Raw genomic sequence first — 144,179 nt, 5'->3', positions numbered from 1 at the left:
CAGATTTGTAAATTACTTCTATAAAAAAAAATCTTAATCCTTCCAGTACTTATTAGCTGCAGAGGAAATTATTTTCTTTTTGGAACACAGAGCTCTCTGCTGACATCTCTGTCCATTTTAGGAAGTGTACAGAGTAGGAGAAAAATCCCCATAGCAAACATATGCTGCTCTGGACAGTTCCTAAAATGAACAGAGATGTCAGCAGAGAGCACTGTGGTCATGATGTCTGCAGAAAGCACTGTGTTCCAAAAAGAAAATAATTTCCTCTGTAGTATTAAGCAGCTAATAAGTACTGGAAGGAGTAAGATTTTTTTATAGAAGTAATTTACAAATCTGTTTAACTTTATGGCACCAGATGATTTAAAAATAAATTTCCACCGGAGTACCCCTTTAACCTCTTAAGGACCAAGGACGTACCGGTATGTCCTGAGTCCTTTCCCTTTCTATAACGCAGGGCCACCGCGTGGCCCCGTGTCATAGCGTGTTGGGCCCGGCCTCTAACAACTTCCGGGACCTGTGGCTAATAGCGCGCAGCACTGATCGCGGTGCCGCACACTATTAACCCTTTAGACGCAGCGTTTAAAGTTGAACACCTTGTCTAAAGTGAAAGTAAAACAATGCCGGTTAACTCAGGGAGCTGTTCGGGATTGCCGCGGTGAAATCGCGGAATCCCAAACAGCTTACAAGACAGCCAGAGGATCCCTACCTGCCTCCATGCTGTCTGATCGCTGAATGACTGCTCAGAATAAAGAGTGTGTAATTTTTACCGAAAAATGTTACGCCGAGTGCTCCGGCTCCTCCTCTTCCTCCGGAGCACTCGCGGCGTCTCCTGCCTTGCAGCGCTCCGGTCGGCAGTGCTGACCGGAGAGGCTGCTCAGTTGTGCCCGGCAGGGATGCGATTCGCCTAGCAGGACGTGCCCGCTCGCGGATCGCACCCCGTTCCACTCACCTGTCCTGATCTCCTGCTAGGTCCCAGTGCGCGTGGCACCGCTCTCTAGGGCGTGCGCGCCGGGGCTGTCAGATTTAAAGGGCCAGCGCACCGCTAATTGGTGCCTGGCCCAATCTTCCTAATTAGCTCCCACCTGCTCTATGTAAATAAAAACCCACTTCCCCTTCCTGTCCTTGCCGGATCTTGTTGCCTTAGTGCCCTGTGAAAGCGTTTAGTGTGTTCCCATGCCTGAGTACCCAGACCTTCTGCTGTTGCCCCTGACTACGACTCTTGCTGCCTGCCCTGACCTTCTGCTACATCCGACCTTGCTCTTGCCTTGTCCCTGTGTACCGCGCCTGTCTCAGCTGTCAGTTGGGGTTGAGTCGCTATCGGGTAGAACGACCTGGGGGTTACCTGCCGCTGCAAGTCCATCCCGCTTTGCGGCGGGCTCTGGTGAAAACCAGTAACCCCTTAGACTCCGTTCCCCTGGTACGGCCCACGCCATCACCCCACTGACACAGAGGATCCACCTCCAGTGTCCTCGCTGCATACCAGTCCGGATCCTGACAGCGTAGAAACAGAAGCCCCCAAAATTACAAAATAACAGGGTTTTTTCAATTTTGTCTCACAATGATTTTTTGCCCGTTTTGCCGTTGATTTTTGGGTAAAATGACTGATGTCATTACAAAGTAGAATTGGTGGCACAAACAATAAGCCATCATATGAATTTTTAGTTATGATTTTTTAAAGGTAAGGAAGAAAAAATGAAAGTGCAAAAACGGAAAAAACCCTGGTCCTTAAGGGGTTAAGGGACTATACTCTTGCACATCCCCAAATGTGGTCTACATGAGATGGGATGACATGGGATGCTACATTGGTGAAACCAGACGGAAGCTCAACAAAAGGATGAATCTACACCAACATTCCATCAACCGCCATAAAGAAAATGACTACTGCACCCCAGTTGGACACCATTTTACCCAAACAGGCCACTCTATACATGACCTTACAATCAAGATACCGAGAGGGAATTTCAAAAACACACAAGAGAGAAAGACATTTGAAGCTGAAGTGATACTGTTTTTTTATTCCACAAACAGGGGACTCAATGGGGATTTGAGCTTCTTATCACATTATCAAAACTTCTTATATCCTGTGCTGGACTGTAGTCTCTGTTACATCTCACTATCCCCTGCTTAATTACCAGTCTCTTCCCTGCCCCCCCCCCCCCTTTTCTTATCCTTATCTATGAAGTTTTTGGGTCTATGGCTGGACAATTTAAAAATCACACCGGAAAGCAGATAAAAAGGAAAGAAGTTCACTTAGTCTTTGTATTGCGTGTCTGTGTGTGCCACACTAAGCATGGATAACAGAAACAGGAGAAGAGAACCAAAATTGTGGAAAAATATCAACAATCTCAAGGTTACAAGTCCATCTCCAGAGATCTACATTTGCCTTTGTCCACAGTGTGCAACATTATCAAGAAGTTTGCAACCCATGTCACTGTAGCTAATCTTCCTGGGCGTGGAGGGAAGAGAAAAATTGATGAAAGGTGTCAACGCAGGACAGTCCGGATGGTGTATAAGCAGCCCCAAACAAGTTCCAAAGATATTCAAGCTGTCCTGCAGGCTCAGGGAGCATCAGTGTCAGCGCGAACTGTCGACATTTAAATGAAATGAAACACTATGGCAGGAGAACCAGGAGGACCCCACTGCTGACACAGAGACATTAAAAAGCAAGACTACATTTTGCCAGAACTTGAGTAAGCCAAAATCCTTGTGAACAGAGGAGACCAAGATAGAGCTTTTTGGTAAAGCACATCATTCTACTGTTTACCAAAAACGAAATGAGGCCTTCAAAGAAAAGAACACTTTACCTACAGTGGAGGTTTTATGATGTTTTGAGGTTGTTTTGCTGCCTCTGGCACTTGGTGCCTTGAATGTGTACAAGACATCATGAAATCTGAGGATTACCAATGGATTTTTGGTCGCACTGTACAGCCCAGTGTCAGAAAGCTGGGTTTATGTCCGAGATCTTGGGTTTTCCAGCAGGACAATGACCCCAGACATTCATCAAAAAGCACCCAGAAATGGATGGCAACAAAGCGCTGGAGAGTTCTGAAGTGGCAGCAATGAGTCCAGATCTAAATCCCTTTGAACACCTGTGGAGAGATCTTAAAATTGCTGTTGGAAAAAGGCGCCTTCCAATAAGAGAGACCTGGAGCAGTTTGCAAAGGAAGAGAGGTCCAACATTCCGGCTGAGAGGTCTAAGAAGCTTATTGATGGTTATAGGAAGCGACTGATTTCAGTTATTTTTTCCAAAGGGTGTGCAACCAAATATTAAGTTAAGGGTTCCAATAATTTTGTTGTCCAGCCCATTTTTGGAGTTTGGTGTGACATTATGTCCAATTAGCTTTTTTTCCTCCCTTTTTGGTTTAGTTCCAATACACAAAGGGAATAAACATGTGTTACTGCAATCCTTTTCTGTGAGAAATACTTAATTTTCTTGAAACATTCAGGGCTTCCAACATTTACGGCCATGACTATATATAGTCGTTTCTACACTATACAGTACATCAGTGTTTCACGCCATCAGGTTATAACTATCATACAGCAAGGAATCCCTAGTTACTGGTATCTCCCTAGATTGGATATTTGGACAGTGGTAAGTATATCAAGGTAGGTATATCAATACTTGTTTTATAGATGCCTGGGAAAGCTGGGTGTTTATAGAAATTTACATACTGAGATAAACAATATTCCCAACAATTGGTAATAGGAGTTACATGTTCTTGATGTTCTATTAAGCTATTAAGAAAAAACAGTGTAGTGATGCTTCACTATAGGATTTCCAAAACAATTAAGTAACAAAATTAGATTTTACCATATATTACACTTGGCAATGCATTAAAATCTTCATCCTGCCCTTGTAAGTAGTTCCCTAAGCAAGATGCTACAAAGTCTCGTGGCTCCGGCCATCGCTCTGCTTCCTAAGCAGATGGAGGAGAGCGGTGACGCGGCCAATCACGCCAAGGGAGCGTTACTACAGCCCGAACAGTAGGACTAGGTAAGCATAGCTCCCCACCCAGTTGACTACTTACAGGGCGGCAGGGGAGACTTCCAAACTTCATATTCTCACCATCTCACGTGTTGCCAAGTGTTATATATGCTAAAATATAATGCTTGGTTCTTTTTAAGTACAACCTCATAAGGTGGGCTGTTTCCATATCTGTTCCTTTTAAGTCACCTGTAATATATAAATAAATAATATATAAATGGGGAACTGTCATTTAAAAAAAAACTTTGACATGTCTCTGGGCTCAGACCTCTATCATTTGCTAGAATAAAGAGTTCAGGAACTGAACTGCATTTGTATTTGCTGTCATGGATAAGCAGTGCGAATCTTCTATACTTCTTTCTACTTCCTATAGTCTTTGAATGCATATAGGAGCCATAAGACACATCACTTAACAGATGATTTGTATCCCTGTGTTCTAATGTTTCATTCTAGAGACATACAGTGGGGCAAAAAAGTATTTAGTCAGCCACCAATTGTGCAAGTTCTCCTACTTAAAAAGATGAGAGGCCTGTAATTTCCATTATAGGTATACCTCAACTATGAGAGACATAATGAGAAAAAAAATCCATAAAATCACATTGTCTGATTTTTAAAGTGGAAAATAAGTATTTGGTCAATAACAAAAGTTCATCTCAATACTTTGTTAGATACCTTTCGTTGGCAATGACAGAGGTCAAACGTTTTCTGTAAGTCTTCACAAGGTTTCCACACACTGTTGCTGGTATTTTGGCCCAGTCCTCCATACAGATCTCCTCTAGAGCAGAGTTTTGGGGCTGTCGCTGGGCAACACAGACTTTCAACTCCCTCCAAAGGTTTTCCATGGGGTTGAGATCTGGAGACTGGCTAGGGCACTCCAGGACCTTGAAATGCTTCTTACGAAGCCATTACTTTGTTGCCCATGCGGTGTGTTTGGGATCACTGTAATGCTGAAAGACCCAGCCATGTTTCATCTTCAATGCCCTTGCTGATGGAAGGAGGTTTTCACTCAAAATCTCACGACCCATTCATTCTTTCCTTTACACAGATCAGTCTTCCTGGTCCCTTAGCAGAAAAACAGCCCCAAAGCATGATGTTTCAACCCCCATTCTTCACTGTAGGTATGGTGTTCTTTGGATGCAACTCAGCATTCTTTCTCCTCCAAACACCACAAGTTGAGTTTTTACAAAAAAGTTATACTTTGTTTTCACCTGACCACATGACATTCTTCCAATTCATCCAAATGTTCTCTAGCAAACTTCAGATGGGCCCATACATGTACTGGCTTAAGCAAAGGGACACGTCTGGCACTGCATGATTTGAGTCCCCGGCAGCGTAGTGTGTTGCTGATGGTAGCCTTTGTTACTTTGGTCGCAGCTCTCTGAAGGTTATCCACTTGATTCCCTCCCCCCCCCGTGTGGTTCTTGGATTTATGCTCACTGTTCTTGTGATCAGTTTGACACCACAGGGAGAGACCTTACGTGGAGCCCCAGAGCGAGGGAAATTCAGTGGCCTTGTATGTCTACATTTTTCTAATACTTGCTCCCACAGTTGATTTCTTCACACCAAGCTGCTTGCCTATTGCAGATTTAGTCTTCCCAGCCTGGTGCAGGTCTATAATTTTTTGTTTCTGGTGTCCTTCGACAGCTCTTTGGTCTTGGCCATAGTGGAATTTGGGGTGTGATTGTTTGAGGTTGTGGACAGGTGTCTTTTATACTGATAACAAGTTCAAACAGGTGCCATTAATACAGGTAACGAGTGAAGGACACAGAAGACTCTTAAAGAAGACATTACAGAGGAGGTGGTCATGGTGAACCCTGTAAAAGAGTTAAAAAGGAGTCTGGATTCATTTTTGGAGAATAATAACATCGCTGGTTTATGTATACTAGATTTATAGGGACAGAACGTTAATCCAGGGATTTATTCTGACGCCATATTTGGAGTCGGGAAGGATTTTTTACCTCTAGTATAATGTTTTTTTTTTTTTTTTTTGCCTTCCTCTGGATCAACTCAGTAGGGACTCATTAGGGTTATAGGTTGAACTTGATGGACTCTGGTCTTTTTTCAACCATATGAACTATGTTTCAGGTCTGTGACAGCCAGAAATCTTGCTTGTTTGTAGGTGACCAAATATTTATTTTCCACCATAATTTGCAAATAAATTCTTAAAATCAGACTGAAAATGTGATTTTATGGATTTTTTTTCTCATTATGTCTCTCATAGTAAACCAAATACTTTTTTGCCCCACTGTACCCAGGTGCTTGATTGATCAAACCCCATGATACCACTCTAAGATGTGTCAAGACAGGTATGGCTATAAATGGTATTTTCACCTTGTTCCTGGTGCTTGAAAAAGTTTAAAGGTCCCTTAGCCACATAAGGCCCCAGTATTATAAATAGATTCATCATATTTGGGATAAGTCTGCCACAGACTTTGCACTAGGACTGTAGCTAGGAACTTTGAGTTTAGCCTCAATAAACCTCATGTTTAAACAATCCTTTTTAATTTATAGTCCTTATTACTCATATTTGATGACTGTTTATGCGTTACATCATTTTTTCCCCGGTTATTTCTTTTACAGTTATTAGTCCACCCAAGTCTGTCTATATCGGCTAATGTTAAATGTGAATACATTGTTTATGTTGCCCATATGTCATAATACACACCATATCTAAATGGGAAGTTATCTATATCTGAGACAGAACTTCTGAAATTGTTAATGGTTACCCTGGACATATAAATAAATAAATAATCATATCTTTATATCTGCTGAAGCACTGTCCCACATGTAATCTGCAGTGCCAAATGTCATTAGTCATGGGCTACAAGCCAAAAATTCTCTACAGCTGCAGATTACCCAAACCCTTTGTGTACTGTATTCAGTATTGCTAAGTCAACCAAGGAATTTGCAGCATGAGGTATCAGTTACTCTTTTAAGCAACTCGAAAAGCTAGACATTGCATTACTCCAGAGACATGACACCATGACATAACAGAAAGAAATGGACGATACAGTCTCTGAAATGTCACCTCAGCATTTGCCTATGTCTACACTACTGGAGAGAAGCAGTTGAGTCAAGTAAGATGTGGTCCAAAATTAGAATAAATTCTATCGCCATATAGAGCGTGCCTCAAGAGCAAGATTACATTTTCAATGCCATTTAACTCCTTTGCATTCACAATATAAATTAGCCTTTTGCATTTTCATTTTTTTCTCATCCCCTTCTAAAAATCATAACCCTTTCAACTTTGCACATAAAATTCCATACGATGGCTTATTTTTTGCACCACTAATTCTACTTTGCAGTGACATTAGTCATTGTACCAAAAAAATCCACGTCGAAATGGAGAAAAAAATTCAATTTTGTAACTTTTGGGGGCTTCCGTTTCTACGCAGTGCATTTTTCGGTAAGAATGAAACCTTATCTTTATTCTGTAGGTCCATACGGTTAAAATGATACCTTACAAATTAGAATTTTTAACGTATACATTTTCCTGCATGTAGTTATGATTTTTTTCAGAGGTATGACAAAATCAAACCTAGGTTTGATTTTGTTGTACTTCTGAAAAAAATCATAACTGCATACAGGAAAATGTATACGTAAAAAAATCTCATTTGTAGGGTATCATTTTAACCGCATGGACCTACAGAATAAAGATAAGGTTTCATTCTTACCGAAAAATGTACTGCGTAGAAACGGAAGAAGTTCTGGCTCGCACACTGAAGAGGCATCACCGCTGGGGACTGACTGGGCGGAGCTGCCATCGCTACCCGCATGTGAGAAACACCGGACTTGTCTTAACCCCTTCAGGTACGAACTTTATACACTTAGCAATGGTAATTAACCTCTTCAGGACACAGGACGTATTGATACGTCCTGCATTCCGAGTCCTTAAGGACCGAGGATGTATCCATACGCCCGTGGGAAATCCCGTCCCCACCGCTAGCCGGTTGGGGACCGGAGCCGGATGCCTGCTGAAATCATTCAGCAGGCACCCTGGCACATCGCCCAGGGGGGGGTCCTGAGACCCCCCATGTCGGCGATCGTAGAAAATCGCATGTCAATTCAGACATGCGATTTTCTCCAATTCCGGGCTAATCGGGTCTCTGGTGACCCGATCACCCGGAAAATAGGGCTGATCGGAGCTGTCAGCAACAGCCCCGATCAGCCTAAAGGATAGGAGTGAGGTCGCAAAGCTGCGATCTCCTCCTATCCCTTGCCATTACTCAGAAAGGAGTTCTGACCAATGGCATCGCAGGACAGGGGGTTGTCATGGCAACCCCCCGTTCTGCCTGCCCCTGGATGTCGAGGGGCTCTGGGAAGAAGATGGAGGCCGTACCTGGAGGAGAAGATGCCTGGGGACCTGGGATCTTCGCTGGAGCCTGCTGGATCTTTGCTCAGATAGGGAATCGACAGTGGGGGGGAATTGAAAGTGAAAGTAAATCGATCTTTACTGTGGTAACCACTAGGGGGGCCAAACTGCAACTCCCAGCATGCCCAGCCAGCGAAAGGCTGTCTGGGCATGCTGGGAGTTGTAGTTTTGCAACATCTGGAGGATCACAGTTTGGAGACCACTGTTACAGTGGTGCCCAAACAGTAGCCCTCCAGATGTTGCCAAACTACAACTCTCAGCATGCCTCGACTGCCCAGGCATGCTGGGAGTTGTAGTTCTGTAACATCTGTCCCTTCAGCTTTAGCAATTTTCATGACATTTTTGAAAATTGCTGCTCTACTTTGAAGACCTCTAATTTTTTCAAAAAGCAAAAGTATGTCCATTTTATGATGCCAACATAAAGTGGACATATTGTATTTGTGAGGAAAAATCTAATTTATTTGGAATATCCATTTCCCTTACAATTAGAGAGCTTCAAATTTAGAAAAATGCAAAATTTTCTAAATTTTCATGAAATTTTGGGATTTTTCACCAAAAAAGGATGCAATTAACGTTGAAAATTTACCACCAAAATAAAGTAGAATATGTCACGAAAAAACAATCTCAGAATCAGAATATTCGGTAAAAGCCTTTTTTGCGTTATTAATTCGTAAAGTGACGGTGGTCATAATTGCGAAAAAGGGCTCAGTCCTTCACCTTCCCCACTACTTTTATCTGCGCCAAAATACAAACAAACTTCTGTAACACAGTCCCGTACACTTTGCTTATGTACACTTTTCCGCGACTGTATGCGGTTTTGTATTAGTTCAGACTTGGGGGTAGTGAATAAAGTAGTGAATAAAGAGTCCACAGCCAGTTCTGGTCAAACGGAGGCTTTACTGAATAGAAGACAGGTGTAATTATCTTCACAGCTAAGGCCAGATTTCCCAGAGAGGTGGCCAAGACCCAGAGGACCTCGCAGCTTTCTGGACCAATACTTGTAATAAACTTGACTTTGACTTGTAATTATACTTGACTTGACACTGTGCAGGATTTGACTAGTTTCAGTGACAGCAGACATAGACTTGTAGACCTACTGGATAGACTTGAGCTGTGTGGCCTTCCAGACGCTGAACACTTGTCCTGAGATCTCTGGTAGCTGAGCTCAGTAAGTAGCTGGTGATAAGTGCTAAGAGAGCTAATTACAATGTGGGGGGCTGGACTAAAGCCCAATGGTCAAGCTGTGGGTCATATGTTAAACTGGTGCTCTCTGTGAGTACATGTGACAACAAACCAGGAGACTGCACAACATAATATGTGACAGGCTTACTCACAGGTCCTTGAGACCTCCCCCTGACCTCTATACTATCTAGACCAGGGGTAGGCAACCTTTTGGTAGTGCTGTGCCCAAAATTTTTTTCAAAGTGGCTTGGTGTGTCGGCAACATGGGTGTGGCTTGTTGTGGGTGTGGCTTGTTGTGGGTGTGGCTTGATGTGGGTGGGGTTTGTGGGGGTGTGGCTTATCACAAGGTGGGTTTTTTACAGAATTGTCATTATATATTGCTCTCACTGAAAGGACCTTACAGTGAGAACAACCATTTTAACTCAGACCTGTGTAATACAGACCCCAGAATCAATCTGGACCACAATTCAGACCCCAGAATCACCACCCACCATAATACAGACCCCAGAATCACCACCCACCATAATACAGACCCCAGAATCACCACCCACCATAATACAGACCCCAGAATCACCAACCACCATAATACAGACCCCAGAATCACCACCCACCATAATACAGACCCCAGAATCACCACCCACCATAATACAGACCCCAGAATCACCACCCACCATAATACAGACCCCAAAATCACCACCCACCATAATACAGACCCCAGAATCACCACCCACCATAATACAGACCCCAGAATCACCACCCACCACAATACAGACCCTCCCCCCTTTACATAATACAGACCCCAGTTGTGTTGCACAATACTATACATAGTTACATTAACTGACTCACAATTCGCGTCTTTTACGGTCGGCGTCGTCCTCTTTCCTTCTGTTCTCCATCTGGCTCAGACAACCATGACGACTTCTTCCAGCCAAAACCCATCACTGCAGCATCTGCAAGACAAATATCTTAGTTTCTGCATTTCTCCAGTGTAGTCCCCAGAAGTGCCGAATTCAATGGAGTTTATTCCATTCCAAACAGTGTTACAGAGCAGGCTACGATTCAGCGACCTGTCTTCTCCTTTGTCAAGCATGAGAGGCGACGAAACGTAGCCTGCTCTGTAACACTGTTTGAAATGGAAAAAACTGCACTGAATTCTGCACTTTATACTTTGGTGAGCTACGATTTTCCTTGGATATAAGTAGGTAGGTAGCTATTCAGGTAGGTAAGTAGATATGAAGGTAAGTTCATAGGTAGCTACCCATTTACCGACCTTGCTACCTATGTATGTAGGTAGGTACCTGGGTAGATAGGTAGGTAGTTAGGTAGCAAGTAGGTAGTTAGGTAATTAGGTTGCTCTGTAGGTAAGTAGCTATGTAGGTAGGTAGCCAGGTGGCCAAGTAGGTGGGTATGTAGCCAGGAAATTAATAAGATAGGTAGCCAGGCAGGTTATTGTGTAGGTAGCCAGGTAGGGAAGTAGCCAGTGCTCCTTCATATCCAAATCATCAGCCCCCTCCCCATCACCTGCACCCTCCTTCCCCCCCGTCACTTGCACCCCCATCACTTGCAACCCCCATCATCACTTGCACCCCCTTTCCCTTAATCATCACTTGCTTCCCCCTTCCCCCTCATCATCACTTGCACCCCCTTCCCCCTCATCATCACTGGCACCCCCTTCCCCTGCCATTATCACTTGCACCCCTATTATTGTGTAGGTAGCCAGGTAGGGAAGTAGCCAGTTCTCCTTCACATTTAAATCACCATCCCCCTCCCTATCACCTGTGCCTCCCTCCCCTGCACCCCCTCCTTGTCACCTGCACCCCCTTTCCCTCTTCACTTGCACCCCCCATCACTTGCACCCCCCCATCCCATCCTCCCTTGCACTCCCCCATCCCATCATCCCTTGCACTCCCCCCATCCCATCATCACTTGCACCCCCCCATCCCATCATCACTTGCACCCCCCATCCCATCATCACTTACACCCCTCCCCCAGAATCACCACCCACCATAATACAAACCCCAGAATCACCACCCACCATAATACAGACCCCAGAAGCACCACCCACCATAATACAGACCCCAGGATCACCACCCACCATAATACAGACCCCAAAATCACTACCCACCATAATACAGACCCCAGAATCACCACCCACCATAATACAGACCCCAGAATCACTACCCACCATAATACAGACCCCAGAATCCCACCCCACCATAATACAGACCCCAGAAACAGTCACCACCATAATACAGACCCCATAATCACCACCCATCATAATACAGTCCCCATAATCACCACCCACCATAATACAGACCCCAGAATCACTACCCACCCTAATACAGACCCCAGAATCCCACCCCACCATAATACAGACCCCAGAATCACCACCCACCATAATACAGACCCCATAATCACCACCCACCATAATACAGACCCCTGAATCACCACCCACCATAATACAGAACCCAGAATCACCACCCACCATAATACAGACCCCATAATCACCACCCACCATAATACAGACCCCAGAAACAGTCCCCATCATAATACAGACCCCAGAAACCGTCCCCACCATAATACAGACCCCAGAATCACCACCCACCATAATACAGACCCCAGAATCCCCACCCACCATAATACAGACCCCAGAATCCCCACCCACCATAATACAGACCCCAGAATCACCACCCACCATAATACAGACCCCAGAATCACCACCCACCATAATACAGACCCCAGAATCACCACCCACCATAATACAGACCCCCAAATCACCACCCACCATAATACAGACCCCAGAATCACCACCCACCATAATACAGACCCCAAAATCACCACCCACCATAATACAGACCCCAGAATCACCACCCACCACAATACAGAACCTCCCCCCTTTACATAATACAGACCCCAGTCATGTTGCACAATACTATGCATACAGTTACATTAACTGACTCACAATTCACTTTGGTGAATCATCACTTGCACCCCCCCATCATCACTTGCACCCCCCCAATCATCACTTGCACCCCCCTTCCCCTGCCATCATCACTTGCACCCCTATCATTGTGTAGGTAGCCAGGTAGGGAAGTAACCAGTTCTCCTTCACATTTAAATCACCCATCCCCCTCCCTGTCACCTGTGCCTCCCTCCCCTGCACCCCCCTCCTTGTCACCTGCACCCCCTTTCCCTCATCACTTGCACCCCCCCATCCCATCATCCCTTGCACTCCCCCCCATGCCATCATCACTTGCACCCCCCATCCCATCATCACTTGCACCCCCCATCCCATCATCACTTGCACCCCCCCATCCCATCATCACTTGCACCCCTCCCCCATCCCATCATCACTTGCACCCCTCCCCCATCCCATCATCACTTGCACCCCTCCCCCATCCCATAAAAAAAAAAGAAACTTTTACTCACCTATGTTGCAGTCCGGGATCTCTGCGGCAGCATAGGCCGGCTGCGTTCTTCTCCCACTACAGTGCAGGAGCCGATGAGTGATGTCATCGGCGCCTGCGCTGCGTGGGGGCAGAAGTCACAAGCCTCCTCTCAGTGAAGCCGCAGGTCCTGCAGCTTACACTGAGAGGAGACTTGCTGTGTGTGCGTACACAGCTTAAAGCGGCGCTCGCTCGCGTGGGGATCCGGGACAAGTGTCCTGGATCCACCATCTCGAGCCGGAGCCCCGTGTGCCACCCAAAAGCACCCCAGCCGTGTTGGGGGTTGCCGACCCCTGATCTAGACATAGGGATCCTCTCTAAGCATTAAAGTGATACACACACCATATAAAACAATAGGCAGACGACAAAAGGAGACCCTGCAGGGAAGCCCCCAGGTCACTGAGGGACTCAACCTGACAGGGCCTACAGGTAGTGTAGGACCATGTACCTGTACTGGGACATTACACCAGTATCGACTGTTCTTACATGCTTAGACAGGGTAATACTGTGGTGATTAGAATCCACTTTACCTTTTTTCAATCTGTTGCACCGTTCTGGAGTTATGGAGAGAAATCTTAACATGCAAATCATCTTTTGGTTACATAGTTACATAGTTAGTACGGTCGAAAAAAGACATATGTCCATCAAGTTCAACCAGGGAATTAAGGGGTAGGGGTGTGGCGCGATATTGGGGAAGGGATGGGATTTTATATGTCTTCATAAGCATTAATGTTATTTTGTTCCAGGAATGTATCTAATCCTGTTTTAAAGCTGTTAATTGTTCCTTCTGTGACCAGTTCCTGAGGTAGACCGTTCCATAAATTCACAGTTCTCATGGTAAAGAAAGAGTGTCGCCCCTTGAGACTAAACCTTTTCTTCTCCAGACGGAGGGAGTGCCCCCTCGTCCTTTTGGGGGGATTTAACCTGGAACAGTTTTTCTCCATATTTTTTGTATGGGCCATTAATATACTTATATACGTTTATCATATCCCCCCTCAAACGTCTCTTCTCAAGACTAAACAATTGTAACTCCTTTAATCGCTCCTCATAGCTAAGATGTTCCATGCCCCATATTAGTTTAGTTGCGCGTCTCTGCACCCTTTCCAACTCCGCAGTGTCCCTTTTATGGACAGGTGCCCAAAACTGAACAGCATATTCCAGGTGAGGCCGTACCAATGCTTTATAAAGGGGGAGTATTATGTCCCTGTCCCTTGAGTCCATGCCTCTTTTGATACATGACAATATCCTGCCGGCTTTGGAAGCAGCAGCCTGACATTGCATGCTATTCTGTAGTCTGTGATCTACAAGTACACCCAGATCCTTCTCTACCAGTGACTCTGACAGTTTAATCCCCCCTAAGACATACGATGCATGCAGGTTATTAGTACCCAGATGCATAACTTTACATTTATCCACATTGAACCTCATTTGCCAAGTGGATGCCCAGACACTTAGTCTATCCAAGTCATCTTGTAACTTATGCACATCCTCTATAGACTGTACTGTGCTACAAAGCTTGGTGTTATCTGCAAAGATAGAAACAGAGCTGTTAATACCATCCTCTATATCATTGATAAATAAATTAAACAGCGGGCCCAGTACCTTGGGGTACACCACTAATAACCGGGGACCAATCAGAGTACGAATCATTGACCCCCACTCTCTGGGTACGATCCATGAGCCAGTGTTCAATCCAGTTACAAACTAAAGTTTCCAAGCCCAAGGACCTTAACTTACCTGTCAGACGTCTGTGAGGGACAGTATCAAACGCTTTGGCAAAATCCAGAAACACTATATCCACAGCCATTCCTCTGTCAAGGCTTCTACTCACCTCTTCATAAAAGCAAATTAGATTGGTTTGACAACTTCTATCCTTAGTAAACCCATGCTGGTTACCACTTATAATACAATTATCCCCTATGTATTCCTGTATGTAATCCCTTATAAGTCCTTCAAACAATTTACCCACAATGTACGTTAAACTTACCGGTCTATAGTTTCCAGGGGAAGACCTAGAGCCCTTTTTGAAGATTGGCACCACATTCGCCTTGCGCCAGTCCCTTGGCACAATACCAGACACCAGAGAATCTCTAAATATCATGAACAGGGGTACAGATATTACTGAACTTACCTCTCTAAGAACTCTTGGGTGCAATCCATCTGGCCCTGGAGATTTGCTTACATTTATATCACTTAACTTACCTTGTACCATCTCTACATAAAGCCAGTTCAGTACATTACATGATGTGTTACCAGCACTGACCTGGCCAATGTCAGCTCCTTCTTCCATAGTGTATACAGAACTAAAGAACCCATTCAGTAGCTCCGCCTTCTCTTGATCGCCTGTGACAACCTCCCCATTATCAAGGGGTCCTACATGCTCTGTCCTTGTTTTTTTTTGCATTTATATATCTAAAAAAATATTTAGGATTAGTTTTGCTTTCTTTGGCCACCTGTCTCTCATTTTGAATTTTTGCTGTTTTTATTACATTTTTACAGATTTTATTAAGCTCTTTGTACTGTTTAAATGTTATCGCTGACCCATCAGATTTGTATTTTTTGAAGGCTATTTTTTTGTTGTTTATTGCTCTTTTAACATCATTTGTCAGCCATGTAGGATTTAGTTTTAATCGTTTAGATTTGTTCCCCTTTGGTATATATTTAGCTGTATAGTTATTTAGAGTTGATTTAAAGATGTCCCATTTACCTTCTGTATCAGTATTTGAGAACACCTCCCCCCAGTCTATGCCCTGTAGTGCAGCTCTAAGCCCAGGGAAATTTGCCTTTTTAAAGTTATATGTTTTTGCCTTCCCCGTCTGTCTTTGTTTTCTACATTTTAAGTCAAAAGTAACTATATTGTGGTCGCTATTACCAAGGTTTTCCCGCACAGTTACATTACCAACCAGCTCTGCGTTGTTGGAAATGATCAGATCCAACAAGGCATCACTTCTTGTTGGGTCCTCCACAAACTGGCCCATAAAATTATCCTGCAATAAATTTAGGAATTGACGCCCCTTTGTAGTTTTAGCCAACCCCGGACCCCAATCTATATCTGGATAGTTAAAATCTCCCATTATTACCACTGTACCTGCCCGGGCGGCCCTCTCTATTTGTTTATGAAGCCGAACTTCTATCTCTTCAGTGATATTAGGGGGTCTGTAGATTACCCCAAATATAATTTTTTCAGTATTTCCCTCCTTTTGTAATTCTACCCAGAGTGATTCCACCTCCTCAGAATCATCACACACTATGGCATCGTTCACACTGTCTTTCATACCACTTCTTACATACAGACAGACTCCACCACCTTTTCTGTTCATTCTATCCTTGCGAAACAATGTAAACCCCTGCAGATTGACAGCCCAGTCATGCGAGGAGTCCAGCCATGTCTCAGTGACCCCAACTATATCAATATGTTCCTCCAGTATCAAGGCCTCAAGCTCCCCCATTTTATTTGCTAGGCTTCTGGCATTTGTGAACATACACTTTACATTTCCATCCTTTATGTTATTGGGGTTAATGGGAATCAAGGGTGTAAGTTTTATTTTCCTATGAAGCCTATTCCTATTAACTATTCTAACCCCTCCCTCCGCTCCACCCCCAGGTACATTTATAATTCCCACCTCTCTATCTACACTATCTTCCCCCTCTTTGCTGTAGGTTCCCTCCCCCCAAGTCCCTAGTTTAAACATTCCTCCACCCTTCTAGCCATCTTCTCCCCAAGCACAGCTGCACCCTCCCCATTGAGGTGTAGCCCGTCCCTACGGTAGAGCCGGTAACCGACAGCGAAGTCAGCCCAGTTCTCCATGAACCCAGACCCTTCCTTCCTACACCAGCTTCTGAGCCACTTGTTTACCTCCCTGATCTCCCGCTGCCTCTCTGGTGTGGCTCGTGGTACTGGTAGTATTTCAGAAAATACTACCTTGGAGGTCCTTGCCTTAAGCTTGCCCCCTAAGTCCCTGAAATCATTTTTAAGGACACTCCACCTACCTCTTACTTTGTCATTGGTGCCAATATGCACCATGACTGCTGGGTCCTCTCCAGCCCCGCCCAGCAACCTGTCAACCCGATCCGTGATGTGCCGAACTCGTGCACCAGGCAGACAACACACTGTTCGGCGATCCCGGTCTTTGTGACAGATTGCCCTGTCTGTCCCCCTAATAATTGAGTCCCCCACCACTAGTACCTGTCTGGCCTGCCCTGTACTCCTCCCTCCCTCCTTACTGGAGCAGACACCCCCCTGGCGGTCAGAGGCGGTATCCTGCTGCAGTTCTGCTAGCTCTGTAATGGCATCCCCCTCATCTGCCAAGTGGGCAAACTTGTTGGGATGACTGAGTATACCCCAGCCGCTTGGTGCAACGTTCGGCCCGCCCACACTGGCCCTGTGATACACCCCCTTCATAAATATGCATTGTCTTCAGCATGTCACTGATATATGCTGTGACCACATCATCACTTACATCATCTCCATTATATCTGGAAGCAGGAAATATACCCTGTATATTTAGGTAAGAGCGAGTGATGCTGCTGTCGGTTTTCCTTTAACTGCAATACTTAGGGCAGCGTCTTCTATTATACTGTGCCTAAAAGGAAGTATGGGAAAAATATCAGAAAAAGGGAAATCGCTGGAAGACGTATACCCAGTGGAATGCACATTTTATCCTTGAACTTGCTTTGTGTACCTCTGATATTTTTCCATAAGCTGTGCCATACATGTGCATTTTATTTAACCACAGAACTGCTTAAAAAATATATATTTTGAGGCTGTTGAATTTACATTAACTGGGTTGCTTGGAATCACACAGTCAACTATGGGAAGCTTTTAATGCAGTTTTAGAATGAAATCACAATAATAATTCACAAGAATAATAATAAGACTTCTTACAGATGGATCCACTTAGCTCTGGCTCTAGATAATATGTGAGCTATTACTGGAATGTATTACAGTACATTAAAGGAGAACTGTAGTGCAATATAACTTATCCCCCCGCAATCTCCTGTAGGGGGCCGCGGCAGTCTGCAGGAAGCGCCGTGTCGTCCCCATCAGAAAGCTGCGGTAGACACACCCCATCCATGTATCTCTATGGGATACAAGGAGGGGGCGTGTCGGCCACTGCCTCATGTGGGGACAGAACGCCCCCTCCCAGCATCCTGCCGCGGCCCCCTACAAGAAATTGCCGGTGGTCCCAGCGGTTGGACCCCCCCACGCAATCTATAACTTATCCCCTATCCAAAGTTATTGCACTACTATTTTAACCAGTTCTTTCTTTCTTGTTTCTGTTGTTGTTATTAGTCAGCTCCCTAATGAGTTCTGACCAGGTCTGCACAATCAAAGGCCCACCATGCTTAGACTCTTGAGCCTATTAGAACACACACGTGCATGCCTGTGACCTGATGGGACAGAAAGATGTGGTTCTAAAGAGAAAAAAAAGGCACATCATTCTAATAAAGGTACCATATGGCAAAAGTTTTTTTTTTTTTTCTAACAGTATACTGCAGGACCTGGAACATACTCGTGAACCAAAATAAGGTCCGCATTTTTAGTCAGAAGTGCTTTGACGGCTGTATGATTGTCAATTACATAGCGGGGAAAGCAATGACTTAGGGGGAGAGAGACGCAGTGGCCCTTTGGGCATGGCGGACCCTCGCCATGCCACTCCAACTGTTTCTGACGAAAAAGTCATTTTTATAGGTATGGCTGCATTAAGCATTTTAATAACTTTTACACAGTGTGCACAGTTTTATAAGGTCATGTCATGTGACACTTGCGCTTTAAGCCAACATTATAGTTGATCTAAACTCAGATTGATCCCGAGGATGAGGACAAATTGTCCCCAGAACGAAGAGTTTATCTCTGCATATTATCAAGTTCTGAAGACTGAAATTTTGGGGGCACTATAGAGAATGAATGGAGTGATGGCCACGCATGTGGTCCCTTCAGTTCATTCCTGGGGCAATTTTATCTCCAATCTCAGGCTTTGTGGGGGGCCAATCGGTCAGCCCTCCACCAATCAGTTTATCACCTATTCTGTGGATAGGCGATAACTTATTCAGATGAGTATAACCCTTTAAATAGCTAAACATTGAGTTTGTGAAACATCTTTCAAACACATTACAGTAAATTATTTTAGTTAAAGCTTACCTGTCAGATCCCACAAACAAAATATTAAAATGTTACTTGGTACATAATTCTGACCATGTACAACTAATTTATATGCCTCTGTCACCTATATTAATTATAAAAATACCTCTTGGGGGAAGGACGCGTGCCCCTCCCTTGTGATGGAGGGAGGTGATTGGTGTGTCCGCTCATGTAGCCTTGTCCATGAATCATCTCATGTCCATGACTCATGGACAAGCCTGATGCTGCTGCAGGACTGATTAGTGTCCATGTACATTGTTTTATTTGAAAAATAAGAAGGGTGGGATGATTTAAACTTTTATTTGGGGGGGGGGGCTTATTCACATTTCTTCACAATTTTTATTACATGCAATCTTTTGACTACATACTCTGTTCAATGCTATGCCATAGCATTGACCAGTGTTATCAGCGCTCAACTTATACAGGCTACTGAGGCTGTTTGTATACTTTGAGCGACTATTAGACAGCATGGAGGAGGATAAGTGACCTCCAGCTGTTTGGGACCCTGTGGTGGTCCCGATCAGCCTTTGATCGCCAGACACAGGTACTATCACTACTGCCTGGCATTAGAGCGGAGTCCTGGCTGAATATAGGAGCCATTTCTCTGAAGCGAGTGCAGCTCTTGTGCTTACTTCAGAAACTGGTAATGTGAAATAATGTAATTGTACATCAATTCGCTTTGATGTATTCTCACCTATGATGTAGTTATATGCCATAGGGTGGAAATGAGTTAAACAGGTGAGTACCCTATTTTGTTTTTTCTACCCTGATGCAATTGGACTTTGTAATCTCCTATTAACAAGTTAAGATTACTGGTGTGTAAACCATACCAAAACAAAAAACATGAAGCATGCAAAAGGTGTGTGTGAAATATTTAGGTTTCCCTGGGTCATAACTTGATTAATTAATTATTCTCAATAACCCCAGGTAAAATGTGTGTGTTATAGAGGAAAAATATCGCCAATTGCTAAACATCAACCAGATAAGGTATATAATTTACCATATGAAGACACAGGAGAATTCCAAAGTCTCCATGAGCTCATGTCATGTACAGATATAATATGCAGTTTTATAGTAAATGACTGACACAACACTCCTAGTAAAAGTATTGATAAATGAACACAGAGGTCATAAGGTATATCATAAATCAACAGAAAGCATTGCATCACTTCTGATGATAGAAGCCAAATGGAGTTCTGCTGTCTAACATCAATGAACAAAACAACTATGGGGGAGATTTATCAAAACTTTTCCAGAGGAAAAGTTGCCCATAGCAACCAATCAGATTGCTTCTTTCATTTTTAACAAGGCCTTAAAAAGTACCCACATCCCTTAAAGGAGTATTCCTCCCCTAGACATCTTATCCCCTATCCAAAGGATAGGGGATAAGATGTCAGATCGCCGCGCTCCCGCTGCTGGGGACCCCTGGGATCCCCGCTGTGGCACCGCGCTATCATTACAGCACAGAGCAAGTTCGCGCTGCACGTAATGATGGGCGATACAGGGGCCGGAGCATCGTTACGTCACGGCTCCGCCCCTCGTGATGTCACGGCCCGCCCCTTTCAATACAAGTCTATGGGAGGGGGCGTGGCGGTCGTCACGCCCCCTTCCATAGACTTGCATTAAGGGGACGGACCGTGATGTCACGAGGGGCGGCGCCATGATGTCACGTTGCTCCGTCCCCCGTATCGCCCTTCATTAAGCACAGAGTGAACTCGCTCTGTGCTGTAATGATAGCACGGTGCCGCAGCGGCGATCTGACATCTTATCCCCTATCCTAGCAACATACACAGTTTTTTTGTCTCCAGGTAACTAATTTTAGTCTGAAATTAATAATGTTCCTGATCCAGTCTGAGTTGACTACTCCCTGTATTTATTCCCTTTTGTGTTAACAGTGACCATTTTAGTAAATTTACGACTGTGTCTTTTTTTTTTCTTTTTGTTAAATATCACATTTTTATCAGTTATACATGAAATGACTATTTTATGTAAACTAATGATTTCCCAACATGGTTCATAAACTTATTCTGCCCACGGACTAAACAGAGCACTTATCTCTAAAGAATATGAAAACCTGCACAGACCATTGGTATTTAAAAAAAACAAACAAAAAAAATGAATAAAAAAAAACAAACACCTGAGCATTCACATTTCTTTCCAAGATCTCTGTGCCATATGCACTTGTAGTAAAAGGTGGTGAGACAGAGATCTGGGAATCCATGCTCATCTATGCTTTCTAGTCAGTAGAGACTAGTTTAGCGATCTCCAACATCTAACTAGTTCTGTATGAAAATATGTAGGGTGTGGTGTAATTGTAGATGCAGATAATGGTAACGTTAAAGGGGTACTTGACCCCTAGACATCTTATCGCCTATCCAAAGATGTCTGATAGCAGGGTCCCACCACTGGGGACCCCCACGATCTCGGCTGCGGCACCCTGCTGTCATCACTGCACTGAGCAAACTCGCTCTGTGCGTGATGACGGGCTATACAGGGGCCGGAGCATCGTGACGCCACGGCTCCGCCCCCTAAATGCAAGTCTATGGGAGGGGGCGTGGTGGCCGTGATGACAGTGGGGTGCCCAGCCGAGATCGCGGGAGTCCCCAGTGGCAGGACCTCCGTGATAAGATGTCTAGTGGTGAAGTACCCCTTTAAATAAAAATAAATTTGTAGGTAGAAATAAATCCAACAGAGAAGGAATAATGGGCCGCACTCACCTGTTAAAAGTGCTTGATTCTTTATTTTCAGAGGTGCATCACATCTCTTGGCAGGACATCTCACAAGAGCTTCTGCATTGAACTGGGTGACAGCTGTTGCACGTGCGCATGCACGCTTGATCAGACCCTGCCCTCCTAGGTGCATATCACCTTAAATACTCTCACCTGGTGACTTGCACGAAGGAGGTATCAACAGTTTTACAAAAATAGCACCATGTGACATACATTAAAAACATATATTTTCTATTTTCTCGTTATGCATGCCACTTCTTTAATTTTCTCAATTATTTACAAAAAGACACGGAAATCCAGCCTTTCATTCAACCCGAGGTTTCCTTGTGCGTTGGTTTTAATTATCCAACGTGGCTCCGTTTGTAGGAGGATTTTCCTTAGTTCGTCGCCTTCTTTGTTCATAATTCGTTCTATCCCCTGAAACACTAGGCTTCTACAGTCTACGTGCGCTCCGTTCATGTGTTCTATGAACCCTGGATATCTCTTACCTGAGTGCACGGAGTAGACGTGTTCATGAAACCTAGTGTGAACAGGTCTTTTAGATTCCCTATATAAATCGACCACAACTACAGGTAAGGACATACACCACCTAAGGGGTCTTACAAGTGATCAGATCTTTAACTGTAATGTCTACTCCTCCTACCTTAATGTGTTTCCCTGACTTGAAATAGGGGCACCAAGCACAGGAACCACAACGGTGGTTCCCAGTGGGACCCACTCTTCCAAGCCAGTCTGCATTGCGTTTTTGTTCAGACTGAAATTTACTCCTAGTAACTTGGTCTTTTAGATGGGGTAGGATTTTACCTAAGTCTGCATCCCTCTTCACTAGAAACCAGTTTTTCAGGGTTGTAAAGGTGTTACTGCCAACAGTTTGGAGACGTCTGCTATGAGCGCCTCTTCTAACACTTAAGGGTTCCCTTTAGGAGAAAGACCCATAGAGGGTCAAGAAAGAAAAAATCTAGATTTTTATAGGAAGAAAGAGCAGTTCAAAAGGAAAAAAAGTGACTTGGCAGGAATAAATGGTACTTCTGATGATATTGCCATTATTAATTTGTCTAATACTTCTCTTGATGATGCCTCTATCTCTGTTTTGAAAAGAGGATTAAACTTCATCAATTTTGAGGTCGACTTGTTTAAAGCCATATGCAAGCTTAATCTTAAAAAAATCTCACTTCTCCACAGAATAAATAAGAAGGAGAGATCCCTGTGTGTATTGGCCCTTTAGGCTTTAGCGGAAGAAGGTGATCCCGACTCGGACAGCTCCACCGGCAATGCAACTTCTTTGCAGGTACGAGAATTCACGAGTGGGACTAAATCATCTTTTTGTCCCCCTGGAGGGAATATGGACTTGTTTCAAAACAAAGTGCTACAAGAAGTTAAAGCCTTGATTTTCCCCAGGGATCCCCGCAATCTTTCTAGAGAAGTGTTTGCGGCCTTAGAAAAATAATTCACACATACACAGCAACTAAGTAAAGAAACCACGGCTGGTCCGCTATAACATAACACTACCAACAAAATAGAACCAGATCATGTAAAATGACTTTTATTAACACATATGCAAAAAAATACATACAATAAAAATAATAAAAAGAGGATAAAATAAGGCACTACAATAGCAGTCACAGAAGATGGGAGCAGGCAAGTGGTGTAGCCCTACATGGAGTACAGGGAATAACTGGTGTACCATAGAAAGTACAAATGTAAACATGGAAGAGGTCACTGGATATTATTGAAAAATGTCTATAAACATATGGGTAACAAATAATGTAACAGTGACACATCAAAGAATGTCCTAAATGGGAAAGGGTACAATAAACAGAGAGTCACCAAGGGAGAAATGAATGAGACACCATAAAGTCCTCCTGCCATGCAGCCACACACCTACCTCCTCCTACCCCAACGTACGTTTCACCTGTGCTTCATCAGGGGGCATGTCTAAACCTCCTGCCAGGTGGGTATATATATCATCACTCCACCAATGGTGTCCCTCCTCTAGATGATTGATAGCTGCCTAATCCAATAAGAGGCCTTCATTGCCCCTCATACCACTGGACTTACCTCTCTATCTGATCGCCAGTAATAAGTCACACCTGTTTATCTCACCTCCTAGTATGGCGCTGTATAATGAGATGCGACTAGCGCATCATCACTGTGCGCCACAATTGAGAAAGTACTGGGCTGGATGAGCTCAAAGACTTCCTGGTCACATGACCAGAGACCGGTCATGTGATCCCGCATCATCACTGGGCGGTCACATGATCGGAGGAGTCCGCACATCACAGCTAGAATAACAAGGGTCGGTACCCGCGCCGTATCGCAGTGGGGAAGTACTAGTAGCAGTGCGATCTAGGCACATAACAGGATGCGAACATCCCGAGTATGCGCAAACTGCACCAAGGGGATCGGCCGACATAGACATACATAACAAGACACAACATAGAACATACAGGTGAATACAGATATAACACCACAAGCCAAAAAGTGCAACAAACTGTGAAAGGGTGACAAAGTGAATGGGAGACCCACCAGAAATGTGATGAATGTGAAAAATGATGAACAGTGAATATACGAAAATCTCCTAGAAAAGGAGTAAGGAAAAATTAATTAAACAAACTTATATTATGGAATAAATTTGTTAATTATTGAAAATTATTCAAAAATAGCAAACTTAAACATAAATGTGAAATAATGGTGAAAAAGGAGTGGTAAGTGACACAAAAGGTCATTAAACTGATTGGATAGAAAAAAAGAAAAAAAAAAGGTGATGTGAAAATTTATTAAAAATAAATTAAAATAAAATATGGTCCAAACCTATTATTGGGAGGACCCGTGATAGAGAAATACTATTTGATCCGTGAAAATAAACACACTAGGTGAAAGTATCAATACTAAAGTGCCCGTGGACGGAAAAAGTCCATATGGGTGCATGAATAAAAACAACAAATGATAGGGGATATAGATATATATATATATATATATATATATATATATATATATATATATATATTTAAAAATCCAAGGATAAAATCAGTGATAGAATATGGTCTCTTCAAAAATAAAAAGGTGGCCAATGTAAGATAATATTGAAAAAATGAGTGAAAATAAAAATGAAAGTGCAAGTGAATCACTAGGATAGAAGCGCGCGGTGCTATGTATGGTAAAGTGCATTAATATAATAAACTGCTATGCAGATAGTAGTTACATAGATACATTTGTATAGAATATGCTAGAAAAAAAACCACTAGGCAGCACAGAGTATAAATTATTAATGTAAAAAATTAATGTACTTGTGTTCTTTTTTTACATTAATAATTTATACTCTGTGCTGCCTAGTGGTTTTTTCTAGCATATTCTATACAAATTTATCTATGTAACTACTATCTGTATAGCAGTTTATTATATTAATGCACTTTACCATACATAGCACCGCACGCTTCTATCCTAATGATTCACTTGCACTTTCATTTTTATTTTCACTCATTTTTTCAATATTATCTTACATTGGCCACCTTTTTATTTTTGAAGAGACCATATTCTATCACTGATTTTATCCTTGGATTTTCAAATCTATCTATCTATCTATCTATCTATATATATATATATATATATATATATATATATCCCCTATCATTTGTTGTTTTTATTCATGCACCCATATGGACTTTTTCCGTCCACGGGCACTTTAGTATTGATACTTTCACCTAGTGTGTTTATTTTCACGGATCAAATTGTATTTCTCTATCACGGGTCCTCCCAATAATAGGTTTGGACCATATTTTATTTTAATTATTTTTAATACATTTTCACATCACCTTTTTTTTTTTTCTATCCAATCAGTTTAATGACCTTTTGTGTCACTTACCACTCCTTTTTCACCATTATTTCACATTTATGTTTTAGTTTGCTATTTTTGAATATTTTTTCAATAATTAACAAATTTATTCCATAATATAAGTTGGTTTAATTAATTTTTCCTTACTCCTTTTCTAGGGGATTTTCGTATATTCACTGTTCATCATTTTTCACATTCATCACATTTCTGGTGGGTCTCCCTTTCACTTTGTCACCCTTTCACAGTTTGTTGCACTTTTTGGCTTGTGGTGTTATATCTGTATTCACCTGTATGTTCTATGTTGTGTCTTGTTCTGTATGTCTATGTCGGCCGATCCCCTTGGTGCAGTTTGCGCATACTCGGGATGTTCGCATCCTGTTATGTGCCTAGATCGCACTGCTACTAGTACTTCCCCACTGCGATACGGCGCGGGTACCGACCCTTGTTATTCTAGCTGTGATGTGCGGACTCCTCCGATCATGTGACCGCCCAGTGATGATGCGGGATCACATGACCGGTCTCTGGTCATGTGACCAGTAAGTCTTTGAGCTCATCCAGCCCAGTACTTCCTCAATTGTGGCGCACAGTGATGATGCGCTAGTCGCATCTCATTATACAGCACCATACTAGGAGGTGAGATAAACAGGTGTGACTTATTACTGGCGATCAGATAGAGAGGTAGGTCCAGTGGTATGAGGGGCAATGAAGCCCTCTTATTGGATTAGACAGCTATCAATCATCTAGAGGAGGGACACCATTGGTGGAGTGATGATATATATACCCACCTGGCAGGAGGTTTAGACACGCCCCCTGATGAAGCACAGGCGAAATGTATGTTGGGGGTAGGAGGAGGTAGGTGTGTGGCTGCATGGCAGGAGGACTTTATGGTGTCTCATTCATTTCTCCCTTGGTGACTCTCTGTTTATTGTACCCTTTCCCATTTAGGACATTCTTTGATGTGTCACTGTTACATTATTTGTTACCCATATGTTTATAGACATTTTTCAATAATATCCAGTGACCTCTTCCATGTTTACATTTGTACTTTCTATGGTACACCAGTTATTCCCTGTACTCCATGTAGGGCTACACCACTTGCCTGCTCCCATCTTCTGTGACTGCTATTGTAGTGCCTTATGTTATCCTCTTTATTATTTTTATTGTATGTATTTTTTGCATATGTGTTAATAAAAGTCATTTTACATGATCTGGTTCTATTTTGTTGGTAGTGGCCTTAGAAAAATGTAAATGAAGGCAAGATATAGTAATCAAAAAGTCAGATAAGGGTGGAAATATTGTCATTATGTCAAGTGATTATTATGTAACAGAAGCGAACAGACAACTTAGTGACGACCATACCTATTTAAGATTGCGGAGTAACCCTGTGGAGAAAACCAAAGCAAAATTACAAACGTTGTTGAGATGTTTTGTGGAGAAGGGCTCTTTATCCAAAACTAGTGCCGAAAAATTGATACCTCAATACTCGAATTTTCCGTGCTGGTACTTCCTGCCAAAGGTTCATAAGACCCTCACCTCACCCCCAGGAAGACCCATCGTCTCGGGGGTGGGGTCAGTCACAGAGCCATTATCCAAATATTTGGATTGGCTACTGCAACCCCTTTTGCAGGAAGTGCCAGTGCTAGTAAGGGACACAAATCAATTCCTTTACTGCTTGCAGAATATGGTATGGCCAGAAACTTGTCTACTTGCATCGATCGACATCGAGTCGCTCTATACAAGTATACCACAAAAACTAGGAGTGGAGTGCATTAGAGAATTGTTGGAACATACTGGTAAACACCCAGATGCCATTCAATTTATCTGTGAGTCTTTTACATTTGTCCTTAGTAACAATTATTTCCAGTTTGATGGGCAGTGGTAGACGCAAACGGGGGGTGTCGCCATGGGCACCCCCGTGGCATGCACCTTTGCCAATCTGTATGTGGTAATTTTTTCAAGTAAATTCATTTTTACAGAAAAAAATCCTTTCCTCCGGTGCTATCTCAGGTTTGTGGACAACGTGCTCGTGGCCCGTGATGGCACTGTGACGGACTTTGAGGAGTTTGTAAGGCATTAATGAATGAAATTAACAATATGAATATTGAGTTCACGTAGAAGATTGACAGTGCCCAACTGGAATTTTTAAATGTTCTTGTAAAAATTAACAACGGACAGGTGACTACAGTAAGCTATCTTAAACCCTCTGCATGCAACTCTTTCCTTTATTTCTCCAGTTATCATTCTTCACATGTTAAAAAAGCAGTTCCATATGGGCAGTTTTTAAGATTGCGCCGCATTAACAGTACCATGGAGGATTTTCAGTTACAAGCTGGAGAACTGAGGGAGAGGTTGCTTGCAAGGGGCTATCCCCGCAACACCCTTGACAGTGCTCTGGAGAGAGCTATGTTTAAGGACAGAATTTCACTTTTAAAAGGGAACAAAAGAAGAAAAAAACGGAACTCATAATTCCTCTACTGCCAAGAATGAACATTTTTCCTTTTCATTCAAATTTAGCCCCATGGCCAATAGAATCAGTAGAATTGTTCAGAAAAACTGGTTTCTAGAACAAGGATGCAGACTTAGGTAAAATCCTACCCGATCGTCTAATGGTCACTTTTCGGAGATGTAAAAATCTAAAAGACCAAGTTACTAGGAGTAAATTTCAGTCTGAACAAAAATGCAATGCAGACTGGCTTGGAAGAGTGGGTCCCACCGAGAACCACCGTTGTGGGTCCTGTGCTTGGTGCCCCTATTTCAAGTCAGGGAAACACTTTAAGGTAGGAGGAGTAGACATTACAGTTAAAGATCTGATCACTTGTAAGACCCCTTGGGTGGTGTATGTCCTTACCTGTAGTTGCGGACGATTTTATATCAGGAGTACTAAAAGACCTGTTCACACTAGGTTTTGTGAACATGTCTACTCCATACACTCAGGTAAGGGATCTCCAAGGTTCATAGAACACATGAATGTAGCACACGGAGGAGACTGTAGAAGCCTAGTGTTTCAGGGGATAGAACAAATTATGAACAAAGAAGACGGGGATTTAAGGAAAATCCTCCTACAAACGGAGGCACGTTGGATAATTAAAATTAACGCACAAGGAAATCTCGGGTTGAATGAGAGGATGGATTTCAGTGTCTTTTTGTAAAAAAATTGTAAATAAATGACAAAATTAATGAAGTTGCATGCATAATGAGAAAATAGAAAATTAATGTTTTTTATTGTATGTCACATGGTACTATTTTGGTAAACCTGTTGGTCCCTCCTTCGTGCACGTCACCAGGTGAGAGTATTTAAGGTGATATGCGCCTAGGAGGGCAGGGTCTTCTGAAGCGTACATGCGCACGCGCAACAGCTGTCACCCAGTTCAATGCAGAAGCTCTTGTGAGATGTCCTGCCAAGTGATGTGATGCACCTCTGAAAATAAAGAATTAAGCACTGTTTGCACTTTTAACTGGTGAATGCAGCACATTATTCCTTCACTGTTGGATTTATTTGGACACTCTCCTATTCGTGGCAGGTGGTTCCCCGGGTGGAAATCTGCACTGGGCTTTTCAAGTGTCCTCGCGAAACTATGCTCTAATACAGGGGTTGAAGTGCCGACTGCTGTGTCTTGTCTACTAAATTTGTAGGTAGCATGATATATAGCTGTGGCATGGAATATCAGAGCTTCTCAGTGCATGTCTGTACATCATACCAGTGTTGAAACTAAAAACTTAAATGGACACTGTCAGAAAGAAAAACTTTTTATATATTGGCAAAACATTAATCTTAAATACTTCATAAAAAATGTAGCCCCATTTTATAGAAATCATGGCTTATAAAAAGCTGAACCACAGGCTGTGACAAAGTCCAGAAAGTGAGGGCGGTTGAAATACTCCTCTGTGCTCACTCCTGTCCTATCAGATTCCTGTCAGAAAAAAAGAGGAGGGGGTTACAGAGCAGGATGAAGGGATCGAATGAAGAGACCCAGCACAGCAGACTGAGGAAGGAAGTGAATGCATTGTGTGAGGGCAGACTCAGTGCTTGCCTCAGACACGCACCTTCTTGATTAATGGATGTCAGAATGAGTGAACAGCAGAACAGAGATTTGTGAGCAAATACAGAAGCTAGACATGTAAAGAATCTTGACCTAGTCAAGTTATCTGCAGGGTTTTCCACTTCAAGGGTAGGATGACTCATAGCAGAAAAGCTGTACATTTTTCACCAAGAATTATTTCTTTTTTTTTTTTTTTTTTACTATTGAGTTCTATTAAACTCAATACTAAAACGGCCCTTTGTTATGGCCGTAAAAAGTGTTATGCTTTCAGCCATATTTTGGGCTACAGCTTTTTGTAAATATCGCCCTGTGTAATAGGTCCAGAGATCAGCCACCAAAACATATGCTAATTCTTCGGCTCATTGAAATAAAAAGTTTCTGAACATAAGCCTTACTATGTTACATGTAGCCCAGGACATGGTATTCCACTGTCAACACAGCCCTTCGTTGGAGTTTATCATTGATACACGGCCTCAAGTCTTGTAGCTCAACCCCTCTGTACGGTTATGAGCAATTCATTTTGGTGCCTAAGGAAAAAAATGCACACACAAGTATCTACGAACAAGAATACAATGGTATTTATCCAAAAAATAGAAAATAATTCATACAAATAATGAATTTGAACTTTATTGCTCCTGGGGGGAAGATTCCAAACTCATATGCCAACTTTTTTCTAAAAATATATATAGATCAAAATGTACATTTGTTACAAGACCATTGCAAATCTATACACATAGAAATCTTGTCAGTTTTCACATTAAAGAACTATCATCTGATGCTTTAAGAAACTTGGTAGGTTAAAATGTGGACAGTTACAATTATACTGATTTTAAAAATGGAAAGAAAAGGTTTCTTTCATTTTAAAAACAAAAGCTACTTATCACTATTTAAAGGTTTAAACCCTGAGGAGAACTTTAAGTCATTTAACATTCCAGAACTGCCATCTTGTGAGTCCTACTGAGGGAATATGTACAGTTTGGTCATGAACTTCAGAGGCTACAAGATTTCCTCATGGTCTTCAGGGCTCCACAGTATTTCAAGAACAATTCCAATAAATTCTTCTGAGCAAAGTTAATTGTTTTCCTGGGATTGTACAGTTGCCTGTAAATGAGAAAGCAATATTATTTATATTCTGTAAGAATATTTCCCTTTCCTCATTATATGTTATTAGAAGTTCTTTATATTTAACTTTGGGGTAAAATATGTAGCAACTGTATATACACAAATGATCCATGCAACATTTATAGTCTGTGTTATATGAATAGACAGTTGCGAGTCATGTGCTAGTCACATGACCCGTCACATGACCCGTCACACTAGCGGTGCCCTAAGGGTACACTGAATTGGGTGTGTATCTCATCAATTATGTATATTCCAATTTACAATAGTTGATTAGTTCACAATAATTCAAGTATTTTTATGAATCGTGTATAGTCCTTTATAAGGACTTGATTGTTTGCACTTTTCCACATTAGCTTGATGCATCATACATACATATATATATATATATATATATATATATATATATATATATATATATATAAATTATGCACAATGTTTTTTTTATGAATTTATATGAAATTATGTAATAGGCTGGTACATGTGCACCTGATTGTTGTAATCACTTGGCTGGGCTATTAAAGGGGTACCTCACTGGCCAGCGTTCGGAACATTTAGTTCTGAATGCTGTGTTCGCGCTGCGGGGTGGTCAGCCACACCCCTCCCATAGACTTGCAATGAGGGTGTGTGGTCTGACATGAAGAGGGGGCATGGCCAACAGCGAGGGGGCAGAGCACACACAGCTTTGGGACTAAATGTTCCGAATGCAGGCCAGTGGAGTACCCCTTTAAAGCATCATAATGCTGTGCATCACTCTGCTTGAAAAATTGTTCTATAGATGAATTGAAACATTGCTGCTGGACATGGGCTGAAAAAACTCACTGGTTTCTTCACACTTTTTGGAGTTGTATACTTACTTAAAGTGAACTGTGATGGCAAGCTGGCACCTGCAAGCTGGCACCTGCTTTTTTTAGTGGATTCTATAAATGCTATACATTCTGAGATAGATAGATATATATATCTATTTTATTTTACCTGACATCGGAAAATATATAGTATGAACATCTGTAGTCCCCTTCCCTGCCTCCTCAGAATGAATTGCTTGGGATAGTTGTTTTCTAAGTATAAACCACTTTGAACTCAGGCAATATACATATATATATACACACACTTGTTGATCATTCTTTATTCTCTATAATCATATTTCAAACTCGGACATATGCTATGTTTAGCTTTTTCAACATTTTGGAGATCCAGGAGGCACCTCGAACCCGAAGATCAGAATAAATGACTCAGAACGGACATTGTAACTTCGACTAAATGGCTTTATGGAGGCGAGATTTGCCTATGATTCAACTCATACTATAATATATCGTTAATTACATTGACACCACACCACCAAGGCAATCTATAATAAATCTGTTGTTATGTAGTTATGATTTTCTTTACTGTTTTGAAATTTACGTTATTTAATGAAAATCATTCTCTAAAGTCATGTATTATTACGACTTTTATGATGCAACACTTTGTCAAGGTACTGAACATGGACATTTCTTGCCGTAGACTTCATGACTTTACATTATTCAAATTGATATTTCTAACAAATCAGTTCCATGTTGTTGTAAACTGGTGTTTTCATTGCTATTATCCTAATGTAATATTGGGAAACTTCCAATAAAAACAAATGTTAAACAGAATGAATTGCTTTGCCTCAGCTCTTCAGTCTTCCTAACCAGCCTACTCCCCTTACATTGCACTTCAACTAGTTCATAGCCCAGAGCTGCTGCAGAACATTCCTCTACAGAACAACCTGACAACCCTGCTGTATTCATTCCTTCTCTGCCTGTTACATTGCTCAGCACAAGGCAGCATGGTATAAACCCAACTCATTCTTCCCTGAATGTCCCAATTATATATGTATATGTGTATATTACAGCATGATAGTTATGTGAGCTGGTCAGAGGTGATGAGGCTGGAGCTCAGAGATAATATCCAACCAAGCCTGCTAAAAAGGTTATGCTACACTATCAATGTGAATAAGAATTTTACCACTTTAGGACTACTTATTAAGTAGGATTGCATTTAGGACATGGGCCACATCAGGCTATGGCTAACAGTCTCAAAAAGCATGTTGCAATATATATTCTAAGAGCAATGATAGTCCTGTACACTTGCTTATGTATCCCTAGCATACAGTAGTAGTATTCATTGTTACAAAAACAACCAGTCAAATAAGTGTACTACAATCTTTAGGGTTACAGTACACTTACCGGAGGAGCCCTTTCACCATATTTGCTCCAGAAAGTCATTTTTACTGTATTTTTGTGTCCAGTTCGTTGGTCAAATATTTGGCAGTGGTCGAATGGAGGACTGTACAAGTGAAGGCTCACCGCAGTCTCTGTGTGGCTAGGGTTCTCCACTCTGTGAAGACCAATGGAGTCTGAAAGTACAAAGGGAAAAGTTAAACAATTTATAATGTGCAACAGCTTTAAAGTGGGGGACTAAATTCCAGCACCCCCATGATCAGTAATTTACAGAGGCCATGGCACTCATCGAGAGTCTGTAATGGTTACTAGTGCTCTTTCCTGCATATTACTGTACTTTTTAGTAGTGGTAGTGCATGTCTAGGGCATTCTTTTGCTGAATCATTTTAAATGGGTCTGGCGAAATGTTGACTAAAGAAAGATGCTGCAGCTCCATCTCCTGATTTATAGCTGAGAACACAGGCAATGACTGCTCCATACAGTTTTTTTTTATATGTTGAGTTGAAAATTAATGTTATTTTGAAAAATGATTATTGTACTACACTAAAATATTTTTCTTCATCTAGCTTTACAGGTATGCTTTTAATGTGAGCATAGCCTAAAATGATCCAGTAGAGCTTTAAGGAAGTCTGAAATGGGGCCTCCAGACATTGTACATTCAGTTTTTTGACCCCACAGGAGCTTGGTATACACAGAGTCCACTTGTTTACAGCTTTAAAATATCACATTCTAAATCTCTCTGTAATCTGAATAACTGTTTGGGGTGTGACGATGTTCCAGCATGGATTGTGAAGGTGCATATATTACTACTACTACTCCCCAGTGATTGGCTTTATGAGGGGAGTGATTCAAGCAGGGCGGGTTCGTGGGCACGAGGCAGATAACACAGCAAAGACAAGATAATCTGTAGTTTTACCTTGAACATAAACCTTCTGATATGAGTATTGACTATGAAGCAACATCTAAGAGATTACTGTATGATTATTTAAAAGTTATGGGAAAAATAGTTTATCTGCTATTGCTATATCTACCTTAGATGAACCGCCTGTAAGCTAGACAAACAAACAGGCTTTGCGTAAGTACATTACGATGCCTTTACAACAAAATACATTTGGCAGATATATGCAATTGTAGTAGGTAATTCACATAGAAAAGATGCCTAAACTACAGGATGATGACATTATTTGACAATATGGTAAAAAGATCATCTCAGATTCTTGTATTACCACATCCAACAGTTTCCAATTGTCCCAATTGTGAATTATGAAACAAGAGCGCATATTAACTTAACATAAGGCCCAATTCACACCATGGTCAGTTCATTATTGGGGAACTATTTAACAAATAGGGACTGATCAAAGCTAACAACCACTTTATAAAGACAAATGTAAAGATTAAAAATGGAGTCAGGTTATAATAATTGGCAATTCATTTTATGAGCTTCACAATAGAGAGCTTGTGCACTAGGTGCGGCAGAAATTACCATTGATGTAGGCGCATTGATTCAACTTGAGAACTTCTTCTGATTTCTTTACCATCGCTCCATTTGACTTTTTCTGTGGCCATTCATACAGTGTCTCCTTGAGGTTGCCCTGTAGTATCTTCAGGAAGCAATGTGAGTTGGTGTGATCATGGATACTGCTGCATGAGGGAAGCAATTTATCTGATGAGAACTGGAATCAAATGCTTTATGGGTTTTATTTTATGGTCATTATTGAAGTATAGCAATGGATAAATATATAAGGAATTGGTGTACAAAGATGAAACACTTACATATTACAAAAAAAATGGGGATACCTAATCCACGTACATTTGCTAGTATTACACACAACACAAAAATTATGATAAATTGTTAAAGGGGTATTCCGGACAAAAACATCTTATCACCTATCCAAAGGATAGGGGATAAGATGTCTCTTCGCGGGGGACCCGCCGCTGGAACCCCCGTGATCTCCCTGCAGAACCAGCCTTCTATGCGGGGCGGAGTCTTCAGTTTCGGCAGCCTCCGGGACTGGAGATGTAACACCACGCCCCCTTGTGATGTCACACCACGCCCCCTACATTCATGTCTATGGGAGGGGGTGTAATGGCCATCTCCCATAGACATGAATGGGGGGGGGGGGTGCATGGCATCACGAGGGGTCGTGGTGTTAAGTCATGTCTCCTTTCCCAGAGGTTTCCGAAACTGGAGACGCAGCCCCGCATAGAATGCAGGTGCTGCAGGGAGATCGCGGGGGGTCCCAGTGGCGGGTCCCCCCGCGATCAATCATCCAATCCCCTATCCTTTAAATAGGGGATAAGATGTTTGTGCTCAGAATATTTATTTTTTAAGACATTTTTATTTTGTTGAGACCGCCATGGCATTAAAAGAGATCCCTTTGATCAAAGGGTTTAAAGGTCAGGATCAGTTGTTGTACCAGTTCTGGTTATTCAGCAGCCATGCATCCACTCCTGGGTGGTATTAGACATCTATACAGGACTTTTATTACATTGCTTCCTTTTTACAGTGCAGTAAAATAAGGCCCCTTTATGATGTAGTGGCCATAAAGGAGTTAAATAGTCGCCAGTTTACATTTACCTAAGAATGCCCTAACTTGTAAAGTAATTATGGCCCGCTGACATTTTTATCCAATCCTATTGCTGGTCCCTGTTCTATAGGAATCTATTTTATGATTGGCGTAAACATGGGGCCATATAGTCTCTTGGAGATGTTCACAGGTTTTATATAATATATACACGTATTACAGGAACTTGTATCCCTAAATACTAATATAATCCACTGCTCTTTGGGGAAAAAAAAAAGAGTTCAAGTGAATTCTGAATTTACCTTCATATCGAAACAGCTAACAAAACATGAAGTTACTAAAACGTGGTACAAGATAAGTAAAGCAAATGATTTACAGAGATACTTAACTTTCTGTGGAATCATAGAATATTCTTGTATGTCATTAAAAGGGGTTATCCAGAAAAATATTTTAATAATTTATAATAGCTCAGGTTGGCAGAAGTAAATAAATAACTATGTACTCACATGCTGCCAATCCCCTGTCAGTGCCAGCCTTGATGCTCAGAGCTTCCTGTTCTCAGTCCTGACACATATGAAGTGCCAACTCAGCTAATCTCTGGCCACAGCAGTGACCCTCCTTAGCCAGCAATTGGCTGAGCAGGCACTTTCTATGTGTCAGAAGAAAGAAGAACAGGACACTCTGAGTAGTGGGATCGGCGCTGACAGGGGACTGTTGGTAGGTACATTTTTGTTTTTTTTGTTTTTAAACTTCTGCAACCCCGAGCAGTTTTATAAGTAAAGAAAAAGTTATTTCTGTATATACCCTTTAAAGTCATATGCTGTGGGTACAATCTTCTTTTACAGTTTGCTAAAAGTGACCACAACAGATGGTCTAGTTATAGAACATGGGTAATATTTGGGTTGATTTCATTGTTTAGCCAAATACCAGAGTTTAGCATTGCAAATTACAAGGCAGGATTCAGACAGCTGCAGTGTTTCCAAATTTTGGTAATCACAATACGGTTCCATGACTAGAACACCATGGCCCTGATTTACTAAGAGTGTTGTGTAGGTTTCTTTGTGGGTTTTAATTCCCTACAATTTATTTTCCACGGTATTTACTAAGGTTTCCCTATATTTTCCACTTTCCCTACACTTTGCTTTTTTTTACACATGCTCTGATCTGTCTGGTTTTCCTCAGCTCAAATCCACCACATTTTCTGTGGAAACCTTAGTAAATATGTTGTTTTTTTGTGAAAATGTCGGGAACACACCCCTTTTCGGAGACCACGCCCCCTTTTAGGCTTTTCTTAGCATAATGGAGAGTCAGTCAGGGTTTTTTCAATTGTGGCGCAAATTCTGGAATTTCAGACAGAATTTCTGGCGCAATGCGAAAGAATTTGGCGCACAACCCGACAAAACATGTCGGGTTTGCAATAGTAAATGAGGGCCCATGTGTTTTAAGTGAGCTGAATGCAAATTGCTATACAACCAAGGGAAGTCTGGAATAATATGGTCTCAATTACAGCAGTATAAAAAAGGCTTGGGGCAAAAATACTTTTATGCATAATGGGGGGGGGGGGATGCACTAATGCTACCTAATTCTTAGACCATGCAAACTTATATGATCTGCAAATGCACTAGATTTATCAGCGAGGCTCATACTGTTTGATCAACCTGGCACATCTGTAAACTGTCTAGTCTCAATTAAGGCCTACTATTAGTTGGCTAAGTTTACATTACAATCCCGTGCCATTGTTGGAAGATGCGCAGACATTTCTAGAACACATGGGCCCTGATTTTGTATTGTAAACCAGACATGTTTTGTCGGGTTGTGCGCCAGATTCTTGCGCACTGTGCCAGAAATCCTGTCTGCGCCAGAATTTGTGCCAGAATTTAAAAAACCAGATTAAATCCCCGTTTTACTGAAAAAAAATGAAAAAGGGGTGTGCCCGTCGGGGAAAGTGGGCATGGTCACTAAAAAGGGGGAGTGTCCCCAACATTTTTACAAAAAACCCAACATATTTACTAAGGTTTCCACAGAAAATGTGGTGGATTTGAGCTGAGGAAAACCCGACAGATCAGAGCATGTGTAAAAAAAAGCTAAATGTACCGGTCCGTATATCCCGGCGTATAAGACGACTTTTTAACCCCGAATTTTCTTCTGAAAAGTCGGGGGTCGTCTTATAGGTCCGGCATAGGAATACTTACGATTATCGTGCTGGCTCCTGTGTGCGGCTGCAGGCGGGGGCCGGCCAGAGCATGTACAAACTAATAACTGTATACTTAAAAACCAGGGTGCCTCCAGCTGTTGTGAAACTACAACTCCCAGCATGCCCGGACCGGCAAAGGCTGTCCGGGCATGCTGGTAGTTGTAGTTTCACAACAGCTGGAGGCACCCTGGTTTTTAGTATTCATGAATTAGTTTTTACATGCTCTGGCCGGCCCCCGCCTGCAGCCGCACACAGGAGCCAGCACGATAATCGTAAGTATTCCTATGCCGGACATCCCCGTGTCCCCAAAAATCTTTTCGGGACATAAGGATGTCAGCAGGTCACTTACCATTCCCCGCCGCGCGTCCTCCTCCGGTCCTCCTGCGGTCTTCCTCCGGTCCTTCTGCGCTTCTCCACCGCTCTATGGTTGTACGCACGGGACGTCAGTGACTTCCCGTGCGTATAACCATAGAGGCGCAGGAGGACCGGAGGAGGACGAGCGCGGCCGGGGCCTGGTGAGTGACCGGCGGCGCGTCATCTACAGTGTTCCGATCACCGCTCCTCCGGCCCCGGGATTGCTGCTATGGTCCATAGGCCATAGCAGTAGATTGTGACCCCGGGCCGGAGGAGCGGTGACCGGAACACTGTGGGGGGCAGTACACAGACATACAGCCTCCAGCCATACACTCTATATGGCTGGAAGTTGTATGTCTATGGGGGGAGCTGCCTACCATTGTGGGGGGGGGAGAGCTGCCTACCATTGTGGGGGGGGGGGGGAAGAGCTGCCTACTATTGTCGGGGGGGGGAGCTGCCGACCTAATGTGGGGGGGGGGGGCTGCCGACCTAATGTGGGGGGGAGCTGCCGACCTAATGTGGGGGGGGGGGGAGCTGCCGACCTAATGTGGGGGGGGGGGGGGGAGCTGCCGATCTAATGTGGGGGGGGGGGGGAGCTGCCGACCTAATGTGGGGGAGCTTCCGACCTACTGTGGGGGAGCTGCCGACCTAATGTGGGGGAACTGCCAACCTAATGTGGGGGAACTGCCGACCTAATGTGGGGGAACATGCTGCCGACCTAATGTGGGGGAACATGCTGCCGACCTAATGTGGGGGAACTATAAGGTACTGTACATAGCGGTAGGAGGGGTAGTCTTATACGGCAAGTATATCCCAAACTCTATATTTTAACTGTAAAAGTTGGGGGTCGTCTTATACGCCCAGTCGTCTTATACGCCGGCATATACGGTAGGGAAAAGTGCAAAATGTAGGGAAACCTTAGTAAATACAGTGGGAATGAAAACCCACAAAGAAAACTCCACTCCACTATTAGTAAGTCAGGGCCATTAATGTAGTGCAGGAGTCAAGCAAGGCAGTTTTTCTTGGCGCAAATTGCACAAGAATGTTGATGCATGTGCAATAGTAAGTCTGTCCAATTGAATTGTTAATAAATGAAATACATTAAATTTCATATGTATGGAGCAGAGTCTTACAGTAGCAGAGGTTAATCTTCAAAGGTTCAATCACAGAGTGTCACTAGAGCAATCTCCTCATCTCCTTATCCATCTTACAAATGATAGGTTATTTTTTTCAGTATACCTTGAACTTTTACCTAGACGTAATTTCGCTTACTCTACAGACGGCTACAGTGTGTTCAACTGGCTTTAGAGCATCACAAAATGTCACGTAAGCATTTTTAAAATTACAAAACTGCTTGATATGTTGCACAGGGCTTCCATCCTACTGATAGGCATTTATATTACTAAAATGACTAGGTAATAAAAAAAAAAAAGAATGAATAAAAAACACAAAGAATGAAATTATGCTATTTTTATGTATTAAATATTTAAAGACACATAATCAGCTGGGAATTCTCTTTGCCATCATACCAAGGGGCACCAGACATCATACTGAAGGGCACACATTTTTTTTATTATTTGTTATTAATTCTGTGTTAATAAACCAATTAGAAACACCAGTATTATTATATACTAAGCACCTATACTAATGGAAATTTTAGTGCAAGCATTTTGTATACGTGAAGGAATGCACATAACTGCCTTGAGCTGTCAGTCATGTGTCTTATCAAAGTATTCACTTTCAAGCCTGAGAAAAAAATATTAAATGCACAGTACAGTGTTTTGGCAGTGAAAAACAGGTATAGACTAGAAGACAAACAAGGAGGCTAATATAAGCGATATACTAACTATCATACTGCTGAAACCTTGTTTTAAAGTGTGCCTGTCATTTCAAATTTCAAGATAAGCTGCCATGTGTATACATGAGGAATATCACTATTTATGGCACTTTATAACTTGTAAATGGCATTTTTCACCAGATTTCTCTTCTTTGGGCCTCAAATTTCAGTTGTCCCTAAATGTCTCACACAGGAGAGGGGAACCTGCTTCCTTCCACCTATGTAGGACACCTTAAGAGGCAGCAGCATATAGGACAATACAGAGCAGTATTGAGTAGTGTAATCAAGCCCTGGGGGTAAGACCTAATGCTTACTATAAACTCCTGTAGTCTTTATGATTCTGGGACTCTTCAGCAACTCCCTCCTCTCCCTCTCTTTATTGACTTCTATGGGCACAATGTAAACTGATCCCTCAGTGATTTAATGGTTTGTCTCCTCTCAAGATGGACTTCAGAGTGAATGAGGAGTTCAGAATGTAGTGTAAGCAGGGAATTTTCTCTAATAGGTTATATAACATAGTTTCCTCACACTAGCTAGTGCTACTGATTTATGCAAGTGTGTTTTAGTAACATTTTGCTTCAGAGAGGGTCTGGAAAGGCTGGGAGAAACGGTTCGGTGCAGGTTCCTATGTGGTTAAGGCCCCTTTTAATCCAGCCTTGGTTTTCCTTAAGAACATGAAAAAGTCAACAAATGTTTTTTTGAAATTGGTGGAATGGTCTGAGATATCTGCACAGCATTATTTAATTTCTAGGCCATTTAAATCAGTAGTTCTGTTTTCTATTCGGAGCTTCGGCTTCTTTTCCATAATCACTAAACTGCATTATCTTGAGGAAGTGTGTTTGGCAGGCTCAAATATACAATTTGCTGACAACATTATTTTCTGCTAAATCAATCGATTATAGCTTTAATATAATTGCATACATGCCAACAATTCCAATTTTGGTAGGTCAATGCAGGAACTGGGCTGGAAATGGGGCAGGGTTTGCATAAATTATATAAGAGGCTTTTTAGGAATGTTCTTATTTTTAAATGTATGTAATGGTTAACCATAATTCTGAATATTTTACCTGCCGTTTCCTTCACCCCAGCAGAGAATCATGAGATTAAACTTTCCATTTCCTTCATCCACCAAGTTTCTTGTATACCTGCAAACCAAACAAAGATACATTAAAATGAAATCACCTTCTATTTGGTGTGTGGCCAGAGATAAGACAGATGGATCCCATGATAAAAAAAAAACATTAAGAGGTAGTTAAGCTATTCATATGGTCAAGTGAAAGCAGTGTTGGACCACAGGCCTTAAAAGGTCACAGGTCAACCACCATAACCATAAAATGGATAAAGTTAACATGGCTTTCTTTTAGGGGCAAGGACAATAGTTTGCTTCAGGTTTACTGTGCACTCTACTGTAAGAACTAGATAGCTACTGGCATAAATGTAAAAACCCAATGTTTGCCACAAAGGGATGCAGATGTATATTGCCACAGGCACACTTGTCCTGAACCTAGTCAGCTAGTGACCATGTTCAGACCACTTCACGATTGTTTAGTTATACTTTAAAGCCAGCACTTTATGCAACTATAAACGCTTAAATTTATGAAGGGGCTCAATTATAGTCACTGTCTGATCACTTTGAGGTCATTCACATAAATAGGCCTGCTGCAGTATATGTTGGCATCCTTTTCTTACACAATGCCAATATTAAAAGTGTTTATTCCAGCCATTTAATGGCCCAAGAACTCTTCGAGAACATAGACTTACAAGCAGAGATGAGAAATGTCCATGGCAAGGAAGCAAAGCATGGGCCACTACTATGAGGCGATAAATCTGTATAATATGGGTTATTGATTTACAAAATAAGAATTTTCTGTTAACGTCTTAAGTATTTCACAGTATTACATGAGTGCCAGGACTATAGTGCCAGTAATAACCTTCAAAGATTAATTTCGTTAATTTGCCATTTCAAGAAGTGTTTTCAGTGCCCACTTAAACTTACCCTGTAACTCAAAATTTCCAAATAGAGCAAAGAACAATGCGATAAGAGCCACTAGAACGTACTGTACGTTATACTGGATGCCACAACACAGTTCTCATACAATTATGTTACCATTAATACCAGCTAGAGCTTATTAAATCATCTCATAAATAGCAAATAACTTTGCTATTTAGTAACTTAATTTTTTTTAACTAAATCCAAGCGATTACAGAAAATAAAATCCCCTATGTGCTGCACAAACTGTGACTAGCATAAAGTTTTACTTCTATCAAATCCAAAGTAAACAGGTGCTCACTGATCTCTTGACCCCAGGTTAGCTCATTACATCGATAACCACTGGAAAATAGGTTGTGTGCTAAATAGGTCAGCAGGTTTCATTGGCTTTGACCAAATGTAAGCTAAAATTTAACTGTTCCTTATTTCAAAAGCCGAGGCCATTTAGGACATATCCTACGTAATAACGTTCTGTCCAAGGCTGGAGTTATGAATAGCGCCATAACCAATTTTAAGTCATTGGGATCTATTAGGATCCATTTGAAAATAAAATTCCATTAGGGCTGAAAAGGTTTAAATCACATAATCATTCTTGTTTTGTTTTTGATTTTTTTTAAATTATGTGTCAGAAAGAGAAATCCCTGGTTCATTAGATTACATCAGAGGTAAAAAGGAAGCACTTTCTAAAAAGGAGGCCACATATATATCAAAACAATTCACTCAATTCTACTATCTCCCTTGTTAGGCAACAGTATTTTCGTAAAGATTTAAGTACATTCTGAGTTGTAGAACTGCAGTATTATGTCTTAGGGTAGGGTCACACGTGCTATATTTTGCACTGCTGCATATTTTCCTACCCATTAATGTCAACAGGTAGCAAATGCAGCTGATTTTGCTAACCATTTACTTTAATTGGTAGGAAAATACGGTTACCGTACCCTGAAAATACATCTATTTTACATCCAGAATTCTCTCACCACAAAACTTCCCCACGATGTAATATGACTTTTTTAATGCTGCTTTTCTGGCGCATTTGTTTTTAAAAATGTGACATTTTTTTAAATATGTGAATTAAAATGCTCCAGAGTTTAAAAAAAAACAAAAACAAAAAAAAACTAAAATGTTTTAGGATTTGAGGCTCATTTTGCTGGCAAATACATCTTTGATTCTATTACAATTTATACATTTACATCCACTTTTTTTTTTTAACAAACAGGTCTGGAGCAAGAGATTAGAACCAATTCCAGAAAGCTACTTAGTGGTTCTTGCCAAAAGAGTTCTTGACCATACATGCTGTCAGTTTATATCAGCAATTTTTAATCTTACAGTAATCTTACTGCAGACAATGACAGAACTAAAGTAAATGTGAATGCTATGCTAATATAAAAAGACAGCTTCAGACCCACAGGTGACAGAACTCCACTGGTCATCTTTTCTGAAACAGTACTCTCTTACTGTACTCTTACTCTTCGGTGCGCCCATCGACAATGAATGGAGCAATTGTCAAGTCTGAACAGTTTCTCCATTTACCATCCTCTTCGGAAAGGTCTGTTCTCAAGATCATGGGAGTCTGGGCTCTTGTACCCCTTGTGATCACTTATCCCCTATCCTGTAGATAGGGGATAAGGGTCTAAGGTGATAAAAACTATTCATGTATGCACATGGCAGAGTTGTGTGCACCAAACCTTGTGGAGGCAGTAGAAGTCCATTTGGGTCCATATTGCAGAGCTGTGTACCATGTGTACATGTATGGTACACATATATGCATCTGTATTTTCACCTAGATTTAAACCTTCCAGAATACAGCCTCCTATGGAGCATGCCGAGATATTGTTCTTCTTGTATTTGCAGGAAACTCAACAGAAAATACCTAGGGCCTAAGTAACAAAGGTAACAAATGAACCCATAGACTGCTATAGGTTCAGTGTTACATTAAAATTCAGAATACTTACTTTTTATTGTTTGCATTGACAATACTGGACTCAGGAAGCAAATGGAAACATTTATCAGCTTATTTAAACAAATATATGTATGAGCTGCCAGGATATTCTGGCTCTGTTACTGAATTCTTTGATGTGGTTTAAACAGGCTTTAGCTGGTGACAACAGATTCAAGGGCATAATCCTTTCCTGTAGCTCACCTAGCATAACATCTTATGTCCAGGTTCACTTACAAGGATCCAGTTGGATCTCGAAAGTTCTGTTATTTTAATACTTGGATTTTCCATTAAAAACAAAACAATTTAAATGTAATAATCTATACTGGGCCAATATATTGTTCACATGGAGATGTTAAAAATACAACTATATTCTCAATAGTCAAATATATTCTCGATAGTAAAATGTGGGCATCTGCTAACATCTAGTGATGGATGTGCAGAAAAGCTATCTGTAAGAACAGTACAGTCCTCAGAACTATTGCTTCTGGCATGTATTGGAAGTGTCAGCTTACAGAGTTAGTCACTTATTTTAGATTTGACATCTACCTGTTAGGTCCTAAAATGACAAAAGATAGTGGAAATTCCAAAAGGGCACGCCTTATGACCCTAAACAAGATATGACTTTCGGTTTAATTCTAACCTTAAAGTTTCTTTAATAGGAATCTGTCAGCTGTATATGGTGCTAAGAGCTGCAGACACCCTAGAAATACCGTAAGGCTGTATTAACACAGTTGATTCAGTGTCGAATGTCTGGGCGGATATTCCGCACATTTCAATGTTCTGGCAGGCGCAAGAACTGGTCGGAAATGCAACGTCTCGTAGATGGCAATGCATTTCTGAGTGAGATCTGCAGAAAGAATATAGAGTAGATGTTTTATTCTTTCTGCAGACGCTGGAATTCTGCCGTGTGCACATAGCCATGGGGCATAAAAGGAAAACTTTACTTTTCCTAAAACTGAAATTAAAATCACCTTTTCATTTCTAAGCCAAGTTGCTCAAGTGCCACAGCCTGTCACGTCTCATAACTGAGAGCCCTTTACAACAGCAAGGGGGTGAAATATTAAAAAGCAATTTTATTTTACGATTGCCAACCATCCTTAGTTCCAGGAGAGTTACAGCTTGCTTTTATATCCTAAGGCTAGGTTTCCACTTGTTTTTTTGGGGGGCAAAAATGCCAATAAAAATGCCCATTCTGCTGCTGGGCGTTTTTCTTGTGAAAAAACGCTGTGGCCAGATGTTAGCTGCAAGTCAAAATGCCTAATCCACTTGGCGTTTTTTTTTTTATCCTTTTGGCGTTTTTCAGCTATTTTTGGCTCCTTGGCAGTTTTTCAAAAACGACCTCTTGTTGAGACTTTGGTGTTTTTTAAGGAAAATCTTGGCGGTTCCTCCCATAGAAGTTTATGGGAGTGAAAAAAATTACAAGAAAAACGCCATGTGGGTTCTAACTTTGGCGTTTTTGCCAGAGATTTTTATTCTTTTTTTGGACTTTGACGATCCAAAAAAGTGATGGAGATAAATAGTTTAATAAAATTTCGTAGGGTACCGTTAAAAAAAAAAACCCTAAAAAAAAAAAAAATTATATTTAACGAAATGTATCTTTTTTAGAATGAAATTTTCAGAATTTTTAAACAGGGATCAATTTATGTGTGCGGGCAGGGCACTAAAATGTAGCCGACAATAATAAAAATGTAGTGTGTGTGTGTTTTTAACTTTTTTTCTTTTTTACATTTTAAGGTAGTACAGTGAACTTTCAACATACAATGGTAATTCGTTAGAAATGAACCATTGTTACTTTAATCCATCGTATTATGCAATAGTAATATAGAAAGTTATACTCACTTGTCCCCGCCGCTCCGGACCATCACCACTGCCCTGGATCGTCGCTCTCCATCGCCACCATCACGTCCCTGGGGGGTCCCCGCTGCTCCGGACCCGAAGAGGATGGTCCGGAACGTCAGGGACAGGTGAGTGACACTCACCGGACCACACAGGGCACATTAAACGGCTATCAGGCAGCAGCTGGAGCAGTCTGCGCTGCCGGATAGCCGTTTATGTGATGGTCCCGACATACAAAAGCATTGTATGTTGATGCAGCCTCTGAGAGTATGTTGAAATTATCGTATGTCGGGGCCATCGTAGGTCGGGGGATCACTGTACTCACACTGTTCCATGATGGGAGGAGTAGTACCTGTACCAATTGACAGAGCGCCCGGGTCCATTGCGATCCTTCTGTATAATTTATAGATTAAGCCGGCCGCTCTTCTATGGTCCCCTGCACTGCCATATAAATACACCTATTCATATTTCCTGCAGAGAGCTGTGATTGGCCAGATGGTTCCAGACAATCATAACTCTCTGTGGGAAATATGAATAAGTGTATATATATGTCAGTGCAGGGGACCAAAGAAGAGCGGCCGTCCGCATCTATACATTATACAGGACGCTCGCATCAGGCGTCAGAAGTGACACTCGCTGTGATCTGTCTATTAATGCAGGTACTACAGCTCCCAGCATGGAGCAGTGTGCTCATGTTGGGAGTAGTAGTACCTGCTGTTAAGGATAGATCAATGTGGGTGTCACTCCTGACACCTGATGCGATCGTCCTATCTATTGCAGAGATGCAGAGCGGCCGGCCAGTGATGTGAATAGAATTCACATCACTGATTCATATTTCTTTTTTGAGAGCAGGGATTGGCTGCAACTATCCGGCCAATCCCCATTCTCCCAAACCACCCTCCTTCCCTCTGTAAAAACCTGTTCAGCTACCCAAGCTGTCTATATGTATAATATATGTCTATAAAGAAGTGCAACAGCGGGAGACAAATTCCACTCATTTACTATATGTGCCTCTATGTGAAAGGTACAAAGTTGGGAAATCGTGGGGATAAGTGGGCCAGTTCTTTTGGACAGTGCAGGTGTCTCAAAAACTACTCAAAAAGGATTGTGTGGATGTGTGTGGAAACCAGGCATAGGTGGAGTAAAGGAGCAGGCAGAGTCAACCAGGAAAACAGCAAGAAACCAAAGTCCAAGAACAAGGATACAGAATTCAAGGAAACAGAGTCCAGAAACTTGGGGGAGATTTATCAAAACTTGTCTAGGGGGAAAAGTTGCTGCGTTGCCCATAGCAATCACTCAGATAGTTTTTCTTTTTTGAAAAGGCCTCTGAAAAATTAAAGAAGTGATCTGATTGGTTGCTATAGGCATCTGAGCAACTTTTCCTCTGGACAGGTTTTGATAAATCTCCCCCAAAGTGTTTAGAGGCAGAACCACATAAACTGGAACATAACCAGAACTCTACTGTGGCAACACCTTGCTTAAGGGTCTTGCCTGGTGGAAGGGTTTTTCTTTATTATGAAAACTGGTATCAGTTATAAAAAGTGCTGGGGCCCAATATGTCAATTGCTACTTCCTGCACAGCCAATCTCTGACTGCAGCAGTGCCCCGCCTAATCCAGTGATTGGCTGAAAGGCACCCTGGCATATTGTTTCCCAGCAACAGGAAGAGGAGTGTGGCTGAATAAATCAATTGCTGCTAAGCCAATCACTGGCTAAGCAGGACAATGCTGCATAAGTGATTGGCTGTGCACCAGCTGAGGTATTGGGCCACAGCTTCCAGAAGATGAGGGCACCAGAGGCTGGGAGCAGCTTTACCAAAGGCAGCGGGGGAGCGTGGACGGTATGTACTGAGTTTTTGTTTTGCCTAGGCATATTCATTTAAAAGAAAAACCATTCCGCCAAACAACCCCTTTAAATATGATTCCAAAAAGCATTTAGTTGTTATGGGCCTCGCCAGTGATGTCATGCGCATATAAAACAGTACTAACCACTGCATATCAGGAACCTGCCATTTTAGCAGTGATCTGACCCAGTTGTCTGGTTGTAATGATTGTAGCAGTTTTTTTTAACACAAAAGTGTGAAGGTTAAAGTGGATCAAAAGATAAATAAATAAATATGGGAAATGACAGGAAGGACTAACACTTCTTGCTCTATCCACTTCTGGCTTTAGCTCGAAAACTGAATTAAAAAACTGTAGTGGCCTTTTTGGAGTTTACCAGAGACTGTAGGTCTCGTCTTTGCACTGTCTGGTGTCATACAGTAGTTTAGCTGCACTCAAGTGAATGGGGTATATTGGGGTGTAGCTTGAACACTAAGTTGATGGGGATATTTATCACCTATCCACAGACTATTGGTGGATACCCTGTGATCCCTACAGATTGTTATAATATAGTGTTGCTCTTTTCTGTGCGTTGTATCTGCTATTGCAGCTAAGCTCCATAGGCTTGAATGAGGCTAAAGTACAACACTGCATAGTGCAAAGAAGAGATCAGCAGTGTATCTGGTAAACTCCAGAAGACGCGAAGTGCTCCACTATGTGTTCTTGTTGCTAATCTTGACTAAGACTAGTGCAAAAGTAGATGGCTAGTCTACAAACGTGCCAGATTTATCAGGCCGGGTTCACACGGCAGAATTTCTGCACTGAATTCTGCAAGAAAACTCATGCAAGTATTTATAGCCAATTCAAAGGGATTCTGCTGTTCCATTCACAGAGCAGAATTTCTGCTGCAGGAATTCCATTGAAGTGAATTGGCTATAAATTCATGCAGAATTTTCATGCAGAATTTAGTGCCCAATTCAGCGCAGAAATTCTGCCGTGTGAATCAAGCCTTACAGTGTCTCATACTATTTGATAAATCTGGAGCTTGTCTAGTCTAGGTTTCCAATGTCTAGTCTAAGTTTAGACCGACTATTAGTTGGCTTACTTTATACCAGAATCATGTGCCAAAACTGTGCCACACAATGTCAATTTTAGTTCACACCCCTTTCATGGAAGTTACTCCCATTTTCATAGACAGAACACCCTTTCTCCAATAAACTATGCCCCTTTGTCAGACGAAGTGCAAAAGTGTCTAAGCCCATTGTCACAAATGGCACTTTTGTGGAAAACTGGCACTGATGTTTTTGAGTTAAAATCAGAAGTAGATACAGCTGTAAGGAGAAGTATAAATCTGTCCTTTATATCTCCCATTTATTTAGAATCCACTTCTAGCTTTGGCTCAAAAATTGCAGTGTGTTTCACCATCTAGGACCACTTGGAAACGCGCCCTCTCCATAGACGGCATTGCAGTTCTGAGCAGAATCTGCAGAAACAATGATCATGTTCATTGTTTCTGCGGATGCCGAAATCGAGATTTCTGTGCAGATGTTTACGCTACAGAAATTCCGATGCAGCAGAATCCAATCAAAATAAATGGGACTCTGCTGCAGCAGAATTTCCGGAGTCGAATATTTCGGCGGAATTCCACCGTCTGAACATAGCCAAAGGCTAGGGCTACAATGCAACTTTTTGAAAATCTACTTGATTAATGTTATCTTTTGAGTGACAGCTGCCGTCCACAAGATAGTACATGGCTCAATGTTTTGATTTTCTGTGGAGCTGCAGCTTACTAATTAAAGTCAATTAAGCAGTCCAACAAAAAAAGAATTTTCACAGGGCAGAATTTCCACAAATCAGCACCAATTCCTCTTCCGCATTCATTTGGGTGGTTTCTGGCTAGTGCAGAACTGGTGCGGAATCCGCATGAGGAAATTCAGAAGTGTGAATGGGAGTGTGGTATCCTATAGAAGTCTATTGAGTTTTAATTTGAGGAAGAATCCACATAGAATCTGTGCGGGATTCCACATGCGGAAATTCTGCCTTGTGAATAGACCCTTAGACTATGTTCACATGACGGAATTTCGCCTGAAATTCTGCCAAAATTTACTGCCCATTGGCTTTAATGGGATTTCACTGTCCCACTCATACATCGGAATTTCTGGTCTTTAAATTTTGCGCAATTCCACGGCGGAATCCCATTAAAGTCAATGGAGTTTTGAATTTCTGCAGAATTCTGAATTGTGTTGAATTATAAAACATTTCGTCATGTGAACATAGCCTTAGACTAAGAATTTATTGTTTTTTTTAAATAATTCTCAGGTCCACTAGAGCCAGATGGAGCAAACATTAATGGCCAAGATGTTACAAAACAAAATATGGGTGAAAAAAAACAACTAAAAAAAACTGTTTATATTTTCCTGTAGGTCTTGTTCACACCGACGGATCCGCAGCGTATTTTACGCTGCAGATCCACTGACGATGGACCCTACAGTGTTGCCTTCATCTGTGCCTGCTCATACGCTGCCACTACGAGCAGACACGCTGCCACACACATTCACAGTATACTCACACACATCGCGGCTGCTCTCGGGTTAGCTCAGGGAGCAGTGGTAGTGCCCGCAAAGTGTGTGAGTATACTGCATATGTGCGTGGCGACGCACATCGCAGGGTGTCTGATCATAGCGGTGAATTGACACTATGAGCAGGAATAGATGGAGGTAGCACTGTAGGGTCCATAGTCGGTGGATCTGCAGCGTAAAATACCCTAGAGCAATACCCTAGAGCCCTAAAGCATTAGGCTGTGTTTCTACTTGGACGATTTTTGGAAATCTACCTCTGCAATTTTTGAACCAAAGCAGAAATGTATTTAAAAGGAATAGGAAATATAAAGGAAGGACTTCTTGTTGGATTCACTTTTGGCTTTGGCTCACGAACTGCAGTGGCAGTTTTAAAAAAAAATAACTGCCAAGTGGAGACCCAGCCTTACTGGCATTGAAGGGGTTATCCAGGAAAAAAACTTTTTTTTATATATACCAACTGGCTCCAGAAAGTTAAACAGATTTGTATATTACTTCTATTAAAAAGTTGAGTTTTCTGTCCAAGTGCTCTCTGATGACACGTGTCTCGGGAACCGCCCAGTTTAGAAGCAAATCCCCATAGCAAACCTATTTTACTCTGTGCAGTTCCCGAGACAAGCAGAGATGTCAGCAGAGAGCACTGTTGCCAGACAGAAAACAACTCAATTTCAGCAGCTGATAATAATTGAAAGGATTAAGATTTTTTAATAGAAGTAATTTTCAAATCTGTTTAACTTTCTGGAGCCAGTTGATATAAAAAAATGTTTTATATGTTTTTTCCTGGAATACCCCTTTAAAGGGGTACTCAGGCGCTAAGACATCTTATCCCCTATCCAAAGGATAGGGGATAAGATGCGTGATCGCGGGGGTCCCGCCGCTGGGGACCCCCGTGATCTTGTACGCCGCACCCCATTAAAATCAGTCCCCGGAGCGTGTTCGCTCCGGGTCTGATTACTGTCGATCACGGGGCCGGAGCGTTGTGACGTCAAGGCTCCGCCCCGTGTGACATCACACTCCGCCCCCCTCAATGCAAGCTGTCACACCCCCTCCGATAGGCTTGCATTGAGGGGGCGGAGCGTAATTTTACATGGGGCGGAGCCTTGACGTCACAACGCTCTGGCCCCGTGATCGACAGTAATCAGACCCGGAGCGAACACGCTCCGGGGACTGATTTTAACGGGGTGCGGCGTGCAAGATCACGGGGGTCCCCAGCGGCGGGACCCCCACGATCAGGCATCTTATCCCCTATCCTTTGGATAGGGGATAAGATGTCTTAGCGCCGGAGTATCCCTTTAAGAGTATGTTCACACCTGTGTATTTTGCAGATTTTCCTACCCATTAAAGTCAATGGACGGGAAAAACTTCAGCAAAATGTGCCAGTATAAATGTACCCTTAGAACTTTTGACGTGTCATACATGTTATTTTAAGTGCCGAGACCCCCACGATCTCTAGATATAGCCTGACCCATCGCTCACTTGTACCCACCCATTGCAGGAGATGGACTCCATTATAGTTCATGGAGCCTATCACCTGCAGTCAATCAGAGCAAGCGCTGGAGCTGGGAGTGAAGTGTGCACTGATCGAAAAAACATTGGGGGTCTCAGTACAGAGACCTTAAGCGATCAAAACCTTTGACATAGGCTTCTTTCACACTGCCATTGTGACACGGCAGTGCAACACAGGTGAAAGAAACAGGGGAGAATAGCGGAAGAAAAAAAATACATTATGCAACGTCTTTTTCTCCCGCTACTCCCGTAAAAAGACAATGGCGCCTGACGGACCCCATGATGGTAAATGGGATCTGTCCGGACCCGTTGTTGCCCATTGTGCCCAGTTTGCATAATGAACATTAAAGAAGGCATAAAAAAATAAAGAGCCTAATGGATGTTTTCCGACGGGGCACAACGGCAGCGTGAAAGGGGCCATATCTGTATGACGTGTCAAAACTTTTTCTAAGTGACAGTAATGCTTTAGACATGACAAAAAAAGGACCAGCTGCCGACAGTAGTTGTTTAGTTGTTCTAGTAGCTGTTAAAGGGAAGTGGAAAAAAAAGCTGTTAAAGAAAACTAACATGCAATAAAAAGTGACTAGACAATCAGTAGAGAAAAAAGGAAAAAAAAACACAGGTTAGATGTGGATAAGCCGAGCGCTCAGCTATGCACTGCTGTAAAGCTGAACTGGCAAGAGCCAGTGGTTGTGTCAATATCCATGACATGTGATTGGCTCCCATACACACACCCTGTCCACTCCCAGCGAGAACTCTAGAATTCTGTATGTTCTGCGTGGCATGTGCAAAAGAACTTCATTTCTACTGTCTAGCAGGAAGAAGAAAGTGTGAAAAAGACACAGAATGCCGCAGCTTTGTTGGCAATACGAGCACATTGCTCATGCATGCATAACCACCTCCAGTGCATGCATAACAAGTAGTGCAAAATAGTGAACTATTAGCTGTAGGTGTGTTTAAAACTTATAAATCCTAACTAAACTGATTTGTTTTCTTTGGTTACACCCTCTGATATCTAAAGGTAAAGCCAAGACAATGGGATTTTTCTAGAATGCCAAAGCACTCCCTGGTTATGGTCCGTCACTTGACTACGCCAGACAAAACCCATCGTGCCAACTACGTGGCTGGAATCAGAAATTCACAACCCTCTAGAGCAGTATTTCCCAACCAGGGCGCCTCCAGCTGTTGCAAAACTACAACTCCCAGCATGCCCGGACAGCCGAAGGCTGTCCGGGCATGCTGGGAGTTGTAGTTTTGCAACAGCTGGAGGCGCTCTGGTTGGGAAACATTGCTCTAGAAGAAAAGGCAGAACATCTGTGAAAAGAGAAAAATGCTCATATATCCTCATGTTAATGTAAGCTACATAATAATATATACAGTAGATGATAAGATTACTCATTATGTGATGTTATGGCAGCGTGGAGTCCTCAATGATCCCTACACGCTGTCAATGATCCCTACACGCTGTCCTTTAGGAGAAGGTGCCATATGTCAGGTTTTATATGAAGTCTGACAGTGCTGCACAGTAAAGCAATTCAATTACTAGTGGTGTATTTATGTCATCTGGCATTATAACAGGAGCATTCTAGAATTCATTTACAATGTATTTTTATGTATTGACATTGCCCATAAAAGGATGCATATTCATAAATATTATGTCCATACAACTTATGGATCCTCAAAAATATTTTTTATAGCGTTATTGTATAAAAATGCATTCATTGTAACCAAATATACTCTAAAAGTGAAAAAAAAGCAGAAGAACTCATTTAGGGTTATTGTAAGTAAATACCTGTATGGGTCAAACTTGGCATATTTCGCCCATTCCAATGGGTTACTCTCATAGGACTCCATGATATTTTGGACTTCCTCAATATTTACTCGATCACTGGAAAAGATCTCATGCAGAATCCGAATCAGCTCATCCAGGGTCTGTGGCTTTAGTACTTCTGTGTGATCCATACTACAATGTGAGCTGAGAAGACCCTTACACTGAGATGTGCAGACCACCGGTAGTAGCAGCAACTCCTTCCACAAGTAACTGAGCAGAGCTGCAGCCCTTGTGTATTTATGCTCCAACTTGCAGAGGGATGTACCAAGTTTCTTAGGGGAGGCAGGGAGGCTGAGGCAGTGTTTGTGTCAGGTTCGGACTCTATTACTAGGTGCTGATAACAAGGACAAAGTGATCAGCAAATAAACAACAATCTTATCATAAGACACATTATTATTTTGCGTCCCATCTAAGTCATGAACAGTTGTACATGAGTTCTCCAAATTTCCCAAACACCACCAACTCTTGTGTATTCACACACAGTTCTATAGTTCTTGTTCTCCTGCTGAGCTTTATAATAGAGGGGGGTGCAGGGGGTGTTGCTTACATTCATTCAATCCAACAGAGAAGCAAACATCCTCTGCCCCGAGCAAAGTAAAGACACCTCAGGCTCCTTTCACACTATAGTTCATTCATCCGCTATTAAACATCCGTTTTCTGTATTGTAAAATAAAAAAACAGACGTATAAATAACGGGTGCTAACAGCTGAATAACGTCCGTCAACATAACGGGCATATCCTTTCGTTAAAGGGGTATTCCAGGCCAAAACTTTTTTTTATATATCAACTGGCTCCGGAAAGTTAAACAGATTTGTGAATTACTTCTATTAAAAAATCTTAATCCTTCCAATAGTTATTAGCTTCCTGGGTTGTTGTTTTCTGTCTAACTGCTCTCTGATGACTCACGTCCCTGGAGCTGTGCAGTTCCTATGGGGATATTCTCCCATCATGCACAGCTCCCGAGACGTGACATCATCATTGAGCAGTTAGACAGAAAACTTCAGAAGCTAATAACTATTGGAAGGATTAAGATTTTTTAATAGAAGTCATTTACAAATCTGTTTAACATATGGATATGTCTGACCCCCGCAGTACAGCTATATTGAGATGCCGCCACAGCGCTATGAATGACAATTATTATTTCAGCAGTGCATTGGGCCGGCCGGCTTCCCGGCCCAATGCGCTGCTATTGGAATACTTTTCATTCATAGCGCTGCGGAGGCATATGATTATAGAAGCGCTGTGGGGGCCAGACATATAGCATTATCTGGCCCCCACAGTGCTTCTATGTACATATGCTACCGCAGTGCTATGAAAGACAAGTATTCTTTCAGCAGCGCATCAGCCCGGCCCAATCCGCTGGTAATAGAATACTTTTTTTTATTCATAGCGCTGCCAGGGGCTTATAATAGCACTGCGGGGGGAAAATATATATATATACACATGCGCTGCGGGGGACAATACCTATATAAATGCACTGCGGGGGGCATATGATTGCGCTGCGGGAGACAATACCTATATAATTGCACTGCGGGGTCAAGACTTATATAGCGCAGCAGGGGGCTAGATATATAGAAGCGCTCCCAGGAGTGTGCCCTCTGCCTTGCAGTCTGTGGGTACTTCTGGCCCTGTACCCTTGAAGGTGCCTGTGATGGCAGCCTCTGGCTCCGGGTCCCCAGCCCTGGTGGGTAGGGGGTCGCCCACCTGGGGCTCCTCTCCCGACGGTGCCATTGAGTGCTCTGGGCTCCCAGCCCCTACACCACCACCACCCTTCGACTTCAGCCAGCTTTTATCCCAAATTCCTTCCAAAGAGGACTTTCGCTCCCTAATTGCTGAAGTTAAGGACGCATGACGTGCTGAAATTGCCTCTATCCGCCAAGATTTACAGCATGTTTCTGACAGGGTTGAGAACTTGGAAGAGGCCCAGCTCCAATCTACAGTAGCCTCCCACTCAGAGTTCCTCACCGATATGCACAACCATGTTGAGGATTTAGATAATAGGGGGTGCCGGAATAATATCCGGGTGCGGGACCTCCCTGAAGTTACCCGAGAAGAAGACCTCCAAACTACCCTGGAAGCTATCTTCAACCTCCTCTTGGATAAACTTCCGTCTCATCGGATTAAATTGGATAGGGCTTATCGGGCCTTTCGTTCCAGGCCTTTCAAACAGCCCTCCTAGAGACATTATCTGTTGTGTGCATGACTTCCAGCTCAAGGAGGCTATGATGGCCTAGGCCCGCTCCCGGCGCAACTTTGACTCTGATGGAGCTCCTCTTCAGCTTTACCAAGACCTCTCTTGGATCACCCTCAGGAAGAGACGCCTGCTTCAACCTCTTCTGGCAGTCCTTCGGGATCATCACATTCCCTACCGCTGGAACTTCCCCTTTGCCCTGCAAGCCCGTAAAGATGGACGCTCTGCTGTATTGTGTTCCCAATCTGACATCCCAGCCTTCTGCTCCGCTCTGGACATTCCCCCTCCGCAAGTCCTAGACTGGGGACTTTCTCCCCCATCCCCGCCTCTTCCTCCAGTGTGGCAACCGGTCCGTAATCGGCGGTCCGGAGGGTCCAAGAAGCTGATCCCCGTGGGGCGCCATGGTCCCCCTCCCGCATCACCTTGAGATGGGGTCTGCGAACTGTACGATACTCCTTCTAATACCTGTGGACTCTAATCTCTATTCCCGGGAGGACTTCTCCTTGTTGTTGTTGTTCTGAATTTATTGACTTGCTATGCTTATTGTATCCTATGTTGTTAATGGCGGTCATTTTTTCCTGCTACTTGTGGCATGGCCTCGTCAGGTGAGCCTTTCTGAGCTGGTTTAGTCTTCCCCGGCAATGTTCTCTCATATCCCCACTGAGGCCTTCTCAAACGTATTGGTACTGTTAAGGTGTTCTAGCACCTCGCTTTTGTTACTGTTGAGTGCCTCCTCATTGACCCTGGGGTCGATGGGTTTTTTCAGTGATTTGTTGTTCTTTCATCTTTGTTTTTGTGTCTTTGTCTCTCTTGTCTTGTCTCTTCTGGTGTTTCTTGGCTCTCCCTTTCCTTATGTGCCCTCTCTTCCCTTCCCCTTTCCCCTCCCCCTTTCTTTCCTCTTTTCTTCTAGGACTTTGGAGGAGACTACATTTCCCCTTGATTTTCCCATCCCTCGTTGGGGCCTATGGCTGCGGGGACCTCTCTGGTACCTGGGTGAGTGCATTTTTTCTTTCAGCTTCCTTCTCCCTCTTTCTCCCTGACCATGGATAAGTGTGTTTCCTTGAACGTTAAGAGCCTCAACTCCCCCCCTAAGCAGCGCCTCTTGCAGCGGGAGTTGGTATCGCAGAGGGCTGATATTGTCTTCCTTCAGGAAACACACTTTGACCACTCTGGCTCCTTCCAATTTCTACACCATCTATATCCGCTTGCCATTTCGGCCTCTTCTGGTAGGAAGTCGGCTGGGGTAGCAATCCTGATTTCCCGGTCCTGCCTAGTCCAGGTTTTCTCCTCCTATACTGACCCTCAGGGCCGATACGTGATAGTGGAGGGTTCCCTCGCTGGTAAATCTTTGCTTCTATGCAATGTTTACGCGCCCAATACATCTCAGATCCCCTTTTTGCAACGGGTCCTCGCTCGGTTAAGTAAATACTTATTTTTTCTCCCTCAATGGACCGCCACTCGGTCCTTGATAGGCCCACCCCTCCTGCCCAACTGCGGCTCACTTCTTTGTTCCGTTGCCTGATTCGCTCCTCTTCCCTGTATGACCTCTGGTGGATTAACAACCCCACTGACAAATCGTTCACTTTTTACTCCCACCCACATAAATTGCATACCCGTATAGACTACTTTTATGGCAATCTTCCTATGGTCCGCATGCTCTCTTCTGCCTCTCTCGACTCTATTTCCTGGTCTGACCACTGCCCGATCCTTCTGTCTTTCTCTCCTTTCCTCCTCCTCCCCCCCAATGCTGTCATTGGCATCTTAACGATTAACTTCTTAACCCCTTAATCACATCGCATCACATCGCGTCGGTCCCGGTGCTCATCAACGGCTGGGACCTGCGGCTAATACCACACATCGCCGATCGCGGCAATGTGCGGTATTAACCCTTTAGAAGCTTTGACCTCCGCTTCTAAAGCGAAAGTGAAAGTATCCCGGCTATTCAGTCGGGCTGTTCAGGACCGCTGCGGTGAAATCGCAGCGTCCCAAACAGCTTACAGGACACCGGGAGGGCCCTTATCTGCCTCCTCGGCGTCCGATCGACGAATGACTGATCCGTGCATGAGATCCAGGCAGGAGCAGTCAAGCGCCGATAACACTGATCACAGGAGTGTTAATACACGCCAGTGATCATTATAGGAGATCAGCATAGGAGATCAGTGTGTGCAGTGTTATAGGTCCCTATGGGACCGCACGATCAATGGCGTATGTGCAAAAAAATTCCCAAGTCCAAAAAAACGTATTTTGGTCACTTTTTATACCATTAAAAAATTTATAAAAAGTGATCAAAAAGTCAGATCAAAATAAAAATCAGATCAGATCACGGCACAAAAAATGAGCCCTCATACCGCCCTGTACGTGGAAAAATAAAAAAGTTATAGGGGTCAGAAGATGACATTTTTAAACGTATAAATTTTCCTGTATGTAGTTATGATTTTTTCCAGAACTACTACAAAATCAAACCTATATAAGTAGGGTATCATTTTAACCATATGGACCTACAGAATAATCATAAGGTGTCATTTTTACCGAAATATGCACTGCGTAGAAACGGAAGCCCCCAAAAGTTACAAAATGGCGTTTTTTCTTAAATTTTGTCGCACAATGATTTTTTTCCCGTTTCGCCGTGAATTTTTTGGTAAAATGAATAATGTCACTGGAAAGTAGAATTGATGACGCAAAAAATAAGCCATAATATAGATTTTTAGGTGGAAAATTGAGAGGGTTATGATTTTTAAAAGGTAAGGAGGAAAAAACGAAAGTGTAAAAACCCTGAGTCCTTAAGGGTTAAATCTTTGCCCTCCTGGGACTCTATCCAGGCCTCTATAGTAGAGTATTTTGCCCTCAACCAGGGATCAGTTTCCTCTCAGGCTGTTCTCTGGGAAGCGCATAAGTCAGTTATTAGAGGGCACTGTATTGCCCTAGCATCTCGTATGAAGTGCGATGCCTTGGCCCGAACCCGGGAGTTGCAATCTCAAATCCATACACTTGAGGCGACTCTGCTTTCTGCTCCTTCCCTCTCGGTGTTGAGGCGTCTGGTCGTGGCTCGTACCCAATTGGGCGAGCTTGCCCTGCATAAGGTGGAACGGCAGCTTCTTTATGCTAAGCAGAGATTTTATGAGAAGGGTAATAAGGCCCACTCGATCTTGGCTAGACGTTTGCGAGACCGTGCCACGTCCCAGATGCCCTAAGTCCTGAAAAACCCCTCTGGCACTCTTCATTACCATCCTGATGCTATCTCTCGCCTCTTCCATGACTACTACTCTAAGCTTTACTCCCTTCCTTCCCAAACGCCTTCTGACCCTGGGGAACGTGATACTCTCTTAAACTCCTATCTCTCGGAGTGTTGCCTGCCCACGCTCACGGAGCCTGACAGGGCTGCCTTGAATTCCCCCAATCCCGCTTGAGGAACTTACTGCAGTTCTTAAGTCCGTGCCATCCGGTCGCTCCCCTGGCCCAGATGGCTTCTCTTACTTATACTATAAGACCTTCTCCGCTCCTCTTCTTCCCCACCTAGTCTCTCTGTTCAATTCCTTTCTGGGGGGCGAGGGGATCCCGCAGTCCTTTTTGCACTCATTGCTTACCCTTATTCCCAAGCCGGGTAAGGCTCCCCATGATTGCGCCAGTTATAGGCCCACTGCCCTGCTCAATACGGACCTGAAGCTGTTTTCTAAAATTCTGGCGGCCCGTCTCGGTTGCCTCCTCCCCTCCCTCATCCAGAAAGATCAGGTGGGCTTTATCCCTTGCTGCCGTGGGGGGGGGGGCTGATTAAAACACGAGGAGGGTCGTTGATCTGATGGACCTGATTAATCAAAGGTCTGAGCAGGCTGTGGTCCTTAGTCTGGATGCCAAGAAGGCCTTTGACAGGCTGGGTTGGCCTTTCCTTTTTGCCACCATACATAAGTTTGGGATCACCGGCAATTTCCTCACTGCAGTGCGGGGTCTCTACTCCTCCCCTACAGTTTCTCTCAAACTCCCTCACACCTCTTCTTCTCCTTTTCCTCTCTTCAATGGAACCAGGCAGGGGTGCCCGCTGTCCCCCTTGATTTTTACCTTATGTATCGAATCCTTAGCCGCCATAATTCGGGGGAGTGCGGACATCACTGGTATTGCTCTCCATGATAGAGACTATAAAATTTGCCTCTTTGCGGACGATGTCCTTCTCACCCTCTTGAGACCTCTGACCTCTCTCCCTAATCTCTATAAGGTCCTCCATTCTTTTGCTACTGTTTCTGGCTACAAAATGAATCTCTCTAAAACTGAAGTGTTGCCTCTCAATCTCCCGTCCTCTTTCTCAGCCCAACTGCGGGCTGCCTATACTTTCCGTTGGTCTCCTGCTGCTATTACTTACCTTAGGGTTCACCTCACCTCTCTACTCCACTCTCTACTCTGCTAATTACACTCCTCTGTTTCAACACCTCCGTTCTCTCCTGGAAAAGTGGCGGTCCCAATATATCTCCTTTTTCGGGTTCATAACAGAGGTAAAAATGACCATACTCCCTAAATTGCTCTACTTTTTTGAAACACTGCTGGTGTGTGTTCCGTTTTCTGTGTTGCGACCGTTCCAATCAGCCATCTTTAGTTTCATTATGGATGTCAAGAGGCATTGCCTCCCGATGTATTACTGGGCTGCCCATTTGCACCATCTGGCCTCATGGTCCACCTATCATGCCTATATTCGTTGGATGGAGTTTGAGAAACTACGGCTAGCTCCGGTCCACCCCAACACCTTCCTCTGGGGTACCTTCCCTTCTGCAATCCCCTCTGGCCCCCACCTTGTCCCTATCTCGTTCTCCAAATACGTCTGGAGTTATTGCTCCAGGAAATTTTGCTTGTTCTCTCGTATCTCCCCCTTTGCGCTCTTTTCTCTACCACCCGGCTTTCCCCCCAGGCCTCTCCTCCTGTATGGTTAGGGAATGGGGAAGCAGGGGGCTCTTCTGCTGGGCTGATTTAGTGCAACCTCTGCTCCGAACATTGCTGCCCTTTGAGGATTTAGTCTCCCGTTATGGTCTTTCCTCCTCCGAGCGGCTCCATTATCTCCAACTCAGGCACTTCATGTTGTCCGATCTAGGCTCCTATGAGGTTTCCTTGCCTTCAGCCTTTGAACGGTTATGCCGTTCGGGACCGCAGGTGAAAGGGCTTCTATCTGATATCTACTCTATTCTTAATGCCCCCCGATGGGAGGAGGACTTGAATGCCACGATTACCCTACCCCAATGGCAGATAATTTGGCAAAGGGCCTCTAAGGCCTCTATTTGCACGACATACAAGGAAACGCAATATAAGTTGCTGATGGGCTGGTATCACACTGCTGTGCTGTTTAAAAAACTGAACCCTGCCATCCCCCCTTAGTGCTGGCATTGTGGGGTGGGTCTGGGTACGGTCTTCCATATATTCTGGTCTTGCCCTGTCATTGTTCCGTTTTGGGATATGGTGAAACGACTGATACTGGAGGTCCTGGGAGCCCAGGTCCCTTTGGACCCCCGGGTCTACTTATTATTCCTCTCCACCAAACTCTTATCCAAGAGACCATTTAAACTGTTTATGCATATGGTCCTGGCGGCCAAAACCCTGATTGCAAAATGCTGGAAACTTTCCCTTCCCCCATCAGAGACAGATCTGGTAGCGAGGATGAGGGAAATCCGCTCTCTTGAATACCTTACTGCCTCTCTCTTAATAACTCTTTTCCTCTATTTCTTCCTCTTTGGAAACCTTGGGACAGGTTTCTTGATAGGCAGCCTCCTTAGTCTCCCCTCCGGCTATTTCCCCCTTTTCTTCTGGACTCCCCCCCCCCCTGTTTTTTTTTTTTTTTTTTTTGTCCCCTCTCTCTTGTCCTTTTTGTATTGTCCTGTTGTTGTTTTTGTTTGTATTGTCTAGTTGTAATTTGCTTTCATTGCTCTATTGGTGCCCAGTGATGGGCTTCTTGGATTTTCTCTTCAGAATTCCTAGTTTACCTATTGGCTTTTTTTTTTTTTTTTTTTTTGATTCACACTTTCTGCTACAATGTATTGCATGTTGTTCTGACTTAATATTGTGAAACCTTAATAAAAATTACAGTTGGGGAAAAAAATATATATAACGGCCGTTAATTTACCTGTTTCTTGTGACAAAAGAAAAATGAGTGCATGTGCCGTTTTTTTCTTATGTCACAAATAACATCCGTTATTCATGATGGGCTATAATGGGTCATAACAGATAATCAAAAAAATCCCATCGACTTTAATGGGATTTTGTAACGGCCCTTTAACATCCGTTTGTAATGCTTTTCTAATGGAAGTTTATAATGGGTCTTTTAACACAGCAACTTTATAGTGTGAAAGGGGCCTCACATGAAAAGTGAAAAAATAATCTGCATGCTTGTATTCAAAATATATGGACAATAATATTGTTATTAGATATATTTAGTTTTTGCTACAAAGTTGTAGGATTTTATGCAAACTGAGCAAATTATTCTGTTTATTCACACAGGTAAATTTTAGCTACATGTGAGAGCCATATGTTTAGGTTGAATTATTTTTATTATTTGAATTAACAAGTACAGTTTTTGGCCAAGTTCATATGGTAGTGTTTTGGTCAGTATTTTGCAGCAGTATTTGTAAGATAAAACTGGAATTGGGTGTAAGGCTATGTCCACACAGCGGAATGTCACAGACTGCGGGCGCAGGCACAAAATGCCGGGGCTAGGACCGCACAGGAATGTGCCATCTCATGGAAACAAAATTTGGAATCTCCATGCTAGAAACATCTGGCACAGAAATTCCTCTGTGTGCACAGAGCAGCAGAATACCATTGAATTCAATCTGACTCTGTTGCTGCGGAATCTCTGTGCAGAATTCCAATGCGAAATTCTTCGTGGAAATTCCATGGTGTGATCATAGGCAAAGGGTGCGTTTACACTACGGAATTCCTGCGGAATTCTGCGGTGTGAACTTAACATTAGTGTGAACGGGTCTCCACAAGACCCGTTCACACTGCGGTATTTCCACGGCGGACAATTCCACCGCTGAAATTGTTCAGCGCAAAGAAAGAACATGTTCATTCTTTGCGCGGATTCCGCGAGCACTGCATAGCCATCAATGGTGACGGCTCAGTGCCCCGCGGCCCTAGCGTTGAAGTATCTTCGGCAGCGGCTGCCAGGCGGAATCTCCACTCGTGGAATTCAGCAAGCGAAGATTCCACAGTGTGAAAGCACCCTAAGGGTACGAACACTATATTTCTGCCCATGTTAATCGTATCCTTCTAGCTAAGCACTATTTTCAACTGTAAACTCATTTTTAGGACATGCATGCAGTAGAAGTAGTGATGACGCAACAAGCATTTTTCCCTTTGCTTCGTCACTCTGTCTTGCAGAGCACAGATAGCTTTACACCATGTTCCAAATTATTATGCATATTCTATTTAACATAGATGAAATATTTTGTTTTTCAGTTTAACTCATGGATGGCATGGTGTCTCAGGGCTCTTTTGATCACTGAAAACAATCTCGGACACCTGTGATAATTAGATTGCCAGGTGAGCCCAATTTAGGGAAAAACTACTAAAGGTGGGGGTGTTCCACATTATTATGCAGAGCACCATTTTTAAGCAATATGGGAAAGAAAAGATCTCTCTGCTGCCGAAAAGAGTGAATGCCTTGGACGAGGTATGAAAACATTAGATATTTCATGAAAACGTAAGTGTGATCATCGCACTATTAGGAGATTTGTGGCTGATTCAGAGCACAGACTGGTTTGTGCAGATAAAGGCCCATTGAGGAATATTTCAGCCAGATCCATGCATCGGATCAAGAGAGCAGCTGCTAAAATACCATTACATAGCAGCAAACAGATATTTGAAGCTGCTGGTACCTCTGGAGTCCCACGGACATCAAGGCGTAGAGTTCTCCAGAGTCTTGCATCCAGACTTGTGAAGCTGCTATCAAATAAGGGGTCCTATGTTAAAATGTAACGTGACCTGTTAAAATGTTTAAAAAGTTAAAATGTTGTTAAAAGTTTGATTGAAATAGCTTTTGATTTCAGGAAATATGCTGCAAACATGACAAATGAAAATTTTGAGTTCTTTACAACCTACAAAGTGTTTTGAAACTTACTGGGGGAGATTTATCAAAACCTGTACAGAGGGAAAACTTGCCCAGTTGCCCATAGCAACCAATCAGCTCACTACTTTCATTTTTAACAATGCCCCTGCAAAATGAAAGAAGCAACCTGATTGGTTGCTATGGGCTTTGCCCAGGTTTTAATAAATCTCCTTCACTGTGCATAATAATTTGGAACAGTGCATTGTAAGTTTATGTTTAAAAAAAAAAATACTGTTTTCATTAGGAAGTTTGTTCAATAAAATTTGTATTGTACTCTTAATAGCTGATAACATGAGAATTATGCTGACTGTTATTTACATTAATTATTTAGGTAAATGAGAAAAATATCATTTTCATAATAAATTGGAACAGAATGTATGCTTGAGACATACAAGAAGCACATGCTTAAATGGGAACACAGGTACTTAAAGGGGTGATCTACCATAAGGTGATTTTAGCACTTACCTGGCAGACAGTAATGGACATGCTTATGAAGGATCTGCGCTTGTCTTTGGGCTAAATGGCTATGTTGTGAGATTACCATAACACTGTGGATTTCTTTTTGTGAACTGGGTTTTTCCTGTTGGAGTTTTCTCTTTTACTACAAATCCAATAATTCCACTTTTCTCCCACACATCAGCCACCCCACCCATTGAACCACAAACAAGCTGAATCCCATGCAAAAGACAAGAGCTTTCTATCCAGGGTGCATCCAGCTGTTGCAAATTCTCTGTGGTCGCTCAACCCATTGAAGCAGAACAGGCTCCCTGCCATCACATGACTAGTAAGGTAGTGTCTCGGCTCCACTGCGTCCTGGGAATACCTGAGACAGGAGTCATTTTGTATGCTGTTAAAAATAAACATCTAGAGCAAAGATCACATATGAATGTAAGGCCAACCATCACACACAGGTACAGACACTATATTATGAACTACACTAACTTTACAGCCCCTGTAGAATAGTCAAATAAAAAAATCCTGGAATACCCCTTTAACAACTTATCTGCTATCCACAGGATAGTGAATAAGTGTCTGATTGCAGGGCGTCCGACCGCTGAGACCCCCACGATCTCCTATTCGGCACCCCGGCTCTCCTAATGCAAGCAGCAGTCACCTCTCAATGCACGGAGCAGTGGCTGACACGACCCCTTAATGCATTTCTATGTGCTAACTCCATAGACAGCAATGAATTCCTAATCGGATTCCACATACAGAATTCACGTCCATTATTTTTGCAGAAGCTGGAATCAAAATTTTGCCATGTGCACCATGCAGCAGAATCCCATTGAAAACAATGCAAGGGAATTTCCAAGCACAATTTTTCCATCGGATATCGCTTGGAAATTCCGCTGCGTGAACATGGCCTAAAGGAGAATGAGCAGGAAGAAGCACATGCTTAGGCCGGGTTCACACTACAGAATTTTTGAACAGAATTCCATTTAAAATTCTGCTTGGAAATTCTGATGCAGCAGAGTCCCATTTCTGGCAATGGGATTCTGCTGAAGAGTGCACACTGCAGAGTTTTCAAGAAGACTTTCCAACCGACAAATCCCCTCGTGACAGAACATTGAACTCGTTTGTTCTGGCTGATCTCCGCTCAGCAGACATTGCCGTGTAAGGGGACGGCAAAACGCGGTCCCAGTCAGCGATGCCCGCACTCGGAATCTCCAGCCTGAAGTCGTCCACCTGGAGATTACGCAGTGTGAACTCGGCCTTATGTGATTTACTCCCCCGCTTCCTGCGATCGCCATCGGGTTGCACCAGACTGGCTCCATTATAAAAGTCTGTGGCAACTGGATGGTGATTGATGTGACCCTGGAGTGAATCACCAAAACTCATGTTCTTGAGATTGTGAGGTGCCAAAGATAGTGTACTCTGATGTATTTGTACAGTGCAATTTGCAAAGATATTCTCCTCTAGAAACATGGGAGAATACATTGGTGTTGGTTTAAATAACAGCAAAAGCTTTTATACAAAATCTGAGGCATACAGGGGTACTATGCAGGCGAAACTAAGTGTATGGGTGCTATATTGCATAATAGTGACACTAGGGATCCCTGCAGCTCCAAACTAGATACTGCAACATGATGTATCCATATAGGATTGTAGTACAGAGATATTGGGGAGAATTTATTAAGGGTGATGTAAGTGAATCATTTTCTACACCTTTAATTTGTGTGTTGGTAATGTGTACATGTGCCAAATGTATTAAATGGTGCAGGGCATTTGATAAATATGGGGCTAGTACACATTTTTTTTTAAATAACACTTCAGTACACCACTTTGTAGGATTCTTCTGCTTTGACTTTTAATACAAAATTGTAACCCGTTTGTGTTAAAATTTGCGACTTTTAGCAAATTCTGTCTATTGCCAGGTCTGGGTTTTGTAGATTTTAGGGCTTGTACGACCAATTGTGAGACAAATCACTAATGATAAATCCATTACCAATGCATTAAAGTTACTACAAATCTGTGCATCTCAATACTCCTTGATTTCTTGTGTAATGTGTTGCTAATTTTACATTGTGACAAATCCTGCAAAAAATTAGGATAACAGAAAGGCAAAGAATGAATCGCATTGACCACGTTTGATGTCCCAGGTAAGATAATCTTTTATTCCACGAAATATGATGCAGTTGTTACAGGAACAAAAAAATTCATGGAGCGGGGAGCTCACAGAGACGCAGGGGCACACCACAGGTGGCAGCTAGTTTCGCGTCAGCCGACGCTTCTTCCGGCCAGGTGTGTGCGTCTACTCCCTGTGGGAGTACCTCTTTTATATGCAAACCAAACAAGGTGTGAATAGAGACAATAAAGTGAAACAAAATATTAAAGCATGTAAAAGGTTAAAACCACAATATGGGAAGGATACAACACTTTAGAAACGGATTCACAGAAAAGCTGAGTAGTCGTACCTTTTTATTTAGTCCCAAGGGACCAGCAGCATCAAATTTTATTATCCAAATAGCCTCTCGGCGCAATAGAAAGGTATGACTATCTACTCCTGGTGCATTGTCTATGCGTTCAAGTCCTGCAAATTTTAACCCCTCCGTTTTGCCTTCATGACATTCATTCATATGTGAGACAAATCGGGGTGAACCTTTTTTAGTTTTTAAAGAGTATAAGTGCTCACGTATACGAGTGGACAACTTTCTCTTAGTTTTGCCAATATAATAAAAATTGCAACGTCAAATTATGCAATAAACAATGTACATAGATTGACGTGTTATGAAATGATTAAGAAAAATATTAATGCCTCCCAAAATAAAATTTCTTTTAGCCAAATTTAAATCGCAAAAATAACAGTGTTTACAGGGAAAGTTTCCCTTGGATAGGCTGCTTTTTAACCAATTTTCATTTTTTTCCTGAGTTTTTTTTAACCCTTTTTTTATAATATCACCGATGGTTTGGGATTTCCTAAAGGTGATTATAGGTTTTTCCTTTGCTTGTGCTCCCAGGTCATTGTCCTGTTCAATCATGAACCAGTTCTCATAAATAATTTTTTTTATTGTATTATTCAAGGGGGAATTTGCAAAGGAAAATGTGAACCGTGTTTCGGCTTTTTTATTTTTGGGTTTTAATAATTCTTCTCTTCTTTTCTCTGGGTCCACTTCAGCAGTATGTTACTACAAGAGGCAGCTGACACAATTGAATCATACAGAATGATTCAATTTGTTGCACTGGCAGTGCCTGACGGCTATTTTCTTTCTTTACTATTGTGTTATTTTCCTGCAAAAAATTAACCCATAAAAAAACAGGTAAATCCATACATTCCGCTATTGTCCCCTAGAAACAATGGCTCCATATGAAATTTTAGACATCCTACAGCTGTAATGACAAGTTTGACCCGTAGGGTTAATCTGTCCTGAGAGTTTGGTTAACTTGGTTGCTGTGACTACTCCTCTGTGCTTCTGGGTGTGGTTCAGTTTGCAGCCTATTAGATTCCTCCTGCTAGCTGCATAGGGATATATAAGGAAGCCTTTCCCATTCATGATTCGCCTGTGAAAGAACTTTCTTCTAGTAACTAGTGTTTATAGTGTCTGTATTCTGGTTTCTGATTTGACTCGGCTCTTGACCTCTCTTGTGTTTTGGTACTTCGCTCAATCCAGTGTTTGACCTGGATTCCAGACTTCGAGTTCAGTGTGTGTGTGTGTGTTTAGGTTAGTTTTGTGTGCCTCCAGCTGTTCCCGACCTTTGTCAGTTTTTGTAGTTTATTGTTTTGACCTGTGACTGCCCATCACTTATAATATCTGTAGAAAGGAAAAGGTGGAGACTGGCAAAGAGGCGCCTAGTGTGATACCGCAAGAAAAAGGAGGCAAAGCGAAACAACACACAGGTGGGCACAAATTGCCCGTAGGAAGTGAGTGTTCACCTTGAGCAAGTGGAAAACTCACATATCAATCCACAACCAGGGTTACAAACACAAACCCCTGAGGCAGCTTCTGAGCCCAAGTTGCAGGAGAGGACTGGCCCGTCCGGATATGGGAGATTTAGAAGAATAGATGAAAAATATCCTTTGGAGAAGGTCCTGCTGGTGTCCGGTGTAGATGAGAATGATCAGGCCAGATAAGGATGTTTAAACCAAAGCTACACCGATTTCTTGAAAAAAAAAGCAGTAACAAACAAGGTAACGTGTTTCAGGGGACAGCGCCCCATTCTTCAGATCAGCGATACAGCAATGTAGGACATAGAGGGTTTATATGTTCTTGAATTTGGCACCCAAATCAATAGGAAGGGGCCAAAGAGAAATACAGTACATGGCAAAATACAATAAAGGAAACAAAAAATAAGCATACATATGGATAAAACAATATATAATCTTGATCTGATAGCTCAGTGTGGGGAGAAAATAGAAATTTGCAGGAAAAAGGAAAAGTAGTAAATATCTATCTAACGGGGAACTCCGTTAAGTATCCGGAGCGCAGGGCAGAAGTAGCAGTCATCAAGGACGTGGCGCTGGGGCAGTAGCGGGCGCGTCACGTAGTGACGATGTGTCATCATGGAGACGCGTCTAGCACTGCATACAGCGCCGCTGGTAATAGGAGCAACACATGGGGAGATTTATCAAAACCTGTTCAGAGGAAAAGTGTCCCAGTTGCCCATAGCAACCAATCAGATCACTTCTTTCATTTTTAACAGGGCCTCTGCAAAATGAAAAAAAGCAATCTGATTGGCTGCTATGGGCAACTGGGCAACTTTTTCTTTCCACAGGTTTTGATAAATCTCCCCCACAGAGCGGAGCGGTGCGCTCAGTCAGAGCTGTCAGGTGTCGTGCGCACTTGTAGGCTGCTGGATAATAAAATTAATAGAGCGGGAATAAAGGGAGCAATGTAGGGCAGTATGGATCCACATCTCATTTTTTTCCATTCACCCCCATCCATACTGCGCTATATTGCCACCTTTATTGCCGCTCTATTAATTTTATATCAAGCAGCCTACAAGTGTGCACGACACCTTACAGCTCTAACTGAGCGCACCGCTCCGCGTTTCTCTCCTATTACCAGTGGCACTTTAGATGCATTTATGCAGCGCTAGACGCATCTCCATGATGATGCGTCCTCACTGTGTGGCGCGCCCGCTACTGCCCTAGCAATGTGTCCTTGGTGGGTGCCACTTCCGCCCTGCACTCCGGACACTCAACGGAGCACCCCGGTGCCCGCACAGATACAGATGTTTACTGCTTTTACTTATTCCTGCAAATTTCTTTTTTCTCCCCACACTGAGCTATCAATTCAAGATTATATATTGTTTTATCCATATGTATGCTTATTTTTAGTTTCCTTTATTGTATTTTGCCACGTACTGTATTTCTCTTTGGCGCCTCCCTATTAATTTGGGAGCCAAATTCAAGAACATATAAACCCTGTATGTCCTACATTGCTGTATCACTGATTTGAAGAAGAGGGTGCTGTCCCCTGAAACACGTTATCTTGTTTGTTACTGCTTTATTTTCAATTCAATTCCAGCTTTGGTTCAAACATCCTTCTCTGGCCTGATCATTCTCATCTACACCAGACACCAGCAGCGCCTTCTCCAAAGGGTATTTTGCATCTATTATTCTAAATCATTTATCATAGGAAGAGACCGGCACCGTGGTTGTGGACCCGCTGCTTAGGGCAGGTACGCAAGTAGGCAGGGACAGAGGGAGTGGGCAAGTTCAGGGCTGCACTTTATCCTTGCCCAATTACCTGCATTTGAATTTCTCCTATATCATGGAAACTACACTGCTCAAAAAAATAAAGGGAACACTAAGATAACACATCCTAAATCTGAATGAATGAACTAATCATATGAAATACTTTCGTCTTTTCAAAATTGAATGTGCTGACAACAAAATCCCACAAAAGTTATCCATGTAAAATCAAATGTATCAACCCATGGAGGTCTAAATATGGAGTCACACTCAAAATCAAAGTGGAAAACCACACTACAGGCTGATACAACTTTGATGTAATGTCCTTAAAACAAGTCAAAATAAGTCTCAGTAGTGTGTGTGGCCTCCATGTGCCTGTATGGCCTTCCTACAACGCCTGGGCATGCTCCTAATGAGGTGGCGGATGGTCTCCTGAGGGATGACCTCCCAGACCTGGACTAAAGCATCCACCAACTACTGGGCAGTCTGTGGTGCAACATGGCGTTGGTGGATGGAGCGAGACATGATGTTCCAGATGTGCTCAATCGGATTCAGGTCTGGGGAATGGGCGGGCCAGTCCATAGCATCAATGCTTTCCTCTTGCAGAAACTGCTGACACACTCCAGCCCCATGAGGTCTAGCATTGTCTTGCATTAGGAGAAACCCAGGGCCAACCACACCAGGGGTCTGAGGATCTCATCTCGGTACCTAATGGCAGTCAGGCTACCTCTGGCAAGCACATGGAGGGCTGTGCGACCAAAGAAATGCCACCCGACACCATTACTGACCCACCGCCAAACTGTCATGCTGGAGGATGTTGCACGCAGCAGAATGTTCTCCACAGCATCTCCAGACTGTCACATCTGTGAACCTGCTTTCATCTGTGAAGAGCACAGGGTGCCAGTGGCGAATTTGCTAATCTTGGTGTTCTCTGGCAAATTCCAAACGTCCTGCACGGTGTTGGGCTGTAAGCACAACCCCAACCTGTGGACATCGGGCCCTGATACCACCCTCATGGAGTCTGTTTGTGACTGTTTGAGTGGACAAATGCACATTTGTGGCCTGCTGGAGGTCATTTTGCAGGGCTCTGGCAGTGCTCCTCCTTACACAAAGGCGGAGGTAGCGGTCCTGCTGCTGGCTTGTTGCCCTCCTACGACCTTCTCCATGTCTCCTGATGTACTGGCCTGTCTACTGGTAGCACCTCCATGCTCTGGACACTACGCTGACAGACACAGCAAACCTTCTTGCCACAGCTCGCATTGATGTGCCATCTTGGATGAGCTGCACTACCTGAGCCACTTGTGTGGGTTGTAGATTCCATCTCATGCTACCACTAGAGTGAATGCACCGACAGCATTAAAAAGTTACCAAAACATCAGCCAGAAAGCAAAGGAACTGAGAAGTAGTCTATGGTCACCACCTGCACAATCATTCTTTTATTGGGGGTGTCTTGCTAATTGCCTATAATTTCCACCTTTTTCTCTGTTCCATTTGCACAACAGCATGTGAAATTGATTGTCAATCAGTGTTGCTTCCTGAGTGGACAGTGCGATTTCACAGAAGTGTGATTGACTTGGAGTTACATTGTGTTGTTTAAGTGTTCCATTTATTTTTTGAGCAGTGTATGTCTTTTCTGGTGGAGCAAATGCAGGGTTTTCATTCCGCTGGTTCAGGATTTAGCTAAGACTTCAGCAGTATGAGTCTTCTCAGTCTCAATCAAGTTTAGTCCAGACCTTAACTCAGAGGCTGCAAGACTAGGAGCAGCTAATCCAGGGCTTGCTAGACAGAATCCAGGAGCTGGAGTCTGCCCGTATTCAGGTGCCATTTGTTCCTGTTTCAGCTCCTGAGGAGCCACAAGTTAGTCTCCCGGATAGTTTTTTTGGTAACCGGAAAACATTCAAAACCTTCTATGAAAGTTGTAAGTTGTACTTTCGTTTGAGACATTACTCTTCTGGCACTGAGAGTAGGAATTATGTCCGTTCTGCAAGGGGGTTCCCAAGTGTGGGTGTTCTCCCTTGATCCGGATGCCCCTGAGTTATCCTCAGTGGATTCTTTGCTTGCAGGTTTGGGACTTTTTATGCCGAATCTGACCGAGCTGCCTATGCTGAGTCTCAACTGCGTACATTAAAGAAGGGACGGAGAACTGTCGAAGATTATTGTGCAGAATTTCGAACGTGGTGTGTGGTCTCCAAATGGAACACCCCAGCTTTGATTTGTCAGTTTAGACTGGGGTTATCTGACACCTTAAAGGACATGTCGGTAACTTATGCCTCTCCTGACACCCTTAACCAAGCAATGATGTTAGCTGTGCGTTTTGGATAGATGTATTGCGTGAACGCAAACGGTAGTGTTCATCTTCCTCTACTTCTCTTCTGCTTGACTCCTTTCCTGTCTCCAATCACCAACCTATGCCTGAGGAGGAACCCATGCAGATAGGGTCCATTCGTACCCCGGAGGAGCGCAGAAGATTTTGCCAACTCTGCAGCCTTTGTTTCTACTGTGGAGAGGACACACATTTCATCAGGTCCTGTGTCAAGTGTCCGCATCCAAGTAGTAATTGTGGAGGCCATTTCGGCGCACAGGTATGTCATGCCTCTCAGAGAACTACGCCTGCAAAGTTCTTCTGGGGGGCATATACTGTACAAACTGATTTCATACCTAAGAGTGTCTTAAAGACAGTTTTGCAGCAGCCTCTGGCTGGGTCAGTGTGTTGGGCGTCATGGGCAATAAGAGTTTGGAGTCAGAAAAAAGCTATAATGATTTGGAGGATGATTGTGAGGACACCAATGAGTGTCTGCCCTGAGAGTTTTGTTTATCTTGGTTGCTGGGACTATGCCTTTGTTCTTCTGGGTGTGGTTCAGTTTGCAGCCTATTAGATTCCTCCTGCTAGCTGCACAAGTATATATAAGGAAGCCTTTCCCATTCATGCTTCACCTGTGAAAAAACTTGCTTCTAGTAACTAGCATTTTTTAGTGTCTGTATTCTGAATTCTGGTTTCTTATTTGGCACGGTTCTTAACCCCTTAACGACGCAGGACTTATATTTACGTCCCGCGCCGGCTCCCGTGATATGAAGCGGGATCGCGCCGCGATCCCACATCATATCGCGTCGGTCCCGGCGCTAATCAACGGCTGGGACCCGCGGCTAATACCACACATCGCCGATCGCGGCGATGTGCGGTATTAACCCTTTAGAAGCGGCGGTCACAGCTGACCGCCGCTTCTAAAGTGAAACTGAAAGTGACCCGGCTGCTCAGTCGGGCTGTTTGACACAGCCGCGGTGAAATCGCGGCGTCCCGAACAGCTGACCGGACACCGGGAGGGCCCTTACCTGCCTCCCCGGTGTCCGATCGACGAATGACTGCTCCGTGCCTGAGATCCAGGCAGGAGCAGTCAAGCGCCGATAATGCTGATCACAGGCGTGTTAATACACGCCAGTGATCAGCATAGGAGATCAGTGTGTGCAGTGTTATAGGTCCCTATGGGACCTATAACACTGCAAAAAAAAGTTTAAAAAAAGTGTTAATAAAGGTCATTTAACCCCTTCCCTAATAAAAGTTTGAATCACCCCCCTTTTCCCATAAAAAAAAATAAAACAGTGTAAAAAAAATAAAAAATAAATATATGGGGTATCGCCGCGTGCGTAAATGTCCGAACTATAAAAATATATAATTAATTAAGCCGTACGGTTAATGGCGTACGCGCAAAAAAATTCCAAAGTCCAAAAAAGCGTATTTTGGTCACTTTTTATAACATAAAAAAATGAATAAAAAGTGATCAAAAAGTCCGATCAAAACAAAAATCATACCGATAAAAACTTCAGATCACGGCGCAAAAAATGAGTCCTCATACCGCCCCGTACATGGAAAAATAAAAAAGTTATAGGGGTCAGAAGATTACATTTTTAAACGTATAAATTTTCCTGCATGTAGTTATGATTTTTTCCAGAAGTGCGACAAAATCAAACCTATATAAGTAGGGTATCATTTTAACCGTATGGACCTACAGAATAATTATAAGATGTAATTTTTACCGAAATATGCACTGCGTAGAAACGGAAGCCCCCAAAAGTTACAAAATGGCGGTATTTTTTCGATTTTGTCGCACAATGATTTTTTTTTCCGTTTCGCCGTGCATTTTTGGGTAAAATGACTGTCACTGCAAAGTAGAATTGGCGACGCAAAAAATAAGCCATAATATGGATTTTTTGGTGGAAAATTTAAAGGGTTATGATTTTTAAAAGGTAAGGAGGAAAAAACGAAAGTGCAAAAACGGAAAAACCCTGAGTCCTTAAGGGGTTAAAGGGGTACTCCGGCGCTTAAACATCATATCCCCTATCCAAAGGATAGGGGATAAGATGCCTGATCGCGGGGGTCCCGCCGCTGGGGACCCCCATGATCTTGCACGACGCCCCCCATTAAAATCAGTACCCGGAGAGTGCTCGCTCCGAATCTGATTACTGTCGATCACGGGGCCGGAGCATTGTGATGTCACGGTTACGCCCCCGTGTGATCTCATGCTCCGCCCCCTCAATACAAGCCTATGGGAGGGGGCGTGACGGCTGTCACGCCCCCTCCCATAGACTTGCATTGAGGGGCGGGGGGGGTGACGTCACACGGGGGTGGAGTCATGACGTCAAGGTCTCACGTCACCGTGGTCGGGAGCTGAAGCCTCCAGCGTTTCGGGAAGCCACAACAAGTGGGTCCTGCAGCCGAGATCCCGGGGGTCCCCAGCGGCGGGACCCAAGCGATCTGACAAGCATAGGGGATAAGATGTCTAGGGGTGGAGTACCCCTTTAACCTCTCTTCCTTTCTTAAGTTTTGGTACTTCGCTCAAGCCAGTGTTTGACCAGGCTTCCTGACTTTGAGTTCAGTGTGTGTGTGTTTAGGTTTTTTCCTGATAGTTTTGTGTGCCTCCAGCTACTCCCAACCTTAGTCAGTTTCTGTAGTTAATTTTTTGACCTGTGACTGCCCATCACTTATCATAGGAAGGGACTGGCAAAGTGGTCGTGGGCCCGCTACTTAGGACAGGTACGCAAGTAGGCAGGGAGTGGGCAAGTTCAGGGCTGCACTATATCCCTGCCCAATGTGACAACAGTGCTAAATTCTTAGCAGCATTTTTCTAAGCACATATGTAGTTAGTCTTTAGGAACAATTTAATATCTCTACCCACATTGACCCAGAATTATCAATTTTTGTCTCCATAAGCAACCAATCATTTCTTAAATTGTTCTGGTAAAGATGAGCTGTGATTGGTTGTCATTTGTCTGACCCATAAAACGCAAAAAAAAGGCCCTTTTTATACTATTAGTTCTTACAAACTTAAAGGGGTACTCCACTGGCCAGTGTTCTGAACGCTGTGCGCGTGCTGCAGGGGTCGGCCACAGCCCCACGTGATGTCAGGCCATGTCCTCTCAATGCAAGTCTATGGGAGGGGGCGTGGCAGCCGGCATGCCCCTCCCTTAGACTTGCATTGAGTGGGTGTGGCCTGATGTCATGGCCAAATACTGATGCAAAATTTTGACCAAAATATGGCCATAATAAAGTGGCCTGAAACTGATTAGTCCTGTGTAAATCTTTCATGTATAAACACACCCTTCCTGCACTGCAAACACTGCTGCTGTTTTATTTCCATTTGGAAATTCTGCTGCATGAATTCAACATTAGTGTGAATGGATTTTCCGTTGACCCACTAACAAAATGGAATTTCTTGACTCCAGACCTGCCAAAAGAATAAACTGTGTGCTCCTAGCACCAATGGATTTTGTTGACGGCCGCTGTACTTGGAATATCGGCTTGGAATATCTCTGGGCGAATATTCTGTAGTGTAAACGTACTCTTATAGAAAGATTTTCCATGAACTGTGTCATTGGGGAACCAAATTCAGTACAGCATGTTAATATGGCAATAACAGTTTAACATGCGGTTTTCACTGCTGTTGGTTGTTCTTTGTAATGTAAATATACATTACATGTTGCCTTTTTTCTAGCAATTGAAAATGGGCACCTGGTTCCCAAAACGCGTCTATCACCAGCAGTACATTCTGATGTACCCAAACTCCAGCCGAACTAATTAACTACAGCACGTTTGGAAATACTGATTATATCAAGATCAGAGTGCGTGCTCCTCGTGCATACCTGCTCTGCACATCCCGCACAATGAGAACTAGTTTATATCACAAACGTGTAAGAGGTACATAGTACCAGACCCACACAGTATTCCACTTGTAACTTGTGCCATCAGGGCCAGCCAAATAAAGTGGGATAGGATTAAGGGACCTATAGTGCTGCCGAGCGCTTTGTCTATACACTGTACCTGTGATAAAGGGATCTACAGCGCTGATGAGTGCTTTTACTACATACTGTACCTGTGATTTTTATATATTATATCGGCCCCATGCCATCTAGGCCATATGTGAAATAGAATAAGATATACCTACTGTACCTACAGCGTTATCCATCTCACAAGTTACAGCCAAACGGATATACAAATTGTACTCGTTGATATGGGGATCATCTCATGTTTTATGTTTATAATATAAATTTTATAACTTTGTATTCAACCATCAATTCTCTATTTTATGTTCACTGTATTATATGTGTCGCATCCGATGCAAGGGCCCTGCAGAGGATTTTATTTATAATTAAGAAATACATTTTTATGTCATATATTTGATCCTCACTCTCAATTTTCTACTATTACTTCTATCTCTATTGCCCCCATTACCTAGTAGGACTGTTTCCATATATGTTTTCTTCTAAGTTCAAATAAGGCACATAGGGTAGTGTGTAATACAGTATCCTCAGTTTTGGATCTTTTCGGTCCATGTGGAGCTCCCAGATTTTTATTTTAATCTGTAATGTAAATATAGTCTAAAGCAACACACACCCAAACAGGCGAAATTTTGGCAAGTAACTTATCTGACCTCCAACCAGGTCATGTGTCTGTAGGGTCATTCACGTTTGCACTTTAGAGCAGAGAAAAAAATGAAAACTGTTCCTTTGGGAAGGCTTCTTTCTTTACACAGCTGGAATTATGTTTTTTTTTAAGGGGTTGTCCAGTTTAAACAACCTCCATTCCGCAGCTGATGTGTAAGGATTCTACTTGTGGAAGAACTGTTGTCATATGTCTGATAAAGGACATAAATGTGTGTAAAATAGGCTAAAAAGTGAAAAAGGGAATTATATCAATAGAAATATAGATATTAAAAGTGTCCCTGTCATTTGGTAAAAATTTTGATATGTTGCCAAGACACGTCAAAAGTTTTGATTGGTCTGGCTGGGTGTTTCTCTTCCCAGCTTGCTATGCTTTCAGTTTCGCTGCAGGAAATGGGCTCTGTTTTCATTATGTGACTAGCCATATCAAGAAAATCTTTACATAGGTTATCTGCTAGGTTGTTATAACCATAAAATGCAGCAACTCTGCTTTGATCCTCCCCACTGGTTTTTATTTTATTTTCCTGCAGTGACATCCCCTGGGCATCCTCAGGGACATCCCTATTAGGGTAAGGAGACACATTGTGGTGGGAAGTATACTAAGGGAGAAGGCCACGGGGTGCGGGATTCAGCAAGAATAAAACAGATAAGTATAGTTTATGTTGTTATTTTAAAACCCTAGCAGAGTGTATTTTTTACATAATTTATATATTATATTACAGGTTGTTTTTTTGTGATAGATGACAACTCCGTTGTACTAGTGTAGGCATGGATAATGTAGGAGAACAATAAACAAATAGGATTCTGTATGAAGCTCCCGTCATTGTTCGCTAAGGAAATGGGCTGTACTTCTATATTAGTCTACGGACACTCCTCTGCTTAATAACTCCAATTCAATGCAACTACTGTGAGGCATATACACTGTGGTGGTACACAGTTTCTGACTGAAATCTACACCATTCCAGTGTGGCCCCAAAAAAATGATATATTGCTGGATCTGTAGAGAAGCAAATAATAAAAAAAAAAAAACTCTATACATACCCACCCGATTCCATCATTGCCTACTGCTGCTCCTTTCAGTCCCCACTGTTTGTCTCCTGCTTCAGAGACAAGAGCTCGGAGCATGACATGTAGGCTCGTCCAATCACTGGCCTAGATGGCAGGTCCTGGTCTGAGCTCTTGTTTAGGAACAAGAAAAGACTAACAGCAAGGGACAGGAAGAAGCCGAACAGAGGCTGCAGGGGGACTGGGGGTAGGTTAGTATAGCTTTGTTTATTCGCTTCTCTTAAGCCCCAGCAATAAATATTTTGGCCACATTAAAATACCCCTTAAGGTGTATTCACACACACAGGATCCCTATTTGTGCCTCCATGGCTCAGACATGATTTCCAAAGCTGCAATCGTATCTGTGCATGGACAGGCACGGCCTTTATTCACTCCTATGGCCCGCACAAACCTGATCTTAGTCAGCTAGTGACTAAATTCAGGTCATATTCCGAGTGTCTCCGACTTTTAGACTCTGACTGAAATTCATGGACTGTATCGTTTTCCAGTCTGAGTCAAAAGCCAGAAAGCCTTGAAAAATGTCCCAAAAGTATTTACTAGCTGACTAAGTTCATGCCCATTTTTTTCTTTAGATATATATTTTTGATTCAGTTATGACATGCTACATACACTTGGGGCGTTAACCAATACAGGTACAACCAATAAACAAGGTGTGTACTGCCTTGACTCTTTTGAAGATCTTGGTTAGACATATCCCTGTAGCACAGCATTATAACATTACTTTTAATCAATATGAAGATTAAAATGTCCATTAATAGTCATTAGACCAAAGTAAAATAAGACAAAGGACATGAAAGGATACGTAAACCTGTATGAATCTTTTATCAAATATGTAAATCAGGCAATAATAAGACTAATATAGGATAAAAATATTGGTTATCCAAATACAGGTGTAGAAAATGGAGCTCCACTACAAATTATATAAATATAAAAAATAATATATTTCTAAGTTAAGTTCATTGGCAAAACATATTAGCAAACTACCGTATTTATCGGCGTATAACACGCACTTTTTAGGCTAACATTTTTAGCCTAAAGTCTACCTGCGTGTTATACGCCGATAAGCCGCTGCAGTTCAATGATTTAAAACGGGCGCTTTAAATCAATGAACTGCAGCGGCTTTGCAGGTGCAGAGACCTGCCGTCGCTGCCGGCTTCTCTGCCCCTGCCTGTCCTGTGGTCTAGAGCCCTGCTGCCGGCCCTTCTCTCCTCCTGACTATCGGTGCCGGGGCATGGTGCAGTGGCGCCGATAGCCAGGGGGAGAGAAGGGGCAGCGGCCTCCCCCATCCCTGGTTGTATAATTACCTGTTGCCGGGGTCGGGTCCGTGCTGCTTCAGGCCTCCGGTGTGCGTCCCCTCCGTTGTTGCTATGCGCAGCAAGACGCAATGACGTCACTCATCATTGCGCAGTGCATAGCAACGAAGCAGGGGACGCACACCGGAGGCCTGAAGCAGCGCGGACCTGACCCCGGCAACAGGTAATTATACAATCGGGGATGGGGGAGGCAACGGGGCAGCGGCGCCGGCAATGGATGCCGCTGCCCCTTCTCTCCCCCTGGCTATCGGCGCCGCTGCCCCATTGCTGGCCCCGCTTCTCTCCCCCTGGCTATCGGCGCCGGCAACGGGGCGCCGGCACCGATAGTCAGGGGGAAAGAACGGGCAGCGGCGCAGATAGCCAGCGGGAGAGAAGCAGTGGCAGCAGGGCTCTAGACCCCAGGAAAGGCAGGGGGAGAGAAGCGGGCAGCGACGGCCTCTCTACCCCTGCCTTTCCTGGGGGCTTCTGCGGGGTCAGAAACAGTGTATCGGGGTATACGCATGCACACACACGCACCCTCATTTACCAAGGATATTTGGGTAAAAAACTTTTTCTACCCAAATATTCTTGGTAAAATGAGGGTGCGTGTTATATGCCGGTGCGTGGTATACCCCGATAAATACGGTAGATTACATTTACTTGTAACTCAGACAAGGTGGTAGGAGTGAAAAAGTGAATCACCCAGTATCAAGAAAGGGCTAATAGTCTAAAGGCCACCTGACCATATACAAAATTATGCCAAGAGGCATGGCAGGTACCTCCTCTCCAGACATCATGGGCACAGGGTGTACTAAGTGGCTTTTTATGAGCCTGGACACTGTTCTACTATGGCCTCGTTAATGGTTTTGTTTATCTGTTTAGGCCATCATCTTATTTGTTTATGATTGATTTTCAATTTGTCCTCAGTCTGTCCCATGAAGATCTCGGCACAGCCTGGGTGAAACATGTAGGGACCTTTTGTGTTTTGTCATGCCTATTGACACAATTTTTTGATATGTTCATGTGAGCTTGATAATATTAGCCCTTTCTTGATACTGATTCAACCCCTTCAGGACCAAGCCCATTTTGGCCTTAAGGACCAGAGCGTTTTTTGCACATCTGACCACTGTCACTTTAAACATTAATAACTCTGGAATGCTTTTAGTTATCATTCTGATTCCGAGATTGTTTTTTCGTAACATATTCTACTTTAACATAGTAGTAAATTTTTGTGGTAACTTGCATCCTTTCTTGGTGAAAAATCCGTAAATTTGATGAAAAATTTGAAAATGTTGCATTTTTCTAACTTTGAAGCTTTCTGCTTGTAAGGAAAATGTATATTACGAATAAAAAATGTTTTGATTCACATATACAATATGTCTACTTTATGTTTGCATCATAAAATTGACAAGTTTTTACTTTTGGAAGACACCAGAGGGCTTCAAAGTTCAGCAGCAATTTTCCAATTTTTCACAAAATTTTCAAACTCGATATTTTTCAGGGACCAGTTCAGTTTTGAAGTGGATTTGAAGGGTCTTCATATTAGAAATACCCCATAAATGACCCCATTATAAAAACTACACCCCCCAAAGTATTCAAAATGACATTCAGTAAGTGTTTTAACCCTTTAGGTGTTTCACAAGAATAGCAGCAAAGTGAAGGAGAAAATTCAAAATCTTCATTTTTTACACTCACATGTTCATGTAGACCCAATTTTTGAATTTTTGCAAGTGGTAAAAGGAGAAAATTTTTACAGCCCAATTTCTCTCGAGTAAGCACATATGTCATATGTCTATGTAAAGTGTTCGGAGGGCGCAGTAGAGGGCTCAGAAATGAAGGAGCGACAAGGGGATTTTGGAGAGTATGTTTTTCTGAAATGGTTTTTGGGGGGCATGTTGCATTTAGGAAGCCCCTATGGTGCCAGAACAGCAAAACAAAACACATGGCATACCATCTTGGAAACTAAACCCCTCGGGGAATGTAACATGGGATAAAGTGAGGTGTTTCATGACTTTTGCAAATGTAAAAAAAAAAAATAATTTTTACCTAAAATGATGCTTGTTTTCCCAAAAATTTTACATTTTTACAAAGGGTAAAAATACCCCTCAAAATTTGAAGCCCAATTTCTCCCGATTTAGAAAACACCCCATATGGGGGTGAAAAGTGCTCTGCTGGCGCACTACAGGTCTGAGTAGTCACATTTGGAAGCAAATTTTGCTATGGGGGCATGCCGCATTTAGGAAGCCCCTATGGTGCAAGGACAGCAAAAAAAACCTAACATGGCATACCATTTTGGAAACTAGACCCTCGGGGAACGTAACAAGGGGTTAAGTGAACCTTTATACCCCACAGGTGTTTCATGACTTTTGCATATGTAAAAAATATATATATATTTTTACCTAAAATGCTTGTTTTCCCAAAAATTTAACATTTTTAAAAAGGGTAAAAGCAGAAAATAGCCCCCAAAATTTGTAACACAATTTCTCCCGAGTACGGCGATACCCCATATGTGACCCTAAACTGTTGCCTTGAAATACAACAGGGCTCCAAAGTGAGAGCGCCATGCGCATTTGAGGCCTAAATTAGGGACTTGCATAGGGGTGGACATAGGGGAATTCTACGCCAGTGATTCCCAAACAGGGTGCCTCCAGCTGTTGCAAAACTCCCAGCATGCCTGGACAGTCAACGGCTGTCCAACAATACTGGGAGTTGTTGTTTTGCAACAGCTGGAGGCTCCGTTTTGGAAACAGTGGCGTACCAGACGTTTTTCATTTTTATTGGGGAGGGGAGGGGGGCTGTGTAGGGGTATGTGTATATGTAGTGTTTTTTACTTTTTATTTATTTTGTATTAGTGTAGTGTTTTTAGGGTACAGTCACACGGGCGGGGGTTCACAGTAGTTTCTCGCTGGCAGTTTGAGCTGCGGCAGAAAATTTCAAGCTCAAACTTGCAGCCGGATACTTACTGTAAACCTCCGCCCATGTGAGTGTACCCTGTACGTTCACATTGGGGGGGGGGGGGGGGGGGGGGGACATCCAGCTGTTGCAAAACTACAACTCCCAGCATGCGCTGACAGACTGTACATGCTGAGAGTTTTAGTTTTGCAACAGCTGTAGGCACACTGGTTATGTATCACTGAGTTTGTGACCTAACTCAGTGTTTCACAACCAGTGTGCCTCCAGCTGTTGCAAAACTACAACTCCCAGCATGTACGGTGCATGGTGTAAGGTGACTGCTGAGAGTTGTAGTTTGCAACAGCTGGAGGCACACCGGTCGTGAAACACTGAGTTAGGTAAAAAAAAACTCTGAGTTTCACAACCATTGTGCCTTCAGCTGTTGCAAAACTACAACTCTCAGCAGTCACCGACAGCCAACGGGCATGCTGGGAGTTGTAGTTATGCAACATGCAGATGCACCACTACAACTCCCAGCATGCACTTTAGCTGTTTGTGCAAGCTGGGAGTTGTAGTTATACAACAGCTGAAGGTAAACTTAGAAAACCATAGAAAAAATGTGCCTCCAGCTGTTGCAAAACTATAAGTCCCAGCATGCCCATAAGGGAATGCTGGGAGTTGTGGTTGTCTGCCTCCTGCTGTTTCATAACTACAGCTCCCAGCATGCCCTTTTTGCATGCTGGGAGCTGTTGCTAAGCAACAGCAGGAGGCTGTCACTCACCTCCTACTGCTGCTCCGGGACACAGGTCAGTCCCTCGCCGCCGCTCCTGGGGCCCCGATCTCAACATTGACTTCGGGGATCGGGGTACCCAGCTCCCGGGGTCTTCTTCCCGCACCCGCTCACGTCCTCCGGAAGAGGGGCGGAGCGGGTTGCGGGAGTGACACCCGCAGCAGGTGCCCTGATTGGTCGGCCGGTAAATCGGCCGACGAATCAGGGCGATCGTGAGATGGCACCAGTGCCACCTCACCCCTGCTGGCTATGGCTGTTTGGGGCAGTCAGAGACGGCCCCGATCAGCCAGTAATTCCGGGTCACCGGGTCACTGGAGACCCGATTGACCCAGAATTGCCGCAGATAGCTGGACTGAATTGTCCAGCGATCTGCGGCCATCGCCGACATGGGGGGGCATAATGATCCCCCTGGGCAATATGCCGCGATGCCTGCTGAACGATTTCAGCAGGCATCCGGCTCCGGTCCCCAACCGGCTAGCGGTGGGGACCGGAATTCCCACGGGCGTATGGATACGCCCTCGATCCTTAAGGACTCGGAATGCAGGGCGTATCCATACGCCCTATGTCCTGAAGAGGTTAAAAGTATATTCTTATATGTGGTACTTTTGTAGTGGAGCTTCATTTTCTACATCTGTATTTGGATATCTAACTTTATTGTTCTATTATAGTCTTATCCTTTCGTGTTTTTTGTCTTAACTTACTAGAGTCTTATGACTTTCACTATTGAGGTCTATTTTTATCTTGATATTGATTAAATGTTATGTTTTGATGTGGTGCTACAATAATACATCATTTTTCTTGTACAGTGCATGTTTCTGACATTTCAGTGTATATTTGACTTCTGTGACTATGAAGACTTTTGTAACCCAAAGTCAGTTCATAAAATGTTTGCAGTTTTATATTTTGAAATCATAAGTCGGAAGAAAAAAAAGACATATCCGCATTCACCACCGGGTTCGGCATAAGACGTTCCTACGTGGAGACCACCACGGGATCAGAGAGACGGCGTCGCTTTGTGCGCTCAGAGGCAATAACTGGCTATTTCGCGTGCTTGCGCTTCATCCGGCCTCAGTGTACGTCATTGCACTAGGGTTTTTTTTTATCTGCAGGTGAGGAGGTGCATAGAGTCACATGATAATTCAAGTGAGTACGTGTGACGTAACATAAAAAGGAAGTGCATGTTAAAAGTAGTTAGATATTTTCACCATAATTGTAAATAGAGACAAGAAATAACATATAGATAAAGATCACTTATAGAAAAAGATCTATTATAGAAAAACGGCTAGGTCAATTTTCTCATTAAAGCCGAGTGGACCTTGCGCATCAAGACACATGATCCAGACATCTTCCGCTCTCAAGAGTCTGGTATTTCTGTCCAATGCTGAATTGGAACGTTTAACTATTTCTAGAATTTTAAATCTTCTGTGGAGCTATTATGTGCTTCCGACATGTGCTTTACCAATACCAGTTCTAATAGGCTGGATTTGCTCCCAAACCCGAATTCGTAGCTGCCTAATTGTTTTACCTATGTATAATAGGTTGCATTTGCACATTAAAATATATACCACATAAGAAGTACAGCAGGTAATAAGGTCATGAATCTTGACAGTAGTATGACCCAGTTGTACCGAAGTTGAATTATGGTTAAAAGTACATTGGGGACATGTCCCACATTTTTTATTTCCTTTTGGGCCAATTCCCGATAACCAGTTACTGCATTTTTTAATAGTAGCTTTTAATGTGTTCTGGTTCAAAGTTTCTCCTAACGTTCTATTTTTTTGATAGGTGATGATGGGTTTATTTTGGGCTATATCTGCAAGATCAGGATTGCCTACAATGATATGCCAGTTTATGTTTATGATGTTGTTAATGGTTGTGTTCATGTTGCTGTTCTTGAAAGAAAAAATAAATCGTTCATTCGAGTTGTGCATCATATTCTTGGACAAGGGCGGCATAGTGATTCTCTGGATATAGTTGAGACTTTTACATGTGCTGTGTTAATTACTACGTCTGGATATCCTCTTTTGAGAAGACGGGTGGTTAGTTCTTGGGCTTGATGTATGTATATTGCAGGGTCTTTGTTGTTCCTCTTTAACCGAATAAATTGGCTGAATGGGATGGAATCTTTTGTCTTCTTCGGATGGGAACTGTTATAGTGCAAAATGCCATTTTTGGCTATTGGTTTCCTGTAACCTTTAGTAAACAATTGACCACTGTGCACGTATATAGTGAGATCAAGAAACTCTCTCTCTGTATTTCCATATGTACTGGTGAAGAACATATTGAGAGTGTTCACAGTGTTTAAGTATTGTATAAATTCTTCAAACTTGCTCTTGTCACCTTCCCATACAATAAGCACATCATCTACATAACATAGAAAAGCTTTGATGTGCCGAATGTATGGATTCTCAGTGCAATAGATAAACTCTTTTTCTAAGTAGGACAGATAGAGGTTGGCATAAGAACACGAGGTGGCACTCCCCATTGCAGTCCCTGATATCTGCTTGAACCACTGGGATTCAAAGCAGAAAGTGTTATTTTTCAGTACAAAATGTAGAGCATCACAAATAAAATTGACAAACGCAGGTCTTTTATTTGTCTCTCTAAGAATAGACCTGATGGCCTATACACCCGCATCGTGTGTGATGCGGGTGTACAGGCTCTCTACGTCTATAGTGGCTAGGGAGAAGGTATCTTGCCATATGAATGTTTCAGCAAACTGTACAATGTCGCCGGTGTCCTTAACATAAGAAGGCATATAAATCAAAATAGGTCTAAGTGTCCAATCAATATATTTATACAAAATGTCAGTCACTTACCCCCTACTGGCCACTATGGGGCGGCCGGGAGGGGGTGTGACTTGCTTGTGAATTTTACGGAGTATATACCATTTAGGTCTAGTAGGATGGGAAGGCAGCAGACGTTCTGCTGTTCTAGCTTCCAATACTCCCTTAGATAAATTGTCTCTCAGAAAACTTCTGAGCTTATCTAAGATTTTGATGGTGGGATCACATTTAAAGGGGTACTCCGCCCCTAGACATCTTATCCCCTATCCTTTGGATAGGGGATAAGATGTCAGATCGCCGCGGTCCCGCTGCTGGGGACCCCCGGGATCCCCGCTGCGGCACTGCGCTATCATTACAGCACAGAGCGAGTTCGCTCTGTGCATAATGACGGGCGATACGGGGGACAGAGCAGCGTGACGTCATGGCTCTGCCCCTCGTGACATCACGGCCCGTCCCCTTAATGCAAGTCTATGGGAGGGGGCGTGACGACCGCCACGCCCCCTCCCATAGACTTGTATTGAAAGGGGCGGGCCGTGACGTCACGAGGGGCGGAGACGTGACGTAACGATGCTCCGGCCCCTGTACTGCCCATCATGTCTAGGGGCGGAATACCCCTTTAAGTTTGACATAGATCGTATTATCATCTAGTTGCAGGTGAGCTTCTTTTATGTATTGTTCAGTGGTCCCCAGAACTACACCTCCTCGTTTATCAGCTCTAGTAACCTTAAGTTCAGGATGCAGTTTTAGCCAATGTATGGCATTCTTTTCACTTTCTGACAAATTCGTCCTCATTTGCGGGTAGACAAGTGCTTTGATGTCATTCTTTACAGCTGTTTGGAAAATGTCAAGTGGGCTACCTTACATGAGGAGGGTTTACCTCCCTGAAAGGGTGGAATAGAAACGTTGCCAATAGATGTTTCAGTATCTGAAAGATCTATTTCAGTTGCCATACATGCTAGATCTCGTATGGCCTGTTCCTCAGTTGTTGCATTTTTCATGGGGAAAAAACCTAAAGGTCCTATTGTGCATGAGTAGTAGGAGTTGTCTGTGGGTGAGTTTCGAAGATTTTTTTTTAATTGATTTTCCTTGTAGCTTTGAAGAAATCTATCTCAAAGGAAGAAAGATTGAACTCTTCCATTAAGCCCTTTTGAGAGTAGTTTAGTGACTTCTTCTGGTATATTGACATCAGAGATTTTGAACACTATATGGTCTTCCTCTAATCCATCCATGTTACGGCCTTCCGCTTCTGAACCATGTTCCCTCTTGCAATTTCTCTTCTTTCCTCCACACCTAGTGCGCCTCCTAAAGGGGGTAGAGGATTAGTTGTTCGGGTTGTACTGGTTTCTCGGGGGGCTTCATCTGATGCGCTCGTGTCGGTTTCGGTGGTCCAAAAGTCTTGACACCTAAGTTTTTTATATCTGCGTCTCAAATGATTTTTTATTTTGATTCCTGTTACGCCGAGCGCTCCGGGTCCCTGCTCCTCCCCAGAGTGCTCGCGGCGTTCTTCTGTCTGCAGCGCCCCGGTCAGACCCACTGACCGGGAGCGCTGCACTGTTACTGCCGGCGGGGATGCGATCCGTGTAGCGGGACGTGCCCACCCGCGGGTCGCATCCCAATCGTCTCACCTGTCCCGTTACCCTGCTGTCATGTCCCGGCGCTCGTGGCCCCGCTCTCTAGGGCGCACGCGCGCCGGCTCTCTGAAATTTAAAGAGCCAGTGCACCACTAATTGGTGCCTGGCCCAATCAGTTTTATCACTCCCATTCCTTATAAAACCCACTTCCCCTTCCTGTCCTTGCCGGATCTTGTTGCCCTAGTGCCCTGAGAAAGCGTTTTGTGTATCCCAAGCCTGTGTATCCAGACCCTTGCTGTTGCCCCTGACTACGAACCATTGCTGCCTGCCCTGACCTTCTGCTACGTCCGACCTTGCTCTTGCCTTGTCCCTTTGTACTGCGCCTGTCTGTGGGGTTGAGGCGCTATGGGGTGGAACGACCTGGGGGTTACCTGCCGCTGCAAGTCCATCCCGCTTTGCGGCGGGCTCTGGTGAAGACCAGTAACCCCTTAGATTCCGTTCCCCTGGTGCGGCCCACGCCATGACCTCACTGACACAGAGGATCAACCTCCAGCGTCCTCTCTGCATTCCAGTCCGAATCCTGACAATTCCTATTATTTCTTTGTGAGGTTCCTTTGTATGTGTTCCATGAGAAAACATTATCACCATCATAGTCGCGTTTGTCACGCAAAAACTTATCCATTTTGTGTACCTTGATTTCAACTTGCAGTAAAGCCATTCTCTTTTCAAGATTTTTAATAAACAAATTATATTTTGTCTCAGAGTGTCGGGTACGTAGCTCAACAGAGCTCTTCTGTAACTTTAATGTATTCACTTCTATTCTGTAAAACTAGATCAACCAGTGTCATGGCATGAATTTTATGAGCTTCAGACCATCGTTGTATAATTTCTAGATTGTCAAGAAACTGGGAGGGGACTTTATATACTCTCAGACCTCTGGGAGCTCTATTGCTATCATGGTAGGACTGCAGTGAATTTACTGCCCAAAATAGATGTGTTTCCTTGTCTGGTAGATTTAAAACCTTGTGTTCGAGTGACTTAGTGCTTAAAAGGTGTAACTCATCTTGTCTGTTGCAGGAGATGAAAAACGCACATGCGTTTTGTCTACTCTGATCCATACTGGGCTCGCTGTTGTCATTAGTAACCTCTATTTGAGCTGGACTGGACTGAATATATTGACTCTGGATATGAATGTGCTCTAAGTCCTATTGAAACATAAGAATGCAATACATACGTGTAGGTAGGGGGATGTGGACGGCACCAAACAAATATGACCGTCCACATCCCCCCTACCTACACGTTTATATTTTGAAATGAGTACATTACATTGAGTACACCAGGGTATAGTTTATCACATCCTCTAGAAGAAAAGGGCCCCTAACATTGCAAAACCCTTGCTGAAACTTACGGATTTAGTTATTTGGCACAATTTCTGCATAGGTTTCCACAAAAGCATCTACCAGCGTTTTGTCTCCACACTGCCCTAATAGATCACTAGATGGGCTCCATAAACTAGATGCTAACCCCAAAAACGTGCACAATGAAAAAGTGCATGTGCTATTTTATATGTTATGCATGTGTTATATTAATCGCTGTACTACTTCAGCTTTTTGTCTTTCGATTTGACCACATGGCTCCTGGTCACAAAAAAAAAAAAAAAAAAAGAGATAAATGTAGTTTAAAATACAGGTCCAGTTGGCCTCCCTATCACTCATCTTTAGTAGAATCTTGTTCCGTAGACATATTTCCAGTTTCATCCCTTATCTCTTTATATACACAGGTCCTGAGTAGTTACACTTACTTCCTGGCAGGGGGTAAGTGCTCATTGTATCCCATCACCAGCAGCATTATCTGCTGCTCAGACAAATTTAAGGTCAGATAATTTTTTTAATGAATCAATAAATTGCTCCTTTATGTCTTTAGTGGCACTTATTCTGTCTACTCATTGACCTGGCCCTGACCACGTATACTGGTGTTTCTGATTTACCTTGTGCCTATATTGTATCAAGAATGGCCTGGGATCTCATGACTGCAAAGAAATAAGATTCTGTTTTACATGCAGCCCAGTAAACTGTACATTATGCTAATATAAAGTAATAGACAGCAGCTCAGCCACAGAACAAACATATTAAAGAGTGTCAGTGTGGGCCCATACAGAACCCAACACTGGTCTGGTAGTGAGCATGATAGCACAGAACATTGCACCAGAATACTGGTTAGGAAGGGCCAGTAATGGAGTTTGGCATGAAGCATGCTATGACCTTGTGAGGTACCAGAAGAACCTGCTCAGAGTTTGTGTGCAAAATTGTTGTAGCAAGGAAAGAAGCCGATGAGTTGTAAGAGACAAAATTAAAAATTTAGGAGCCAGAAGAAAAAACGTGGTTTCAAGTGGCAGGAAATACTGTACCCCAAATGCATGGGGGGAGCAGATCCTGCGCTTGTGGTCAGTTTCTAAGGGCGATCGCGAGCATAAAATGTATATAATGGGGGATGCCTGCAGTATACCACAAGTGCCACAATGGCGTCCTACACCAGGGGTCAAAAGGTGACCCCGGGAATTATAGACCTGTTAGTTTAACCTCCAGTGTATGTAAATTGTTTGAGGGTTTTCTAAGAAATGCTATTTTGGAGTGTCTTGATAATAATAAATGTATGACTCCATATCAGCATGGCTTTATGAGGGATCGGTCCTGTCAAACTAACCTGATCCGCTTTTATGAGGTGGTGAGCTCCAGACTGGACCAGGGGGAATTACTGGATGTCGTGTATCTGGATTTTTCCAAAGCATTTGATATGGTGCCACATAAAAGGTTGGTGCATAAAATGAGAAGGATGGGGCTGGGGGAAAATGTGTGCAAATGGGTAAATAACTGGCTCAGTGATAGGAAACAGAGGGTGGAAATAAATGGTACTTATTCTGATTGGGTGACTGTTACTAGTGGGGTACCATAGCGGTCAGTCTTGGGTCCTATTCTATTTAATATATTCATTAATCACCTTGTAGAGGGGTTGAATAGTAAAGTAGCAATCTTTGCAAATGATACTAAACTCTGTAAAGCAGTAAACACTGTAGAGGACAGTGCACTGTTACAAATGGATCTGGATAGGTTGGAGGTTTGGGTTGGGAAGTGGCATATGAGGTTCAATACTGAATAATGTAAGGTTATACACATGGGGAAGAAAAATCCAGGCTGGGATTATGTATTAAATGGGAGCACACTTGGGATGACTGAGGTGGAAAAGGACTTGGGAGTCTTAGTTAATATTAAATTTAACTGTAGTGACCAGTGTCGGGCAGCTGTTGCCAAGGCAAATAAAAAAATGGGGTTCATCAATAGGGGCATTGATGCCCACGACAAGGAAATAATTCTACCGCTGTACAAATCACTAGTCAGACTAGCATACTGTGTACAGTACTGGGCACCAGTGTACAAGAAAGATATAGTGGGGCTGGAGAGGGTTCAAAGATGGGCAACCAGGGTAATACAGGGAGTGGGAGGACTACAGTACCCAGAAAGATTATAAGAATTAGGGTTATGTAGTTTAGAAAAAAGAAGGCTTAGGGGAGACCTAATAACTATGTATAAATATATCAGGAGGCAGTATAGAGATCTCTCCCATGATCTATGTATACCCAGGACTGTATCTATAACAAGGGGGCATCCTCTACATCTTGACAAAAGAAGGTCTCTACACCAGCACATACAGGGGTTCTTTACTGTAAGAGCAGTGAGACCATGGAATTCTCTCCTGGAGAAGGTGGTCATGGTGAACTCTGAATGCATTTTTTGGAGAGTAATAACATTGCTGGTTATGTATACTAGATTTATAGGGACAGAACATTGATCCAGGAATTTATTCTGACTGCCATATTTGGAGTCGGGAAGGAATTTTTACCTCTAGTATGAGAGTTTTTTGCCTTCCTCTGGATCAACTCAGTAGGGACTCATTAGGGTTATAGGTTGAACTTGATGGACTCTGGTCTTTTTTTAACCTTATGAACTATGTAACTATGAAAGGTGTGGATGTGTAACATATAGAGTAATACATAAATTTAGGTGCACTACTTTGGTAGATGTAAACAGTGACATATGGCTAACCCTCAAACTGATGTTAAAATGTAGACATTAGCCAGTATATCCTTATATGAAGGACAAAACTGAGCCCACACACCAACACCAAGGTTTCTCAAGTGGCACGGGACCTTACACTAAACCTACCAGTGCCGCTTGAGAAACCTTGGCATTGGTGTGCGGCATTAGGTCCGACTCACAGCCTGCTCCCAGTTCACTCCAGTGTGGCTAAGCACACATACAGTGGGAGGAGGGAAGAAGGCTATAAGCCCCACCCAAATAGGCTGATATGTTGCCGGCCTCACAGGTGCACCTACATGCTGCCTAAAATAGTGATTAAGATGCAGTACATTTGGAGTTTATTCACCTATAAGTTACATATCCACACCTTTCATCTGGTGTAGGATGCCATTGTGGCACTCGTGGTCTGCTGCAGGAATCCACCATTGTATGCATTTTATGCTTGGGATCACCCTTAGCAACGGACCACAAGTGCAGGATCTGCTCCCCCAGCATAAATGCACAACTGCATTTGGGGTTGAGCATTTCCTGCCATTTGAAACCACGTTTTTCTTGTTGTTCAAATCTTATGCTTGGAGGTGTATAAACTCCAAATATAATGCGCCTTAATCACTATTATAGGCAGCATGTAGGTGCACCTGTGAGGCTCGCAACATATCAGCCTATTTTGGTGGGGCTTATAGCCTTCTTCCCTCCTCTCATTGTATGTGTGCCCAGCCACACTGGAGTGAACTGGGAGCAGGCTGTGAGTCTGACCTAATGTTGCTGTAATTGCCCACAGGTATTGCCCATACGGCACAGGTAGGTTTAGTGTTAGGCTCCGTGCCACTTGAGAAACTTGGCGTTGGTGTGCAGGCTCAGGTATTTCCTTCATATAAGGACATCAGTTTCAGGGTTAGTCATATGTTACTCTTTACATCTACCACAGTAGTGCACCTAAACGTATGTATTAATGTTTAGGAGCCATTGTTTAGTTAGTAGGACCCAAAGAAAGACACACAAACAGAAAAAAATAAAAAATAAAAAAAGACTACCCGCCTTGAGACCTAGGGAGGCTGGTGTGGTAAAATAAGACAGTAACAATGGCAGTGTGTTCTTGGAAAATTTGCCAAATAACCGAGCGTAATATATTTACCCACATGTGAAAGGGTTTGTGTCTTGAACTGTATAGTACAAAATGATGCAGGACAAAGAAATGCAAAAAAAAGTAATAAATATTATTTTAAAAAGTAGTTTATTAAGAAAGTTCATTAATATAATAAAACCAATTAAAAAGAAGCAAAACAACTAACGGAAAGCCACAGGAGCTGCCCATTATTGTTGTTTAAATGTTGTCCAGGCAACTGGGATAAATCCATTAGTGCTGATGTGGAAGTTTGATATTATTCATTTATCATTTTAGTGTACAAAGTATCACTGGTAAAAACTTTGTGGATAACAAGAATGTTGGAGCAGTATGAAACAAAAAAAGGACAGAAATTTGAATTCTTTCTCTATAAAGGGGTACTAGAGGGGGTAACCTTTTTACAGAATATTGTATGTTTGTAGTCAGTCATATGGACAATCCAATAATTCATGATTTTTAGGTAGGGAGGAGTGGTAGATATTGGTACCATTGCAGCAACATAAAGAATTCTGTAAGGGCTAACTTTCTACCACACATACAAGTATAGTTTAGTGAAGAGATGTATTTATGTAGAGAATGATTCAGTGTTCTTGGACGCTCATGCATTGCACAGCTCCACCTCTTGGTTTGGCTTTAGGGCTATGAAGTCAGCTTAGAGTAACTTTCGTAACAGGCCGGGTTGTGGTAAACAAGAGCCACAGTTAACTGCTTTTGGCAAAGATGTGAACTGCGCACATATTGTTTGCTGTGCTTGAGCTAGAAAATAGGAGAATATTCTGTAATGCTGTATAGAGCAGAATACAAGTATAGCATCATATAAACATACCTAAAAAAAAAACCTGTGAAGTTTTTCCTTGTACTGTCTTCATTAGATTCAGGGAAAGATGATAATAGATAAGGCCTGTAGTGCACATGATGTTTTATTCCACAACACTTGGCTGACAGACATCTGGAAGATACTTGTCAAATTTGATCTGATAGCTTGGAAGTCAAATGGTCTATGTCCTCCATGTAGTTTTTGTGGTATTTTTCCCCAAAATAATGTGTATTTGTATATGCTTTTAATGTGTCGTTTTTATCTAATGTGATTCTCTGATCATGTGATTTGAGGAATTATATTGAAGAATTTGAGAGAAAAAAACACCAGAAAAAAAATGCCCACACATTTACACATGTATTTTTTCTAGACACTTTTTCATCCTTAAAGGGGTATTCCGCCCCTGGACATCTTATCCCCTATCCAAAGGATAGGGGATAAGATGTCTGATCACGAGGGGTACTTCTGCTGAGACCCCCCCCCCACAATCCAGATCTGGGCAGTATCCCGGCATTCTGAAAATTTTTGATCAGATCGCTGGATACGGGTGGCCGTGAACGTGACGTCTCACAACCCTCCCATAGACATAAATAGAGGGGGCGTTGCGTGAAGCCATGACAGCGGTCGCCTGAACCCAGCGTTCTAAATGAACAGAATGATGGGGTGCCACCCGGAGATCCCAGCAGACTGACCCCCCGCGTTCAGACATCTTATCCCCTATAAGGTGATAATATGTCATGGGCGGAGTACACCTTTAAGATTTTATGAGAGGAAAAACATAATAGCCAGAGCACGCTAGTGACGTGAGAGTGATTAGTTTTAAATATTCATTATGGGGGCAGACCAGAGCGGGAGGCAGGGGAGCTCATTGAGCCGACTTCCTGCATCCATTGGGCAGAGCTGCGAAATGTAGCTAGAAGATGAAAAAGCTATAATGCTTAAGGCCCCAGCCCATTTTCACCTTAAGGACCTGGGAAATTTTTGTACATCTGACCACTGTCATTTTAAGCATTAATAACTCTGGGATGCTTTTACTTTTCATTCTGATTTCGAGATGGTTTTTTTGGTGACATATTCTACTTTATGTCAGTGGTAAATTTTTGTCGATACTTGCATCATTTCTTGGTGACAAATTCCAAAATTTGATGAAAAATTTGATAATTTAGCTTTTTTTTATTTGAAGCTCTCTGCTTATAAGGAAAAATAGACATAAATAAATTATATATTGAATCACATATACAATATGTCTACTTAATATTTTCGTCATAAAGTTGACATGTTTTTACTTTTGGAAGACATCAGTGGGCTTCAAAGTTCAGCAGCAATTTTCCAATTTAAATTTTTCAGGGGCCAGTTCAGTTTTGAAGTGGATTTGAAGGGCCTTCATATTAGAAATACCACATAAATTACCTAATTATTAAAACTGCACCCCTCAAAGTATTCAAAATGACATTCAGAAAGTGTGTTAACCATTTAGGTGTTTCACAGGAATAGCAGCAAAGTGAAGGAGAAAATTCAAAATATTATTTTACACTTGCATGTTCTTGTAGATCCCGATTTTGAAATTTTACAAGGGGTAAAAGGAGAAAAAGCCCCCCAAAATTTGTAACCCAATTTCTCTTGAGTAAGGAAATAGCTCATATGTGTATGTTAAGTGTTCGGCGGGTGCAGTAGAGGGCTCAGAAGGGAAGGAGAGACAATGGGATTTTGGAGAGTGAGTTTTTCTGAAATGGTTTTTGGGGGGCATGTCACATTTAAGAAGCCCCTATGGTGCCAGAACAGCAAAAAAAAAAAAAAAAAAAAAAACAACAGGGCATACTATTTTGGAAACTACACCCCTCAAGGAACGTAACAAGGGGTACAGTGAGCCTTAACACCCCACAGGTCTTTGACGACTTTTCGTTAAAGTCGGATGTGTAAATTAATGTTTTGGTTTTTTTTAACTAAAATGCTGGTTTTCCCCCAAATTTTAAAATGCTCAGAAGAGAAGGAGTCACATTTGGCTTTTGGAAAGCAAAGTTTGGTGAAATGGTTTCTGGGGGACATGTCACATTTAGGAAGCCCCTATGGTGACCGAACAGCAAAAGAAAAAAAAGAAAAATAAACACATGGCATAGTATTTTGGAAACTACAATCCTCAAGGAACGTAACAAGGGGTACAGTGAGCCTTAACACCCCACAGGTGTTTGACAAATTTCTGCTAAAGTTGGACGTGAAAATGAAAAATTTGATTTTTTTTCACTAAAATGCTGGTGTTACCCTGAATTTTTCATTTTCACAGGGGGGGAAAGGAGAAAAAGCCTCCCAAAATTTGTAACCCCACTTCTTCTGAGTAAGGAAATACCCCATATGTGGATGTAAAGTGCTCTGTGCGCGAACTAAAATGCTCAGAAGAGAAGGAGCGCCATTGAGCTTTTGGAGAGAGAATTGTGCATTATAAAGCCCCCCCATGGTGCCAGAACAGTGGACCCCCCATATGTGACCCCATTTTGGAAACTCCTTACTGAATTTAATAAGGGGTGCAGTGAGGATGTGCACGCCACTGGCCTTTGACAGATCTTTGGAACAGTGGGCTGTGCAAATGAAAAATTAAATTTTTCATTTTCACGGACCACTGTTCCAAAAATCTGTCAAACACCTGTGGGGTGTAAATGCTCACTGCACTCCTTATTACATTCTGTGAGGGGTGTAGTTTCCAAAATGGGGTCACATGTAGGGGGGGGGGTCCACTGTTCTGGCACTATGGGGGCTTTGCAAACACACATGGCCTTCAATTTCGGACACATTCTCTCTCCAAAAGCCCAATGGTGCTCCTTCTCTTCTGAGCATTGTAGTGCACCCGCAGAGCACTTTACATCCACATATGGGGTATTTCTATACTCAGAAGAAATGGGGCTACAAATTTTGGGGGGCTTTTTTCTTATTCTCCCTTGCGAAAATGAAAAATGTAGGGTAACACCAGCATTTTAGTGAAAACAAAATGTTTTTCTCCATTTTCACATCCAACTTTAACGAAAATTCGTCAAACACCTATGGGGTGTTAAGGCTCATTATAATCCTTGTTACATTTCGTGAGGGGTGCAGTTTCAAAAATGGGGTAATTTATTGTTTTGCGTTTTTGTCAGAACCGCTGTAAAATCAGCCACCCCTGTGCAAATCACCAATTTAGACCTCAAATGTACATAGTGCGCTCTCACTTCTGAGCCATGTTGTGCGTCCGCAGATCACTTTACATCCACATATGGGGTATTTCCGTACTCAGGAGAAATTGCATTAGAATTTTTTTTTCCTTTTACCGCTTGTGAAAATGAAAAACTATGGGGCAACACCAGCATGTTAGTGTAAAAATATTTATTTTTTTACACTAACATGCTGGTGTTGACCCCAACTTTACCTTTTCATAAGGGGTAAAAGGAGAAAAAGCCCCCAAAATTTGTAACACAATTTCTCCCGAGTATGGAAATACCCCATATGTGGCACTAAACTGTTGCCTTGAAATACGACAGGGCTCCAAAGCGAGAGAGCGCCATGCACATTTGAGACCTATTTTGGGGATTTGCATCCGGCACCAAAATACTCTACAGCAGTATTTCCCAAACAGGGTGCCTCCAGCTGTTGCAAAACTCCCAGCATGCCTCGACAGTCAGTGGCTGTCCGGCAATACTGGGAGTTGTTGTTTTTCAACAGCTGGAGGCTCCATTTTGGAAACAGTGCCGTACAAGACTTTTTTTTTATTTGGGGGGGGGGGGGGGGGGCTGTGTAATATGTAGTGTTTTACTTTTTATTTTGTGTAGTGTTTTTAGGGTACATTCACATGGGCGGGGGTTTTCAGTGAGTTTCTCACTGGGAGTTTGGGCTGGGTGGAAAATTTGCCGCATCTCAAACTTGCCGCAGAAAACTCGCTGCTCGCTGTAAACCCCCTCCTGTGTGAATGTACCCTGAACATTCACATGGGGGGAGGGCAAACCTCCAGCTGTTGCAAAAATACAACTCCCAGCATGCACTGACTGACCATACATGCTGGGAGTTGTAGTTATGCAACAGCTGAAGGCACATTGGTTGCGCAACACTGAGTTTGTTACTTAACAGTGTGCCTCCAGCTGTTGCAAAACTAGAACTCCCAGTATGTACAGTCTCTCAGTGCATGCTGGCAGTTGTAGTTTTGCAACAGCTGGAGGCACACTGGTTGTGAAACACTGAGTTAGGACACAAACTCTGTTTCACAACCAATGTGTCTCCAGCTGTTACAAAACTGCAACACTCAGCATGCATTGACAGTCGAAGGGCATGCTGAGAGTTGTAGTTTTGCAACAGCTGGATGCACACTTTTTCATAGAAAAAATGTGCTTCCAGCTGTTGCATAACTACAACCCCCAGCATGCACAGACTACCAAAGGGCATGCTGGGAGTTGTAGTTGGAACTCCAGCTGTTGCAAAACTACAACTCCCAGCATGCCCTTTGGCGGTGCATGCTGAGAGTTGTTGCTAAGCCACAGCAGGAGGTGAACAGGCCTCACCTCCTGCTGTATCCTGCCGCCTGCCGCCGTCGGGACTGCCGCCGTTTCCGAGGGGACACCTACCAAACCAGGGAGAGGTATGAGACCCCCACCGGCCCCGATCGCCACCCAGCAGGGCAGTAATTGGTTGGAAAATACTGAGTTAGGTAACAGTACCTAACTGAAGGTTTTCCAACCAGTGTGCCTCCAGCTGTTGCAAAAGTACAACTCCCAGCATGCATGGTCTGTCAGTGCATGCTGGGAGTTTTAGTTTTGAAACAGCTGGAGGTTTGCCCCCCCCCCCTGTGAACGTACAGGGTACATTCACACGGGCAGGTTTACAGTAAGTTTCCTGCTTCAAGTATGAGCTGCGGCAAATTTTTTGCCGCAGAGCAAACTCCTAGCGTTAAGCTCACTGTAACTGACTGACCATACATGCTGGGAGTTGTAGTTATGCAACAGCTGAAGGCACATTGGTTGCGCAACACTGAGTTTGTTACTTAACAGTGTGCCTCCAGCTGTTGCAAAACTAGAACTCCCAGTATGTACAGTCTCTCAGTGCATGCTGGCAGTTGTAGTTTTGCAACAGCTGGAGGCACACTGGTTGTGAAACACTGAGTTAGGACACAAACTCTGTTTCACAACCAATGTGTCTCCAGCTGTTACAAAACTGCAACACTCAGCATGCATTGACAGTCGAAGGGCATGCTGAGAGTTGTAGTTTTGCAACAGCTGGATGCACACTTTTTCATAGAAAAAATGTGCTTCCAGCTGTTGCATAACTACAACCCCCAGCATGCACAGACTACCAAAGGGCATGCTGGGAGTTGTAGTTGGAACTCCAGCTGTTGCAAAACTACAACTCCCAGCATGCCCTTTGGCGGTGCATGCTGAGAGTTGTTGCTAAGCCACAGCAGGAGGTGAACAGGCCTCACCTCCTGCTGTATCCTGCCGCCTGCCGCCGTCGGGACTGCCGCCGTTTCCGAGGGGACACCTACCAAACCAGGGAGAGGTATGAGACCCCCACCGGCCCCGATCGCCACCCAGCAGGGCAGTAATTGGTCGGTCGTTCCGACCGATCAATCCCGTGATCGTGAGGTGGCACCCTTGCCACCTCATTCCTGCTGGGTAAGGGTGAATGGGGCTGTCTCATTCACCCTTTTTTCCCGGGTCACCAGAGACCCGATTGACCAGGAATTGCCGGAAATCGCCGGTCTGAATTGACCGGCGATTTGCGGCGACCCCCAACATGGGGGTGTCTCAGGACCCTTCCAGGGGTTTGCACGGGGTGCCTGCTGATAGCTATCAGCAGTTGTCCCGGTTCGGTCATTGCCCGGCACGTGGCGGGGACCGAAATTCCCACCGGCGAACAGGTACGCCTTTGCTCCCTGGTACATAAGGACCAAGGGCGTACCGGGGTGAATGCTGATATCGATCAGCAGGCACCCCGCGCAAATGCCCAGGGGGGTCATCAGACCCCCCCATGTCGGCGATCGGCGCAAATCGCTAGTGAATGCACACTTGCGATTTGTGCGATTCCGGGTCATTACGGGTCTATGGTGACGCGAAAAATAAGGGGGATCGCGGTTGTCCAAGACACCCACGATCCCCCTGAAGGAATAGGAGTGAGGTGGCAGGGGTGCCACCCCTCCTATCCCTGCTATTGGTTGTCTAGACGCGACCACCAATAGCAGATCGGGGGGCTTTACTTTCGTTTTCCCCGTTCTGCCCATCCACAATAGGCAGGGCAGGACAGGGAAACGACGGAGGACTAGCGCCAAAGTCCACTTACCCAGGCGACGATCGGTGTCGTGGATCGGCGCGGGCGACATGTCGTGCGGCAGAAGAGGACGGCTCCCTGGATCCGACGGAAGCCGGTAGGTTGCTTAGCAACATCTAGGGGACTACAGTTTGAGACCATTATACAGTGGTCTCTACACTGTTGCCCTCCAGATGTTGCAAAATTACAACTCCCAGCATACCCAGACAGCTGTCATGCTGGGATTTGTAGTTTTGCAACAGCTGGAGGGTCACAGTTTGGAGATCACTGTGCTGTGGCCCTCTAGATCTTGCAAAACTACAACTCCCAGCATGCCCACATAGCTGTTTGCTGTTTGGGCATGCTGGCATTTGTAGTTTTGCAACATCTGGAGGGTCACAGTTTGGAAATCACTGTGCACTGGTCTCTAAACTGTAGCCCTCCAGATGTTGCAAAACTGCAAATCCCAGCATGCCCAAACAGCAAACAGCTGTCTCGGCATGCTGGGAGTTGTAGTTGCGTACCTCCAGCTGTTGCATAACTACATCTCCCAGCATGCACTTCGACGATCAGTACATGCTAGGAGTTGTAGTTTTGCAACAGCTGGAGGCACACTGGTTGGAAAATACTGAGTTAGGTAACAGTACCTAACTGAAGGTTTTCCAACCAGTGTGCCTCCAGCTGTTGCAAAAGTACAACTCCCAGCATGCATGGTCTGTCAGTGCATGCTGGGAGTTTTAGTTTTGAAACAGCTGGAGGTTTGCCCCCCCCCCCTGTGAACGTACAGGGTACATTCACACGGGCAGGTTTACAGTAAGTTTCCTGCTTCAAGTATGAGCTGCGGCAAATTTTTTGCCGCAGAGCAAACTCCTAGCGTTAAGCTCACTGTAACCCGTCAGTGCGAATGTACCCTAAAAACACTACAATAACACATACTAAAGGGTAAAACACTACACTGTCCCCCCCCCAATAAAAATGAAAAACGTATTGTTCAGCAGTGTTTCCAAAACGGAGCCTCCAGCTGTTGCAAAACAACAACTCCCAGCATTTCCGGACAGCCACTGACTGTCCAGGCATGCTGGGAGTTTAGCAACAGCTGGAGGCACCCTGTTTGGGAATCACTGGCGTAGAATACCGCTATGTCCACCCCTATGCAATCCCTAATTTAGTCCTCAAATACGCATGGAGCTCTCTCACTTCGGAGCCCTGTTGTATTTCAAGGAAACAGTTTAGGGCCACATATGGTGTATCTCCGTACTCGGGAGAAATTGCACTACAAATTTTGGGGGGCTTTTTCTCCTTTTACCCCTTATGAAAAGGAAAAGTTGGGGTCTACACCAGCCTGTTAATGTAAAAAAAAAAAAAAAATTAAAAAAAGGAAAATGGTTGTAAGGAAAATGGATATTCCAAATATTTTTGTTTTTGGATTCACATATACAATATGTCTACTTTATATTTTCATCATAAAATTTAGGAGTTTTTACTTTTGGAAGACACCAGAGGGCTTCAAAGTTCAGCAGCAATTTTCCAATTTTTCTCAAAATTTCCAAAAACACAATTTTTCAGGGACCAGTTCAGGTTTAAAGTGGATTTGAAGGGTCTTCATATTAGAAATACCCCATAAAAGACCCCATTATAAAAACTACACCCCCCAAAGTATTCAAAATGACATTCAGTAAGCATTTTAACCCTTTAGGTGTTTCACAGGAAAAGCAACAAAGTGAAGGAGAAAATTCAAAATCTTCATTTTTTACACTTGCATGTTCTTGTAGACCCAATTTTTTAATTTTTACAAGGGGTAAAAGGATAAAATTTATACTTGAATTTGTAGCCCAATTTCTCTCGAGTAAGCACATACCTCATATGTATATGTAAATTGTTCGGCAGGCGCAGTAGAGGGCTCAGAAGCGAAGGAGCGACAAGGGGATTTTGGAGAGTACGTTTTTCTGAAATGGTTTTTTGGGGGCATGTTGCATTTAGGAAGCCCCTATGGTGCCAAAACAGCAAAAAAGAAAAACATGGCATACCATTTTGGAAACTAGACCCCTTGAGGAACATAACAAGGAATTTAGTGAGCCTTAATACCCCACAGGTGTTTCATGACTTTTGCATATGTAAAAAAAAAAAAAAAAAAATGTCACTAAAATGTGTGTTTCCCCCCAAATTTCACATTTTGCAAGGGTTAATAGCAGAAAATACCCCCCAAAATTTGTAACCCCATCTCTTCTGAGTATGGAGGTACCCCATAAGTTGACCTGAAGTGCATTACGGGCGAACTACAATGCTCAGAAGAGAAGGAGTCATATTTGGCTTTTTGAGAGCAAATTTTGCTTGGGGGCATGTCCCATATAGGAAGCCCCTATGGTGCCAGGACAGCAAAAAATACCCACATGGCATACCATTTTGGAAACTAGACTCCTTGAGGAACGTAACAAGGGATAAAGTGAACCTTAATACCCCACAGGTGTTTAAAAAAGGTAATAGCAGAAAATCCTCCCCACAATTTGAAGCCCAATTTCTCCCGATTCAGAAAACACCCAATATGGGGATGAAAAGTGCTCTGCTGGCGCACTACAGGTCTCAGAAGAGAAGGAGTCACATTTGGCTTTTTGGCATGCCGCAATTTTGCTCTGGGGGCATGCCGCATTTAGGAAGCACCTATGGTGCCAGGACAGAAAAAAAAACCCACATGGCATACCATTTTGGAAACTAGACCCCTTGGGGAACGTAACAAGGGGTAAAGTGAACCTTAATACCCCACAGGTGTTTCACGACTTTTGCATATGTAAAAAAAAAAATTTCTTTTACACTAAAATGCTTGTTTTCCCCCAAATTTTACATTTTTACAAGGGATAATAGCAGAAAATACCCCCCAAAATTTGTAACCCCATCTCTTCTGAGTATGGAATTACCCAATAAGTGGACGTGAAGTGCACTGGGGGCGAACTACAATACTCAGAAGAGAAGGAGCATCATTGAGCTTTTGGAGAGAGAATATGGCCATGTGCATTTCCAAAGCCCCCCCGTGGTGCCAGAACAGTGGACCCCCCCACATGTGACCCCATTTTTAAAACTACACCCCTCACGGAAGGTAATAAGGGGTGCAGGGAGAATTTACACCCCACTGGCATTTGACGGATCTTTGGAACAGTGGGCTGTGCAAATTAAAAATTTTATTTTTCATTTTCACAGACCCCTGTTTCAAAGATCTGTCAGACACCTGTGGGGTGTAAATGCTCACTGTACCCCTTGTTACATTCCGTGAGGGGTGTAGTTTCCAAAATGGGGTCACATGTGGGTATTTATTGTTTTGCACTTATGTCAGAACCGCTGTAAAATCAGCCACCCCTGTGCAAATCACCAATTTAGACCTCAAATTTACATGGTGCACTCTCCCTTCTGAGCCTTGTTGTGCGCCCCCAGAACACTTTGCGCCCAAATATGGGGTATCTCCGTCCTCAGGAGAAATTGCGTTACAAATTTTGGAGGCTTTTTTTCTTTTACCGATTGTGAAATTTTAAAGTATGGGGCAACACCAGTATGTTAGTGTACAAAAATGTTTTTTTTTTACACTAACATGCTGGTGTAGACCCCAACTTTACCTTTTCATAAGGGGTAAAAGGAGAAAAAGCCCCCCAAAATTTGTTAGGCAATTTCTCCCGAGTACGGCGATACCCCATATGTGACCCTATTCTGTTGCCTTGAAATACGACAGGGCTCCGAAGTGAGAGAGCGCCATGTGCATTTGAGGCCTAAATTAGGGATTTGCATAGGGGTGGACATAGGGGTATTCTACACCAGTGATTCTCAAACAGGGTGCCTCCAGCTGTTGCTAAACTCCCAGCATGCTTGGACAGTCAATGGCTGTCCGGAAATGCTGGGAGTTTTTGTTTTGCAACAGCTGGAGGCTCCGTTTTGGAAACACTGCTGTAGGATACGTTTTTCATTTTTATTGGGGGGGAAGGGGTGGTAGTGGGGGGGGCAGTGTACGTGTGTATATGTAGTGTTTTACTCTTTATTTTATGTTAGTGTAGTGTAGTGTTTTTAGGTTACATTCACACTGACGGCGGATTACACTGAGTCTCCCGCTAGGAGTTTGAGCTGCGGCTGCAGCTCAAACTTGGAGCAGGGAACTCACTGTAATCCGCCGCCAGTGTGAATGTAACCTGTACATTCACATGGGAGGGGGGGGGGGGGAACTACAACTCCCAGCATGCACTGACAGAACGTGCATGCTGGGAGTTGTAGTTTTGCAACAGCTGGAGGCACACTGGTTGGAAAATACTGAGTTAGGTAATAGAACCTATTACCTAACTCAGTATTTCCCAACCAGTGTGCCTCCAGCTGTTGCAGAACTACAACTCTCAGCATGTACTGATTGCCAAAGGGAATGCTGGGAGATGTAGTTATGCAACAGCTGGAGGCACGCAAGTACAACTCCCAGCATGCCGAGACAGCCATTTGCTGTTCCTGAATGCTGGGAGTTGTAGTTTTGCAAGATTTAGAGGGGTTCAGGCTGGAGATCACTGACAGTGATCTCTAAACTGTGGCCCTCCAGATGTTGCAAAACTACAAATCTCAGCATGCTAAGACAGCAAACTGCTGTCTGGGCATGCTGGGAGTTGTAGTTTTGTAATATCTGGAGGGCTACAGTTTAGAGACCACTGTCAGTGATCTCCAGCCTGAACCCCTCTAAATCTTGCAAAACTACAACTCCCAGCATGCCAACACAGCAAACAGCTGTCAAGGCATGGTGGGAGTTGTAGTTTTGCAACATCTGGAGGGCGACAGTTTAGAGACCACTCTCTAAACTGTCGCCCTGCAGATGTTGCTAGGCAACAGACTCCTGGACACGCGGCGTCATACTTACCTCCACCGCCGCCGTAATCACAGCCGCCGCCGCAGGGTAAGTGACCGCCGCCGCCGCTATTACACGGTTCCCCCCGCTGTGCCCGGACACCGATGGGTGGGCATAGCGGGGGGAACCGAACTTTACCCCCCCCCCGCCCCCAGTCTGCTATTGGTCGGCCGCTCCGCCGATCAATAGCAGGGAAAGGAGGGGTGGCAACCCTGCCACCTCACTCCTATCTCTTCAAGGGGGATCGAGGGTGTCTTGGACACCCCCGATCCCCCTTATTTTATCGCGGCGCCGCGATTGATGGGCAGGGGGAGAGCGCTCCCCCTGCAAACACCATAGATGCCGTGATCAGAACTGATCACGGCATCTATGGGGTTAATGCTGCCGGGACCGGCGCGATCGCGGCCCCGGCAGCTGCGGTGGGACTCCGGCTGTGATTGACAGCTGAGTCCCACCCGCGATCTCCTGCGCTGCCCGCGGCAGAGCAGGAGATCGCTTGGACGTATGCATACGTCCATTTGCGCGAACGTGTAATTCGCCTGGACGTATGCATACGTCCAATAGCGGGAAGGGGTTAACAAAAAGTCGTGAAATACCTGTGAGGTGTTAAGGCTCACTGTACCCCTTGTTACGTTCCTTGAGGGGTGTAGTTTCCAAAATAGTATGCCATGTGTTATTTTTTTTTTGCTCTTCTGGCACCATAGGGGCTTCCTAAATGCGACACGCCCCCCATAAACCATTTCTGCAAAATTTGCTTTCAAAAAGCCAAATGTGACTCCTTCTATTCTGAGCATTGTAGTTTGCCCGCAGAGCATTTTACGTCCTAACATGGGGTGTTTCCATACTCAGAAGAGATGCGGTTACAAATTTTGGGGGGCATTTTCTCCCATTACCCTTTATAAAAATTGTAAATTTGGGAAAAAAAACTGCACTTTAGTGAAAAAATATATTTTTTCATTTACACATCCGACTTTAACGAAAAGTCATCAAACACCTGTGGGATGTTAAGGCTCACTGGACATCTTGTTACGTTCCTTGAGGGGTGTAGTTTCCAAAATGGTATGCCATGTGCAGGGTTTTCTGCTGTTCTGGCACCATAGGGGCTTCCTAAATGTGACATGCCCCCCAAAATCCCATTGTCGCTCCTTCCCTTCTGAGCCCTCTACTGCGCCCACCGAACACTTGACATACACATATGAGGTATTTCCTTACTCGAGAGAAATTGGGTTACACATTTTGAAAGGATTTGTCTCCTTTTACCTCTTGTAAAAATTCAAAAACTGGGTCTACAAGAATATGCGAGTGTATAAAATGAAGATTTTGAATTTTCTCCTTTATTTTGCTGTTATTCCTGTGAAACACCTAAAGGGTTAACACACTTACTGAATGTCATTTTGAATACTTTGAGGGGTGCAGTTTTTATAATGGGGTCATTTGTGGGGTATTTCTAATAGGAAGACCCTTTAAATCCACTTCAAACCAGAACTGGTCCATGAAAAATTCCGATTTAGAAAATTTTGCGAAAAATTGGAAAATTGCTGCTGAACTTTGAAGCCCTCTGATGTCTTCCAAAAGTAAAAACATGTCAACTTTATGATGCAAACATAAAGTAGACATATTGTATTTGTGAATCAAAATATAATTTATTTGGAATGTCTATTTTCCTTACAAGCAGAGAGCTTCAAAGTTAGAAAAATGCTAAATTTTAAATTTTTACATAAAATTTTTGAATTTTTCACCAAGAAATTATGCAAGTATCGACAAAATTTTACCACTAACATAAAGTAGAATATGTCACGAAAAAACTATCCCGGAATTAGAATGAAAGGTAAAAGCATCCCAGAGTTATTAATGCTTAAAGTGACAGTGGTCAGATGTGCAAAAAACGCTCTGGTCCTACATTAAAAATTGGCCTGGTCCTTAAGGGGTTAAGAACCAGGTACAGGTACGCCCTGGGTCCCTAAGTGGTTAATACAAGTATGTGACCCCGCATTTCAATTATGTTAACCCCTTAACGACGCAGGATGTATATTTACGTCCTGTGCCGGCTCCCGCGATATGAAGCGGGGTCACGCTGCGACCCCGCATCACATCGCGTCGGTCCCGGAGCTCATCCACGGCCGGGACCCGCGGATAATACCACACATCGCCGATCGCGGCAATGTGCGGTATTAACCCTTTAGAAGCGGCGGTCAAAGCTGACCGCCGCTTCTAAAGCGAAAGTGAAAGTATCCCGGCTAGTCAGTCGGGCTGTTCGGGACCGCCGCGGTGAAATCGCGGCGTCCCGAACAGCTTACAGGACACCGGGAGGGCCCTTACCTGCCTCCTCGGTGTCCGATCGACGAATGACTGCTCCGTGCCTGAGATCCATCCTGTTAATACATGCCAGTGATCAGCATAGGAGATCAGTGTGTGCAGTGTTATAGGTCCCTATGGAACCTATAACACTGCAAAAAAGAAGTAAAAAAAAAGTGTTAATAAAGGTCATTTAACCCCTTCCCTAATAAAAGTTTGAATCACCCCCCTTTTCCCATAAAAAAAAATAAAACAGTGTAAATAAAAAAAAAATAAATAAACATATGTGGTATCGCCGCGTCTGTAAAGGTCCGAACTATAAAAATATATCATTAATTAAACCGCACGGTCAATGGCGTACGCGCAATAAAATTCCAAAGTCCAAAAAAGCGTATTTTGGTCACTTTTTATACCAATAAAAAAATGAATAAAAAGTGATCAAAAAGTCTGATCAAAACAAAAATCATACCGATATAAACTTCAGATCACGGCGCAAAAAATGAGCCCTCATATCGCCCTGTACGTGGAAAAATTAAAAAGTTATAGGGGTCAGAAGATGACATTTTTAAACGTATAAATTTTCCTGCATGTAGTTATGATTTTTTCCAGAAGTACAACAATATCCTATATAAGTAGGGTATAATTTTAACCGTATGGACCTACAGAATAATGATAACGTGTCATTTATACCGAAATATGCACAGCATAGAAACGGAAGCCCCCAAAAGTAACAAAATGGCGTTTTTTTCTTCGATTTTGACGCAAAAAATAAGCCATAATATGGATTTTTAGGTGGAAAATTGAGAGGGTTATGATTTTTAAAAGGTAAGGAGGAAAAAACGAAAGTGCAAAAACGGAAAAACCCTGAGTCCTTAAGGGGTTAACCTGCACTATAAGCCAATAAATTGGGTTTAGTGTGGGTGCACAGCATATCAGCCTCACTTCATAGAGAATCTGACAGCTAGTTCACCCACACTAAACTCAGTATAGTGCGGGAAAAGAGCTGTATAATGAGGGGTTACTCACTGAAATCCATTGGTTAGGTGCTACGTTATGCTTGTACATGTTTTATTTCTAATTTGCCCCAGTGCACATTGAAGGCGGTGCCGAGCTCCACTGTTTCCTCCATATTCCCCTGTTGGCCTCGCCCCCATCATTATGATAGCTCTACTTGGAATAGAAAGGAACTGTACAAAAAAGATGGTTTGCATCTTTCTCTCCAAGGAACAAATGTACTCAGTGAACAATTCCAAGAATTTGCTAAGGAATATTTAAACTAGGAAGGGGGGGGGGGGCAAAAGAGCGAAAATCCATGAGTCCAATTGCCCCCCGAAACAATGCCAGAACTTGTCAGTAGCCCAGAGCTTAAGAAATGACAAGCTCAGAGTCCTGTCTACAAATGCCCGCAGTCTAGGTAATAAAATCAATGAACTTGGGTCAATAATGGCATCTGAGAATGTAGATTTAGTGGCTGTTACTGAGACATGGTTTAATGAAAGGAATGACTGGGACATATCCATCCCAGGGTACTCTTTATACAGAAGAGACAGAGAAGGCAAGAAAAGAGGAGGAGTGGCCCTATATGTGAAAGATAGCATAAAATCTAACCTAATACAAGTTAGTGAGGCAACCACAGAGACAGTTTGGGTAACGTTGCAGTTTGGTAATCATGCAGTAACTAGTGTAGGTGTGATATACAGAACACCTGGCCAAGTTAAAGAAATAGATGATTTACTAGTTGAAGAAATATCTAAAATGACAATGAAAGGAGAAGTTATCATTATGGGAGACTTCAATCTTCTGGATATAAACTGGAAAACCAAAAAATAGCAAGTTCTGCCAGGAGTACAGATATTCTAAATTTCCTACTGGGATTATCTCTACAACAAGTGGTTGAGGAGCCAACGCGGAAGGAGGCCATTTTGGATTTGGTATTCATAAATGGGGATTTGGTACATGATGTTATTGTTGGCGAAAGCTTGGAATCTAGTGATCACTAATCAGTGTGGTTTAATATAAGAACAGTGAAGGAGTCACACCACAGAAAAACAAAAGTTTTAGATTTTAGAAAAACAGACTTTTCAAAAATGAGATTAGTCATAAATGAGTCCCTATCAGACTGGAACAAATTGCATGGAGTTCAGGAGAAATGGGACTACTTAAAAGATGCTTTATTGAAGGCAACAGAAAATTGCATTAGACTTGTCAGTAAAAGCGAGAGAGACCACTGTGGTACTCAGCAGAAGTGGCCAAAATCATTAAAAACAAAAAACTAGCATTTAGTAATTATAAAACAACCCAGAGCAATGAAGATAGGGAAATCTACAAGACTAGGAAGAAAGAGGCCAAGCAAGTTATAAGAACTTTTAAAGCACAGGCAGAAGAAAAACTAGCTCAGACAGTGAAAAAAGGGGATATGACATTCTTCAGATATATAAATGAAAAAAGGAAATCAAAACAAGGAATAAATAAATTAAAAACAAAGGAAGGGAGGTATGTAGAAGAGAATAAGGGGCTAGCCGACTGCCTTAATGAATACTTCTGTTCAGTTTTTACAGAAGAAAAAGAAGGAAAAGGACCTCCATTAGAGAGGAAAACTAAGGAATCGTTTGATCCATGTGTCTTTACAGAGGAAGAGGTTCTATATTTGCTTTCTAAAGTGAAGACAAATAAATCACAGGGGCCTGATGGGATACACCCAAAATTATTAAAAGAATTTAGTGGTGAGCTAGCAAAACCGTTAACAGATTTATTTAACCAATCAATGGTAACAGGAGCCATCCCAGAAGATTGGAAATTAGCAAATGTTGTGCCCATTCACAAGGAAGGTAGTAAGGAGGAATCAAGCAACTATAGGCCAGTAAGTCTTACATCAATAGTGGGGAAATTAATGGAAACCCTACTAAAGTATAGGATTGTGGAACATCTAAAATCCCATGGATTGCAAGATGAAAAACAACATGGGTGTACTTCAGGGAGATCATGTCAAACAAATCTTATTGATTTTTTTGACTGGGTGACTAAAATAATAGATGGCGGAGGGGCAGTAGACATCGCATATCTAAATTTTAGTAAGGCTTTTGACACTGTCCCACATAGAAGACTTATTAATAAACTACAGTCATTAAACTTGGACTCCAATATTGTTGAGTGGATTAGGCAGTGGCTGAGTAACAGACAACAGAAGGTTGTAGTCAATGGAGGATATTCAGAGCAAGGTCTTGTCACCAGTGGGATACCTCAGGGATCTGTACTGGGACCAATATTGTTTAATATCTTCATTAGCGATATTACAGAAGGTCTCGATGGTAAGGTATGTCTTTTTGCTGATGACACAAAGATATGTAACAGGGTTGATGTTCCTGGAGGGATCCGCCAAATGGAAAAGGATTTAGGCAAACTAGAAGAATGGTCAGAACTCTGGCAACTGAAATTTAATGTGGATAAGTGCAAGTTAATGCACCTGGGGCGTAAAAACCCTCAGGCAGAATATAGATTATTTGACACAGCCCTGACCTCAGTATCTGAGGAGAGGGATTTAGGAGTAATTATTTCAGAAGACTTAAAGGTAGGAAGACAATGTAATAGAGCAGCAGGAAATGCTAGCAGAATGCTTGGATGTATAGGGAGAGGTATAAGCAGTAGAAAGAGAGGAGTGCTCATGCCGCTGTACAGAACACTGGTGAGACCTCAATTGGAGTATTGTGCGCAGTACTGGAGGCCGTATCTCCAGAGGATATAGATACTCTAGAGAGAGTTCAAAGAAGAGCTACTAAACTAGTACATGGATTGCAGGATACAACTAACGAGGAAAGGTTAAAGGACCTTAACATGTATAGCTTGGAAGAAAGAAGAGACAGGGGGGATATGATAGAGACTTTTAAATACATAAAGGGAATCAACATGGTAAAGGAGGAGAGCATATTTAAAAGAAGAAAAACTACCACAAGAGGACATAGTTTTAAATTAGAGGGGCAAAGGTTTAAAAGTAATATCAGGAAGTATTACTTTACTGAGAGAGTAGTGGATGCATGGAATAGCCTTCCTGCAGAAGTGGTCGCTGCAAATACAGTGAAGGAGTTTAAACATGCATATGATAAGCATAAGGCTATCCTTCATATAAGATAGGCCCAGGGACTATTCATAGTATTCAGATTATTGGGCAGACTAGATGGGCCAAATGGTTCTTATCTGCCGACACATTCTATCTTTCTATGCTAAAGAAGGCAGTGGGTGAGGTGCGCATAATAATGAAGGGGGCATGGCTAACAGGGGAATATGGAGGAGACAGTGAAGCTCTGCCAGCCGGCTTCCCACCTCCAATGCACGCTGAAAGCAGCACCTAACCAATAGCTTTCAGTAAGTAACCCTCATTTTACAGCTCTTCCCCCACACTATAACCTACTATACTGAGTTTAGTTGACGGCCAATCACAGTCTTCTCTGGTGTCAATAAGAATGACTTTGGACAACATATTATTAAATAGGGCTGTAAGTAGACATGTGTTACTGGAAAACCCAATAAGGAAAGTGAAAATAAATGTACAATGTAATTACCATTTTAATGTTCAAGTATTGCACAACATATTGTTGAAATATCCAAAAAGCAGGTGAATATTATAATGAATAATACCATCTTTGTGTATTGTCATGCTCATTGTGGCTGTAATTGCCCGGCCTGGCAAGCACGTTTAGATCTTTTTGTTAGAGGACAAAAAAATCAACTATGCGCAAAACTAAACTCTTCCTGCCAAATCAGAGTTCAGATATGCTTTGTCTTTGCATGAATCCAGGATTTTGTCCAAATGTCTCTTCCCTGTGAACTTCTTATAAGGCATATTTTAAAACTGAAGGTGCATTAACCCAATCACAAGGACTTTACTTACTTTTTTTTGTTAATAATTACCATGAGAAAATTGCTTTACCTTTCATAAAACACCAGTCAGACCTTACATGAATATTATGTACAGTGCTGGTGGTATTGTATAGGATCGGTTACTGAGATATGAGGGTTTATAGTTTGTCTAAAAATTCAGAGAATCAATCAGATGGACGTCAACTTAAAGGGGTACTCCCCACTTAGACATCTCATCCCCTATTCAAAGGACCAGCACCGCAGTGTTCTGAACACGGAAGCTTGGGGCTTCTGTGTTCGTGGCGTCACGCCACATCCCCTTCATGCATGTCTATGGGAGGGGGCCGTGATGGGTGTGCACTAGCCATCACGCCCTCTCCCATAGACATGAATGGAGGGGGAGTGGTGTCACGTACACGGAAGCCCCAAGCGTCCGTGTGAGGATATGATATCTAGGGACGGAGTACCCCTTTAATTTTAATAATGGAGATGGGTGGGGTTATACAGTCAGGGGTGTCATTTAGACATACAGGCCCTTCAATGTACAACACTCATACCCCCAAACTGTTAATCCTGCCCATCACTTGATATTTAATCTCATTATTCAAATTAAGTTTACACCCATCTGACGATTCCTTGAATTGTCAGATAAACTATAAACCCTCAAATTTTGGGAATGAGAGGGTGTATCAAGAAACTATAAAAAGCTGTGTGATCAGGGCACTCTAAACTAATCATTTCAGTTGGCCATAGGTCTTCTTGAAGGCCAATGGAAGGTGGGGTATGCTCAAGAGGAGATTGTGATATAGTTCATATTCACTTAGCTTTTGGAGGATCATTTGACACTGTAGAGATTGAAAAGGATTGGGAAGAGAGTTGGCAGAATGTTAATGGTTGAGGCAAGAGAAGACCAAGCATTTCAGGAGTTTTAAGAAGGGGAAATTAAAGACAAATCAATTGTTAGCAGGCAGGAGGATGGGTCAAGATATTCATATTTTTTTCAGTAATGGTGTAATAACCACATTTAAAAAAGAGAGAGAGATTCGAAAAGAGATTTTTTTTTATATATCTAAGGGTAGTAGTGACAGCTGGGGACAGAGATTGGAAAAGGTTAAGTAAATAGAATCACTAATATGGGTAGAAGGGGAAGAAGACAATAGAAGCCTGGAGACTTATGTAGTCAATTTTGATTTTAAAATAATTGGTCAAGACGTCGGCAAAGAGATCACTGATTGGCTCTAAAACTTTAGGATAAAGGGAGTGGGAATTATAAGTTATTAGACAAGGAGGTGAAACAGATTTGCTTAAAAAGGTAAAAATACAGTATTGTAAGTTTTGAGCATAAACTTGTAATGGAGTAACTGCTTATTTATCTAAGATTCTCTACAGTTTGTCTCTCCTGGAGCACCGCTTAAAAAAAAAAGGAATTCGAGTGTCTATAGGCTGCTGAGGGTTGATGGCATATACGGTAGATTTCAGTATCAGTATGATAGGTAAGTGTATACTGAGAAGGCTGAGAATTTTTGAAAGAAACCGAGGGAAGGTTGTGGTCAGACAGTTGGAAAAGAGAGTTAATAAAGTGGGAAACTAAGAAGCGCTGGAAGACCATGTCATTCCTGTCTTTATGTGTGGAAGAATTTGTAATCTGTGGAAGACAGATGTAAAATTGCAAGTTATCGGTATTACATTGCTGCCATAGGTAACTGATCCAGGAATTTCCTCTAAATATCATAGCTGTGGTAGGACGTTTGTTCCTGTAAAAGTAGGAAAATTGGAAAATCCCTCATATGTTTTTTCAACACTGCATAAAATTGAACAGTGTGCACTTTTTTTTAAACTTATTACCGTATGAAAGTTTTCCTTGGGGATGGTAAAGTTATTTTCAGTGAGTGTTTTGCAGAAAAATGCTATGATTCAGAAAGGCTTAAGTCTAATGTGCATTAATAAATGTAATGTTTTATTCCAGTAACAGTCATTGCTGTCAGACTCTACCATTAATTTCACTAATTCATGGACATCACCTTCTGTATGTGGGCACGTTTTTGTGGATGAAGCACAATATAGACTGTGAAGGCTCATATATACAACAAAGCTATGTGCATGGTGGCACAAAAGTCTTTCCATAGGCACAACATTCCCCCTTGTATGGTGCTTTCTTGATCTGGCATGCAATGAAAAATACTATATATAAAATTTAAGGCATTTAGATACTATAAAGTTGATCTAAACTCTACCTAAACACAATGAGCAACAGTTATAATTTTATTTAGATCTTCTCGGAATTCTCAATATGATAGGTAATATGGATAAATAAATATGGATAAAATTGTTTTATTAGTTCCTCTGATTGTGAAAATGGGGGACATGTATCATTAGGCGTCTATTGTAGACACAGATCTACCCCTTCACACTGCTTGTCTAGAATAGACGCCTAATGATAAATCTCCTCCATTGTCACAATCAGAGGAACTAATAAAACAGCCGGAGGTACTCTTCCTTTATCTATATTACCTATCATATTGAGAATTTCGAGAAGATCTAAATCAAATTATAAATTTTGTGCAAATATAGAAACGCCCCCCCTTGCTCTACCATGCACTCCTTCTCTACCTCACACTTCGCAGAGCTGCACTTCACAGCCATGTGGCATTTTCCCACGGTACACTGGTCACATAGCTAGAAGTGCTGGAGAAGCAGTGTGCGCCTAACAAAACTCTGCACAATAGTAAAATCATAAATCTTTATAAAGTACACAGAGGGGGAGATTCTCAAAGAATTTTGCACCCAAAAAAAATATATATATTTTGGCGCGAAAAGTATCGACCACATTTTTAAAGATCTTTGTGCCGCGGTTTACACTGTTCACGTCAGTTTTGTAAAAGTGGGCATCTCCACATATATTGTGGGGTGAGAGTCCAGTTTACATCAAAAATTTCACACCAGCTTTTTGAATCACAGAAATGGTTGTAGTTTTATTGTTTTTGTTTTCTTCTCCTTTTAGATACATGAATGCGGAGGACTACGTCAGATTCGGTGAACTGCGACGATGACCAGCGTTTTTTAAAATGTCAATAAAAGGGTTAACGAGGGCTGTGGGGGAGTGTTTTTTTTTTCAATAAAACTTTTTTTCAATGTGTTGTGTTTTTTATAAATGAATTTTCAGGCTTAGTAGTGGAAGCCGTCTTGTAGACAGAATCCATTACTAAGCCAGGGCTTAGCATTAGCCCCAAAATCAGGTAGTGCTAACTCCCAATTATTGCTCCCAGGTACCCACCGCCACAGGGGTGCCGGAACCAACAGGCCTGGAGCGTCAAAAATGGCACTCCTGGGCCTAGCCGGTAACAGGCTGGCATTATTTAGGCTGGGGAGGGCCAGTAACAATGGTCCTTGCCCACCCTGGTAATGTCAGGCTGTTGTTGCTTGGATGGTATCTGGATGATAATGAAAAAATGGGGAAACCACACACGTGTTTAAAATTTATTTTTTTAAACTAAAATAAAAAAAAATGCATAGGGTTCCCCCTATTTTCAGTATCAGCCAGATACCAACCTAGCAGCAACAGTTACCAGGGTGGACGAGGACCATTGATACTTGCCCTCTCCAGTCTAAATAACGCCAGCCTGTTACCGCCTAGGCCCAGGAGCACCATTTTTGACGCTCCTGGCCTGTTGGTACCGGCTCTTCCAGAGTCTGTCCCATGATGGGAGTAGTTGTAGTACCGCAGCACTGAGGGATGGCCTTTGCAAATCCCCCGGCTGCGGCACTTTTAGGACTACTACTCCCATCATTGACATACTCCGTCCATGATAGGAGTTATAGTCCAGGGGCTAAGGTGCAGATGGCACTGGGTCATTCTCCAGGGACCCGCTGCGATCTGCATTTATTAACTGTAAAACCCAGCAGCACATGCGGCTACACTGCGCTGCCTGCCGACTCCTGTATACAGCTGTCACATTTCATAATCCCCGCCTGGAAGACGGGAGCTCCGATTGGTTAATAGCTATTCACCAATCAGAGCTCCCGGCGGCGGCGATTATGAATTATGAGTGGTGTATGCAGGAGCCGGCGGGGAGCACAGTGTAGCCGCATGTGCCGCCGGCTTTTACAGTTAATAAATGCGGATCGCAGTGGGCCTATGGAGAATGACCTGCTGCGATCTGCCCCTCAGCCCCTGGACTATAACTCCCATCATGGGCAGAGTCTGTGCATGATAGGAGTAGTTGTAGTAACGCAGCGCTGAAGGATAGCACTTGCACATCCCCCGGCTGCGGCACTTTTAGGACTACTACTCCCATCATGGCCAGCCTCTGCCCATGATAGGAGTTATAGTCCAGGGGCTGAGGTGCAGATCGCAGCAGGTCATTCTGCAGAGACCTGCTGTGATCTGCATTTATTAACTGTAAAAGCCGACGACAGATGCGGCTACACTGCGCTGGCCGCCGGCTCCTATATACACCACTCATAATTCATAATCGCCACTGCCGGGAGACAGGAGCTCTGATTGGTGAATAGCTCCCGGCAGCGATTATGAATTATGAGAGATGTATACAGGAGCCTGGAGCTGGCGGGCAGCGCAGTGTAGCCGCATGTGCCGCCGGCTTGTTAACTTAATAAATGCGGATCACAGCGGGTCTCTGGAGAATGACCTGCTGCGATCTGCACCTCAGCCCCTGGACTAAAACTCCCATTAATGGATGGAGTCTGTCCATGATGGGAATAGTAGTCCTAAGAGTGCCACAGCTGGGGGATGTGCAAGTGCCATCCCTCAGCGCTGCGGTACTACAACTACTCCCATCATGGGACAGACTCTGCCATATTATATATGTCCAGGGGCTGAGGTGCAGATCGCACTGGGTCATTCTCCAGAGACCTGCTGCAAGCCGCATTTATTAACCCCTTAAGGACCAAGGGCGTACAGGTACGCCCTTAGTCCTGCTCTCGTGATATAAGGAGATATTACACAGTAACCCCGCGTCATATCACGGCAGGCCCGGCGTCATAGTGAAGCCGGGACCCGCCTCTAATAGCGCGCAGCGCCGATCGCGCGCTATTAACCCTTTAGCCGCGTGCTCAGAGCTGAGCCGCGCGGCTAAAAGCGAAACCGAAAGTGGCCGGCTAGCTCAGTCGGGCTGTTCGGGATAGCCGCGGCTAATCGCGGCATCCCGAACAGCTGACAGGACAGCGGGAGGGCCCCTACCTGCCTTCTCGCTGTCCGATCGCCGAATGACTGCTCAGTGCCTGAGATCCAGGCCTGAGCAGTCATGCGGCAGAATCGTTGATCACTGGTTTCTTATGAGAAACCAGTGATCGGCATAGAAGATCAGTGTGTGCAGTGTTATAGGTCCCTATGGGACCTATAACACTGCAAAAAAAAAGTGAAAAAAAAAAAGTGAATAAAGATCATTTAACTCCTCCCCTATTAAAAGTTTGAATCACCCCCCTTTTCCAATAAAAAAAAACAGTGTAAATAAAAATAAAAATAAATAAAAATAAATATATGGTATCACCGCGTGCGGAAATGTTCGAATTATAAAAATATATCATTAATTAAACCGCTCGGTCAATGGCGTGCGCGCAAAAAAATTCCAAAGTCCAAAATAGTGCATTTTTGGTCACTTTTTATATCATTTAAAAATGAATAAAAAGATCAATAATTCCTATCAATGCAAATCTTGTATCTGACAGTGCTCATTTAACCTTTCTAATACAAATAATTTTTTCTCTTTTTATAGAAATCATGGCTTATAAAAATTATTTTTTTAACCCCTTAAGGACCAGGCCATTTTACACCTTAGGACCAGAGCGTTTTTTGAACATCTGACCACAGTCACTTTAAACATTAATAACTCTGGAATGCTTTTAGTTATCATTCTGATTCAGGGATTGTTTTTTGTGACATATTCTACTTTAACATAGTGGCAACATTTTTGTGGTAACTTTCATCCTTTCTTGGTGAAAAATCCCCAAATTTGATGAAAAAATTGAAAATTTAGCATTTTTCTAACTTTGAAGCTCTCTGCTTGTAAGGAAAATGGATATTCCAAATAAAAAAATAAGTTTTTACTTTTGGAAGACACCAGAGGGCTTCAAAGTTCAGCAGCAATTTTCCAATTTTTCACAAAATTTTCAAACTCACTATTTTTCAGGGACCAGTTCAGGTTTGAAGTGGATTTGAAGGGTCTTCATATTAGAAATACCCGATAAAAGACCCCATTATAAAAACTGAAACCCCCAAAGTATTCAAAATGACATTCAGTCAGCGTTTTAACCCTTTAGGGTTTCACAGGAATTGCAGCAAAGTGAAGGAGAAAATTCACAATCTTCATTTTTTACACTTGCATGTTCTTGTAGACCCAGTTTTTGAATTTTTACAAGGGGTAAAAGGAGAAAATTTATACTTGTATTTGCAGCCCAATTTCTCTCGAGTAAGCACATACCTCATATGTCTATGTAAAGTGTTCAGCGGGCACAGTAGAGGGCTCAGAAGCGAAGGAGCAACAAGGGGATTTTGGAGAGTAAGTTTTTCTGAAATGGTTTTTGCATTTGCATTTAGGAAGCCCCTATGGTGCCAGAACAGCAAAAAAAAAAAACACATGGCATACCATTTTGGAAACTAGACACCTTGAGGAACGTAACAAGGAATTAAGTGAGCCTTAATACCCCACAGGTGTTTCACGACTTTTGCATATGTAAAAAAAAAAAAAAAAAAAATTCACTAAAAGGTGTGTTTCCCCCCCAAATTTCACATTTTTGCAAGGGTTAATAGAAGAAAATACCCCCCAAAATTTGTAACCTCATCTCTTCTGAGTATGGAGGTACCCCATAAGTTGACCTGAAGTGCACTACGGGCGAATTACAATGCTCAGAAGAGAAGGCGTCATATTTGGCTTTTTGAGAGCAAATTTTGGTCGGGGGCATGTCGCATTTAGAAAGCCCCTATGGTGCCAGAACAGCAAAAAAAAAACACATGGCATACCATTTTGGAAACTAGACCCCTTGAGGAACGTAACAAGGAATAAAGTGAGCCTTAATACCCCACAGGGGTTTCATGACTTTTGCATATGTAAAAAAAAAAAAAATGTTATTTTTAGTAAAATGTGTTTCCCCCCAAATTTCACATTTTTGCAAGGGTTAATAGCATAAAATACCCCCCCAAAATTTGTAACCCCATCTATTCTGAGTATGGAGGTACCCCATAAGTTGACCTGAAGTGCACTACGGGCAAACTACAATGCTCAGAAGAGAAGGAGTCATATTTGGCTTTTTGAGAGCAAATTTTGGTCGGGGGGCATGTCGCAATTAGAAAGCCCCTATTGTGCCAGAACAGCAAAAAAAAAAAAAACACATGGCATACCATTTTGGAAACTAGTCCCCTTGAGGAACGTAACAAGGAATAAAGTGAGCCTTAATACCCCACAGGGGTTTCATGACTTTTGCATATGTAGAAAAAAAATCACTAAAATGTGTTTCCCCCCAAATTTCACAAGGGTTAATAGCATAACATTTTTTGCAAGGGTTAATAGCATAAAATACCCCCCAAAATTTGTAACCCCATTTCTTCTGAGTATGGAAATACCCCATGTGTGGACGTCAAGTGCCCTGCGGTCGAATTACAATGCTCAGAAGAGGAGGAGCGCCATTGAGCTTTTGAATAATTAATTTGTTTGGAATGGTAGTCAGGGGCCATGTGCATTTAGAAAGCCCCCCGTGGTGCCAGAACAGTGGACCCCCCACATGTGACCCCATTTTGGAAACTACACCCCTCACAGAATTTAATAAGGGGTTCAGTGAGTATTTACACCCCACTGGCATTTGACAGATCTTTGGAACAGTGGGCTGAGCAGATTAAAAATAAAAATTTTCATTTTCACGGACCACTGTTCCAAAAATCTGTCAGACACCTGTGGGGCGTAAATGCTCACTGTGCCCCTTATTACATTACGTGAGGGGTGTAGTTTCCAAAATGGGGTCACATGTTGGGGGGTCCATTGTTCTGGCACTATGGGGGCTTTGTAAACACACGTGGCCTTCAATTCCGGACAAGTTTTCTCTTCAAAATCCCAATGGCGCTCCCTCTCTTCTGAGCATTGTAGTTCGTCCGCCGAGCACTTTACATCCACATTTGGGGTATTTTCTTACTCAGAAGAAATGGGGTTACAATTTTCTTTTTCCTATTTTCCCTTGTGAAAATGAAAAATTTAGGGTAACACCAGTATTTTAGTGAAAAAAAAAATATTTTTTTTCATTTTCCCATCCAACTTTAACGATAATTTGTCAAACACCTGTGGGGTGTTTAGGCTCACTATACTCCTTGTTACATTCCATGAGGGGTGCAGTTTCCAAAATGGGGTCACATGTCAGTATTTATTTTTTTGTGTTTATGTCAGAACCGCTGTAAAATTAGCCACCCCTGTGCAAATCACCAATTTAGGCCTCAAATGTACATAGTGCGCTCTCACTCTTGAGCCTTGTTATGCGCCCGCAGATCATTTTACGCCCACATCTGGGGTATTTCCGTACTCAGGAAAAATTGTGTTACAAATTTTGGGGGGTCTTTTTTTCCTTTTACCTCTTGTGAAAATAAAAAGTAAAGGGCAACACCAGCATGTTAGTGTAGATTTTTTTTTTTTTTTTACACTAACAGGCTGGTGTAGACCCCAACTTTTCCTTTTCATAAGGGGTAAAAGGAGAAAAAGACCCCCAAAATTTGTAGTGTAATATCTCACGAGTACGGAGATACCCCATATGTGGCCCTAAACTGTTTCCTTGAAATATGACAGGGCTCCGAAGTGAGAGAGCATAGCGCTCTCTCACTTCGGAGCCCTGTCGTATTTCAAGGAAACATGCGCATTTGAGGACTAAATTAGGGATTGCATAGGGGTGGACATAGGGGTATTCTATGCCAGTGATTCCCAAACAGGGTGCCTCCAGCTGTTGCTAAACTCCCAGCATGCCTGGACAGTCAGTGGCTGTCCAGAAATGCTGGGAGTTGTTGTTTTTCAACAGTTGGAGGCTCATACTTGAAGCAGAAAACTTACTGTAAGCCTGCCCGTGTGAATGTACCCTGTACGTTCACATGGGGGGCAAACCTCCAGCTGTTTCAAAACTACAACTCCCAGCATGTACTGACAGACCATGCAGGCTGGGAGTTGTACTTTTGCAACAGCTGGAGGCACACTGGTTGGAAAACCTTCAGTTAGGTTCTGTTATCTAACTCAATATTTTCCAACCAGTGTGCCTCCAGCTGTTGCAAAACTACAACTCCCAGCATGTACTGATCACCGAAGGGCATGCTGGGAGATGTAGTTATGCAACAGCTGGAGGGATCGCAACTACAACTCCCAGCATGCTAGGATTTGCAGTTTTGCAACATCTGGAGAGCTACCGTATAGAAACCACTGCAAACTGTGGCCCTCCAGATGCTGCAAAACTACAAATCCCAGCTTGCCCAGACAGCAAACAGTTGTGTGGGCATGCTAGGAGTTGTAGTTTTGCAAGATCTGGAGGGCTACAGTATAGAGACCACTATATAGTGGTCTCGGACTGCAGCCCTCCAGATGTTGCTAGGCAACTTACCGGCTTCCGTCGGATCCAGGGTGCCTGCTGCACGACATCGTCGCCCGCTGATCTCCGACGCCGATCGTCGCCGGCAGCCTCCGTAGATCGGTAAGTGGACTACAGGGAGCCTGCTGCACGACATCGTCGCCCGCTGATCTCCGACGCCGATCATCGCACGCAGCCTCCGGAGATCAGTAAGTGGACTCCGGCGCCGGCCCTCTGTCGTTTCCCCGTTCTGCCCCGCCTATTGTGGGTGGGTAGGACGGGGAAAACGAAAGTTAACCCCCCCGCCCCCGATCTGCTATTGTTGGTCGCGTCTAGACCACCAATAGCAGGGATAGGAGGGGTGGCACCCCTGCCACCTCACTCCTATCTCTTCAGGGGGATTGTGGGTGTCTTAGACACCCACGATCCCCCTTATTTTCCAGGTCACCAATGACCCGGAATCGCGCAAATCACAAGTGTGAATTCACTTGCGATTTGCGCCGATCGCCGACATGGGGGGGGTTTGATGACGACCCTCCTGGGCATTTGCACGGGGTGACTGTTGATCGGCAGGGACCGCGCGGCAGGGACCGAAATTCCCACGGACGTATGAGTACGTGCCTGGTCCTTAAGACCCAGGGTGCAGGGACATACTCATATGTGCCTGGTCCTTAAGGGGTTAAAACACTAGTGGTCCCCATACCATCCAGAACATAATTATGGTCGGTTGCAGCAGCATCATCTTGGTCCCAGCTGAAGCACAGGCTGAGACAAAGTCCAGTAAGTGAGGGCTGCACTCCTCTGTGCTCACTCCAGTCCTATCAGACTGCAAAATGAAAACAGAGAGAAAGGGGGGTCAGGCTGGGTTCACACTGCGTTTTTCAACTACGGTTCCCACATATGCTTTCTATAAAAAACCGTATGGGAAAAAAAGGATGGAACAGTATGGGAAAAAGTAAACTGTATGCGTTTTTAAACAGTATACTGTTTTTAAAAGTGCATACAGTTCCGTCAGTTTTTATAGAAAAAAAAACCATACGTTTTTGAAAATTTTGTCCATTTTTAACCCCTTAAGGACTCAGCCCATTTTGGCCTTAAGGACTCAGACAATTAAATTTTTTACGTTTTCATTTTTTCCTCCTCGCCTTCTAAAAATCATAACTCTTTTATATTTTCATCCACAGACAAGCATGAGGGCTTGTTTTTTGTGCGACTAATTGTCCTTTGTAATGACATAACTCATTATATCATAAAATGTATGGCGCAACCAAAAAGCAAAATTTTTGTGGGGAAATTAAAAAGAAAAACGCAATTTTGCTAATTTTGGAAGGTTTCGTTTTCATGCCGTACAATTTACGGTAAAAATGACGTGTGTTCTTTATTCTGAGGGTCAATACGATTAAAATGATACCCATTATTACATACTTTTCTATTATTGTTGCGCTTAAAAAAAAATCACAAACTTTTTAACCAAATTAGTACGTTTATAATCCCTTTATTTTGATGACCTCTTTTTTATTTTTCCGTATAAGCGGCGGCATGAGGCCTCATTTTTTGCGCCATGATCTGTACTTTTTTTTATACCATATTTGCATATAAAAAACTTTGAATACATTTTTTATAATTTTTTTTAATGAAATGTATTAAAAAAGTAGCAATTTTGGACTTTTATTTTATTTTTTTTACGTTCACGCCGTTCACCGTACGGGATCATTAACATTTTATTTTAATAGTTCGGACATTTACGCACGCGGCGATACCAAATATGTCTATTAAATTAATTTTTTACGCTTTTTGGGGGTAAAATAGGAAAAATTTGACGTTTTACTTTTTTATTGGGGGAGGGGATTTTTCACTTTTTTTTTACTTTTACATTTTTTTTTACACTTGAATAGTCCCCATAGGGGACTATTCATAGCAATACCATGATTGCTAATATTGATCTGTTCTATGTATAGGACATAGAACAGATCAGTGTTATCGGTCATCTTCTGTTCTGGTCTGCTCGATCTCAGACCAGAGCAGAAGACGCCGGGAGCCGGAAGGAGGAAGGTGAGGGGACCTCCGTGCGGCGTTCTGAATGATCGGATCCCCGCAGCAGCAGCGCGGGCGATCCGATCATTCACTGAAATCGCGCACTGCCGCAGATGCCGGGATCTGTATTGATCCCGGCACCTGAGGGGTTAATGGCGGACGCCCGCGAGATCGCGGGCGTCGGCCATTGCCAGCGGGTCCCTGGCTGCGATCAGCAGCCGGGATCAACCGCGCATGACACGGGCATCGCTCCGATGCCCGCGGTTATGCACAGGACGTAAATGTATACTCCACATTTGATGCTGTATTCAGTCATTTCATTTACATTGAACTCTGCAGCATAAATCTGCAGCTTTAAATCCTCTGTATCAGATATGTGTAGGACACTGTATGTGTGAATACACCCTAAATGTTCTGATATTGTTATGCGGATTCTAATTATTAAAACAGAAATTTTAACAAGTACTTGTGTTTGATCAGAAGAATATGTTATTTACTAGGTAAATGTATTTGTGCGCTAAATTAATAAGATGTTTGATATAAATATCAAACACAATGAGGTCCAATCTTCCCTATTATTGTATTTCCCTCGCCCCCAACCTTACTTTGATTCCTTTTTTTCGTTTATACCAACCCTTGTTTTGTGGTGTGTATTAGAACTCAAAATAAAGAATATACAAAAAAAATAGAAATTCTTGTGAAAATATTTTACTGTTATTGCAATACGAATGATAGAGGAGCTTTATTTTGTGATCTGGCAGTTTCCAGTCTGATGGAACTAATGATGATGCAGTTAACATTCTGAAAGAGGGAAGAGTGTCCGGTAATCCTGACAGCTGTGGGTAAGAAAACTATTCATAACACACCTGCTTTTAGTTGAAATACCAATGCTAAAGTGACAAAAACAAGTTTACAAAAATGGGGTTAACACATGGTTAGACAAAAGGTTTGCTTTTTTCCATAGAAATAGTGCCACTCATATTAACAGGCTGTGTCTGGTACTGCAGCCCAGCCCTATTTAGTGGAACGTAGCTGCAATTTTCAAAACCCTTCAAAATGCTTTTAAGCAATATCATATCCATTTAAAGTGTAACCATTGTTTTGATTTTTGTTGAGCTTAAGGAAGAGACAAAATGGACGCTGTTGCTATTCCTTGTATTCTACTGCTTTATCCTAGTGCTGAATTTAGTGTAACACTACTGAATAATGTCCTTCTTGCTACTGCTTCTGTGTGTGAGAGATAGGGGAGCAGGATCTCCTCTTCTGTGTGTGAGAGATAGGGGAGCAGGATCTCCTCTTCTGCGTGTGAGCGATAGGGGAGCAGGATCTCCTCTTCTGCGTGTGAGCGATAGGGGAGCAGGATCTCCTCTTCTGTGTGTAAGAGATAGGGGAGCAGGATCTCCTCTTGTGTGTGAGAGATAGGGGAGCAGGATCTCCTCTTCTGTGTGTGAGAGATAGGGGAGCAGGATCTCCTCTTCTGTGTGTGAGAGATAGGGGAGCAGGATCTCCTCTTCTGCGTGTGAGCGATAGGGGAGCAGGATCTCCTCTTCTGTGTGTAAGAGATAGGGGAGCAGGATCTCCTCTTCTGTGTGTGAGAGATAGGGGAGCAGGATCTCCTCTTCTGTGTGTGAGAGATAGGGGAGCAGGATCTCCTCTTCTGTGTGTGAGAGATAGGGGAGCAGGATCTCCACTTCTGCGTGTGAGCGATAGGGGAGCAGGATCTCCTCTTCTGTGTGTAAGAGATAGGGGAGCAGGATCTCCTCTTGTGTGTGAGAGATAGGGGAGCAGGATCTCCTCTTCTGCGTGTGAGCGATAGGGGAGCAGGATCTCATCTTCTGTGTGTAAGAGATAGGGGAGCAGGATCTCCTCTTGTGTGTAAGAGATAGGGGAGCAGGATCTCCTCTTGTGTGTAAGAGATAGGGGAGCAGGATCTCCTCTTCTGTGTGTGAGAGATAGGGGAGCAGGATCTCCTCTTCTGCGTGTTAGCGATAGGGGAGCAGGATCTCCTCTTGTGTGTGAGAGATAGGGGAGCAGGATCTCCTCTTCTGCATGTGAAAGATAGGGGAGCAGGATCTCCTCTTCTGTGTGTGAGAGATAGGGGAGCAGGATCTCCTCTTCTGTGTGTGAGAGATAGGGGAGCAGGATCTCCTCTTCTGGGTGTGAGAGATAGGGGAGCAGGATCTCCTCTTATATGTGTGAGAGATAGGGGAGCAGGATCTCCTCTTCTGTGTGATAGGGGAGCAGGATCTCCTCTTCTGTGTGTGAGAGATAGGGGAGCAGAATCTCCTCTTCTGTGTGTGAGAGATAGGGGAGCAGGATCTCCTCTTCTGTGTGTGAGAGATAGGGGAGCAGGATCTCCTCTTCTGCGTGTGAGCGATAGGGGAGCAGGATCTCCTCTTCTGGGTGTGAGCGATAGGGGAGCAGGATCTCCTCTTCTGTGTGTGAGAGATAGGGGAGCAGGATCTCCTCTTCTGTGTGTGAGAGATAGGGGAGCAGGATCTCCTCTTCTGTGTGTGAGAGATAGGGGAGCAGGATCTCATCTTCTGTGTGTGAGAGATAGGGGAGCAGGATCTCCTCTTCTGTGTGTGAGAGATAGGGGAGCAGGATCTCCTCTTCTGTGTGTGACAGATAGGGGAGCAGGATCTCCTCTTCTGTGTGTGAGAGATAGGGGAGTAGGATCTCCTCTTCTGTGTGTGAGAGATAGGGGAGCAGGATCTCCTCTTGTGTGTGAGAGATAGTGGAGCAGGATCTCCTCTTCTGCGTGTGAGAGATAGGGGAACAGGATCTCCTCTTCTGTGTGTGAGAGATAGAGGAGCAGGATCTCCTCTTCTGTGTGTGAGAGATAGGGGAGCAGGATCTCCTCTTTTATGTGTGAGAGATAGGGGAACAGGATCTCCTCTTCTGTGTGTTGAGAGATAGGGGAGCAGAATCTCCTCTTATGTGTGTGATAGGGGAGCAGAATCTCTTCTGTGTGATAGGGGAGCAGGGTCTCCTCTTCTGTGCGTGATAGTGGAGCAGAATCTCTTCTGTGTGTGTGAGATAAGGAAGCAGGGTCTCCTCTTCTGTGTTTGAGAAATAGGGGAGCAGAATCTCCACTTCTATGTGTAAGATATAAAGGACCAGGATCTCCTCTTCTGTGTGCTGCATATTGGGGACATCATACCCTAGTCTCTGTTAATCTTGGAGCTGAGTTCAAGGGAAATTGACAATTAAAGATGGAACCTCCAGTAAGGGAAAATGGACGATAAAAACAGAAAAAACTTTCTTCACCGACATGTTTATAATATTTAGGCCATCTCCAGACGTGGAGAAAATTTAGGTTTTTCCCGAACAACCCCTTTAAGAGTCCATTCACATTAAAAGGCTATTAAATAAAATAAAAAAACAGACACAGAGAGGTATAGTATGGGTCTATAGAACACATTACCGATCCATACAAGAATATATCCCTAATGCTAAATGTGTACAAGCCTTAAGGTACTACACAGACTTTTTGTAATATGATAGGAACTATTGTGAAAAAAAGTTGCAGTTCATAGAAAAACAATAAATAGCAGAATGGTGTACAGGAAACCTACTAAATGATGACTTGGATAGACTAAGGATGACTTGGATAGACTAAGTGTCTGGGCATCCACTTGGCAAATGAGGTTCAATGTGGATAAATGTAAAGTTATGCATCTGGGTACTAATAACCTGCATGCGTCGTATGTCTTAGGGGGGATTAAACTGGCAGAGTCACTGGTAGAGAAGGACCTGGGTGTACTTGTAGATCACAGACTACAGAATAGCATGCAATGTCAGGCTGCTGCTTCCAAAGCCGGCAGGATATTGTCATGTATAAAAAGAGGCATGGACTCAAGGGACAGGGACATAATACTCCCCCTTTATAAAGCATTGGTACGGCCTCACCTGGAATATGCTGTTCAGTTTTGGGCACCTGTCCATAAAAGGGACACTGCGGAGTTGGAAAGGGTGCAGAGACGCGCGACTAAACTAATATGGGGCATGGATCATCTTAGCTATGAGGAGCGATTAAAGGAGTTACAATTGTTTAGTCTTGAGAAGAGACGTTTAAGGGGGGATATGATAAACGTATATAAGTATATTAATGGCCCATACAAAAAATATGGAGAAAAACTGTTCCAGGTTAAACCCCCCCAAAGGACGAGGGGGCACTCCCTCCGTCTGGAGAAGAAAAAGTTTAGTCTCAAGGGGCGACACGCCTTCTTTACCGTGAGGACTGTGAATTTGTGGAACGGTCTACCTCAGGAACTGGTCACAGCAGGAACAATTAACAGCTTTAAAACAGGATTAGATACATTCCTGGAACAAAATAACATTAATGCTTATGAAGAAATATAAAATCCCATCCCTTCCCGCGCCACACCCCTACCCCTTAATTCCCTGGTTGAACTTGATGGACATATGTCTTTTTTCGACCGTACTATGTAACTATGTAAATATATTTTCATGGGCCAGTTAAAAGTACGTTTTCAAGGGACCACCACAATGCCTTGTGGCTCAGGCAGCATGCAAGTGATGAAAGGTTTCTTTTAACCCCTTTCCAAGATTTGATAAATATATATCAAATGTCAAGTCAGGGTGTATGGACTGGGTTAATGAGCTGAAAGGATTCTAATGGCCCTAAAGGGATTCCAAATATACTAACCCTAAAGCCATATGAAGTGCAATTGAACTGTACCATACTACATTAGGTACATCATTTTTTAAAGGGAAAAATGGCTGCTTCAACTTTGCACACACCAACAGATTATTTTAGTCAAAAAAATGTCATGCATTTCAGGATGTTAAAGATGCCTCTTCCTCAGACACAAGGACAGTCATTTTCTATCTTTTGGAAAATCTATGTTCGTAATCTTTTCTGCACTCATTTTTTGAGTAGAGGTGCTTCAAATTCTGATGCATCCATCTTGATGTGGATATGTATATCTTATCCAATATGTCCAGTTTGGTTTTAATTAAGCGCTTTGACACAATGTAACCCTGTGTGTAATAGCCAGGTCCTGTCAGTCTGTCTTGGACTCTGGTGCAAACAGGTTTACGTTGGTTTATTGCTAACACACATTTAAAGCATACCTTGAGGAGCTATACATCTTTGAAGATGTGAATTACCGTACATACTCCTTGGTGCAACTGAATGCATCTTATGGATGGAGTTTAGTAGCACATATGCTGCCATACTAAATGATTCAATTTTTTTTTAGCATCCATCAGTAGAAGGCTATATTGGGATTTTTTTTGTCTTTCCTTGATGAAACATAGCTCAAGAGTCATTTCCAAAAAGCTTTGGAAAGTCTGCTTAATCATTTCTATGGAAAGCTTATTTTGATCCATTTGGAAAATGTGTCTGAACCATTTTGAAGAAAACTCATTTAATCCATCTTATGTATTATTGCTGTAACATACTTGTTCCAGTGTGAAGGTTTTTGTCTGATACATATCCTTTTGGTCATGTGGAAGTAAGTAGTGCATTTTCTGTAGGCAGGCCTCCACGCGTTTTATTACAATTGAACAAATCCAGTCAATAATATCAGGCAAGGGCAGTGGATCGGGAAGTCTATGTACTGATACACCATCTCACATGCCCCCCTTCCCCTTAGGCCAGAAACCTACAGTCGTGGCCGTAAATGTTGGCACCCCAGAAAAGGATTGCGTAACACATGTTTTGCTATACACATGTTTATTCCCTTTGGGGGAGATTTATCAAAACCTGTCCAGAGGAAAAGATGCCCAGTTGCCCATAGCAACCAATCAGATCACTTTTTTCATTTTTAACAAGGCCTCTGCAAAGTGAAAGAAGCGATCTGATTGGTTGCTATGGGCAACTGGGCAACTTTTCCTTTGCACAGGTTTTGTTAAATTTCCCCCTTTGTGTGTATTGGAACTAAACCAAAAAAGGGAGGGAAAAAAGCTAATTGGACATAATGTCACACCAAACTCCAAAAATGGGCTAAACAAAATTATTGTCACCTTTCAAAATTGTGGATGAATAAGATTGTTTCAAGCATGTGATGCTCCTTAAAACTCACCTGGGGCAAGTAACAGATGTGGGCAATATAAAAATCACACCTGAAAGCAGATAAAAAGGAGAGACGTTCACTTAGTCTTTGCATTGTGTGTCTGTGTGTGCCACACTAAGCATGGACAACAGAAAGCTGAGAAGAGAACTGTCTGAGGACTTGAGAACCAAAATTGTGGAAAAATGTCAACAATCTCAAGGTTACAAGTCCCTCTTCAGAGATCTAGATTTGCCTTTGTCCACAGTGCGCAACATTATCAAGAAGTTTGCAACCCATGGCACTGTAGCTAATCTCCCTGGGCGTGGACGGAAGAGAAAAAATGATGAAAGGTGTCAACGCAGGATAGTCCGGATGGTGGATAAGCAGCCCCAAACAAGTTCCAAAGAATTTCAAGCTGTCCTGCAGGCTCAGGGAGCATCAGTGTAGTATCAGTCGACATTTAAATGAAATTAAACGCTATGTCAGGAGACCCAGGAGGACCCCACTGCTGACACCGAGACATAAAAAAGCAAGGCTACATTTTGCCAAAATGAACTTGAGTAAGCCAAAATCCTTCTGGGAAAACGTCTTGTGGACAGATGAGACCAAGATAGAGCTTTTTGTTAAAGCACATCATTCTACTTTTTACCAAAAATGGAATGAGGCCTACAAAGAAAACAACACAGTACCTACAGTGAAATATGGTGGAGGTTCAATTATGTTTTGGGGTTGATTTGCTGCCTCTGGCACTGAGTGCCGTGAATGAGTGCAAGGCATCATAAAATCTGAGGATTACCAAAGCATTTAAGGTCGCACTGTACAGCCCAGTGTCAGAAAGCTGGGTTTTCATCTGAGATCTTGGGTCTTCCAGCAGGGCAATAACCCCAAACATTTGTCAAAAAGCACCCAGAAATGGATGGCAACAAAGCGCTGGAGAGTTCTGAAGTGGCCAGCAATGAGTCCAGATCGAAATCCCATTGAACACGTTTGGAGAGATCTTAAAATTGCTGTTGGGAAAAGGAGCCCTTCCGATAAGAGAGACCTGGAGCAGTTTGCAAAGGAAGAGTGGTCCAACATTCCAGCTGAGAGGTGTAAGAAGCTTACTGATTATAGGAAGCGACAGATCTCAGTAATTTTTTTCAAAGGGTATGCAACCAAATATTAAGTTAAAAGGTGCCAATAATTTTGTCCAGCCCATTTTTGGAGTTTGGTGTGACATTATGTCCAATTTGCTTTTTTTCCTCCCTTTTTTGGTTTAGTTCCAACACACACAAAGGGAATAAATATGTGTATAGCAAAACATGTGTTTCTGCAATCCTTTTCTGTGAGAAATACTTCATTTTCTTGAAAAATTTCATGGGTGCCAACATTTACGGCCATGACTGTATATTCATTGTATCTGATGCCAGAATAATGTACAAGGTTTTCAATCAACAGATGTGGGTATATTTTATATAGCTATGATTAAAGGGTTAGTTTTAAAGGGATTATTCAGATTTTTGTACTATACTGTTGAAATTGTAAATTTTTAAGTTTTTATTATAGATTTCAAATAATAAGACACTTGAATAGTTGCATGTGAACAGTAGAAACAAGGTATTATGCAAACAAGATATCACAAAAGGTAGAGTGTAAACAAAATATAATGTACTTTTGTAAGACTAACCCCTAAACAGAGTGAGATATACCCCTTCTGCCCACTATAGCAATAGGCACTTCAATCCATTAACCAGTCGAGTCTATTTAGAAAAGAACCACAACACAGGAAAAAGGCAAAGGGGGATAGAAGAGCTAACAGACCTAACCTGACAAACAAACCGACAGACAAGACAGCCCGGGTAGAAGAACCTAAAAACACCTTAGAATTCAAACCACCACACTGATAATACCGTATTATCTAAATAAAACAGCTAAGGCTTCCACACCACCTTTAACTGGACCTGGAAATCTTTAACAATACTGGTTAGTCGCTGACCATAATCCAGTTCGTCTAATTAATGACAAAAAAAAAAGGCGTTTTTCGATGTCTAGCTATGAATCACAGTAAAGAGGTCATACTTACGGGCTACTGATATTAGGGCAGGTTAAACACCTATTCCCATTATGATGAAAGCCAATGCAATATGGAGGAGGTTGCACAGGTGCACAATACTGATGGACAACCACTCACACACCTACTATTCATGAGGGGGCTAGCTTCTGAGCATTATAGTTGTACACAGATAAGGCATACACAGGGTGGCAGTTGCAAGATAGCGTGTAGTGCACCATGCTGGCTTACAACCTATTAGTGACCTCCATACTATTCGATCAGGCGGCCAACATCTTCATACCTCCCAACCGTCCCGGATCCAGAGGGATATTCCCGCTTTTAGGGTGATGTCCCACCATCCCAGAATGGCCCCCACATGTCCCGCATTTAACTGTATGTGCCTAATGAGGCACATACAGTAAAATGTGGCACTCAGTGCCATTGGCTCCTCACCCTGTCAATCAATCTTGTGCCTGTGGCTTCATTTAGACCCAAGAAGCTGGACCCTTCCTCTGCGCTCTGGCGCACAAGTGACGTCATCAGATGCCGGTGCACAGGGGAAGAGGAAAGACCAGAAGAAGAGGCAGCGATAAGCCGCAGGAGCCGACAGATGAAGAGGACCGGAGACAACATCCGCAGGAGCTGACCGGGAAGAAAACCAGCAAAAGGTAGGTATGCCAGGGCAGTTGCGATTCGGTTTGGGTGCTGCGTAGCCTAAATGTTTTTTCCCCGCCATGTTCTCCAGAGAGGAGAGGTAGCCAGGAGAAATCATCATGGTGGTCTGAGCTAGAGAAGAAAATGGAAAGTGAAGGACTCCAATCAGAGAAGTCGTCACCTGATATAACTGTATGTAATCACATATATGGTCTGTAGTGGTAATGATGGGGGTTGTTGTCAGTCTGTCAATATAGGATGTCCTCCTAAACTTAGGTGACAGACTGACATATTCCCATTCTGCAACTGCAGGCGTGGTTAGGGCGTGACTGAGGACGGGGTTAGGGGTGTGGCAATGGGTGTGGTTAGGGGAGTGGCTTGTCCCTCTATGCTCTCAGCAATAGCTGGGAGGTATGCATCTTATATGTGCACCCCCTTCCCCCCAGTAGGCTTGTGAATGGTTATGGAAATAGGCCTTCCCTTGTATCAGTAACCAGTAATTATGGCCTATTTTTTGTGAATTTAGATACATTTTTGTGCTATTTTCTGTAAATGTCTAGCTGTGGCAATTTTGGTAGTGAAGAAGGATAAGTATATATAGTTTAACCATACTCTTATGCACATGCAGAGCAAGTCTATTTAATAAGGCCTGCTTGGGTCACTTTTTTCCAAATTGACTCCCGTCATAGAGTAGATAAGATGGTAGATTCTAATCCGAAATCTGTGAACATGCAAGCATTCCCACCATATATGAAACATCATGCCCCTGCCATCATACATGCGTATGTTGAGAGAAACATTTTAGACATTCTGTCAGGAATACCAACAGAGTAGTACTTTTGCTACCACCAATGTCATGTTGATCAAAATCTTAGAATTGATCTCCCCCCTTTCTGACCAGTCAGACAGTTCCAAAAACCACCGCCGGCTTCCATGTTAACCAGTTTTCCTATATTAGGCATCAACTCCCAATAAATCCAAGAAATAAATATTTTCTGTCCCAAAGAGTTCATGGATAAAGATTCAAACACCAATTGATGCGTGATATCAGCAGATAGAGATTTAAAAAATAAAAATAAAAGATATAATGGATGATACCAAAATACTTTTGAATCAGGAACTTTGTATACAGTTCAAAAATAAGATAATAAATGAGCTCCATTCGATCTATAATTTAAGGGAAACCCTTGTTTTTCCACCAAGAAAAGGACCCAGGTTACCAAAGATTGTGGACGAAGGGGTATGAGGGGACTGTAGGGAAAGCTCTCTCTAAATCTAACCTACAAGGAGAGTGCAATGAACAAGGGTGGGCAGAGAATCGCTGGCCTAGACTTCGAGGGTGACCATGGTAAAAGATCAATAGAAAAATTTGGACATCAGTACTCTCAATAACTCATGCAGTGCCTGAAGACCCCTATAAACCTGAAAGATTTGGGCCAGACAGGCTGCTTGATATTTCCGAAAATATATTGAGTCTGTCAGCCATAATGTTACTCAGGAGTTCCATGACGTTATTTGTGATCGTGGCTTAACTGATTACGTACTTACCAATAGTATTTATTTATTTTTTTTACACTTTTTATGTCCCCATTGGGGACTATCTATAGCAATCATTTGATTGCTAATACTGTTCAGTGCTATGCAGTGGACATAGCACTGATCAGCATTAGCAGCTATGTCCTGCTCTGGCCTGCTCGATCTCAGACCAGAGCAGGAGATGCCGGGAGACAGAGGGAGGCAGGCGAGGGGCCTCCATCCGCCATTACAGATGATCAGATCGCCGCGGCAGCGCTGCGGGCGATCCGATCATCTATTTTATCATGCGCATTGCCGCAGATACCGTGATCTGTACAGATCATGGCATCTGAGGGGTTAATGGCAGACATCCACGCAATCGCGGATGTCGGCCATTACTGGCGGGTCCCCGGGTGCTGATAGCAACCGGAACCTGCCGTGTATGACGCGAGCACCGCTCCGATGCTCGCGGTCATACACAGGACATAAATGTACGTCCTAGTGCGCAAAGTACTGCCAAACCAGGACGTACATTTACATCCGTGGTCGTTAAGGAGTTAATGGAAGTAATTTACAAATCTGTTTAACTTTCTGGCACCAGTTGAATTAAAAATTAAAAGAAAGTTTTCTACCGGAGTACCCCTTTAACACTGATCAACAAAATAGGCCTGTAATTCTCACAACCACTGAGATCGCTGTGTTTTTTGGGGATAGCTACAAATCCTGTTATTCTGATCATTTAAACTCTGGTGACTGTTCCCCGCGATTTATACAATGTTGTGCCTGGTCACATCACTGTCACTCATGCAGTCCACTCCTCTATACCAGGAGTCCTCTGGCCTCACTGGTAGGAATCACAGTCTAATGACTTCACGGCTCCATCAGCAGATGCACTTCATAAACACTCCATGCACCCCTGGGTGGTCTCTAGCATTTCACACAGGCCGAGAAATGTTTTCTGTTTGTCTGAGCACTTTTCACTGTACTATTCTCACAACTAGTCCTTACGTGGATCTTTATTTTTTTTCTCCTCTGATCAATCCCTCTTGGTTCTTCTGACATCATGTGGCCATTCCATGCATTACAATCTATTATACAAGAATATAAAAATGCAACAAAATGACCATAATGTAATTTTTTTAAAGTTGTTGAAGATAAAATAAGCATTAAATCTACATTCCACAATCCATTCCGTAAGTGAGGAAACCCTCTGATAAAATATATTATATATGAGAATATTATATTTATCATCACATATAGTAAATTGCTGTTCTAGGCAAAAATTGTGTAACACATTTTGGGGTGTTATCTTCTTACATTCCTACAAAAATTAAAACTTAAGTTAAAACTAAATATTATTGGAAAAATAACTTTTTATTTGCATGACCTAGATCAAATAAACTCTATAAAACACCAGTGGGATCAAATGCTTACTTTGTGGACTCCAATGTAGTGATATCTCAGGGGGTCTACAAATGTCATGGCATCCAAAAACCATTCAAGAAAAAACTGCACCCCAAAAGCCAAATGTTGTGCCACCATTCTGATTTTAAGATATTACTTTGTATTACTTAGCTTTATGTAATTTTTTTCATTTTTATTACTTAATTATTTAATCAATTTTATTAAATCACAATTCGGGGTCAAAATAGTCACAGCACCCTAGATAAACTTCTTAAGATGTGCAGTTTAGGGAATTTATCAAGGGAGGTAGTAATTATTAAGACCCCATAGATGTATCACATAATTTCTTTAAATTGGGTCATGAAAACTTATCCCCTATCCAAAGGATAGGGGATAAGATGCCTGATCGTGGGGGTCCCACCGCTCGGGACCCCCGTGATCATGCATGCAGCACCCTGTTCTAATCAGTCCTCGCCCCCGAACATGCTCCGGCCCCCATGATCGCCAGTAATTAGACCCGGAGCGAACATGCTTTGGATAGGCGATAAGATGTCTTAGCGCTGGAGTACCCCATTAATAGCTCTGGGATGCTTTTACTTTTCATTCGGATTCCACGATAGTTTTTTCGTGACATATTCTACTTTATGTAAGTGGTAAAATTTTGTCGATATTTGCATCATTTCTTGGTGAAAAATTCCCAAATTTTATGAAAAAATTTAAAATTTTGAATTTTTTTTTACTTTGAAGCTCTCTGCTTGTAAGGAAAATAGACATTCCAAATAAATTATATTTTGATTCACATACACAATATGTCTATTTGTATAAAGTGTCTATTTTCTATACATGTCTATTTGTATAAAGTTGACATGGTTTTACTTTTGGAAGACATCAGAGGGCTTCAAAGTTTAGCAGCAATTTTCCAATTTTTCAAAATCAAAATTTTTCAGGGACCCGTTCAGTTTTGAAGTGGATCTGAAGGGCCTTCATATTAGAAATACCCCATAAATGACTCCATTATAAAAACTGCACCCTCAAAGTACGGTATTCAAAATGTATTTTAACCCTTTAGGTGTTTCAAAGGAATAGCAGCAAATTGAAGGAGAAAATTCAAAATCTTCATTTTTTACACTGGCATGTTCTTGTAGACCCAATTTTTTTTTTATTTTTACAAGGGGTAAAAGGAGAGAAATCTTCCTAAAATGTGTAGCCCAATTTCTCTTGAGTAAGGAAATACCTCATATGTGTATGTCAAGTGTTCGGAGTGAGTTTTTCTGAAATGGTTTTTGGGGGGGCATGTCACATTTAACCCCTTGAGGACCTAGGGCGTATGGATACACCCTGGCTTTCTGGTACTTAAGGACCCAGGACGTATCCATACGCCCGTGGGAATTTCGGTCTCCGCCGCGTGCCGGGTGGGGACCGATCGGGGCGACTGCTGATATCAATCAGCAGGCACCCCGTGCAAATGCCCAGGGGGGTCATCAGACCCCCCATGTAGGAGATCGGCTCATACGGGTCTATGGTGACCCGGGATATAAGGGGGATCGCGGTTGTCTAAGACACCTACGATCCCCCTGAAGGTATAGGAGTGAGGTGACAGGAGACGAGACCACCAATAGCAGATCGGGGGCGGGGGGGGGGTTAACTTTCGTATTCCCCGTCCTGCCCACCCACAATAGGCGGGGCAGAACGGGTAAACGAAGCGGACCGAACGCCGAAGATCACTTACCCGTCCGGAGGCTGAGGGCGACGGTGATCGGCGGACAGCTGTTTGGGCATGCTGGAATATGTAATTTTGCTACAGCTGGAGGGCTACAGTTTGAGACCACTATACAATGGTCTCTGAACTATATCCCTCCAGATCTTGCAAAACTACAACTCCTAGCATGCCCACATAGCTGTTTGCTGTCTGGGCATGCTTGGATTTGTAGTTTTGCAACATCTTGAGGTCCACAGTTTGTAGATCACTGTGCAGCGGTCTATAATCTGTAGCCCTCCAGATGCTGCAAAACTGCAAATCCCAGCATGCCCAGACATCAAACAGCTGTCTCGGCATGCTGGGAGTTGTAATTGCGTACCTCCAGCTGTTCCATAACTACATCTCCCAGCATGCCCTTCGGTGATCAGTACATGCTGGGCGTTGTAGTTTTGCAACAGCTGGAGGCACACTGGTTGGAAAATACTGAGTTAGGTAACAGAACCTAACTGAAGGTCTTCCAACCAGTGTGCCTCCGGCTGTTGTAAAAGTACAACTCCCAGCATGCACGGTCTGTGAGTGCATGCTGGGAGTTGTAGTTTTGAAACAGCTGGAGGTTTGCCCCCCCATGTGAATGTGCAGGGTACATTCACACAGGCCGATGTTACAGTAAATTTCCTGCTTCAAGTTTGGGCTGCGCAAACTCTTAGCGGGAAACTCACCGTAACACACCAGTGCGAATGTACTCTAAAAACACTACACTACCACAAAATAAAGGGTAAAACACAACATACACACCCCCTTACACTGTCCCCCCAATAAAAATGAAAAACGTATTGTATGGCAGTGTTTCCAAAACGGAGCCTCCAGCTGTTGCAAAACAACAACTCCCAGCATTTCTGGACAGCAACTGACTGTCCAGGCATGCTGGGAATTTAGCAACAGCTGGAGGCACCCTGTTTTGCAATCACTGGCGTAGAATACCCCTATGTCCACACCTATGCAATCCCTAATTTAGTCCTCAAATGCGCATGGCGCTCTCTCACTTCAGAGCCCTGTCGTATTTCAAGGAAACAGTTTAGTGCCACATATGGGGTATTTCCGTACTCTGGAGAAATTGCACTACAAATTTTGGGGGGCTTTTTCTCCTTTTACCCCTTATGAAAAGGAAAAGTTGGGGGCTACACCAGCCTGTTAATGTAAATAAATAAAAAATTTTACACTAACATGCTGGTGTTGCCCCACACTTTTTATTTTCACAAGCAGTAAAAGGAAAAAAAGACCACCAAAATTTGTAACGCAATTTCTCCTGAGTACGGAAATACCCCATATGTGGCACTAAACTGTTTCCTTGAAATACGACAGGGCTCTGAAGTGAGAGAGCGCCATGCGCATTTGAGGACTAAATTAGGGATTGCATAGGTGTGGACATAGGGGTATTCTACGCCAGTGATTGCAAAACAGGGTGCCTCCAGCTGTTGCTAAATTCCCAGCATGCCTGGACAGTCAGTTGCTGTCCAGAAATGCTGGGAGTTGTTGTTTTGCAAAAATAAATACCCACATGTGACCCCCATTTTGGAAACTACACCCCTTACGGAACGTGACAAGGGGTATAGTGAGCCTTAACACCCCACAGGTGTTTGATGAATTTTCATTAAAGTTGGATGGGAAAATGAAAAAATATTTTTTTTTCACTAAAATGCTGGTGTTACCCTAAATTTTTCATTTTCACAAGGGAAAATAGGAAAAAAATAAAAATAAATTTGACCCCATTTTGGAAACTACACCCCTCACGTAATGTAAGAAGGGGTACAGTGAGCATTTATGCCCCACAGGTGTCTGACAGATTTTTGGAACAATGGTCTGTGAAAATGAAAAATTAAATTTTTCATTTGCAAAGCCCACTGTTCCTAAAATCTGTCAAACGTCAGTGGAGTGTAAATACTCACTGCACCTCTTATTAAATTCTGTGAGGGGTGCAGTTTCCAAAATGGGGTCACATGTGGGGGGGGGGGGTCCACTGTTCTGGCACCACGGGGGGCTTTCTAAACGCACATGGCCTCTGAATACCATTACAAAAGAATTCTCTTTCCAAAAGCTCAATGGCGCTTCTCCTCTTCTGAGCATTGTATTTCGCCAGCAGAGCACTTAACGTCCACACATGGGGTATTTCCATACTCAGAAGAAATGGGGTTACACATTTTGGGGGTCATTTTCTCCTATTACCCCTTGTAAAAATGTAAAATTTAGGGAAAAAACATTTTAGTAAAAAAAAAAAAAATTTTTCATTTACACATCCAAATTTAACAAAAAGTTGTCAGACACCTGTGGGTAGTTAAGGCTCACTGTACCCCTTGTTACATTCCTTAAGGGGTGTAGTTTCCAAAATGGTATGCCATGTGGGTATTTTTTGCTGTTCCGGCATCACAGGGGCTTCCTAAATGCGACATGCCCCCCAAAAACCATTTCAGCAAAATTTGCTTTCAAAAAGCCAAATGTGACTCCTTCTCTTCTGAGCATTGTAGTTCGCCCGCAGAGCATTTTACGTCCTAACATGGGGTATTTCCATACTCAGAAGAGATGGGGTTACAAATTTTGGGGGGCATTTTCTCCCATTACCCATTGTAAAAATGGTGAATTTGGGGAAAAAACTGCACTTTAGTTTACTTTTTTTTTTCCATTTACACATCCGATTTTAATAAAAAGTTGTCAAACACCTGTGGGGTGTTAAGGCTAACTGGACCCCTTGTTATGTGCCTTGAGGGGTGTAGTTTCCAAAATGTAATGCCATGTGGGGTTTTCTTCTGTTCTGGCACCATAGGGGCTTTCTAAATGTGAAATGCCCCCAAACAATCATTTCAGCAAAATTCACTCTCCAAAATCCCATTGTTGCTCCTTCCCTTCTGAGCCCTCTACTGCGCTTGCCGAACACTTGACATACACATGAGGTATTTCCTTACTCGAGAGAAATTGGGTTACAAATTTTAGGGGGGCTTTTTCTCCTATAACCACTTGTAAAAATTCAAAAACTGGGTCTACAAGAACATGCGATTGTAAAAAATGAAGATTTTGAATTGTCTCCTTCACTTTGCTGCTATTCCTGTGAAACACCTAAAGGGTTAACACACTTACTGAATGTCATTTTGGATACTTTGAGGGGTGCAGTTTTTATAATTGGGTCATTTGTGGGGTCTTTCTAATATGAAGGCCCTTCAAATCCACTTAAAAACTGAACTGGTCAATGAAAAATTCCGATTTTGAAAATGTTGTGAAAAATTGGAAAATTGCTGCTGAACTTTGAAGCCCTCTGATGTCTTCCAAAAGTAAAAACATGTCAATGAAGCAAAGATAAAGTAGACATATTGTGTATGTGGATCAATGTATAATTTATTTGGAATATCCATTTTCCTTATAAGCAGAAAGCTTCAAAGTTAAAAAAAATGCAAAATTTTCCATTTTTTCATCCAATTTTCCAATTTTTAACCAAGAAGTGAAACAAGTATCGACAAAATTTTACCACTAACATAAAGAAGAATATGTCACGAAAAAACTGTTTCGGAATCAGAATGAAAGGTAAAAGCATCCCAGAGTTATTAATGCTTGAAGTGACAGTGGTCAGATGTTAAAAAAATGGCCAGGTCCTTAAGGGGTTAAGAAGCCCCTATGGTGCAAGAACAGCGAAAATAAAACCCCACATGGCATACTATTTTGGAAACTACACCCCTCAAGGAACATAACAAGGGGTACAGTGAGCCTTAACCTCCTGACCGGTTATCCCGAGCGTGACTCAGGGTTAATTTTCCCTGCCAGGATCGGTAACCCTGAGTCACGCTCGGGGTAGAATTGCAGAGTTGCCGGCTGAGCCGCACGATACATCGCAAAAGCAATGCGATATAGCGATACGGCCCCCGGGAAAACATGCAATTATCTGCTCTGGTCGGCTCCCATTGTGGGGGCCGGCCAGAGCAGGTAAAGAAAAATACTAAAAGTCAGTGTTTCCCTACCAGGGGCCCTCCAGCTGTTGCAAAACTACAACTCTCAGTATGCCCGAACAGCCAGAGGCTGTCCGGGCATGCTGGAAGTAGTAGTTTCACAACAGCTGGAGGCACCCTGTTAGAAAAACACTGAGCTAAGTGTAAAAGGAAAAAGGAGTAAAATAAAAAAAACTTTTGCTTACCTAATCCCGGTCCCTGCATATGCCGTTCCCCTCCGTGCGCTCTGGTCCCTGCTCTCTTAACTATTCATCTTACAGGACCTTTCCCTTTTCAGCCAATCACAGGCCGCAGTGGTGTCAAGCCAGTGATTGGCTGAAGGGGAAAGGACTTGTTCTGCAGCAAATACACTAGGTTTGAAATCTGCCCGGCAAACCTAGTGTATGCTGCTGCAGGACAAGACAAGGTGACAAGGGGGGGGGGAGGAAGAATGTGACAGAGGGGGGGAATGTGACAGGGGGGGGGGGGGATGTGACAGGGGGGGGAGGGGAATGTGACATGAAGGGGGGGAATGTGACAAGGGGGGGGGGATGTGACAGGGGGGTGGGGAATGTAACATGGTGGGGGAGAATGTGACAAGGGGGGGAATGTGACAAGGGGGAAGAATGTGACAAGGAGGGGGGGGATGTGACAAAGGGGAGGAGAATGTGATAATGGGGGGGGGGAATGAGACAAGGGAGGGGGAATGTGATGGGGGAGATGTGAAATGGGCGGGGGGAGATGTGAAATTCAATGCAAAAAATTGTACCGCTTTTGGTACAAATTTCCAGACAGAATCATACCGCCAGGGAGGTTAAAGGGAACCAATCATCAGATTTTACCCTATATAACGCTTCGCAAAGCGTTATATAGGGTAAAATTGTTGTCCTCACCATCCCCGGGGGATGCTCCTGCCCCCAGGGATGCTGAAGATATGAAGTTATAAACTAGTCACCGCCACCGCCGTAAGTAGTCACCTGGGCGGGGAGCTCTTCTCCCCTACTCCCGTTCTTCGGCCGGGAGCGACGTCCCCTCCGCTTGATTGACGGGCCGCGTCATCACTCCGTCTGTTCAGTGAGCGGAACAATGACGCGGCCCATCAATCAAGCGGAGGGGGCGTCACTCCCGGCCAAAGAACGGGAGTAGGGGAGAAGAGCTCCCCGCCCAGGTGACTACTTAAGGCGGCGGCGGTGACTAGGTTATAACTTCATATCTTCACCATCCCTGGGAGCAGGAGCATTCCCCGGGAATGGTGAAAATAAAGATTTTACCCTATATAATGCTTTGCTAAGCGTTATATAGGGTAAAATCTGATGATTGGTTCCCTTTAATACCCCGCAGATGTTTGACGACTTTTCGTTAAAGTTGGATGTGTAAATGATTTTATTTTACTTTTCCCCCAAATTTTAAATTTTTACAAGGGGAGAATAGGAGAAAATGCCCCCCAAAATATGTAACCACATCTCTTCTGAATATGGAAATATCCCATGTGTGGACGTCAAGTGCTCTGCTGGCGCACTACAATGCTCAGAAGAGAAGGAGTCACATTTGGCTTTTGGAAAGCAAATTTTATTGAAATTGTTTTTGGGGGGCATGCCACATTTAGGAAGCCCCTATGGTGCCAGAACAGCAAAAAAAAAAAAAACACATGGCATACTATTTTGGAAACTACACCCCTCAAGGAATGTAACAAGGGGTACAGTAAGCCATAACACCTCAAAGGTGTTTGATGACTTTTTGTTAAAGTTGGATGTGTAAATGGAAAAAAAAAAAAAAATCACTAAAATGCTGTTTTTTCTCCAAAATTTTACATTTTCACAAGGGGTAATAGGAGAAAATGACCCCCAAAATTTGTAACCCCATTTCTTCTGAGTATGGAAATACCCCATGTGTGGACGTCAAGTGCTCTGCGGGTGAACTACAAAGCTCAGAAGAGGAGGAGCGTCATTGGGCTTTTGGAAAGAAAATTTGTTTGGAATGCAAGTCGGGGGGCCTTGTGCGTTTACAAAGTCCCCTGTGCAAGTCACCAATTTAGGCCTCAAATGTACATAGTACACTCTCACTCCTGAGCCTTGTTGTGCACCCGCAGAGCATTTTACGCCCACATATTGGGTATTTCCGTACTCAGGAGAAATTGCGTTACAAATTTTGGGGGGCTTTTTTCCTTTTACCGCTTGTGAAAATAAAAAATATGGGACAACACCAGCATGTTAGTGTAAAAATGTATATTTTTTTACACTAACAGGCTGGTGTAACCCCCAACTTTTCCTTCTCATAAGATTAAAAGGAGAAAAATCCCCCCAAAATTTGTAGTGCAATTTCTCCCAAATACGGAAATACCCCATATGTGGCCCTAAACGGTTTCCTTGAAATACGACAGGGCTCCGAAGTGAGAGAGCGCCATGTGCATTTGAGGACTAAATTAGGGACTGCATAGGGGTGGAAATAGGGGTATTCTACCCCAGTGATTCCCAAACAGGGTGTCTCCAGTTGTTGCTAAACTCCCAGCATGCCTGGACAGTCAGTGGCTGTCCGGAAATGCTGGGAGTTGTTTTGCAACTGCTGGATGCTCCATTTTGAAAACACTGCCGTACAATACTTTTTTCATTTTTATTGGGGGGGGTACAGAGTAAGGGGGTGTATATGTACTGTTTAACCTATATTTTGTGGTAGTGTAGTGTTTCACTACACTACACTGGCGGGTTTACAGCGAGTTTCCCGCTAGGAGTTTGCGCTGCGGCGAAAAATTTGCCACAGCTTAAACTTCAAGCAGGAAACTTACCGTAAACTCGCCCGGGTGAATGTACCCTGCACATTCACATGGGGGGGGGGCAAACCTCCAGCTGTTTCAAAACTACAACTTCCAGCATGTAGTGACAGACCGTGCATGCTGGAGTTGTACTTTTGCAACAGCCGGAGGCACACTAGTTGGGAGATGTAGTTATGCAACAGCTGGAGGTACGCAACTACAACTCCCAGCATGCCGAGACAGCTGTTTGGGCATGCTGAGATTTGCAGTTTTGCAAGATCTAGAGGGCAACAGTTTAGAGATCACTGCACAGTGATCTCCAAACTGTGACCCTCCAGCTGTTGCAAAACTACAAATCCCAGCTTGCCCAAACAGCTGTCTGGGCATGCTGGGAGTTGCAGTTTTGCAACATCTGGAGGGCTACAGTTTAGAGACCACTGTATAGTGGTCTCAAACTGTAGCCCTCCAGATTTTGCTAGGCAACTCACTGGCTTCTGTAGGATCCAGGGAGCCAGCCGCACGACATCGCCTCCCGCCGATCGTCGCCTCCACCACCTCCGATGGGTAAGTGGACTTCGGCGCGGGTCCTCTGTCGGTTTCCCCGTTCTGCCCGGCCTATTGTGGGTGGGCAGAATGGGGAAACCGAAAGTTAACCCCCCGCCCCCGATCTGCTATTGGTCGTCGCTTCTAGACGACCAATAGGAGGGATAGGAAAGGTGGCACCCCTGCCACCTCACTCCTATCCCTTTAGGGGGATCTTGGGTGTCTTGGACAACCCCGATCCCCATTATTTTCTTGGTCACCATAGATCTGCGTGACCTGGAATAGCCACAAATTGCCGACATGGGTGGGTCTGATTGATATCCCACGGGCGTACAGGTACAAGTACAAGTACCAGGGTCTCAAGGCGTACCTGTACGCCCTGGACCCTTAACAGGTTAAGAACCAGAGCGTTTTTTGCACATCTAATCACTGTCACTTTAAGCATTAATAACTCTGGGATGCTTTTACTAGGTACATTTTTGAGGATACTTGCATCATTTCTTGGTGAAAAATTCAAAAATTTCATGA

At 43.1% G+C, this 144,179-nt stretch overlaps 1 protein-coding gene across 3 annotated transcripts; it reads right to left on the bottom strand.

Annotated features, from left to right (window-relative positions):
- Window positions 1-30,330: 30,330 nt before the first annotated feature.
- CDO1 (cysteine dioxygenase type 1) lies at window positions 30,331-134,376 on the bottom strand. Of its 3 annotated transcripts, none has more exons than XM_056537422.1 (6): window positions 134,297-134,376; window positions 53,420-53,792; window positions 41,029-41,106; window positions 34,535-34,692; window positions 33,058-33,227; window positions 30,332-30,829 (listed from the first exon to the last, which is right to left on the bottom strand). In XM_056537422.1, exons 2-6 carry the CDS (start codon window positions 53,587-53,589, stop codon window positions 30,800-30,802), a joined length of 606 nt encoding a protein of 201 aa, XP_056393397.1. In that variant the 5' UTR covers window positions 53,590-53,792; window positions 134,297-134,376; the 3' UTR covers window positions 30,332-30,799. The 3 variants fall into 3 exon arrangements, with proteins under 3 accessions (XP_056393399.1, XP_056393397.1, XP_056393398.1); XM_056537423.1 differs by lacking the exon at window positions 134,297-134,376 and adding an exon at window positions 63,497-63,602; XM_056537424.1 differs by lacking the exon at window positions 53,420-53,792 and having other exon boundaries at window positions 30,331-30,829; window positions 134,297-134,363.
- Window positions 134,377-144,179: the final 9,803 nt, after the last annotated feature.

The sequence above is a fragment of the Hyla sarda genome, chromosome 1 (assembly GCF_029499605.1).
Source record: "Hyla sarda isolate aHylSar1 chromosome 1, aHylSar1.hap1, whole genome shotgun sequence".
Lineage (NCBI taxonomy): Eukaryota > Metazoa > Chordata > Amphibia > Anura > Hylidae > Hyla > Hyla sarda.
The sequence above is the reverse complement of the archived record's forward strand: the minus strand, read 5'-3'. Positions and strand labels throughout refer to the sequence as shown.

Excerpts from the sequence above, each read along its gene's own strand:
- CDO1 (XM_056537422.1), bottom strand. The coding sequence starts at position 53,589 with ATGGATCACACAGAAGTACTAAAGCCACAGACCCTGGATGAGCTGATT. Across the intron at positions 41,107-53,419 it reads GCCAAGTTTGACCCATACAG|GTATACAAGAAACTTGGTGG; the intron begins GTATTTACTTAC and ends TTTGGTTTGCAG. Across the intron at positions 30,830-33,057 it reads ATGGTGAAAGGGCTCCTCCG|GCAACTGTACAATCCCAGGA; the intron begins GTAAGTGTACTG and ends TCTCATTTACAG.